Source organism: Marmota flaviventris, chromosome 10 (genome assembly GCF_047511675.1).
Source record: "Marmota flaviventris isolate mMarFla1 chromosome 10, mMarFla1.hap1, whole genome shotgun sequence".
Classification (NCBI taxonomy): domain Eukaryota; kingdom Metazoa; phylum Chordata; class Mammalia; order Rodentia; family Sciuridae; genus Marmota; species Marmota flaviventris.
The window spans coordinates 15,467,528-15,608,776 of NC_092507.1; the positions used below are offsets into that span (position 1 = coordinate 15,467,528).

General features: G+C 54.1%; 1 protein-coding gene and 1 long non-coding RNA gene across 3 annotated transcripts; one reads left to right on the top strand and one right to left on the bottom strand.

Annotated features, from left to right (window-relative positions):
- Nucleotides 1–12,058: 12,058 nt before the first annotated feature.
- On the bottom strand, nt 12,059–107,046 carry Ece1 (endothelin converting enzyme 1). Of its 2 annotated transcripts, none has more exons than XM_071617443.1 (19): nt 106,892–107,046; nt 63,560–63,646; nt 54,837–54,978; nt 49,544–49,756; nt 40,641–40,762; nt 39,482–39,628; nt 38,403–38,468; nt 37,284–37,475; nt 31,131–31,273; nt 29,571–29,685; nt 25,903–26,013; nt 23,897–23,995; nt 23,107–23,184; nt 21,452–21,555; nt 18,193–18,303; nt 17,543–17,610; nt 16,640–16,830; nt 15,170–15,265; nt 12,059–14,397 (listed from the first exon to the last, which is right to left on the bottom strand). In XM_071617443.1, exons 1-19 carry the CDS (start codon nt 106,892–106,894, stop codon nt 14,221–14,223), a joined length of 2,265 nt encoding a protein of 754 aa, XP_071473544.1. In that variant the 5' UTR covers nt 106,895–107,046; the 3' UTR covers nt 12,059–14,220. The 2 variants fall into 2 exon arrangements, with proteins under 2 accessions (XP_071473544.1, XP_027793079.1); XM_027937278.2 differs by lacking the exon at nt 106,892–107,046 and adding an exon at nt 63,777–63,880.
- On the top strand, nt 43,098–44,727 carry LOC117794775 (uncharacterized). The gene is made up of 2 exons (XR_004618641.2): nt 43,098–43,990; nt 44,355–44,727. It is a non-coding gene; the product is annotated as an uncharacterized lncRNA (long non-coding RNA).
- Nucleotides 107,047–141,249: the final 34,203 nt, after the last annotated feature.

Consider the following 141,249-nt stretch of genomic DNA (forward strand, 5'->3'; position numbering starts at 1 on the left):
AACCATGGCCAACTCAAACAAAATCAAAAACAAATTTTTGTTTGTTTGTTTGTTTGTTTTTGGTTCTGGGAATACAGCCGAGGAAGAGACCCGGAGGCTGAGTGTTGAATGGTGGCTTGATCATGGAAGACGGACTCCCCGACCAGGCCAGGTTGGAGGACCCACCTTCCAGCCCTGGGATGAAAACATTTGTGAAAGGAGTCCCGGCAGCTTCCCGGAGCCCTGGCTCTTCTCTGTAGTTCAGAATTTACGGGGGGAATTCCTGGATTCCCGTGGAGCTGTGATCCCTAAATCCAATAAGACTGTGGAATCATGGGCTGGCAGGGGTCAAGCAGTAGCCCTTGACTTGCCAAAGATGAGGGACACACAGAGACTGTAAAGGACAGCAGAGGTGGGGCCGAGGTCAGAATGGTTGGCCTTCAGAGCCCCAGCACTGGCCGGCTGGCTGCAGCATCCCCAGAGAAGACAGCCGTCAGCAGCCGGCCAACTTCTTACTTGACCTGTATGGGCAGGAAGAGTTCTAGGCCGAGCGAACCCAGGTCTAACTTGACTCCCCAGAACGGGGAGCCACGGCCTCTGAGTCATTCCCAGGCTGGGGCCAATTACAGACTCAGAGACCCAGCAGCCCCCGAAAGGCAGGAGAGGGTAGGTCCCCCAGGAAGGACTCTGCTACGTTGCCCGACACTTACACCCTTCCTCTTTCTCTTGGTTTCTCCCCGGGGACCTAGGACTGTGTATTGGGGAAAAGGAAACCATCAGACTCTCCAGGGGCTCCTGGAAACCAGCTCTGAACTGACCCTCAAAGCCACTGTGCTCCACCACCCGTGCCAGGGCCGTGGAGGTCAGGTGACAATGACTGCGCTCCTCTGCTGGCCAGCCCAGCGGGTGCTCAGATCCACCTGGGTGATTTCCCCAGTTCCGGAATGCACGTGGAAGGGATGCACGCAGCCACTGGCAGAACCCCGGCCCATGGTTTTCTGACCCGAGACATAGAACAGTCATTTCCTTCCAGGTGGTACGAAAGGCCAAGTGGAAGCCACTAGAACACCTCTATCTTAAAAATTCACAAACCAAAAGCACTGTGCATTTCCAGAGGGATTTCAGAGGTCACTGTCACCGTCAGGACTTGAAAGACGCAGGAGTGGTGATTCCCACCACATCCCAGCCCGTCTGTTGGGTCTGTGCAGAAGGCTCAGGGGGGATGAGTGTGGGTTATTATAAGGTCAGTGACTCTATTGCAGCCACCATCTAGATACGGTGTCATGACCTGGTCCCACAGTCCCAAACCATCATGTGACACACTCACACCCATCGTAAGCCACCATGTGACATGCTCACCTCCATCCCACACCATCAAATGACACACCACAATCCCTAATTCTGGCACGCAGCTACTGATCTGCAACTTGCCTTCCTTCCCCTTCCCTGTCCATCATGGCCATCACAAGGGACTTTCTTAGATCTGGAAAGGACAGCAAGACACCTTCATTGTCCTGCCTCAGGAGTGTATCAACTCTCTAGGCCAACGTCCCAACTTAGTTCACAGAGATCTCGATGACCTTCCTCTTCCACGAGATACCACACTGGCCCATTACATGGACGTCGTCACGCTGAAGTGGTGACTGTGATCCATGTGCATGTGAGGGGTGGGGGGAGTAAATCCAGCTGGAATTCAGAGCCTTCTACCTCAGCAAAATATCTAGGGGTCCAGCAGTGTGGGTATGCTGAGATATCCTTCTACAGTTGCTCCATCTGGTACCCCTACGTCCAAGAAAGCAGCATGGCACCTAGTGGGCACCTCTGCACTTGAAAGATATCATATTCTTCATTTGGATGTGTTGCTCTGACCCATTTACTGGGTGATAAAAAAAAAACTGCTATTTAAAAAAAAATTTTGGTACCAGGGATTGAACCTAGGGGTGCTCTACCACTGAGCCACATCTCCAGCCCTTTTAATTTATTTTGAGACAGGGTCTTGCTAAATTACTAAGGCCGGCCATGAACTTGTGATGCTTCTGCCTCAGCCTCTTGAGTAACTGGAATTATATGTGTGTGCCACCAGGCCTTGTTGAAAAACTGCTAGCTTTTTTTTTTTGTACCGGGGATTAAACTCAGGGGCATTCAACCACTGGGCCCCATCCCCAGCCCTATTTTGTATTTTATTTAGAGACAGGGTCTCACTGAGTGGCTTAGTGTCTTGCTTTTGCTGAGGCTGGCTTTGAACTCACGATCCTCCTGCCTCAGCCTCCCATGATACTGGGATTACTGGCGTGCACCCCTGTGCCTGGCCAAACTTATATGTCACTTTTTCTATATAGCAGGAAGATAATGTAGAATATTGGCAATTTTGAGGGCATATAAATGATTATTTGGGTAATGAATAGTTCCAGAATTGTGTGTGTGTGTGTGTGTGTGTGTGTGTGTGTGTATATACACACGCTGGGGATGGAACCCAGTAGGTCTGACCACTGGGCTACATCCTCTTTAGAATCTGAATGAGCCCCAGGGACAGACACTATCTTGTAAGGGACATCTGTCTAGAGGCAGCGACCTCCAGCCTTCTTTCCTGAGTTAGATAAGGGGATTTCAAGGTGGGGGTGGAGGAGGCCCCAATCCCTTTTGCAGCCTCCTCTTCGCATAGATCAGGGAACTCCGGGGGTTCCCTGTGCTTGGGTGGGCAGAAGCCACCAGCTTTCTTCTAGGTCATGAGCCTGACACGCCAAAAACCCCACCGTGTTTTGGAGGCACCTTCTCTGAGCCCAGCAAGCCCCAGAGGTAAGCCCTCCTGCAGGACTGCTTCTGTGACTCTTGCAGAAAGCCACGCCTCATCCTGGGGGCGGACGTCACATCTGGGACGTGATCATGCCTGAGCCACCCTGGCCATCAGCTGCCCTGGGTGACAGGTGTGTGCTGTTGGTGGCTTCTTTTCCTTCTGTTCAGAGGCTGGACCACAGCTGATATGACATCTGACACTAGAGCCCTGCGTCTTGCTGAGGTGGACATTAGGGTCTTGATGTTGCCTAATGCAGACTGGAGAGCGGCCAGGGGGCTCTGCACTCTCCAGGTGCTTTGAGCAGAGGAGCACCCCGCAGAGGAAACCCATGACCTCCACAAGAGGCTTTGCAGAGATCCAGGACAGCCCTGAAACCCAAGGGTCTTCCTCTTCGCTCAACCCTTTGCAATCTCCCTCTGCAAGCTTTGGTTTGTCCGACCTCTAGACTCCTGCATCCAGCCACCACTCATCGATCCACTCTCAACCATGCAGACTGCCTCAAATAGTCATTTGCCTACACTCATAAAAATCAGTTTGTCTCCTTGTGTTTTAGAATTAAAATGTGGCCACTCCCTGGATCCTGAATTTGACCTTAATATAAACTACAATTTGGGACCACATGTTCCTAGCAGGACACTCAAGAGAACATGGCATTCTGATTTTGAGGATGCCGATCACTTGGTTCACAATTTACGTTTGTTGAAATAAAATCTGCAAGTTTGTGCATTCCCATTACCACTTAATATTAGTGTTAAATTCAGGTTTACTCCATTCTGTGTACCCTATTCACCTATACACTCGAAATGGCGACAATTTATTTTGATGGTTACAGGGACTGGGATTTACCACCTCAACTGCGTTTTCTCCGAAGCTTCTCTCTCCAACAAATCCATTCCAGTCAAAACAACCACCAGCAGTTATGCAGTAAATGAGGGCAGAGGCAAGACCTGAACCCAGGACTTCCGACTCCAGAGCCCATGTGCTGATTCCCTAGAACATTTCATTTCTTTTTTCCTTTTGGAGACGTACTAAGGACTAAATCCTGGGGTGCTACATTAAGCCACATCCCCAATCCTTTTTATTTTTATATTTTTGAGACAGGGGCTCACCAAGTTGCTGAGGCTAGCCTCGAACTTGCGATCCTCCTGCCTTAGCCTCCTGAGTGGCTGGGATTACGGGCGTGTGCCACATCAGACTAGAGCACTTCTAATAGTGAGAAGATGTGCTTCCTGCCGTGGAGAGGCCCATCTGTGTCCCATCTCACTCCTGATTAGTCAATGACATAACCTTCTGCTGGACAGCTATGTGTAACCAAGGAAGGATTGGCGCTGCCGTCCCGGCTCCGGCTACCTCACGCCAGCCCTGCGATCCTTCATTTTTCACAGAACCAGCAGCCACGCCCAGGCCAGGCCCGGCCCCAGGCACTGCCCAGTGTGTCCATTCCCAAGCAGGTCCCAACAGAACGAACGGGCAGATGTTCACTACTGGAAAACACGAAAACAGCAGACAGATGTAGCTCCACTCCCAAGACCCTGGGGTCATTCCAGCCCCCTCCCCCCAGTTTAAAAATAAATAAAAGCAGAAGAGAGCAAGTGCCAAGGAGCTTGCATTGTTCAGCCTGGAAATGGAAACAAGGACCAGGGGTGTGGCCTAGAGGCAGAGCTCCCGCCCAGCAGGCGTGAGGCCTTGGATCTGAGCCCCAGCCCTTCAAAAGGAAAGAAAAGGCAACATTGACACAAGACGAATTAGAATAGAACCAGCAAATAGCAGAGGAGAGCTCTGGGCTGCAGGTGTATTCAGGTCCAGACCTGCCTAGCATGCAGGAGGCCGGGATCCATCTCCAGCACCTCCCCCTGCTGGCCCACAAGGTGGTGCAGGTTGAGTCTGAGTATTTCTAACCATTGGAAGTGAGTGGCTGAATTTCCTGGGGGAGGGAGGGACTGGCCACCAATGATCAGTAATGAGCTCCCGGTCTGTAAGAGCACCCTTAGCCTTGGGTGGCAAGGCAGCAGGGTCCCTGGGCCCAGTGTTAAAGTCCATCTGGAGTGGGGGCAGGGTCCTGGACTCTGCACTTGGGTACCCTGGGCTTCTTCAAGGAAATTGACTACAGATGTGTCCTGGGGTGTTCCCAGCCTTGGAGAGGATGGAGAATCAGGCTCCTGATGACCCGGTGAGCTCTTAGCACGTGTGCCAAGTACTTTCCATACAGTTTTCAAATCTCCATGCCAGACTGGACCAACTGGTCATTCTTTGCTCAGAGACACTGGTGCTCACAAGAGAAGCCATGTGCACAGTGAGACCCAGACTAAGAGCTCTGGGTTGGACGGGCAGGAAGATTTTCAGCGGTCCCCTGGTATCCACAGGATATTGACTTTTTTTTTTTTTTGGTACTGGGTATTGAACCCAGGGAGTCTCTACCACTGAGCCCCATCCCCAGCCCTTTTGCTTTTATTGGGAGACTGGGTCTGACTAAATTGCTGAGGCTGTCCTTGAACTTGAGATACTCCTGTGTCGGTCTCCTGGGTCACTGGGATCACAGGCGTGTGCCACCACACTCAGCCCTCCTTTTATCTTTTAATTTTGAGCCTGGTATAAGGGATTGAGCCTGGTATAAGGGATTGAGCCGGGCACTTTACCACTGAGCTACAGCCCTGCTCCGAGGAATAGAATACGCAGGAGGATGTCAACCTGGGCCCTGGGGAGGAGCCTAACACACCTGGCAGGCTGTGCTTCCTGCCCCTTGGGAGCCACTGTCATGTAGGAAGCTCAGCCCTCCCGAGACCACCAGGTTGAGAAGGAGGCCCTGGTGGGCAACAGGCCATATACAGAAGAGGACCGGAGGGTGCTGAGGTACATACCAGCAACTCAGGAGGCTGAGGCAGGAGGAACACAGGTTGGAGGTCAGCCTTAGCAACTTAGCAAAACCCTGTCTCAATAAATAAATAAATAAACAAGGACTGGGGGGTGCAGCTCAGTCGTAAAGCACCCCTGGGTTCACCTCAGTACCAAAAAGAGACCTCCTGAGGGGAGGTCCTACACGTGGGAGCAGAGACATTGTTCCTGATGTGCCTCTCAAATTCTTGAGCCAGGAACACGGAGCAACGGTTCCAGATCTACACGGCCCAGCTCAGGTGTGTCGTACCGCCCTGGACAGCTGGAACGTCCCAAGTCCTAATCCAAGCCAAAGTCTCATCTTGGCTTCAAAGAACTGGTGGGGCTGGGGCCGAGTTTAGGAGGAACAGGTGCATAGTGCTCACCCAGCCCTGCAAGGCCCTGGGCTTTGGTCCCAGTTCTACAAAAAACAATAAAACAAAACCAGGCGCCAGGTGGACCTCAACAGCTGGATCCGACGCTTCCTGCTGAGAAGCCTCCAATCCCTCTAGGTGTTTCCGTTACTCTTGGAACAAATCCAAGCCCTTTCCCATGGCCTCTGAGACCTTGCAGAGGCCTGTCACCTCTCAATGCACCGCCCAGGGACAAAAGTAGCTCCAGAATATGCCAGGCCTTTCTTGCCCCAGGGCTCCCCCGCCCCCCACCTTGCTTGATCTTGCCCAGCCCTGGAGAGGGCGGGTCACTTACCAGGTTGAGATGACTTCCTAGATCCACTAGGGCCTCCTGCCTGACCCTGGGCTTTTCTTTTTTCTGTCCTAGTTCCTGAGCCGGTTTTGACCACCTCTGGCCCCAGCTCTGGGAACACGGCAGGTGCCGAAATCCAGGTGCCTGGGCCTCAGCAGATGCTCGCTGAGCTGTGCTGATAGGGACTCTCAGTGTGCTCCTGACGGGGAGGGGCTGGTGTGGGTGGAGGGGGAGAAGGTAAAGGGTATTTCCAGGGGATCCGCTCAGCAAACTGGCTTAAGAAGATTGTTAACAAATATGAGCTGGGGCCTGAAGCCAGAGAGCAGCTTTGACCACCAGCCCTCGGAAGGCCGATTTTCCATGTCTGAAGCCGCAGAGGGTGGAAGGAGGTTTGGGAGCAAGAAATGCGGGTCAAAGCATGGATCCCTATCATCATGGCTGCCACCACTTAGAGTCTTTTCAGTGTCAGGGGCATTTCCCAGGCAACGCTGAGCCCCAGACAGCACGAGGGCCTTTTATCCTATAAAAGCATCGTCTAAGGAACAATGACATTTTAAAGAATGTTAGATAACAGTCAGGCATGGTGGTACACGCCTGTAATCCTAGAAACTGGGGAGGCTGAAGCAGGAGGATTGCAAGTTGGAGGCCGGCCTCAACACTTGAATTTAGCAAGACCATAGCAACATGTTAAGACCTTGTTTAAAAATAAAAAATAAAAAGGACTGGGGATAAAGCTCAGTGGTAAAGGGCCTCTGGGTTAAATCCTCCATACAAATAAAAATGGGTCGGATAACAGTTTTAAGTGGTGGCTCTTTTGGCTAATTTATGCTCTAGGCCCTAACACACTAGACTGAAAATCAAAATGGAGTAACCCATACTAACACTCAAACAAAAATTAAGCTGATATAGGATCTTTGTAGGAATCAGGAGAGAAAGAAGACAAAACTTGAATTCCCAAACGGCCCGTTTCAATGGCATGGCAAGTTTTTTTTTTTTTTTTTTTTTTAAGATGGACACAACACAATGCCTTTATTTATTTATTTATTTATTTATTTATTTATTGTTGTGCTGAGAATCGAACCCGGGTCCTGCCCGTGCTAAGCGAGCGCTCTACCATTGAGCCACAATCCCATGACAAGTTTTAATCCTTATCTTTTTTGTGCAATCAAAAATTTAATAAGAGGGATGTGGATGTTGCTTTGTGGAACAGTGATTGCCTGGCATATGTGAAACCGTGGGTTCAATCCCTGCTTAAAAAAGAAGCAGGGATTGAATGCTGAATATAGCAAAAATATTTGAATATAGCAAAAATATTATTATTATTTTTTTAATGTATACTGCAGATGGATCCCAGCGGTGCTTTACCACTGAGCCACATTCCCAGCTCTTTTTATTTTTTTTATTTTGAGACAAGGTCTCACTAACTTGCCCAGGCTGGCCTTGAACCTGCTATCCTCCTGCCTCAGCCTCCCAAGTTGCTGGGATTATAGGCTTGTGCCACTGTGCCAGACCAGCAAACTACTCTTTTTACTATTTACTTATTTTAACTAGATTAACTTCTTGCTTCATGAAGCCCCATAGGATGGAAGAAAACTAAGTCCAGTATTTAAAATATGTTTCACTTGATTCTAGATGTAAAGATAATTTAAAATTAAAAAGAATTTCTGAAAAATCAGTCTGTTTAGAATCATAAAAAAATTGAACACATGTATATGGAACACACTTAAATGAGCATTTAAATAATTAAATTATTATTAAGTTTAATTTTTCTTTTCTTTTGGGTACTGGGGATTGAACTCAGGGGCACTCGACCACTGAGCCACATCCCCAGTCCTGTTTTGTATTTTATTAGAGACAGGGTCTCACTGAGTTGCTTAGTGCTAAATTGCTGAGGCTGGCTTTGAACTTGCGTTCTTCCTGCCTCAGCCTCCCGAGCTGCTGGGATCACAGGCATGTGCCACTGCACCCAGCCCCAGCCCTTTATATATTTTTTATTTTGAGACAGGGTCTTGCTACATTGCTGAGACTGGCCTTGACCTTGTGATCCTCCTGCCTCAGCCTCCCGAGCTGCTGGGATCACAGGTGTGTGCCACTGCACCCATCCAGAGCTTCTCTTAGGCCCACGTCCTGTGATTAAGTCAAAGGAAAACCACCACAGCCGAATGCATCCAGCCCTGTGATGGCCCAGACCTTCCAGGAATGAAGGGCTGGGTCACCCCACGTGGCCGAGAGCTACAGCAGATAAGGCATTTGCTGACAGAAAAGGAAATCTGAACTGGAGAGTGAAGGAAGGGAGTGATGAAAAGCAGCTCTTGGTGGCGGGGTCCTGTCTATGATCCTAGACTCAGAGAATCTCAGGTTCGAGGTCAGCCTCGGCAACTTGCCAAGATCCTGTCTCAAAATACGTAATAACAAAGGGCAAAGGGCCTGGGGTTGTACCTTAGTGGAAGAGCATCCCTAGGTTCCATCCCAGCTCTGTCACAGGACCAGCTGCAGAAACGAGCATTTCTCCCTTATTCTGTTAGGAACATGTTTGTGGGTGTCTAAACACCTCCTTTTGGGGGGAAATGGGGATTGAACCCAGGGCCTCCAGAATGCTAGGCAAGCGTTCTAGGACTGAGCCACACCCCGGGTCCACCTCCCTGTCTGTACCGGTGTTTTGGGGACTGTGATTGGCCCTCTCCCAGCCCATTTCTTGAGGAGAATTCCCGTTTTAAGCCACCCTCCTTTGTGAATGGTGGTCAGAGGAGGGGGGAATTTTTCCTTATTTTCATTTATTTCTGAATTTCTCTTTTCCTTTCTTTTTTTGGTGATTCTGGGGGTTGAGTCCAGCACCTTCAGCGTGCCAGGCAGGCGCTCTACCGCTGAGCTCCTCCTTGGTTTATAAAAGAACGAAATTTCGGTATTGCCAAATGTGTTTATCTTCTTTATGTTTTTCTTTTTGTGGTTTTTAAAAGGTGGCTTTGCTGGTATGAGGTTGTGGCTCAGTGGTACAGCGCTTGCCTAGCTCATGGGAGGCCCTGGGTTCCATCCTCAGCACCACATGAAAGAAATAAAGGGGGACTGGGGTGTGGCTCAGGGGTGGAGCGCTCACCCAGCACGTGCCAGGCCCTGGGTTCGATCCTCAGCACCATATAAAAATAAAAAAATTAAAAATAAAGGTATTTTAAATTTTTTAAAAAAGAAATACAGGTATTGTGTGTCCAATTACAACAAAAATAAATGCTAAAAAAAGGTGGCTTTTCTAATCTAAAGTTATAAACAGATTGTTATATTTTATCTAATGCATAGAGAACTTACTGATGTACACAGTAGGAGGGAATTCCATCTAAATTCAGTTTTTCTCAAATGGGTCTCCCAGCACCATTTATTAAATGGTTCATTTCTCCACTCACGAAGTGCTTCCTCTATCTTACACTAATTCCTATATATGCGCAGGGTTGTCTCTGGCTTCTAGTCTATTCCAATTTGATACCTGTTCCTAACCTACAGCAGCTCTCATTTACCATTGCTTTATAAATATTTACATATGGAATATAGCTCCTTCGTTGTTTCAATTTTTTTCAGAATTGTCCTGATTGTGCTTTTTCCCTTTCATGTGAATCAGCTCATCAAATTCTATGCAAAATTATCTTGGGATTTTGGCTGAGAGTACGCTGAAATCATACATTAATTTGGGGAGAGCTGGCATTGAATATTGCATCGGACTTTTCCACCCACTGCCAGGGTGCTCAAGGGGATTCTCTGACGGTCTTTGGTAAAGTTTCTCAGTTTTCTCTTCTGAGGTTTTCCAAGTTCTGGTTGGGCTCTTCAGTGGACCAAATTCTTTACAAGTTTAAAGTCTGTCCTAACCCTTTCAGAGGCCTCTGCAGGCCCTTCTGCTTACACGATTGTTACAGATTGCTTACTTTTTCCAGCTGTTCCCAAGTTACATCCTGTGTGTTTCCACATGTGTTGGGTGAAGTCTGAAGGGCCAGGCTGGGGTTTCAAGTCCTGCTTGGGAGGGGAACAAGGTTGGGCGAGGATCTAGGAGGATGGGGGTGGGCAAGGGGCACTGGGACCCCAGCCCAGGGAGGAAGGAGCCTGTTCTTAGTCCCTGGGAGGTGGCCTGTCTGGAGGGAGGGCATCTGCAGGCCCAGGGCTGGGGGAAGGGTGGCTAAAAGCTAGGTCTCTCTTCTTGGGAAAAGGGTGGGCAGCAGCCAGCTCCTCCATCCTGTGCCTTCATGCGTGTGTGTGTGTGTGTGTGTGTGTGTGTACGCGCGTGTGTGTTCTGCACACATGGCATCCCTGGGGCTTTCTGTTTCTAGAGGCTTCTCACGTTTTCCAAAGCGGCTCATTGCGAGTGGCCTGTGTTCAGAACCCAGCTCAGCCACTTCCTGCCCTGCAACCCAGTGTCCCCGAATGACACCTCCTCTGAGCATCAGGGCTGAGAAATTCTCTGTCCCACAAACTGTGAGCTCCAGGGGAGGCGGGGTGAGAACTCTTCTTGCACATGGCTGCACTCCAATAGGCACGTGACTCCTGGCGGGTCTAAACAGAATTCACCCATCCATCCTGCTGGGGAGGGGTGTGCCCTCTGTGCAGAGAACATTCCAGCCTGAAGGACAAAAGGGACCCAGAGCCTCAGCGGGAAAGGGCTTGGCCTGTTTGGGCTCCAGAAAGAAGCTGGAGGCCTGGGGTGTGGCTCAGTGGTGGCTTACAGCCTGAGGCCTGGTTAATCCCTGGCACTGCCCCAGACAAAACAAACAGGACAAAACAGGGTCAAACACAAGAGGTGGGAGCCAGTGACAGGGAGGGACCTTCTCTTTAAACAAGCTGCTCTCCTGAGGACAAGAGGTGGAGGGGTGGGGGCTCTCCCAGCTGCCCCCGGGGAGAGACGCTGGTGCCTATGGGCCTTACAGGCCCCTTCGCACCTCGTGGGGACAATCTGAGCTCAAAGCATATCACCCTCTCTGGCATCCTCACTGTCGCCCATATCTGATGGTTACCAAGACAGAAGAAGAGAGTACATTGTAGGTCTTATAGCCAGAGAAGCAGAGTCCAAGAGAAATGACCTACTCCTTTTAAAGACAGGTAGAGTCAGGCTGGGCTTGGTGACCCACACCCGTAACCCAGAGACTTGGGAGGCCAACACCTCAATCAGTCGTGTAGGCCACCATGTTTGTGGTACTTAGTTACAACAGCCCTAGTAAACTAATACCCTCTGGAAGGAGAGGAAAGTCTGTGTGAGCCCCCCCCCCCATGCAGACCTGAAGCTTCCTAGAGGAGGTGATGGTGAGTGGGGCACTGAAGGATGGTAGGAGTTCACCAGGTGGGGAAGTCAGAACATTCCAGGCAGCAGGAAGAACATATGTAAAAGCCAGGGGAGGCTGTTTTTTGGTCCTCTTTGAACTTCCTGCCTGCCCTGCCCAAGTATCTGAGATCCAGAAACTCTTTTGCTCTGAGATAACGGAAACATGACGTTGACCAGGGAGCCCCTTGGGCCCAGGCCATGAGATGCATCATTCTCACGGGTAGGGGGCACACACAAGTCTGCCCATGAAGCCCGGCTGGCTAGGTGGGGGCTGGCAGGAGGAAGCCCCAGCCGTTCCTCAGGGTCCAAAGCCTCTTCCTAGTGAGGCTAGGGTGGGCCGCTCTGGGCTGGCTGGGGCTTTCTTGTGGTTCCAAAGGATGCACAGCACCCTGGAAGGACACTCGGACACAAGTGGCTCTCGATACAAGTACTTTATTTTAATTACAATAGTGCCACACAAAACTACAGTAGCACGAAACATGATACAAAAAACAGATTCCCACCTCCAAACCCCACACCCATGTGCCCACAGAGAAGCAAGCCCTGTGGCTCCCCTGGTCTTGGGAGTGCAGCTGCCCATCTCCCCTTGGCCTTGACACTGTGGAGGGGCAATGGGAGTGGGGACGCTGCCTCTGCCTGGGCTTCTCCCCCTGCCCCCGCACATCCTGACAGGGAGTGCCATCTCCGTTCCCTCTGGCTAGACACCAGCCCCAGACAATTGCTTCTGGCTGGTGGTGCTGACAGTTTCCTGGACCACCCTTCCCTGGGGAAGGCAGGAGGGTGGGGCAGCGAGGCACCAGGAGGCGCATATGGAAAAGGCCCACCTCCCAGGTGGCTGGCTCTAGCTCCTTCCCTGGTTCCTTCTTATCTTTCTCCCAAAGAGCTCCCAGGCCTTGAACTTGTTTGTGAGGAACAGGGGCCTCACCTGGAGCCCACTCGCAAGCCTCCTGCTGACCCGAGCTCACAGGGCAAGGCTGAGCTGTCTGCGCCTCTTGGACAAGGCTTCCTCGGTAAGGGGCGTGCCATGGGGCAGGGCCTGGTCTCTCACGGGGGCTGCTGTGCGGCTGCAGTCGGGTCCACCTACCTGGTGGAGCCTGAGCATCCGCTGTTGGGAGGAGCTGTGGCCTCTAGGAAGGGGTGACCTTCTTGGTCTCTTGACTCCACGGGCCAGACTGGGCTGAGGAACCCTTCCCTTAGCCTCCTGTCTAAGGAGGGGAGCCTGTCCACCTGCAGGGGCCGTCCTGATCTAAACCAGGGGGCCTTGATGGCTGGAGCCCAGGGCAAGGGCAGCGGCATCTAACTTCTACTACCCAGAGCCACAGACCTGCAGGCCAGAGCTCCTGGGGGCTGAGGGGTGGCCCTGTGAGCATCAGGAGTGGGAGTATGGCCTTGGGTTCCAATCAGGACACTTGGGGGCTCCACTGAGGAGGCCAGGGGCTGCTGGGGCAGGGGTCATCTCCTCAGCACGGCCCAGGCCGCAGCCTCAGATAAGGCACTAGAGAACTGGTCTGGAAGCTGACCAGGCTGGGGGCTGAGGACGGAGCTCAGGGGAGGATCTGGACCCTTCTGCAGACAAGAACGGCATTCTCTTTCCTCCTTCCCTTGGGGGAGAGGGATCCTGCAAGGCAGAGCCCAGAATGGCTGGGGTCGGGGGTTGCTACAGAGAAGCAACAGGTCCCAGGGGTGACCCGAAGAGGAAGGACCAAAAGAGAGGGTCTATGGGCAGCTGCGTGCATCTGGTGCTGGAGGGCTCCTGTGCTCCAGATCCAGGGTGCTTGGGTGCCCTCAGACCTGGCTTCATCTGCCATAGCCATCAGTCCCCTGCTGTGACTGTGGGGATGAGATCTTCCTTGCTGGGGTTTCCATGGTTGAACTCTGGGGGCAGGGGCAGCAAGCTGAGAGCAGCTGGCCATGAACTGGGCCTCTGCCTGGCTCCCACATTTCCTGTCTGTGGGTGACCATGCAGTAGTAACCACAGTCAGAGGATTTGCTTAGTGGCCTGGGACAGGTGTGTGAGTGTCCCTGACTCAGCCCAGCCTTGCAGTGAGGGGGTAAATCAGTGGGGCTTCCTTTGTCCACAGGTTATTTAGGAAAAAAAAAAAGAAAACATAATAAATATAACAATCCTTCCCTCAAAAAAAAAAAAAGTGTTTTAAATGCATTTTTCCCTGAAGATTTCCAGTGTATTCCACAATGTTTAAAAAATAGTTTCCCCAAAAAATATATCTTAAAGCATTTGACACAGTGGTAATTGTGGTCTATGTGGTGCTGGATGTGGGCAAGGGGGCTGTGTCCCCCGGCCCTTGTTGCTGTGGGGCCCAGGCCTGGTGAGCCACCAGCCCGATACCCGAATGCCCACTGGAGCTGGTGCACGCTGGGACGCCGGTCTGCACAGGGGAGCAACTCGGGTATGCAGAGGACCCCCACCCGGCCCAGTGCCGGCTGCAAACCCTCCAGTTCGGGGAAGGGGCCCTGGGCGGCCAAGGGGCTGGAAGGAGGGGCGGACTCGGCAGCCTCCCCTGGGGGCTCGTCCTCAGCCCCTTCCTCTCTTCCGTCTTGGCTCTCTGTGCTCTGCCCTTTACCAGACTTCACATTTGTGATGAGGGTTCATGGGGGACCCAAGGGGGCAGTGGAAGTGTTCTGAGAACTCTTTGGAATTGGAGAGGGAGCCGATGACCCTGAAGCGAGAGGGGCTGTGGGGGTCGGTGATGAGGCCTTCGTGGGAGCTCTCGGGCGTACGGACAGAGCACCAGACCTTTGAGGGAACAAGGGGGAGAAGCTGGGGTCACTGTGGGGCCCTGAGGCCGCCAGACTGGCCCCACCACTGCAGGGGTGGAATGAGCCCTCACCTCCTCACACCCCAAGGAGTCAGGAAGGCCCGTGGGTGGGTCGGAGGGGAGGCTGGTGTGCGCCCGTGCCCCTCTCTGACACAGGTGTCACCAAGCTGTGTCTCTTCAGCCAGAGCCGGGCCTCTGTCTGATGCCGATGTACTAGGCTGGGATTCTGCCTAAACTCCACTTTACAAATCTTAGATTTAGTCTAGATCTCATATTTCCTGGGCAGGACACTCTCGAGAGGCAGCTCTGGGAAACAACTAAAGGCCAACTCAAGTGCCAACCTGGTGGGTCTTGATGTTTTTCTCCCCCGGTTCTGGGGACTGAACCCAGGGCTGCTCTCTCACTGAGCTACATCCCCAACCCTTTTCATTTTCTATTTTGAGGCAAGGTCTTGCTAAGTTGCTGAGGCTGACCTCGAACTTGTGACCCTCCTGCCTTAGCTTCCCAAGGAGCTGGGATTATAGGCATGCATGACCGTGTCTGGCTATGTTAAGAAGTTTCTAGAACCCCAGAAGCAGGAGGGGCCTACTCCACCACATACAGGATACTAGTATTCTTTCTTGGCCCTTCCTTGAATCTCTCTAATGACAGGAAGCTCACCTCCTCACAGGCTAATGACCTGAAGATGGTCTGATGAGTTAGGGAGCTGGTGATTGGAGGGGACCTTACCTATTCCCCTAATGAACTCACCTGTGCAAACCCCAGGAAGAAGAGCTGGTCATTGGTGAGACCCAGCGTGGGCAAGGTCTGCTCCTCCCCATTCTTCTTTACCCAGTTCTGGTAAGCCTGGGAGGAGAGAAGGCCAGAGGTTGAGGGCAGCCAAGACATAGGGGCGAGGGGCTAGTGTGCAGGCCGGGGCTGGTTTCTGGGGTCTGGGCCTTGGCTCAGCCTGGAGGATCCCTCCTCTTTCTCTGCTCCCACCCTGAAGGGGAGTGCAATCAACCCCAAGGCCTAAAACACCACACAATGCTGATGGCTCTCCAATGTGCACTTTGGCGCCAGCCTCTTCCCTGATCTGGATATTCAACTGCCTTAGCTGGACACCCAAGGTCACATCCAACTCAGCATGGCACAGAAGGAATAAGTCACACACACGTACCCTCACCAAACCTGCCACCATAGGATGGCACCACCACCCTCCTAGTTACGCAGGCTCAGAGTTCCCCCCAACTCTTCCAGCCAAGCCAAACACCCCAAATCTGACCCTCCTCACCCTTCCCCCTGTTACACATGGCCTCTTGCCTGGGTAACCTCACAACAGCTTCCAACGGGTCTCCCTGACTCAGAGGTACTGAGGACACAAGCCTGGTCCCCTCCTCACGTGGCAACTCGAGCGAGCCGTCTAGGGCAGGTGTTGGCAGACCTCCTCTGTGAGGGCTGGAGTAGACGTTCCAGCTTTGGGGCTACCTGTTGAACTATCCTCCTCTGCGCTCAGAGTGCAAAAGTAGCCACAGGCAACCTGTGGACACAGTGTGGCCAGGTCCCCCAAACCTACGGGGACAGGCTGGGGCTGGATTTGCCCACGGGCTGCGGGCTTGCAGACCTGCCTTAAAGAAGGATTTAGATCATGTCTCCTGTTTGACCCTGCAGTGGCTCCCACTGTCACCAGAACAGAATCAAGCTCCTTTCTCAGCGACAGAGGCCCTTGCTCCCCACTCCTTCCACTACCCTCTGGCCCTGGCCCTTTTTCCTTGGTGAGTCGCCAGGCTGCCTCTCGGGCGGGGACCTGTGTCTGAGTCCCTTGCTTTCACCTCCGGCCACCTGAGGGTGCAGATCAGGGGCTCAGATGGTAGCGACTTACTCCAGACTAGGATAGGAACCCAGAACTGGCTCTGTGCTCAGTGTCCTCCTGGGCCCTGCTGCCCTACCTGGCAGTGGGTTCCCCCACAAAGGTAAGAAGGGGCCGGCTCTGCAGGTGGACCCCACCCTAGCTCTCTCCCGGGTCTTTCAGGCAGGTGGTCTCCGAGCAGAAGGCCTTGGGCACCCGGCTCAGGCTCTGCGTCCACAGTCAGTGCTCACGTCCTCCCCACCCCCACCCGACAGATGAGGAAACCGAGGCACAGCACTCTTGCAGCTTGCCAGGCGTCTCTATGCTGACCTACTGATGAGGCATCTGGACAGACGTGGACCTGGACAGGTGCACAGGGGGAGCAGACCCACCCGATAGGCCGCTTTGAGGCCCCCGTTGTCCGCAATGTTCTCCCCGAGGGTGTGGCGGCCGTTCACCGGCTCCCCGTTCACGCTGTAGCTGCTGTACTGCTCCACCATGCACTCCGTCTGCTGCTTGAAGGCCTCCACCGAGGAGTTCTTCCACCAGGGCCGGAGGTTCCCGTCCTTGTCATACTCCCGCCCTGTGGTCGGAGCGCAGGAGTGGCACCTTGGGACCTGTCCCTGCTATGGCTCTTCTTCCCTCCCAGTGAGAAGTGGATTCCTCTGTCTGACCTCAGCCCTCCAGCCTGCACAGGGACAGGATACCCATCGGAGGGCCAGAGGACGGCCCAGACCAAGTGGGAGAGGGTGGGGGAAAGTGGCCAGGCAGGCGGCTGAGTGGCTGTGCAAAGGCTCGAGGCGCGGGGTGGATCTCCACTGGCCAAGGGCCTCGGATCCCAAGGAATGGAGGCTAGCAAGGGGCCAGCGGAGTTGGAAGAATCAGGAGCACATGACAGGCCTGGTCTCCAGGGTCTCTGCCACTTCCTTCTTGTCCCCGAGCAGGGGGCAGTTGAGGAAGACCCTGGACACTAGCTGCTGAGGAGGGTGTGACTTCCACGTCTCTGACTCCTGACTCCCACTGAGCACCGAGCACCCAGCATCCTGCAGAAGGTGCTCACTATACCCTTCACACGATCCTCCCCACCCCCACCTGGACCTGTTGCACCCATTTTGCAGATAAGGAGACGGAGGCTTGGAGAATGACGTGACTTGCCGAGTTGACAGCATTTGGCAAGCGGCCGAGCCAGGGTTCAGACTCTGGTCCTTCTCTCCAAAGCTAAGTCCCAGGGAGCAGAGGCAGAGGGGCTAAGAAGCTGATGGGCTCTGTCTGGAGGGACCCCAAGGAACCTGTACCTTGATCATCAAAAGCGTGAGTCAGCTCATGGCCCACGACGACACCAATGCCACCAAAGTTTAAGGCCCTGGAGGGAGATGCAAAGTGAGAGCAAGGCCTCTGGCTCCTGCCCTGCCATGTGGCCCTCACTTGTTGGGCCTGAGATGTAGCAGAGTCCCTTGGGGACTCTGTGGGACACAGCCCTGGAGACAGTGGGAGGCTGGGCAGTCTAAGGGAGCCAGCTGTGCCCTGTGGGTGACATGCACCGTGCTGGACACTCTAGAGGATCACTGTCCCCTCCCACAGACTAGCAGTTAAACTTTCAAGCAAACGAAGCCTGGGAATGGGCCAGCACCTCTTCCCGGGAGTCTAGCTTCTAGGACAGCGCCCTCACCCCGCCACCTCCCTGGCTGCAACTGCTCTAAGCCACCTTGACTGCACGACTGTGCCACGTTCCCCGGTTGCAGGAGCTTTCGGCCCCAGAGACCCCTGGAGGGAAGGCAGGGGATGGGGGCTGCTGCGCTCTGCACCCACGACGCTGCAATCCTAGGCCACCTGGGCCACCGGGGCACAGATGGCTCAGTGAGATGGCTGTCAGGGTCAGCTGCAGACACAGGGCTGGCTGAGGGGCGGGGGAACCGTCGGGGCACCAGCACCAGAGATGGCCTACTTGGGCGAGGAGCGGGTGTAGAAGGGCGCCTGCAGGATCCCAGCTGGAAACACGATCTCGTTCTTGGTGGGCGAGTAGTAAGCGTTCACCATGGGCGGGGTCATGCTCCACCTGCAAGCAACAGGTGCCTGAGAGCCCAGGTGGTGGGCAGAGCGGAGGGCTTGACCCCAGGCCCAAGTCAGCACAAGGACATCAGGCAGCACTGTTTCTGAGGGGGAAACTAGAAAACACCTGAATGTCTATAAATCAGTGATGTCACCTCAGAGGGTGCCACGCCGAGGCGCTCACAGACAGCAAGGGGGACCATCAGATATTGAACTGAGGTTATTTTTGAGGCTTGAAATGTGTCTAGCAGCCGTTCTAAGGTGTGGTCTGTGGACAGTCCCCAAGATCCTCTGGTTTATGATGTCAAAACTATTTTCATTATAACATTAAGACACTTTGCCTCTGCCACGTGTTGAGATCTGCATCATGGTACAAAAGCAACCGTGGATGACACTGCTGCCGCTTGGGCAGGGAGCCAGGCAAGTCCTAGTGGCCACCTCTCCTTCCCCAGCAGGTGCTCCAACCAAAACAAGCCAGGGGGTCATTTTTGTTGTCAACACCCAGGAAAAAGTAGCCTAATCATTAATTCCATTAAATCTCGACTCCCAAGTACCAGTCTTTAATATCCCGTGTGACCAGTGGTCTCTCTCATCCTCTTCGGATGACCGACCAGCCATGGAATTTTGGACTTGGGCAACTAGGCAGACATGTTCTTGGAAATGAGAAAGGAAGCTTAGCACCTCAGGGGAAATAATTCACATTTTGTCATTTATTACCAATGATAAAAATCTGAGGTTTCAAAAAAAATGAAGTTTCAAAGAAAAATTAAAATTTTGGAAAACTTGTATTGACCATCATGAATTTGATAGCTTCCCAGTACGTTAAGACTTTTCTCAGGAGGTCAACTATGATGTTAACTAATGTGATTTTTTTTTTTTTTTTTGGCTGCAGTATATGAGAGTGGAAAATCTATAAATCTTAGTGGAACCACGATTTTTTTTTCTTTTCTGTTTTTTTTTTTTTTTGTACTGGGGACTGAACCCAGGGGTGTGTAACCACTGAGTCACATCCCCAGCCCTTTTTTATATAGTATTTAGAGACAGGGTCTTGCTGAGTTGCTTAGAGCCTTGCTAAGTTGCTGAGGCTGGCTTTGAACTCATGATCCTCCTGCCTCAGCCTCCTCAGCTGTTGCGATTGCAGGCGTGTGCTACCATGCCTGGCAAAACGCTATTTTCCAAAGGACTAATGCATGAGGCCATGATTATGTAAAAAATCCATTCAAAGTGCAAGACAGATCAATGATTTTAGTGTACAGCGTATGAAAAGTTCATGAATAAGTTTTCAGATTTTTCATATTGTATTTTTTGGGGGCGGGGCAAGGAGGTTAATGGGGATTGAACTCAGGAGCACATGACCACTGAGCCCCAGCCCCAGCTCTATATTGTATTGTATTTAGAGACAGGGTCTCACTGAGTTGCTTAGTACCTCACTTTTGCTGAGGCTGGCTTTGAACTTCTGCCCATGCCTCCTGAGCCACTGGGATTATAGGTGTGCACCACCACGTCTGGCTCAGATTTTCCACACTGCATTAATCTTTCCTTCCTTGGGGACTGAACCCAGGGGTGCTCTATCACTGGGCTTCATCCCTTGCCCTTATTTTTTACTTTGCTATATTGCCTAGGCTGGCCTTGAACTTTGGCTCCTTCTGCCTCAGCCACCTGGGTAGCTTGGGTTGCAGATGAATACTGCTGTGTCTGGAAGACAAGTTTAAGTGAAAACTTTTAATCTAAAATTTAAAAAGCCAGGTAAGTTGGCAGTAGTGTCTGTGCCATATTCTGAAGGTGAAGGCCCACCTACCTTCTTGTTTGTTAGGGGGACTCTGGTTGACAATGGAAAACTTGGAGAAAAAGATGTTTGAACCTCCATTGCCCACAAGAGGGCGCCAGAGGCAAAGAGGACTCGTTCTGATTTGGTAAGATTTATCCTGTTTCAGGAGTGGAGGGACTAGTACTGGGCTGACTACATCCAACTTTCCTGGGGAGACCATTTTAAAAAGAAGGGTCTTTCTCCAGATTATTCAGACTTAAGATGTGGGGTAGAAGTTAGGCTATGGCCAGGTGCAGTGGTGCCCAACTGTAATCCCAGCAATTTGGGAGGTAGAGGCAGGAGGATCACATGTTCAAGGCCAGCTTCAGCAACCTAGTGAGGCTCTCAGCAACTTAGTCAAACCCTGTCTCAAGATAAAAAATTAAAAAGGGCTGGGAATTTAGCCCAGTGATAAAGCACTCCTGGGTTCAATCCCCAGGAACTTCCTACCCCCCGCTGCAAAAGCCCCCACAACCAAACACCACCACAACAAAAAACGTCAGGAGGCAACCCCCACACCCCCACACACATTTTTGGCAGTGCTGGGGAGGGAACCCAGGGTCTCCAGTACTAGGCATGTACTCTACCGCGAGCTACACCCTCATCCTAGGAGACTATTTTTGAAACTGCTCTCCAGGGGACACTGATGCACAGTGGGATTTGCAGTGTGTTAATGTGCTTGCTTATCAGCGCCCATCTAGAACCTTCCCCAGCCCTCAGTGGGACAGTGGGAGAAACCACCGCTCCTGTTTGTGAGGAGTTATGGGACACTCACCCATGCGGAGGGCCTCCTCTCAGGGCCTGGCTCTCCCCAGTTCCCACACTGGATTGCTTCAATGACCCAAGAACCAGTTCCCTTCCCTTCTACTTCGAAGATAATGAAATGAAGACTCTGAATGCTGAGGCCATGAAGCTGGGATGTGGTGCCAGGTTCACTCTGCCAACAGGCTGGGCACTGCGGCACACAGACTGGGGCCAGGATGGGCTCTACTTTGGCTTTTTTTGCAGAGGATTCTGGGGACTGAACTCGGGAGCACTCGACCACTGGGCCACATCCCCAGTCCTCTTTTGTATTTTATTTAGAAACAGGGTCTCACTGAGTTGCTTAGCGCCTCACCGTTGCTGAGGCTGGCTTTGAACTTGCAATCCCCTTGCCTCAGCCTCTTGAGCTGCTGTGATCACAGGCATGTGCCACCGTACCCAGCGGCTTTTGGTTTCTTAATTTGAAAAGAGGGCCTCTGTGACAGTCACACCTGGCACCAGACAGTGGGTGAGGAAGGCAAGCTCAGTGGGGTGCATCCCTATGGTGGGGAACCCAGGCCTTCCTGGCTGGGCCTGGGGGACTCACTGGTCTCTGTTGGGGGCTTTCCTGAGCTGGTCAGCGGTGACCCTCCATGAGAAGTTGAAAAATCGCATGGCGTTCTCGAAGTAGAGGTCTGGAACTGCCGTGTACTAAAGAAAGAAGCAGAGACACAGGATGGGAGCACGCCCAGAGGAAACTCAGAAACTCAGACCCCACGAGGTGAAGGGATGGGTCGGCAGGCCCAGGGCCAGAGTGTGGGCTGGGAGCTGCAGGCTCCGCCCCTCCGGAGGCCTCTAACCTGCTGGGCCCAGCAACAACTGTCTCCTTCAGGCGCCTGACAGTGTCACAGTGCTGCAGGATGCCCCAGCAGTGGTTCCCTTGGGCAAGAAGTATCTCCATCACTGTCCTGCAGGACTGTGATGATGGGTGTGTTCTATACCCACACTGGCCAATATGGTAGACTCTGGTGACAGGTGGCTACTGAGGATCTCAAATGTGCTAGTGTAATTAAATTTTAATTAACTTAAGTTTTGATTAATTAAATAGCCCCCCATGGCTGGTAGCTAACAAATTGGGCAGCACAGATTTAATGAACCACGCTGGAATCTAGCTCTGAAATGTCAGGGGACAGGCGTTATCACACCTTCACCCCTGGGCCCGGCCTCTCAGCTCCTGACAGGTGCAAAGCCCTCCCTCAGGTCCACTCCAGATCTTCACGGCTGTACCCAAGGGCTGTGGTAAAACACTGGGCCCTCAGGGGCAGGCCCCTGTCCTGGTGGCCCTGCCTGAGCCATCTCCAGGAGACTCTGGGTCTCGCATCATGATGACCCTGGGGTGTCTGAAATTATTCTCAAGAAACATGGCTGCGGAATGAGTCTCCTATTCTCAGAAGTAATTTTAATAGTCTTAGGTTTTAAATAGAACCATGATGAGAGGTTATTATAATTTCAAAAATGCCTGAATTTCACAAATTTCACTCATGAGAAGATAGGAAGCTATCATTTGGGGCAAAATCACAACCCACTTAAAGGAGTGATGTGCCGAAGGTTCTGGCAGCAGGGAGGCAGCAATCCCCCTCCACCTCAGTGGAGCTTCACCGTGCATTTGGGATGGCTGCCTCCTCATTTCCCGTCCCCATCTCAAGGTCAAAATTTCAGTTCCAAGTTTTCTCTGAGGAGGTTGGGGTACGACCCTGAAGACAGGTGGCAGTTCTGGTGGCAGGAGCGGGGGTGTGAGGGGCTTCACTTTCTAGCCCCCCCCCACCCCCCTGCTGTGGTGTTTTAGGGCCGCGATGCTGGCCAGCTGACCCCAGCCCTGTGGGCTCTGGGCTCAGGGTCAGGTGGTGCTGCACCTTTTAGGATCTGCTTCCCCAAGTCTTTTTTTTTTTAATTTTTTAGTTGTAGATGGACACGATATCTTTATTTTTTTATTTATTTAATGTGGTTCTGAGGATCGAACCCAGGGCCTCATGTGTGTGAGGCAAGCGCTGTGACACTTAGCCAACCCAGCCCCCCCCCCCTTTTTTTGTAGTGCTTGGGTTGGAGTCATGATGCGAGGCCAGCGCTCTCCCGCTGAGCTAATCCCCTGATGGCTGTCATGATGCCAGGACCGTCTCCCTGCCTCCAGAAGCCCTGGGTGCCCCGCCCACCTTGGCCCCTCCCCAAGTGGGCACTTGGGATGGCAGGGCATAAGCCACTCACGTCGTTGAACACTTTGTCCAGTTCCTTGGGGTCCATAATGAAGTTGGGGTAGCCTATCATGTTGTAGATGGCGTCCGCCTGGATGGGAGGGACACAGAGGACTGAGCACCCGCGATGCTGACCAGCTGGCCCCAGCTTTGTGGGCTCTGGGCTCAGGGTCAGGTCAAGGGGCGGGGGATCAGGCTCCTCCCCACTTAGGGCTTTCACATCTCTTTTTGGAAACATTCCCCCCTTGCCTAACTTATCTTTTTTTTTTAAATATTTATTTTTTAGTTATAGGTGGACACACTATCTTTTTTTTTTTTACTTGTATGTGGTGCTGAGGATCGAACCCAGTGCCTCACACAGGCTAGGCGAGCACTCTACCACTGAGCTACAGCCCCAGCCCCTAGTTTATCTTTTGGGTTTCTGTTAAATGTTGCTTCCCCAAGGGAAGCTGCTATGGTCCAAATGTGTCCCCAAAGTTCAAGTGTTGGAACCTTTGGGAAGTGATGAGGTTCTGAGGCTCTGTCCCCTACTGCTGGGGGACTGGGAGCTGTGGAGGGAGCGAGCACCACAGTGGCTTGGTCCACCTCTCTTGCACATGCTCTCCTGCCTGTCCACCTTCAGCCAAGAGATGTGTGACACTGGGCTTCAGGCTGTCCCCCCAGCCTGCTAGACTGGTCACAAGGCAGGACAGCATCCATGCGTGCCCAAGGGACAGGCTGGCCTCTCCTAGCCCTGCTCTCTCTCTCTGCTGCTCTCGCCCGGTGCAGGAAGCCTGGGTGGCCCGAGCTCCAGGCGGCCTCACCTTCTCCTTGGCTGATTTCCGGGTGTCCTCGTCCATCCACTTCAGCGTGCTCAGGCTCTCCTCAAACGCCTTCTTGATCTCCAGGATTATCTCACTGGCCTGAGGAGACAGGTGTTGCACCCTCAGCTCTGGCCACTGGCCCCCTGGATGCAACCAGTGCCCCAGGCAGGATGACACTGGACCCGAGGTCAAACTGAGGTTGGCTCAAGGCCTCGGGTTCTGCAGAGCGGGCTAAGAGGGTGGCCATGGCTGTGCTTTCAGACCATGTTCCTAAGTGGACATCCCGCGAGACGAGACGGGCCTTCCGTGCACTGGCCTCTGTGGTCGAATGAGCTGGGACGTGCCTTGGGGAAGTGGAAAGGTCCGCAGCAGGACTTTTCGGAGTCTTTAGCGTGGTGGGGTGCTCTTTTGGAGCCGTCCAGAAGACATGGCCTCTCCCAGGCTGATGGGATCCTTTTTGATGGAATAGAGCTTTAACACCCAGAGAACTTGATCTGAGGAGCACTCAGAAAGGCCACACTCAGGGCACAAATGGCAGCTGTTGAGGGTGACGATGCACGGGCAGACCCGGGGGCCAAAGATAGAAGATGGAAGATTCTGGGGAAGGGGAAGGCAAGAGCCGTGGGGCTGGGGCCAGACAGGACTCAGATTCTGCCTCAGCAGATTAAAAAAAAAAAAAAAAATATATATATATATATATATATGTTGTAGTTGGACACAATACTTTTATTTTACTTATTTTTATGTGGTGCTGAGGATCGAACCCAGGGTCCCGCACGTGCTAGGCAAGGGCTCTACTGAGCCACCACCCCAGCCCCTGCCTCAGCAGATTAGAGGTGCAGCGCTGCCCCTTGACTACAGATACCAATTACGCAAACGATACCATCAGTGATAAACAATCACTGCCACTGACTGTAGCTTATTTTGGGCCAGGTGTTCTTTACGTGTAGCATCTCATTTTGTTATGGCCAGGCTGTGTGGGCAATGACCACACATTCTCCATTTTGCCCTGAGACTCCACATCATGTAAGAAACGTTTCTCCCGTGGGAAAGCCCCGCCTCTGCACCCATCAGCGAGCGGTTGGCTAACACAGCATGTTAGGTGACACAGATGGCAATTCTTACACAATGTAAAAGTGTCCCCTCTTCGGTTCCCATTTTTCTTGGACAATCTACCCTGTCAGAGGTGGACTGTCTAGATGTTAGTAGCCATTCTTTAGCTTGTCCTTGACTAGGGACGTTTTGGCCCACCCTCTTTACTGCTTATGATTTTAGATCTTACGATGTTTGCTTATGGATTTGAATCATAGCAACAGCCACTTATGCGTTAATATGGTTTTGGACTATAAAAGGTGTGCTGGAACCCTGGGAGGGGTCGAAGGGTGTGGACTAGCAGCCTGGCCCTTGGCCCGCCAGATGGTGGATCCAGACATCAACTGGTGAATAAAGGTTCCGTCTCTTGCTTTAAGATCGACTTGGTGATTTATTGCTATCTCGCCTTAACAATTTAACACCCCTCTGCAGAAGGGACAGCCCCACTTTCATGTCCCAGGTGAGGGGAGAACACTGCTCAAGTCACCCAGCCAAGTGACAGAGCCAGAATCTGAGCTGGGGGCTGGCTGTCTCCCCAGCACTTAGCCATGATGATCCTCTACCTGCCCGAATAATTCTGTCACCCTCAGAGTAAGAAAAATGTCACTTCCAGGTCAACATTACCTGGTGGGGTCCTTCACAGCCCCAGGAGGTGGAGATGGCTGTGGTAGCCTCGTGGGGTCTCTGGGAAGATCAAATTAAATAACACAAACTGGCCTGGCCCTCAACAACGGAAGTCATTTAGGATTTAGTAACTCACACCCTGCAGCCTGAGAAGACGGCCTCTGAGTTAGGACCCAGGATCCTGTGGCCTGGAGCAGGAAAGGCCCAGGGCAGAGCAGAGTGTGGGCTGTCAGGCTGGGGGCAGGGGCAGCAGATGCGATGCCCACTCTGTCCACAGGGGAGGTACTTACTATGTTCTTGCTATCCTCGGCGAAGGTCGCTTTGACAAACATGGGGCCCAGGGCAAAGCCCAGGTTGTTTTCCGTGTCACTCACGCAAAATTTCCAGCGAGGAAGGCAAGTCTGGAAAACACGAGTGCAGAGGGTCACTGGGCCCAGTCCTCCTTCTCCCAAGGCCTGCCTGGGGGGTGGCGCCATCGGGGGCCTGTGCTTCCCCCCAGAACTCCAGGGAGACAGACCTCTTCTGACCACAGAAGTTACTTTGGGCCACAGACACCCCTCTTGGCCACCACCTACTGTCTCCTGAGTGCCAGTCTCTGTGCTTGGCACTTCACAAAGGTCTGCCACTGAGCACCCCCAGCGGGCAGGGATGGGCCACTGCACAGACAGGAAGCAGAAATTCAGTAAGGGCAGTCACTGGTCCAGCAGGTGACAGTGGGTAGGGGTGCCACAGGGCTGGGAACTCTGACATGCCTGGCCCTCCATCCGGGGCTCCCGCCAACTCCACCTGGTCCTGCCTCCTGGAGGACACAAGGAATCTTGGAGGCGCAGAACCTGGGGAAGCTGCCCGTCCACCCGAGCAACGGGAACCTGCCCAGAAGGCCAGGGGCCCAGCCCCATTTACAGCCTCCTAGAGAGAGAAGGCCACAGTGACATCACAAAACTTCAATGTCGGCTTTTTTTTAATGTGCTAAGGATGCCAGGCAGTGCCTCACCACTGAGCCGCACGCCCACCCCAACCCCAGCTCTTTCCTTATATTTTATTTTGAGACAGGGTCTCACAACGCTCATTGCCCAGACTGGCCTTGAATTTGCAATCCTCCTGCCTCAGCCTCCCGAGCAGCTTGGATCACAGGTGTGTCACAGCGCAGGGCTTAAGTTGGTTCTTCCTCAGTCTCACCCACAAGCAGTGCAAGCCCACAGGACGCCTCAGTATGAACCAGAAATGGTCCTTGGGCTGCAGCTCCCCAGAGCATGGGCTGATAAAGAGCACCGGGAAGGTTTCAGCCCACTGGCCCCCTGCCCGGCCATCCCTCCATGGACAGTGTGAATGACCAGGTGTGATGACCCTGCTTATGGAAACCGGTCCGGCTGCAGGGTCCTCTTAACCCTGAGGAACAGGCGTGACAACCAGCTCGGGGCAGCCTGCTTCACACCAGCCCTACTGCGAACAACCCAAGTGCCCATCGGCAGACAGATGGATAAACAAAATGTGGTGTTTTTCTACAGCGACATACCACTTGGCAGCACGGAGGAACCAGCTACTCAGAGATGCCACAACATGACGAATTCCACAGACTCACTGAGCCAGGCGGCCAGGCAGGCAGCGTAGGACTCGGCTGCCCATCTGCAGCACCTCGGGGAGACGCAGGAAGGGGCCCGAGGGCATGCCGGGTAACTGGGTCATGGAAACCTTCTCTGTCCTGACCGGGCTGGTGGTCACACGCACGACTTCATTGTCAGAAATCAACCAACTGTATCCTTCACCCACACTCTATGCATATGTGCGTGCATGTTGTTTTTTTAAGTGCTGGGGGTTGAACCCAGGGCTTCACACATGCTAGGAGGGCTTTCTTTTTTTCTTAATGGGGTGCTACGGATGGAACCCAGGGCCACCCTAGCACCACACTAAACTGGTCTATGTTTCAAATTTTTATTTTGAGACAGGGTCTCACTGGAATTACCGCAGTGTGCCACCATGGCCAGGTATATTGAATACTCTACTGTATGTAAATTATGACTTATTAAAAATTTTTTCTTCTAGTCAAGAAGGAAGGGAAGGCCGTTCTAGTCTAAGTGTAGCCCCCGGATTCTGCTCAGCTGTCCCAACCTGTGTCTGTTTCAATGGCTGCTTTCTGCTCCCCTCTCCCTCCTGCCCGCCGCCCTGCCAGCCACTGGGCAGCCCAGAGCTGGACACAGACTTGGCCTGGATATGCTGAGGCCGAGCACACGGTGGACACAGCTAGGGAGCCTCCAACTTTGAGGCTGGGCAGAGGCTCTGACGGCTGGATCACGGGCAGATTCTTACTCATCTTCTGCCCGGCGTCTCTGGAGAAGCCCATTCACTTTACAAACACCCATTTGTCCCCTGAGTGTGACTCCCCTGCTCGGGGACTGTGCCAGGTCTCAGGAATTTGGAGCTGAATCAACCGCGGGCCTGCCCTTGAGGACTCTGTGGAAATGCCCAGAACATCCAGCAGGAGACAGAGGCGCAGTAATGGTCAACAGCCGTGACAGCACCGAGCGCCTGAGTGCCCAGGGGGTGCAGGCCCCACGCCTAGAATGCTCCCAGGGAGACTAAGGGAGAGGAACGAGGCACAGAGAGGTGAAGTCACTAGCCCAAAGGGAGCACTCAGGGAGTGAGTGGCTGCGGTGGGCTTGAGCCCAGAAAGTCTGGCTCCAGTGACTTCCCGCAAAAAAGGCCACTCTGACTGCCTACGACAAAGGTTTTGGAATGAGGAGAAAACTCTTTGAAAGAAGAAAGGGTCAGGCAGCATTCATGTGACGTGGGGGCCACCTCCGGGCAGAAAACGAGGGGCCAATAGGTCCCTGAGGAGGCTGTGCGACTTGTAGCCTCTTCACTGTAACCCGAGGAGCACCAGCAGGGAGCGGAGAGGGGTCCCTCCTCCCCACCAAGAACTGCGGATTGTAGGCAGGTAGCACGAGGACAGGCGGCCAGCAGAAGCTTCCGCCTTTGGAACCGGCTTTACAGCCCGAGGAAAAGGAGCCCAGGGGTCAGTCACCCTTTTCACAGACGGGAAGACCGAGTCCCTGCCCCATTTAAGAGACCCGCCCAAGGCTGTGTGGTAAGAAGCAGAACCTCCCATTCAAATCTCTGCCCAGCTTCCCCTGCTCTGCAGCCGGGGCACTCCCAGCCATTCTCTGGGCCTCTGGTACATGAGGGCAGGTCAGCCCTGGCACCTCCCAGGCAGGCAGGGCTCCTGGGCACAGAGCCACCCCACCCATCTTGGTATTCCCACACTGGGCTCGGGGCCTGGCCCACGGTGACAAGTTCACAAGTAACCGTTTGTTGGATGCATAAATGAGAGGTGACTGCCTCATTCTTGGGATCAGAATTCCTACGGGAGGCAAGCTTCCCCGGCGGGAGGGAGGGAGGCCTGGGGCCTCCTACAGAAGGACCCGCAGAGGTTTGGGGGCGCTTAAGATGGGTGGAGCCTACTAGTCTGGTGCCTGGGACTCCTGTTCCCTGAGAGAACCCGAGGCCTGGATCTGGACTGGGGTTCCCCTGACCACAAACAGGGAGGATAAGAATCAGGGAACCCTCGTGAGCAGGTGCTGTTCTAAGTGTTTGATGCTTCTGGGGAAGAAGTCCCCACCTATAGAGTCACAGTTACATAGGAGAGCGCTGACATCTCCACGGGGAAGCAGCTAGAGGGACAGAACAGAAACTACCTTCTCTGCAAACTAGCTGAGTTGCTAAGACTCCTCTTTGTGCTTGGCATAACCACCTCCTTCCAGAAGCCTCTGCCCACCTAAGTCCCCATCAGAGTTCCCATGACCCCAGATGGACCCTTCAGTGGCCTCTTCATTCTCCTCCTAGACTCAACCCTCCTAAGTGCCACAGCCCTGAGGGTACAGTGGTCTTTCCAGCCCCTAGCCCAGGGCAGAGCACACAGTAGGTGCTCAGCATGAACCCGGGAATCACTGTCACAGCTCACCTTCTTGGTCCCGTACATGACTTCCATGAACTTCTCGTCGGCGTCCTGAAAGCGCTGGTCGAGGAAGGAGCTCGTTTTCCGCACCAGGTTCCAGATCATGTAGTTGTTCAGCAGGCTGGGGCGAGAGGACCGCTGGCTCAGAAATGCCCGGGGCTCCCGAACAGCCTCACCCCGGGCTCCTTCCTAGCCTACCTGGGGCTCGGCTGGCGGCTGCCTTCCAAGCACATGGAATGTAACTCTCCGAGGAACGCCTGGCGCTCCGCCTAGAACCCCGCAGTGTCCAGTGCAATCACTTGCATACCAGCAGTGCTCAATACATGCTGCTGCTTAGCTGCTTTGTGTCTGAAGCTGTGAAGCCGCTGCCTAGAGACTCGCCTTGGTGGTGTATGCTACAGTGGGGAGGAGGCTGCCATTCCCTGCTGAAGGCCAGACAGGAAGTAGAGGCCTTAGAGCAGCAGGGGCAGGAAAGGAAGCTCTGGCCAGCCAGGTTTCATGAATGACAGTTCCCATGTCCCACCCACAGGGCACAGGGAACCTATCTATGGCTGAGTCATGTTTGCAAAGATGTTACCTTAGTACAAAGATGTTCACTATATTGAACATCTAGCCTCAACCGGAATCACCCTAAAAGTCTGACTCTGGGGGAGGGTGTGGGAAATATTGCATGTACAGTTGATGGAATACTATGCAACTATAAAAATGATCCTCACAGAGGGTTTGGGATGGCATGGGAAAAATACTCATAATGAAAGTCAAGGCAAGGCTTGGTGCGGTGGCGCATGCCTGTAATCCCAGTGGCTCAGGAGGCTAAGGCAGGAGGACAGTGAGTTCAAAGCCAGCCTCAGCAACAGCAAGGCCCTAAGCAACTCAGTGAGACCCTGTCTCTAAATAAAATACAAAAAGTTTGGGGATATGGCTTGGTGGTTAAGTGTCCCTGGGTTCAATCCTCAGTACTACTACTACTAAAATAAAAATGAAAAGTCAAGGGAAAAGTAGATTATCCATCTAGTCACATTAAAGAGAAAGAAGAGCTATGGTTTGTAAACCTCCCTTCCCTCACACCTTCTCTCCCTGATATGCACACACACAAATACCCCCCAAAATGACCAAGAGTAGTATTTTGAATAATTTTACATTTTTCCTATTTTTCTGTATTTTTCAACATTTCTATAAGCCTTTGAAATAAAAAAATAAAATAAAATATAAAAAACCCGTAAGTATTAACCAAAAATTATGGGTGGTATTGGCAGAGTCCCGTTCCATGCCAGGCATGGTGTTAAAACATGAATCATTTCGTGTGACTCTCACGAATCCCCTGCTTGGTAGGTGCTATCTGCATTCCCATCTTATGGGTGACATAGTATGACCCCAACAAAGGACAAGGGACATGCCCACAGCTACACAGCTGGCTGAGGGCAGCAGGATTTGAAGCTGCCCAGGGGACCAGCACCCTCTGCTGCCTCTTGGGGAAGCCCACCAGGGTGCAGCGCCCTGCGTCCAGCCGCCCTGCCGCCTCCTGCCCGTCCTGCCCCTCCTGCCCAGCAGGGCTGCCGGCCTCACCATCTGTCCGTGGTGTTGATGAGGGCGGAGACCTGCTCCAGGTAGTCCTTGTCATAGACCACGATGGGCTCAGACGCGTTGATCTCCACGGGGTGGAAGATGGCGTTGAGGAAGGGCAGCCAGTTGATGGCCGGTGCCAAGGTCTGCAAGGGAAGGGGACAGCGTGAGGCTGGAGGGTGGCTTCTCCTCAGCTCCGTCTTCGGGTGTCCCTCGGAAGGCGTCATTGTGCCTCTGCCCTGTGACCACGGTGCTGATGGAGCTCCAGGCAGAGGCTGGCTGGCTGGTGAGCGCTGCTGTGGACAGCGTCCGCAGGAGCCAGAGGCAAACCTCATCTGAAGCGGAACCAGGGTGGGATGAGAGGCTGCAGCAGCAGCAGGCACAGCAGCCACCACCGTCACCACGCCCTTCCCATGCGGCATGTGCCACTGCCCAACTGACCAAGCAGTGGCAACAATTATCCCCGTTTACAGAGGAAGACATGGAGCCTCAGACCCCTAACAGGTAAGAATCAGGAGTCTGGACTGGGCTCCGGGTCTAGCTCCCTTGCTTATAAGCTGTGCAACCTTTAATAAGTTAATGTGCCCATCTGTGCCTCAGCACCTCATATGAAAAACAGGGATCATCATGACAATGAGTCCCGTGTATCTGGTAACTGAGAGGATCACGCACAGAAGCCAGTGCTATCCCACTCAACAAGGGTGTCGGCAGCAGCAGTCTGCTGCAGAGGATCCAACATTCAGGAAGGCCAGCGTTGCGGGGTAAACTGTGGTCCACAGGTGAGGCTGCCGAGGGGGGAGCTGGGACAGCAAAGTCGGTGACGACTGCAGCAAGAAGGGAGGAGCCCGCAGCTCAGCCCTGCACCCACCAGGCCCGCGGCTCTTTGTGCTTGTTTGTTTTGGGGAGTTATTGGGGTCTGAACTCAGGGCCACTTTACCCCTGAGCCACACCCCCAGCCCTTTTTATTTTGAGGCAGCTAAGTTGCTTGGGGCCTCACTAAGTTGCTGAGGCTGGCCTTGAACTCTTAATCCTCCTGCCTCAGCTTCCTAAGCCTCTGGGATTATAGGCATGCACCATCATGCTCAGCGGCGGCTCTGGTTTTTTTTTTAAGTATTTTTTTAGGTGGACACGATGCCTTTGTTTTTATTTATTTATCTTTATGTGGTGCTGAGGATTGAACCCAGTGCCTCACCAGCGTTAGGAGAGCGCTCCACCACTGAACCACAACCTCAGCCCCAGCAGCTCTGTTTTAAGGACCTAAAATGAGAACCTGTACCCAGGGCTTTCCAAAGAGAGACACGTGGCTTTTCATAACTGTCAGCTCCCAACAGATCTCACTTTCCCTTTGGCACCCCAAGGTGCCCTGCTCAGAGGTGTCTCCCCCAACACCTCCACATCACGGCCAGCATCTCCTGCAGCAGCAGCGTCCAGCCATGCGAGCTATCCCTCTTGAGGTTGCAGATTTTTGTTATAAAGTCCTACAACATTTTAAAAATAAATTGTGGTAAAATATGCTGCACATTTGTAATCCCAGGAACCCAGGAGGCTGAGGCAGGAGGATCTCAAATTCAAGGCCAGCCTCCACTTACCCCCACCTGTCTCTGTGAGTCTGACACGGCCCAAGCGGCCCAGTTTAAGTGCGAACACATAGGATTCGGGCTTCAATGCTGGCGTGTGTCCCTTGGTGTCACCTCCTCAAGCAGAGCTGCACAATGTGTCTGCTCTGGCCCTGTATTCCCCACACGCTCAGTTATTTTTAGTGTGCAGTTTTACAGAACACGAGGCTTTGGGCTGCCTATCTCGTCTTTTAGCAAAGACGCCTCTACATGTCAGTCACTTGGATGGGCACCTGACTTAGCTAGCAATCCCAGAAATTACGATCATCGCTTAAGACCTTCCAAAAGTGGCCCTGGGCCTGGCAGATTTCAAACCCCATTCTCTATTCTCTTGAAAGGGTGAAATGTAAGACAAATACGGGAAGTGAGAAATGCGTTCCCTTCATACAGGAAAACCGTACCCATAAAGCCACCTAAGACCCACCCCGCCTGCTGCGACAGGCAATCACAAGACCCCTACTTCACAGAGGCTGAGTTTGCTGATCAGGGAAGGTGACTTTCCTGAGGTTATATGGTTTACTGTGGGGGTTAAATGAAACTCAGGGCACTCGTCTCTGGGTGTATTTGACGGGGTGCTGGGGATTGAACTCAGGGCCTTGAGCAGGTAAGCACAGGCATTACCACTGGGCTCCACCCCAAGGCCATTGTTCCTGGGTTTATTTATTTATTTATTTATTATTTTTATTTTTTATTATTTCTTATACACATGACAAGATTTATTTATTTTTATTTTTATTTTTTTTTTTGGTTGTAGATGGACATAATACCTTCATCTATTTATATTTGGTGCTGAGACTTGAACCCAGTGCCTCACACGTGCAAGGCAAGTGCTCTACCACTGAGCCATAACCCCAGCCCCTGCTCCTGGGTTTAAGTGGACATCTTATCTATTGGGGAACAAAGATCTCAAAGGACAAATGAGGCTGGGGATGGGGAGGGGGCAGCTCCCAAAGGAGTACAAGTCATCGACCAGTTCTCAGTAGGGGGCTGATTGGCGTCATCCCTGGGTGAATGTTCCCACCAACATGGATGGCAAACCCCCACAGGGCTGGGAAGAGAAGCACACAGTGGGCCCAGAGCCAGCAAGCACCAGCACAGCCCTGTCGCCCAGCTGCGACATGAGCTGGGTGACATGAGTTGGGCGTGAGGAGGCCTAGATCAGAGTCCCCAGCAGGAACCAGCTCAGAGCTGACTGCCGTAGGCCTCTCAGCCTGGCCTCCCCTGTGGCCTGGACTCCCTTCTCTCCCTGGCAGGAGACCCTCAGGCCAATCTCTACAATTCTGTGGCCACAGAATTCAGAGGTGTGTGATGAGACCTTCAAACTGGGTCCCACAATCAGGGTCACCTGACTGCATGGCCTGGCGGCAAAGACCCTGGGAAAGTGGGTTAGTTTACTGAATGTCACCAGTTACAGGGCTCACGAGAGCTTCATGAACTGAGGTGGCGGATCCCTGGTGCAGGGTGAGGCATCAGGTGGGGAAAACCCTACTACTCGTCACAAACCTGCTCGTTCTGGGAGAGCAGAGTCCTGACACGGCAATTCTCACAACTCGGAGATAAAGAGGCTTGTGCTGACAACAGGACGTCCACATTTCAGTGTCTTGCTTTAGTGAACTCCTAACTGAGACGCAGGTGCCGAGATCCATCTCTATGGATGTGGCAGTTTTGTTTGTTTGGTTGGTTGGTGCTGGGGAATTAAACTCAGGGTGCTCGACCACTGAGCCACATTTTTATTTAGAGACAGGGTCTCACTGAGTAGCTTAGCACCTTGCTTTTTGCTGAGGCTGGCTTTGAACTCACTATCCTCCTGCCTCAGCCTCCTGAGCCACTGGGATTATAGGTGCGCCTGGCTAATGCAGCAGTTTTAATGGACTAGGACACTCTGCCCTGACTCAAATCCCTCTGAGGCAGGCCTGAGAGCTGTTTCCCACACCCACAGCCCAGGAGGACCTCTGGGCACCAATCAACTCCCTGAGGAGTGGGAAAGATGAGGGTGCTTTCGGGCTTCATTTTTACAGGAGAAATGGCAGAGGATGGGGCTGAGGCCCAAACAGCCTGCGGAATGGGAGGTCCTAGAAAGGAACGAGAAGGCCCCCCTTCCACCCCCAGAGCAGCAGAAAGTGGTCTGACTCAGGCTCTGAATCCACACTCCACTTGGGGCTAGCCTGGAACACCATTCTGTTCCAGCAGGTCTAGCCTTGAACCACACATAAGCCTGGAGTCTCTCTCCTCGATTCATTCTGAGTAGGAGAAGAAACCAAATCTCCAGCTACCAGAGAAGAACACACTCTCTGTCCCAGGGTGGAATGATTCAAGTTAATTTAGTGATGGGGACCTGAGAAATATCACCGATCACAAAAGCACAGCTCTACTGATAATGACTTCTGGGATGTTACTTTTCCACTGCACATGCCAGTTTACAAAACAAAATCTCATCTTTTGCGTCATGTTATGTCCTCATAACCCGCGGGCAGGCCAGGCAGGTTTCGGGGGCGTCCAGGACTTCTCTAAATGTTAGCCTGTGTGTTTTTTTCATGCACAGATGCCCATTTCTCCTGGGTGACAGTCCGTAGTTTTTGAGCTATTCTCAAAAGACTCCATGACTTAAGAGTTAAGAGCCACTGTCCCTGGCGAAGGCAGGGGCCGTGTCTCATTTGTCTCTGTTCCCGCACAGAACAGGTGTGAGCAGATGAGCAAAGGCCTTTTTACCTGGAAGGAAACCAAGGCTCAGGGTGGGCTCCTCACCTGCCAAGGCCACACAGCTCAAGGTGTGACCCTCTGACTCCAGGACCCCGGCAGGCACTGTGTGGTCTTCAGCCCCTGCTGAAGTTATGACCTTTCCTTTCTTCCATGAAACAAGAGAGCGGAAGCAATGGGGAGAGGCTGCCCGGGGCAGAACCCGCTGGCCACGCCAGATTGATGTCCATTCTCTGAGCACCACGTCAGAGCCGTGAGGCGAGCGCTCAGGCCGGGCCCCCTGCAGCTGGGGGGTGAACTGCATCTCCCTCCACCTCCCGGCCTCAGAGCGGAAAAACAGTGCCAGATGGTGCCCGACACAGGCTGCCGATCTCCATAACAACCCGCTCGAACCACTCACCCTGCCACCAACCTCCCCGGGGACCCGAGGGGCAGCTGTGGCACCAGGAGGCTGGGCTCTCTTGCCTCAGCCCAGGTCTTTGCATGGGCTGCACCTGTGCCTGGGAGACCCCACCCCCCGCAGCCCTCAGGATAAAGTGTGTCTCAAAGTCCAGGATCTGCTGCATCGGGGGCCAGGTGGCGCCCTCACCCCCGGGGCCCAGCAGCCTCCCAGCTGGACCATGTAGTGCAGGTATCCGGTCAGCCCTGCGACTCAACACTCCCAAACTGCTGCCCACTAGGCCAGGGTGGAGCAGGGCTGGCTGTAGTCCTGTGCCTGGGGCCAGAGGGCCACACACTTCACCCAGGAAACCCAATGGAAACACGACTTCCGGAATGAAGCCCACGAGGCCCTGCACAGGCCAAGGTCCCCGCGGGGCAGGTGTACCCTCAGCTTCCCCAGCCCCTCCCCACCGGGCCTCAGCGCCCTGCTTCTCTCGCCCACAGCACTAGGCAGGGAGACTGGGATTGTTTCTCAGTGTCCCCACTAGACCAGAAGCACAGGAAAGCAGGGCCCAAGGTGGCTCCTGATACATCTGTCAGATTGAGAAGGAAAAAAGGGCAGAAACTTCCTCCTCGAAGGAAGAAGGAAAGGATGGGAGAGAGGCAGGGAGAAGACCGGCAGTGGAACCCACCGCAGGCGCAGGGTCCGCCCCAGCAGAGCAGCAAGGGCCACCAGGCGCTCCTGCCTGAGGGCAAGGAACAGGGAGATCCGTGGGACCACTCTGCTCATTCCTCGGAGACCACCAGGGCCCAGGACAAGCGGGTCAACAACTGCACACGGGCCAGAAAGAAGGGAGCAGTAGGAAGTCCACCCCAGGCCCTGGAGGCCTGAGCAGCCACCAGGGGGCAGCCTCGGCAAGGCTGACCTACGGAGGGGACAGCAGGTCTCCGGTGAGTCACACCCGTTTCACAGAAAGGGCAGGTCTGACTCCCAGTTACGCCTCTGGATATTGCCTAGGGACATGGTCAAGAGCTGAGCCAAGCCTGAGTCCCAGGGCCAGCACCCCTGCCCTCAGGAGCCTCGGGGCCCTGACCATGTCTCTTCATCTCCTGTTCAGCAAAGGGAGAAGCAGCGTCGGAATCCACACCCCACCTTTACTCGGTGCTCGGTGCTGGATGACTGGGAATGCCCCTGTCCGCGTGAGCCTTACTGTCACGACCATGGAGCTGCTAGGGAAACGCTGTCACACGAAGCAGCCCGGCGAGGGCAGGAGCCTAGCTCTGGAGTCACTATGCACTCTGTGGCCACCAGCAGGTAATCTTACTTGTCTGAGCCCCAGTTTATCTGTAACCTGGGCATAAACACCTCCTTCCAAGGGTGGCTTTAAGGTCATGATGAAGTGGGTATGACCCCTCCCCCCAAGAACCCTGTCCGACTCCAGTGGCCCTGCGCACAGGGTACCTGCAGCTCGGCGGCCGTCACTTTGTGGTAAATGAGCTCCTCGTCCCGACGCTTCTCCTGGGGGATGGTGATATTGGCCAGCGCCGTCTCAAAGTCCAGGATCTGCTGCATCTGGGGCCGGATGGCGTCCTCATCCCCCCCGCCCAGCAGCTTCCCCAGCTGGACCATGTAGTTCAGGTATCCGGTCAGCACCTGTGGGACCCAGCACCCCCAAACTGTCTGTCAGTGGCTGCCACCTGCCACTCAGTGGGCCAGGTGAGGCCGGCCCTGTGCACGGGGCCCGGGAAACATGCTGGAAAACAGCTCTGGGGAGGATTCTGGCGCTGTGTGTATTCACTGGTGTCCGTGGCGCTCCTGGTAAAGCCCACCGCCTCTGCACACACACAGGTTCCCCGAGGCTGGCCCCTCTGCTCTGGCCCTGCCTTCAGGGCTCATCCTCCGCCATCTTCCTGTTCTGGAAATGCACCTTTTCTGAACCACCCTCTGCCACCACGTCCCTAGAGCTGAATCAAGTCCTTTCTCGGCTCCTTCTGCCCTGATCACAATATATACAGTTGGCATCGAGTTGGGTGGTCAGTTAAGTAATGTCTCCCTCTCCTACTCGACCTCGAGCCCCACGGACAGGTGAGTGAGCCTCAGGTGGGCCGGGCAGGGGAAGGGAGAGCTGTGAGCAGTTGGAGGTGATCTGGTTGTGGCTCTGGATCTCCCCACTTACTGGCTGTGTGACCTTGAACAGGTCACTTCTGTCTCTGAGACTTATTTCTCAGAGACAAAACGAATACCCATTTGACAGATAAAACAAATGATGTTCAGAGAAGCTGAGTGACTTTGGGGTGACTGGGAGGGTTAGAGGTGAGGTATATAAAAGGTCTGAGATCCTCAAATGGTGGGGGATGCTACTGCCGCCTCTCTACAATGGGGACAAATGACACCTAACCCCTGCCCTTTGTGCCCACAGTGCCTGCATATGAACTAGCGAGCCTGGGGGCATCCCTCCCCCGACTGGGCTGCCTGCTGCCCATCAGGAAAGTGATACCCCTGTGTTCCCCCAGCTTCTAAGACCTGCCCAGGTATGCTGTGAGGGACACGGTGGGAGAACCACCGCAAAGGCCCACTCACCTTCTCGTTTTCAGTCTTGTTCAGGTAGTAATCTCTGGAGGGCAGGCCCAGGCCAGACTGGTCCACCTAAAGAGGGAGGCAGAGTGAGAGGAAGGCCCTGCTGCAGGCTTGTGTGTCTCCTGCGGCCTCTGCCTGCCCCAGGACTTCTCACACCAGGCACTGAGGACCAGCTCAGGTCCCAGCAGGAGCACAAGCTGGTAGCCGAAGTCACAGATGGGATCACTCGGTGATAAGACAGACACGTTCCTGCCCACCTGTGGGGTCAGCTGCAGGGACCTGGGCCCTTCTGAGGGCTGGACAGAGCCTCCTTCCTCTTCAAACACCCCTTGGCCTCAGCAATGCTCTCTACTTCTCTAAACCCTTCCCAAGTGGCGAGGAGCCAACACAGGTGACTTAACCCAAGTTACTTAACCTTTCTGATCCCCAGGTTCCTTGCCCAGAAAGTTAGGGAGATAACACCTAACCTTCGGAGCCGGAATGAGGATTCAAGAGGACAGTGTCAGTACAGGGTTTCCTGAGAGTGGGGCAGGCAGAGGAGGGTCAATTCCTGATGGCTACCATTGGAACCTTCTGGCCACACCTTGATGCACCTTGGGTAGCTGCTATTATAGTTCATTAGGGTGAAAAGGAAAGTGCAGCTCAGTGAGGTTGAGCCGCTTGCTAAGGTCACACAGTGAGTGAGTGGCACAGCTGGGCTGAGAACTAAGCCTTTATGACCCCTAATCTGGGGGCTCTCCTGGGTGTGCTGATCCTCAGCCTTGGGCAGGCTCTGGTGGGAGAGATGGACCAAAAGCATTCCAAGCAGCACCACAGAGCCAGAGGCTAAGGGAGGGGACAAAGAGGTGGCTACAGCTGTGCGCAGGAGTTGATATCACTCGTCACTTCTGTGGCCCACGATGGGCTGCCCACCAAGATGGCTAGTCTGCCCTTTCATAGTCTCTTGCCTGTAAAAATCTCACTGCTTGGGGCTGCCAGAAATAACCCTGGCTTAGAAACCAGAAGCCTGCCGCGGCCCAGGGCAGGTCTCCCTCCATCCCAGAAGGCCACACCCTTTCCTTCCCCGGCCCAGGCCTGCTCACCTGGATCACATTACTGTTGGAGTTCTTAGAGTCTGCACTGACGTAGACGGAGAAGAAGGGTGAGGTTCGGTAGTGGGCAGTGACCACCTGCAGGGTGTCCTGGAAGTTGTCCTTGGCCCAGGGACTTGTGATATTCCAGCCTCCAAGCTGGGAGAAGGCAGAGCAGATAGGAGGGGAAGGTGGTAAGGACCCTGTATGCAAATTTCACCCTGGAGCAGTCATCTGACCTCTGGGAGCGTCCAGGACAAATGAAAGGGATGGTCGTCCTTGGGGGAGTCTGACCTGTGACCTGGAGACCCACGGAGGGAGCAAAGACTCATCCTTGACAACTGAGCTGTGAATCCCAGAGACTTTGCCCCCTGTGCTGTTCATTTGTTGGACAATCAATCACACGAACGTGATTACTATTAAGACATAAATCCAATTGTGACTATGGGAAATAAGGCTCCGTATTTTGAAAAAGGCTGATAAGCTATGGTCTACCTTGGTCTCTCTCCAAGCTGGGACTTAAAAAAAAATCTCTTTGGTCCTCCAGGATTGGCACACGCTGACACATGGGGCCTGTGCCAGAGAGGAGGGACTGGGAGAGTCCCCATGCCTGCAGCAATACCTTCCCCGAATTGAGATAGGATGGCAAGCCCCTGAGCAAGCAAGGGGTGGCCAGAAAAGCCGCAGCCATCTCCATCTGTGCCAGGCAGCCTAGCCCGGAGGGAAGATTCCTCCTGGGCTCAGGAGCAAGGCGAGGCCTCCAGCCAGCAGGTCTGGCTCTGTTGCTGGCCTCAGACTCCCTGTTGGTTTCTCTGGAACAACACACACCTCTCCGCACACTCACACCCACCTCCTGAGGAAAAGGAAGTGGCAATCCAGAGGAAGAGATTCCCAGTGAATATCGTCCCCAAGGCCCACGCAGATGCACTGAGACACTTAGATGTCCTCAACAGATGCTGACACACAACCCCACACATTACAACAGACAGTCCCCCCACGCACAGACGTGCATGCACACGCAGTGTCAGACAGACAGGCTGCGTGTTCCAGCTGGGTGCGGAGGCTGGAGGTGTGGGGTGGCTGAGCACCAGTGGGCCTGAGAGCTGCAGCCAGAGGGGCTGGCAGGAGGCGCGGCAGGAGGAGGAGGCGAGAGTGTGTCCCAGGGACTCACCTTCTCAATCAGCTCCATCAGGGGCTTAGCCCTGAGCTCCTCGATCCTGGTTTCATTCATACATGCGCGGTAGTATACTTGGGCCTTCCTCTCTGCCTCACTGGAGCTGGCTGTGGAATTTTCTAGAAGGATAAGAGATAGCATGAATAAGCCCCCATTTACCTGCTGGGGATCCCCAGGCAAGTTTCTTTTGGAGCCTTGGTGCTCCCCACTGTGAAGCCGTCAGGGAGCAGCCAGCCCCAGCGGGTATGAGTGCCCCCATCCTAGCTGGGTGCAGATCAGGAGGGCATGCCCTGTCTCTGCCCATCTGCTGATCAGGCCTGAAGACCTGTCCCTGGCATGGCAGCCCAGGCCCACCCAGCAGGACAGTCGGCATCCCTGCCAGCCAACACGTGGCAGGAACTCCCCTGCCTGGTGCTGGGACAGAGCCATGTCTCGGCTTTCAGATCCCAGCTGACCCTTCCTTGTGAGAAACACTGGGGTTGAGTGAAGCCTGAAAGGCCACATTCACTGTGAATTGACTTTCCGCTTCCTCCTCGGGGGGCCAGGCGCAGTCAACAGACCTGCAGACCACTCCAAGGGCTGTTTTCCTGGTCCCTCCCCAGCCCAGGCCAGCAGCATCTCATCCTCTTTGGTTCTCAGACGCCCACTTACCCACCCACCCAGAGACTCCCTTCCCATCCTCCCTCTTCTTAGCCCCTGGTCCAGAGCCGCCTGCTGAAGGCCACCCTCCTGTATGAGCAGAGCACAGAAGGTCCCCATCTGTACCTGGTGAGTTTGACTACTCAGGTCCCCAGGACCTACTATGTGCTGGGGCTTCTGGGCCTGCGTGTCTGTCTCAGAGCTCCACTCCAGTCCACGCCAGATTCCTGGCCCCTGCGTCCGTCTGTCCAGCTTGCTCCCACCCTGGGCTGGCCACTTGTCCTTGTCTCAGATTAGTTGCCCTCTGACCTTAAACCTCTTCCTTTGCTTTCTCCCAAGATCTCTCCAAACCCACCTCTTCCACAGGTACCTTTCTCGTGGGCCTCTATCGACCCACCCCTCTATCGTCCCATCCATCCATGGGACGCAGAGCAAAGGGTTGCTCTGTGCCAGGTACTGCGGGTACTCTGGGACCAGACAACAATGTCCTCAACCCCAGGAGGCTTCGGCATGGGACCCTGCTAAAACCCCACTTGCTTCCATCCTTTCTCAGTCTATTTTTTTTTTTTTACCCAGAGCCTCTCCTATGATGCTCCTTCCAGAACATTCTCAGCACTCTGGGCACAAAATTAAGACCTGCTCTCTATCCCCAAAGAGCTTACGGTCTAGCGGGGACATAGATGTGCCAAGGAAGGAACACAGCACACAAAAGTGCTTTAACACTGCAGAGACTCTGGAACACAGAGAAGCACCCGCCTCTGCCTGGGGGTGGGGGGCCTCCAGAGGAGGTTCTATTGGAGCTGGGTCTCAAAGAGAAACAAAGGCGGTCTCCAGGTAGAAACAGGGCAAAGGACACTGGGTGGAGGGAGTGGACAGCGTGGGGCCAAGGAAGGAAGCAGGAAGGGCCTGCTGCTGGAAGAAAAGGAAAGTGTGTGGCATTCGCCGGGTGCCAAGGGCACGAGTCACTTCCTGGCCAGTCTTTAATCAGCTTCTCCAGTCCTCACCCCAGAAGGCTCCCCGTCCCTCCATTCTGGCATAAATAGCACCTTGGTTATCACTGGTCAGAGGGCATCAAGCCCAGTCTAGCTGAGGTCTGGGAGGTAGCCCCGGATAGGGGATGGGCACGCGGGGGGCTGGATTGAAGGCAGGTCAGAGCCAGGAGAAGGCCCTGAGCGAGAGACAGAGGTTGGGGGCTTGAACAGGGAGGGGCAAACCCTGCCCTGGAGACCAAGGGCTGCTGCTGGGCTCTGGAGACACCTGTGTGAGGCTTCCTGGGGACAAGGGAGGGAAAGGGGGCTGAGCTAGGGTTGCTGCCATACCTCCGACTCAGGAAGCAGAGCATGGGGCGGCAGACGGGAGTCCCTCACCCCAGGGGCCTCAGCTCTGTGGCAATGCTTTTCCCTTTCCAGCAGCTAGGCTCTTGGAAGGACAAGCAGGAGAACTGTCATCATTTGCCAGGCCCAGAAGCTGCACCTCACCATCCACATCTGGCTCCAGTCATGACCCTGAATGCCAGGGCCACTGTTAGGGGAGGTGCTCTGAGCACAGCTAGAGGGCCTGGCGTCTCCCTCCTCCAGAGCCCAAGGCCACCCAGATAAGAGGCCCAGGAAGGCTCACCAGGAACAGCCTGGCTGTGCTAATCACAGCACATTCTGAGTTCCAGCTTGAGGCTGCCTGGCCCTTCCTTCCCTAGCACCTGGAGGTCAAGGACACCACCTTCAAGCATGGCCTCCCTCTCTCCTTTGTTGAGAGGCTCCCCAACCAAGCTCAGAGTTCCTCCAGCAACCTGGGGTCCTGCTCACTGGCTTTCCCACAGCTGTGTGTTTCTGGCGTTTGGTGGCTGCCGGGCTGGGTGTGGAGATGCACGGACCCGTCCGCGGAAGCTGGCAGCCCAGTGGTGAACAGATGGCAACTAAAGTCACGAGAGTGTTTGATTCCACACAGGGGAGTATGAGGAGAAGGTGCCGGAAGCCACGAGAGGATGGTGGGAGAGGCCTGGGAAGGCGGCCAGAGGAAGCCCTGCTTGGGCAGGAGGAGGCTGACGTGGAGCGGGAGTGGGGCTGCGTGGGCCGCCTCGCCCCACATTGTGTCTTAGTCATCCCTGTGTCCCCAGAACCTGAACAGGCACAAAGTAGGCCTTCAGCAACATGTGCTCAAAGAAGGGAGTCAGTGTCCGTGTTTAACAAGGCAGGATGTCACATCAGGGGAGGAGGGTGATGGGGCTGGTGCCACGCAGGATTTGCATGGAGAGGAAATGCAGGTGTGTGCTGCGCTACGCCCCCTCCAGGGGTACCGCACCTGGACCCCGCTTCCAGCTCTGGCTGGGGCAGAAGCCCTGGTGGAAGTTCAAGTTCCTCTTCCCACTCTGCTTCCTGGAGCCCCGGGATTCTCCCACCTCCTCTCCTTCCTCACTCAAGGGCTCCAGGGACAAGTGCTGAAGCAAGATGGCCAGGTGGAGGCCACTGCAGTAGAGCAGGTGGGCCAAGATGGGGGCCTGGGCCAGCAGAGGAGGGTGAGAGTGTCAGGAACCGTGCCAGGCTTCCTCAGCCTGGGCAAGAAGCTGCCTTTACCAGGATGTGGAGCCCGGGGAACCAGTGGCAAGTGAAGAGCGTCGATCTGAAGTTCAGGTTCAGACACTTGGGCATCTCTACCAGACCCCCGAGTGGACCTCTGCCCTGGGCCTCAGCCACTGACTCGTGCGACCTCCAGTAAGTTACCCAACCTCTCACCTATAAATTGGGTGTGGTACTAGTAAGAGCCGCTGTGGGAACTGTTAGGATGAGATGTACACACACGGCCACACCCACACAGGGGCGGGGGGGGGGGGTCCCCAGAGAGGCTTAAGCGGCCTGAGTTCAAATTCCAGCAAGCCCAAGCCGCTGTGGGCTCTGCCCTCCCAGGCAGGCGCCTCCCCTCCCCTCCCTGGGCCTAACCTTCTCCCTGTCTCTGAAATGCGAGGATGATGCTGAATCCCCGTGGGGTGTCCATGAGATCTCGGTGCAGGGCCTGGCCTGTAGTAGGCACCAGGAATGGCAATGACACATGGTATCCTTATTTTTTTTTCTCCTGCAGAACAAGGCGCCTTCTTTATCAGCTCCCCCTTTCCCCAGCAGGATGGGGCTCTGGAGGCCTGTGACTGTTGGAACTGAGTCTGTGGTTTTTATCTAAAACAAACACAGGTCCTGCCCTGATGGCGAAGTGGGGGCCCCACACGTCCCTGGCCAGGCAGTCCTGCTGCAGCCAGGGAGACCATGGAATTCCCAGCCCCCCCCCCGCAGCCCGCCTGGGTCACCGCTCTGCCCCCCTGGGTCACCGCTCTGCCTGCCTGGGCTCGTGCAGGCTCCTGAGGAGTGATGTGGGAAAGGGCGTTCCAATAAAAACTCCCAGAGGAAGAAGTGGCCCGATTAAATGGGATGCTGTCTTTCCTCTCCGGGACTTTGGGGAAGTGACTGGGGAAGTTTCTGGAACTCAGGGCCCCAAGAAGGAAGTATCCAGGCAGTTGGAAACTCTGTGGTCTGGTCTCAGGTTGCCAAACAATTTCTATGCCCTTGGGACCCCAGAGTGGCCCCGTCCCCAGAATGTGCCCCACACAGAGCTAGCATTTCAGAGGCACAGCCTGTCCACAGAGGGCAGGAAGATGAAACAGCAAATGTGGGAAACATAAAAACAAAACCATGAGCGATGACACAGGGTGACCTGATTCATTGCCAGATCAGTGACGTGGACACATCTCATGCCGCTGGAATAGCGTGCATGTGTAGATTGGTGTTTGGGATAGAAGGAAGGAGGCTGCGAACTTTCCCTTATGATCCCGGTATTGCTTGAATTGTTACAAGCTTGCATTACGTTTTTTTTTTTGTTATGCAAAAAAAAATATCTATCTATCTATCTATATATACATATATATGATATTGTAGGTATTGTAGAGTAAACCTGACAGTACCACGATGCACGTGTAGCTCAAGCCCTAAGAAGCCCTTGGAAGACACAATAGAGGCAGTGGGTCGCAGGGGTCTTGAAGGGCCGGGTGGGGGCACTCTAGAGGCTGGAATATCTGATCCAAGCACAGTGGGAAAGCCTCAGGCAAGGGCCAGGCTAAGGAGTGAGGGGCCTGTCTGTTGGCTTCCCAGATGATGTGAGGCCACACTTTTTTTTTTTTTTACCTGGGACTGAACCCAGGGTCGCTTAACCACTGAGCCTCATCCCCAGCCCTTTTATTTTTCATTTTGAGACAGGGTCTCACTAAGTCGCTTAGGGCCTCGCTAAGGTGCTGAGGCTGGCCTCGAACTTGTGATCCTCCTGCTTTGGCTTCCCAAGTGGCTGGCATTACAGGCCTGCGCCCCTGTACCTGGTGAGGCCACACTCTTGTCTCCCCTAAGTCCACAAGGTAGTGCTTGTATGTCCCTTGGGGGAGTGGCAGAGTGCAGTGAGGCGCCTGTGTTCTGAACAGCTGAGGTCGCACCCTCCAGCCAGCAGGCTGCAAGGAGGGCACACCACAGTGGCACTGGGCCTAGTTCAGCCCACCTGCTCCAGGTCTCTGGATTTCCTGAGGGGCCTGGGGTGAATTCACCCATGAGAGAAACGCACGGCTTGCCCAAGCTCACTGGCACATGGATGATAATTTCTGTTCTCTGGACCAGTGGACGCCGTCCTTGCCGGCACTGCAAATATCCTTTTCCTCTGTCCATCTAGAAAGAAGTCTGCTCCGGGTGACCTCAGAGGAGCCTGAGCACTCTCTCGTTCCAGTGTCCACCCAGGTATTGAGGCCCCAGGTATCGAGGCCCACAGGTGAGGGGCTGTTCTAGACTAATCCCCAGGAGTAACCCTGATGGGGACGGGACCCCAGGATGTGCCTTCCAAGCCTCTGGTCAGTGTGACGCGAAGGTAACCCCAGTACTGAGTCAGGCCTGGGCCAGGGCTCGGCTGGCCTGCAAAGCTCGACCAAGCAGCCACTGCAGATGGGAGCCGGGAGGCCGGAGGCGCTGCTCAGCCAATCTCTTGAGCAGCGTCACTCGGGGCCTGTCTGTGGGAATCTGACTTCAGGAGAGCCAGGAGACAAAGGACAGAAGTTTTGAGACCCCATAGCTGATCCCAGCTCCACCTTTTCCTGAGAAATACATTTCTTTTGTCTTTGTGAGTCTCATCTGTAAAATGGGAATATACTGGTGCCTACTTGAATGTACCACAGGAATAAAATGAAGTAACCCAAGAGCCTCGGTGGCGCGGACGTGCCTGTACTGCCTGCTCTGGAACCAGGTCCGCGTCAGTGCTTCCCTGAGAAACAAAATAAGCAGTGATTCTTTCCCTTAGAGCATCCTTATTAACCATGTGAGCTGCAGCCACTTCACAGGTGGACAGCTGAGGCCTGAGAGGCTGGTGGCTCTCTGCAGTCACACAGCTTGTCAGGATGAAGTCCGGTTGGAACCCACTCCACCAAGAAGGGCGCCTATGCCCTGCTGAGCCCTCGGTGGGTGCCAGGCCCTGTGCATGGCCCTCTGAACCACCACATGCCAGTCAGTGTCACAGCAGACTCACTCCCGGTGGCACTGGCTCCATTTCACAGAGACTGGAGCTACGGTGGAGAGAAGCAGGTCACTTGGCAGCGGCCAAGCTCACACGCCAAGGCCACCAGACTTCGCAGCTCTCTGGTCTGCCTCCTGATACTATCAGCCCCTGGCCCTGGGTGGGGTCAAGGGTTTGATCGCCTGGTGCTGGCTGTTCTGTGCCCGGCTCAGAGCAGTTTTCCATGTACAACGGGGACTCTCAGGGACACGGTGATGTAAGGCTACGGCCCAGGCCTGGAGGCCACTCCTCATGAGCCCTGCCAACGTACAGGGAACAGGACAGGATGGATCCAATCTTGGCACAGGTCTAAGGTCCTCCCAGTAAGAATCAGCTCCAGGCTAGTGGGAGGCCAGCGCCCCTGACCACAAAGCAAAAGGACTGGTTCTGGGCCTAACTGCCCTTCTTTTTCCCTCCCCCCCTCGATGCTCTCTGCCCCCCAGAGCACGAGCCCCCCTCCATTCTGGAATGAAGGTCTGTTCTTGGCAAAATTATCTCACATTTCTGAGCCTCCGTTTCCTTATCTATAAAATGGGAACGATAATCCCTAAGTCCCAGGATGCTAATGAGAATTAAAGAGGCAGTAGATATAAACAGCCTAAAATAACAGACACTCAAAAACTGCCAGTGTCCTTCCCACTCTCCTTCAGCCCTCAGTGTTCTGTGCTCCCTTCAACACAGTGACAAGGGAGCTATGTCTGTCCCTCATACCTGAGGAGAGGGCATGGGACAGGGGAAAGGGCACATGACCAGGAATCAGGCCAACTATGAGCCTATCTTGAGGACCTCTCTGAACCTCAGTTTTTTCATCTATCAAATGAGGTGAACGATACCTCCCCAGCTCCCACCCTACAGGATAAAATGGGATGACAGTTCAAAAGCATTCTGTGAACCGTACAGTCCTGTGCGGGGATTAACGTGAGGAATGAGAGTACTACCACCGCAAACAGCAACCACCACATGCAGACTGAGGAGAGCTCTTTACACATATTTTCCCATTAAATTTTACAACTCAGAGGAGCATGGTTGCCAGTGTGTCAATGAAAAACCAGGCTCCGGGACTGGCCCAGACCCCTCAGTGAGAGTCGGCACTGAACCCAGCTCCTGCAGCTGCAGCAGGGGGCCAGCCCACCTCGCTACATGTCTGGACCACCCGCTGCTTCATTATGGTCCTGCCAAGGCCCGGGCTGTGTCACTGGGCACTGGGGAAGGGACTGTCCTGAGTTGTAGCCTTGAAACCAGAGACATATTTGCCACTTGAGCTTCCAGATCTGAAACAAAAGGCGGCACCCCCTTTGGAAGACACCTTTGGTGGCCTCAGATGGCTGGGGGCCATCTCAGTCTGAGGCTTGGCCATTTTGGCTTGCAGATTCCTTCACTCTCCGTTCGCATACCACCCTGCTCCATCCCTGGGGGGCCAGCAGGAGGCTGTCGCTGCACTGGGTGCTGAGGGGCATCCCATCCAGGAACTGCCCGGGTCAAGGAGAAAGGACAAGCAGGTTTTACCTGGTGGCAGCTGTGCCCCAGCACGAGGCACGAGCGAGTCAAGGACTCCTTTACCTGTGTACATGTTCCCACCTTCACCAAGAGCCCCAGCTGCCTTGATTTCATAACTGTCAAATTAGAATCATTTCCTGTCTCGTAAGGAGATGACTGTCCTTTTGAGAAGATTTGTCCCCTCTCAGGTAGCTTCTTCCATTTTATCTATTCGGGTGTCTTGAGTGGTTTTCAAAAAGTTAATGAGTATTTGTCAAAACCAAGGTCTGTCCAGCATGGCTGCATGGATTGTTTTTTTCGTAATCTGGCCCTTCCCAGCATTTAGGGTCCCAGGACAGGGGACAGCAGGGGGCAGCAGGAAAAGGTCCCTACTGCCAAGGGGTTTGAGTCAGGACTGGGGTGTAGCCCGGCGCTGGAACTCCCTTTGGGTTCCATGGGGCTGATGGGAATTCAACAACATGAACCAGAAATACAGCTGCAAACAAGGGAGACAGGGATTGGAATCTGAGGATGAAACCATCAACCCCAAAGTCAAAAGTACTTTGGAGAGTCTGTGAGGCCATGGAAGACCCCTGCCTACGTGGAGAACTTAACTCTCTGATAAGCTGTTAGAACTTTCATTGGGCCGTAGCGTTAAAGTCTGATGTGGTATGTCCAGCCTTGACTCCATTTGCTCACAGCTTTCAAAACTCAGTCAATGCTAGTCAAGGACGATGCTGCATCCTAAAGCCAGAAAATAAAATGACCACAGCTACCAGCTCCTGTGTGCCTGGTATATGTCACAGACGGGCTGACGCAACACAGTGTGTTCTGTAGTGCTCAAAGCCCTGCAGTTTGGGCTGAGCGCAATGGTGCATGATTGTAATCTCAGCTACTTTGGAGGCTGAGGCAGGAGGATTGCAAATTTGAAGCCACCCTGGCCAATTTAGCAAGTACCCTGTTTCAAAACTTTGACAAAACACCTGCCTAACATATGCAAGGCCCTGAGTTTGATTCCCAGCACCTCAAACAAAACAACTCTACAGTTTGGATGTTATTAATGCTGTTACACAAAGAAATTGAGACTAGAGATGAATAACTCACACAGCAGGGCCCCACAGCGAGTGACAGGGCAATGCCCCTCCTCTGACCAGGCCTGGCTGGCAGGTGCAGTAGGTGGCGCCCCCTGCAGCCCATTCCTTAGTGTCCCCATTGGTGCTTACCCAGCAGGTACTTGATGATGGCTTGATTGTGTTCCCAGAGGTTGCTGAAGGTCCCCCAGCGTGAGTGGCCATCAGGCACGGGGTTGGCCTTGATCCAGCCCCCACAGGCATAGCTGAAGAAGTCCTGGCAGGGGTCCACCGTGGGGTCCATGGAGTTCAAGATGGAGCTGGTCACCGAGACGCAGGCCTCGCTCAGGCACACTGGGGGTGTTCCTGGAGGGGTAAGGGAAAAAAGTCAGTGATGGGCAGGGAGGAGGGTTGCGGAGGGCAGCGCAGGTGGCCTAGGGACCCCAGCACACGAGCTCCACCCTTGCCCTGACCGAACAGACTTGGAACTGGATGGTCACTAGACCCCGAACAAGAAAGGGTTCCGGCAGCTTCACGATCTTCTGGTTTGTGAAACAAGACTTCTGCCCGTTGCCTAAAATCCCTTCTGTGGCTTAAAAGTACCTAGAGCCCAGGTGCTTTTTTTCTAGGGATTGAATCCAAGGGCTCATCACCCCAGGGCTACATCCCCAGCCTTTTTTACTTTGAGACAGTTTTGCTAAACTGAGGGTGACTTCAAATGTCCTATCCTTTTACCTGGGCCTCCGACGTAATCTGGGATTACAGGTGGGCACCAGCACACCCAGGGGTGCTTTTCCCTTAATCAACCCTTCCCTCCACAGAGATTCTCTGACTTCTTATTATTCCCCGATGCTCAACACACTTATCCACTCATTCACGCACTCATCTACTCCACAAAATCAATACTGAGGCCCTTTGCCGAGTACAGAGTGTGTGTGAGGCGGGGAGACAGGAGGCAGTCCTTCCCTTCAGGAGCCGACCCTTCTGTTGGGGACACACATGTTACATAAGCAAAGTCAAAACACACCAGGAGAAACTGCCACTTATTTACAAAACTAAACTGAACATTGACTAGGAGCCAACTGGGTGATGCGGACATATGGTACCAGGACTCAGGGCAGGGAAAGGACTGAGAGAAGCCATTCCCTCACCAGGCAGGAGAGCTGCTTGTCCCAATTGAGGGGGGGCGGTGGCGAACAACCCTAAACCAAAAAAATAAATAAATAAATAAACAGAAACAACCTGAGAGGCTGGTTTGCCAAAGGCATGAGCAAGGGCCGGACCCTGCCTCAAGGCTGTCTGATGAGCTCTCGCAAGGGACCAACCTGGCAGGTCCCCAGAGGCTCCCTGAGGCCGCAGGACGAATGAACCTGCCCGCCTCATGGCCTGCCCCCAGGAGCCACCCAGGCCACAGGGGGGACTGCTTCCTGAACAGGCTGGGCACCAGGACCACCACACACATTCACGGTCTTTCAACCCTCGCTCCAGCATCAGATGCGGGTGGAATATCCCTGAGGAAACTGAGGCTCTGCGAGAGCGACCAGACCAAGGTCATCCAGCCGCACGGGAGAGCTGAGAGCCGAACGCTGGCCTGTCCTGGCCCAGCAGCCCCAAGGCCGGGTTTTCTTGCTGTCCGTCTCCTCTTTGGTGGCCACAGCAGGGGCTGGAGTGGCCTGACTGGCAGGATTGGTTCCTTCACCACACAGGGAGGCAGTGAGGCTGGGTAGCTTTGGAGACTGGTAGATCTGGGTTCAAATCTCAACTTTCCGCTTCTGCCTCTGCAGTCTGGCGCAGAGACCTCCTGCCGAGCCTGGGTTGGGGGCACAGCTCGGCAGTGTGCACTCTGTCACCGAAGGCCCTGGGTCAACCCCCAGCACTTCCAACGAAAACCAAAAACAAAACCTCTGAGCCTCTGTTTTTCCAGGGTCCATTTCACAGTGACGACAGGAAGACCTCACATGATCCCATCACACAGGGTACACCAGACAGGTCTGGGGTGCCGGCTAATCTTTAGAGAGGACGAAAGACTGCAGCCTTCAGCTCACTCAGAAACAATACCAGCAGGGCTGAGGGTCTTGAGCAGGTCCCCCGGGGGCTTATCCCCCTCAGCTGACAAACACCAAGTCCTTCAGGTGGATGAAGGGCTCAGAGGAGTCACACAGCAGCAAGAAAATCAGGGTGACTTAATTTTGAGATTAGGCAGTAATTAAAAATTACTGAGCTACTGTGCGTGAACCCAGAGCATCTCTTCTATGGCAGGACTGAAGCTGCCATTTTCAATATTTCCAGATGAGCTTGTCATGAGTTTCAGAGTTGCATGTCCCCGTCCCCAGCCACAGCGACGACAGGACTCTTTATGGGGGAGGGCGGAAGAGAACTTGTGTGTGGCTTGACAAGGCCTATTCACTATTATGATAAAACTTCATATTTGGGAAAGAAAAAGAATACCTATTGTTGTTACACCCAAACCACAGGAAGTAAAGCTTGGCACGATCCTGGCTGGTGGAAAGACCCAGAAGGCAGAGTGCTGAGGGGCTCAGGGTTGAAGACAAAAGCAGAAACCAGCACCTAGAGTCGGTCCTGCAGGTGGCATCTTCAGCGGGCGCCTCCTCTGCAGACACTGCCCTGGGTTCCTGGCTGGGCCCGGGCAGTGACTGTTGGGTTATCTAACTATTCTAGGGTTTGACGATCTTTAAACAAATAGTCTTGGCCAAGCAGGTCTTAATGTATATTTGGTTAGTTAATTAATGGTTTCCCGCCCTGCTCATCCAAGGCTTCCGTTCCTTAGGGAAACCTTTCCAGACCCTCTTCCCCTCTGGGTCCCTCGCTGACTGGGTGTTTGCACTGGGTCACGACTGTATCTCCCTATCCACCTCCTGCACTAGAATATGAGCTTCAGGGTGGGTCAGATATCTCCCTTGCTCCTCTATGTCCTCTTCTTGTCACTGTGCTTGGCATCAGGCAGCTCTTCAATACACGTCTGTGGAATGAACAAGTGATTGAATGAAAGTGCCTTGCCCAGCGCCTGTCACCACCTGCAGCAGGGCTCATATTTCTTCCCTTTAGGGTGTGTGGTCAGCTGAGAAGCAGGAACCAGACCCACGTCAAAAGCATTCATCTGGATAGTGCCATCAAAGATGCTTTGAAATATTTCCTGGGAGAACATAATTGTTTGTTTGGCGGCTGCTGTCTGCAAAGCACCTGAGAGTTTCCGGGAGGGAGGGCCTAGTAGGAGGGTGGACGGGAATGCACTTCACTGGCCAGATATACTCACTGGCGGGTCTTGTAGAATCACCAGAGGATCTGCCTTGACTGGCCTGATGTTTGCGCATCTGTGGCCAATGTCAGCACCTACTGCTGGGTAACGAGGTTACTGTCAACATCCGAGGTGGCCACTGCTTTCTCAGGTGGCCCAGGGTCACTGATCCTCTGCCCGGCTCATTCCTCTCCCGGGTCCAGGCCAGGGAAAATCTGCCTGAGGCCCCGAGAGCCAGGAACACGAGGCAGAAGCAGGATTCTTCCGTGTGGGCCCCACTTGGCAGAAGTGTTTTGGGTTTGATTGCTAGGAGCTGACCCTGGGGGTTCCCTTTTGGTTCCCGGTGAAGAAACTTCCTGGCAGGAACTCCTAGGGATGGTCGCAGGCAACACTGGCTGCTGAATCTGCCCCACTCCCCGGGTCCTGGGCCATGAGCTGAGCAACGGGGCTGGCCAGGCTCCACACTGACTGGCCAGCTGTTCTGGACTGACTTCGATGAGGACAAGGTAAGGTGGCAGCTTCAGGGTGAGGAAGATCTGCTTGTGCCCTGTTGACAGAGAGGTGCATGCACACACTCGCAACTCACACCTGCACAGTCAGGTATACACACTCGGCAGAGAAAGGCTTAATCCTCCTACTCTGTGGTTCACTCCAACTTCCAGTTCCTAGGCCAACATGATGAAGATCTGGGCCTACTTTTTCTTCTAGTAGGTGCAGGATCTCTAAGAAAATTTCGTCTATTCGATTTACTGTTTGCACAGTTAAGATATGCAGGCACAATGCCAGGCACATATGGTTAAAAGTCTGGAGATTAGTAATTAATGAATCAAATAGGCATTAAGCACCTGCTGGGCCAGGCACATTTGGTAAAAAGCCCATAAACCATTAAATAGTTAAATAATCAAGTGATTATTTCTTAAGTATTACACAGGTCCTTAGCTCAGTGCCTGTACACAGAGTAAGCACCCGTCACGTTTGTGGAATGAATGAATGATATGGGTCCCATACAAGAGGGATGCAGGGGTGACTCAGATGAAGTCTCTGCCCTCTCCTCAGGCCCCCAAGGGCCCTCCCCACCCCAGCCCAACATGGCTACCCTCACAGGTCAGCAACTTCACAGTGGCAAAGGCTCAATACAGCCATGAACTCTCTGATGGGGTGAGTGACCAAGTTGGTGGATGGAACCCCTGGGGCTGCTCACCAGGTGGACCAGCAGAAAGCAGGATGTGGGGGTACAGGAGAGTGGGCCCCTGGCCTTGGTTGTAACCTGAATCTACCCTGTTGGGTTGTGTAAGGGCTGAGCAATGAGGCACTGACTGGATCTACGCAGCTGGACATGAGATCCAGCCTCAGACCCCTGACCGCAGGACCTGAGAGGCCCCATGGCATCACCATGTGGGATGGAACAGACACACCACTTACAGAGAGGTGCGAAGGCCTTGGGTCACAGAGCTGAGCTCCTTTGGGGGTCCTGGTATGCTCCGGAGTGCCTCCTGATTACAAAGCGGGTGGGCAGGGCCTGGGCCCCAGAGCCCTCAGGAGCCGGCAGCCTGTGCAAACTTCTCCACTCAACCTGCCACTCGACCCCCACTGGCTGCGTAAGCTTGGACAAGTTACTTGGTCTATGCCCATTTCCTCATATGGAAAAGGACCCAAAGCAACCACGCCTTGCAGGGGTGCTCTGAGGAGGACAGGAGGCGACAGCCTTAAATGACAGGCGTTTGGCCCGTGGGAGGTGTACAGTAAACAGAAGCCTTTGTTGCTAGTCTGTTGGGGCTGAGGACAGCAGGCAGTGGCAGCCTGTCTAACCGTCCCACGTCCTAACAACAGCAGTGCCCAGAACCGAGCTGAGGAAGTCCTCTCAGGCGCCAGGTACATCCTCAGAGCCATCTCCAAATTGGGCACTGCTTACCCATTTAAAGTAGAGAAGACGAAGGCTCTGGGAAGTGACGTGGCTTTTCCAGGTCACAGTTGAGAACTTGCTGGTCCTTCTGGTTCCAAGACTTTCATACCATCCAGCCGCCCACCTCCCTGGGCTCGGTCTATCCTCAGCTCCCTGAGCCCAGCAGGCCCAGCCCCCTGCTCGGCCTTGGAAGCCAGTCCAGCTTGAGCAGGAAGCTGCCCTCGCACAGCTGGACAGGGCGGGGGCAGGAGGGCGTCGAGCCCACCACGAGACACAGAGGCACCTACTTGTCTGGATCTGGATGCCCAGAGCTGCCAGGCAGGCCACCAGTCCTGCCACCAGAAGTACCACCAGCACCACCAGCCGCTTCTCCACCTGGGTCCGTGCTGCCCAGCACCTCTGGCCGCTCCGGGGGCTGCGGAAGTTCACCTGCAGGGGAGGAGGCAGGAGGGGTGGGGAGGACAGGTGCCCGGGGTGCCCCCTGCCCAGGAGGAAGGGGCTCCACGGCAGGCCCGGGCCCTGGGGAGGCATCAGGGCTGCCCTCCTAACTCAGGGGTGGTCCAGTTCCCACAGAGTCAGCCCTAATCCAGGAAAGGAGCCGCCACCCTGCTCAGTAGCTTGGACCTGCTTCCACCCGTCAGAGAGCCGGCAGCTCAAGCCAGCCAGGCTTGTGTGTTCCGTGTCACCCGATAGGAGTAGATGAAAAAAACCTACAGCGTTTCCCTGTGGCTCCAGGAGGGAGTTCAAGAAAGAACAGGATGTTTGGACTTGCGGGCGTCCAGCTGGGCTCTCCTCAGAGCCCCCACGTCCACAGAGCTGGGGACAAGGCTGACCACGGCTCAGGCTTCCCAGAGCAGGGACGCCCTTAGCTCAGAGAGCCCTCCCAGCCCCACTAGAGCAACCTGATGAGTCCTCTTTTTACATTTGAGGGAGCGGAGGGGGAGCGGGTGCGACCCCACCTCCCAGCACACAGCTCAAGGGGCGGAGTCTGCAGACCCCAGAGCCCACGAGAGGGAGGGCCAGAGAGGGGGGGTCTCGGGAGATGCTGCGGAAAACACAAGGAGAAACAGCTCCGGGCAGGCAGGTCCTCAAAGGGAGGGAAAATGTCCCCCACCTCCCGGCTCAACAGGAAAGGAGGCACAATGGGGGGAAGCAAGAGGGTGTGGCGGGCCCTCCAGCTCCAGGGACAGAGCAGACAACAGCTCTCAGCCCAGGCCACGCACACCCAAAGCCTGCCCTGGGTTCCCCACTGTTCTTAGAGGTACTTCCTGCAAAAGCCAGGGCCACAGGACAGGAAGGGTCTCCTGAGGGTGGGGGTTGGCGCAGTGTCATGACCTCCCGGTACAAACAGCTGGGCACCAACTCAGGCCACACTGGAAACGCTGACGGGAAGGTGGACTGTTTTGCTTTCCACTGCTCTTGCGCAGCAGGCAGGCAGACCAAGAAAAGTTTGGGGTGGGCAGGGTTTCAGTCTGGGGAGGCTTCCTGGAGGAGGTGATGTCTGGGCTGGGTCTTGAAGAGTAAGTAGGAGTTGGTGAGGGGTGCGAGGCCTGGATCCCACAGGGCGCTATAAGCTAAAGAAGGCGGACTGCCTCCTGGGGCCTGGAGAGACAGCATTAGATTTGCCCTTTGGGAAGGGCTGGGAGAAAGGAGTGAGGCCTGCCAAGGAGGGGAAGGGAGATAGGGAGACATTAAGGAGGCCAAGGCAGCCTGCCGGGGGGTTTAAGGAGACCCAGACTCCAAGCAGCACAAGGAGGGGCTCTCTAGAGCCAGGAGAGGGCCCTGTGGCCATCCTCAGGGACTCTCCTGGCAGGAGAGGACTGGGAACTGCTGCACCAGAGAAAGGGGAACACGAGAACTTTCTGTGGAAGAAAAATTGTGTCCTAAAACTGAGAAAGGAACTTGAGAATCGGTGACACTTTCACGGACATCCGGGAGGCTCCGACACCGGTGGTGGGTCAGCAGAGGGAGGGGGCCGCTGCCTGCTGGGACCCCGTAAAATGCTTTTTTAAAACGGGGAGACCCAGGCTGGGTGCGGTGGCGCAGCCTTTAATCCCAGCTATGGGGGAGGCTGAGGCAGGAGGATCGCAAGTTCAAGGCCAGTCTCAGCAATTTAGTGAGATCCTGTCTCACAATAAAAACAAAAAGGGCCGGGGATGTGGCTCGGTGGTGGAGCACTTGCCCAGCGTGTGTAAGGCCCTCGGTTCTATCCCCAGCACTGCAGAAAAAAAAATGGGGTGGGGCGCGCAAAGATTTCTGACCATGTTACTTCGATTAGTTAAACTTTATATTAAGCTGGGCATGGTGGCAACACCTTTAATCCCAGCAAGTGGGAGGTTGAGGCAGGAGGACAGCAAGTTCAAGGCCAGCCTGGGCAACTTAGCAAGACCCTGTTTCAAAATAAAATAAAAAAAGACTGGAAGGTAGCTCAGTGGTAATGCAAGCCTGGTTTTGATACCCAGTACCCCCCCCCCCAAAAAAAAAGCCTTGTATTAAGGTGAAAGCCATCGGTGCTCAGACACACACACACACACACACACACACACACACACACGGCACTCAAAAGTTCATAAGGTGCTTTTTTAGGCATCGGTGACCTCATCCCATTTACCTGGGCACTGATAATCAGAGGGGCCCATGGGTTTGAGGCAGGCACTGCCTCCCCTGGAGACACGGTCACTGTGCCCTCTGCCTGGCCATGGTTTTGCCCCTGGACTTGTCGCGGCCTTCCTCCTCCTCCTCCTCGTGGCCTCTCCTGCCCCAGCCGTTGTGGCTCAGCTCACAGGGTGCAGAGGCTCCCCTCTGCTGCAGCCAGCGTTAGGAGGCTGGAGGGCACACCACGAGGCTTGGGGAGACACAGGACACCCTCGCCATGTTGGGAGACTCAAAAATGCTGAGGTGAGGGGACACGGAGGCCAGCCAGAGCAGAGGTACTGAGGAGGGGGAAGAGGGGGGGACAAACCAGAAGGCAGAAGAGGGAGGAGCGGGGAGCACGGGGAGGAAGAGGCACTGATGGCAGCTGGGAAATGCTTGCGTGCCTGGCGTCCTGAGCCTTCTGATTTGTCACAGACGGTATGATTCTGGTTTTGTCCCTAAGAGTAGGTACTAGCGTTAGCTCCAGAAGAAGCACAGAAGGGGGGCGGAGGAGAAGAATAAGGAGAGAGGACAATGAGGCGCCCCATCTCTCCAGGACTGGCGCCCCGTCCCAAGGCGACCGTGCCACGTGCCAGAGGAGCCGAGTCAAGCTGGGAGTCCTTGTTCGATGTCAAGCAAAGTGTTGAATCTAAACAGATGGTGTCTGCTGGAAATTAAATTAGAATTAGGCCAGAATTGAATTAAAAACTCATAGTTCCAGGCAAGAACCACAAACAGAATCTGAAAAGAGATTCTTAACCCGTGGCATGTTTTTGGCTCGACTTGTGCTGCCGGGCCAAGGCCTCCTGGTTTCTGCTCAGGCCTCACCTCGAAGGGCAGAGCGGATCCAGAGGCAGCTCCCCGGGGCAGGGAAAGTCACCTGGCAGCACTGGCCAATTCTGGGTGCAACGGACAGGGCAGAGGCTGGGCCAGGTACCACTCTGCTCCCTCCGGCCACCTGCTCAGCCAAGTCCCTTTTCTCTGAGCCCCCACTGCACCTGCCTTGCCCCCTGCATAGGACCCTGGGGACCATCCCAGGAGATGATGTCACAGCAAGGGGAGAGGTGAGCGATTTCTCGCTTTCCTTTTAGTAACAAGGGCCTGTCAATCATGGGAGACTGGGCTGTGGCCAGTTAGAGGGCAGAGGATTAGTGGCAAGCAGCCCAATCCATCTTGGGGAACATCACTGGGAAGTGGCCCTTGGCCAAAGTCCAGAGCCAAAGGCTGGAAGATGGAGCTGCGAGCCGGGTGGGCGCTCCCCGCTGGCTGGCCTTATTTCCTAGCATCATCCTGTGAGGCACAGAGAGAACGAAAGCAGTAGGGAAAGGAGAGTCTCCCCGCAGAGAGCAGCGGAGGAGACCAAGGAGGAAGCACTGGATCCAGAAAAGCCTGGGGGTGGGGGGGTGGGGAGAACTGAGCTGCCGGGCCCAGGAGTTCCCAGGGTTTCCACAGCCAAAAAAACAAAGCCCTAATCGGGGATAAAGATTCGGTTACAGAACCAAGTGTGCGGCTCACCTAGCCTTTCAGCAAGAACGAGTTCTGCAGGTGAGGACGGGGACCGCCTGGGGCCCAGGAGCCTCGCCAGTAGCAGCAGGGGCGGGGAGCCTGGCTCTCAGAGTCGGGGAGCCAGGTCCCCCAGTGACCAGGCCGCATGGAGCGGCAGACAGGAAGCCATTTTCAAAGGTCTGGTGGGGAGCCCACCCCCTGCCTCCAGAAGCCCAGCTGCTCTGAGGGCTGGCAGGGGACCAGGCTGCCCTGGAGTCAGCCTTTCAGAACAGACAGACCGTGACCTAGCGGGGGGCCCCTGCCTCCACAAGGGTGTCAGTTTGGGGAAGTTTCTTTCATTACAGTTTCCATGAGGTGGACTTCCTGCTGAGGCCACTGGGGTCAGCCCAGAGCAAACCTATGGTGCCTTGTCCCCCGCCATCTGCCTGAGCCCTCCCTACCATCCGGTCCCCAAGCCTGATCTTTGAGTAATAGCTTAAAATTTTCCCATCATAGGGGAGGGGACACCTTGCAGGTCCGATATTTAGAGAAGCACTTCCCAGCTGTCTTTGATTTCCAGAATGAATACCCAGATCTCTGTGGCACAGGGAAGAAAGAAGTCAGAGGCCGGCCGAGCCTCCATCACATGCGCCTGGGCAGCCTCTGGGCCTCATCAGTGTCCCCTCTCTTAAGTGAGGAAGCTGGGATGAAGCCCCACATGGGACTGTCTCAGATTCTAGAACCTTCAGGCCAAGAGTCTAATCTTGTAACTGGTAGAGAGTTGAAAGGCCCCCTGCTAAGCAGAGAAGGCTTTTTTAAGTCCTGAATGGGTCTGCCTCCAGAATCACCCTCCAAATCACTGCCCTATGAACTTAAATATCTCAGTATTCCTAAAAAATAAAACTAAAAGATTTTGAGAAATCACTGGATGAGTGTCACAGGTTGTGGCTGGAGGCTTCCCAGGTTGGCTGCAGGGGCAACCAAGGCTACTTCCCTTCAAGCCCCTGAAGTGTACAAGTGTGGGGCGACCAGGCTCCGACTTTAGCAGGCCGAGGCCCAGGCAGGGAAAGCTGGTACATAAGGCCTGAGACGGTGACTTTCTCGGAGAATTCTGCTAGCAGCCAGGTCTGTGCTCTGAGCACTGAGACCACTTTCACCTCTGTGGCCTCATTTGAATACTTGCAGCAGCTCCCAGAGGTGAGTTGCAACATTATTAACCCATTTTATAAAGCTGTGTGAGTGAGCTGCTTTCAGGTCTAAGGCCACGAGGGACAGAGCGAGGGCTCCAGGTTAGGACGAGGTGCCTTAGAGGCTGAGATGTAGCTCAGCGGGAAAGCGCTTGCCTCGTGTGCACAAATCCCTGGCTTTGATCCCTAGCACCAAGAAAGAAAAGACAAAAAAAAAAAAAAAATTAAATAAATAAATAAAAATAGGCTTAGCCCTCAAACAACTCATTTGAGTGGATTGTAAGTAATTCGCCTAAAATAAGATAATAAGATAAAGGAAAACTGCTTTCAAATAAGGCATAGGTAGAACTTTCCTCCAGCTAAATTCAGCACTTTGTTAACACATCCAGTAATAAAAGTGGCAAGTGTAGCTGAGAGATGAAAATTTATATTTTCATTTATTAGCTATTGGTGTTGATCACTTTGGAATTAGAGCTAATTGCTTCTTCTTCTTCTTTTTTTTTTGGTACTGAGGATTTAACTCAGGAGCTACACCCGCAGCCCTTTTTATTTTTTATTTTGAGACAGGGTCTCGTTAAGTTGCTAAGGCTGGCCTTGATCTTGCCATCCTCCTGCCTCAGCTTCCTAAGCAGCTAGGATGATAGATGTACACCACCATGGCTGTCAAATAGCTTATTTTTATAGTTGCCAATTAAAAGAGGAAGATTTGGGGGTTCACAGTCCATCTTTAAAAGGCTAACATGGAGGGAGCAGTTATGTTTCAAGCATCCAGACCATGGAATAACCTGAAAGGCTATAGATGGTCACCTGTAGTGTGATGATAATTTCCCTAATTGTTCATCTATACTAGATTGAATAAATAATATGCACAAAAGCTACAGATTTTTTAAAAAAATATTTTCGTTGTAGATGGACACAATATCTTTATTTTACTTATTTATTTTTATGTGGTGCTGGGGATCAAACCCAGGGCCTCACATGTGCTAGGCAATCGCTCCACCACTGAGCCACAAACCTCAGCCCTCTATAGATTTTTAGTGGTGGCATGTTTTGGAAGATTTTAACATGGAAAATGATTATGAAATGGCACTGAATGCAAAATTCAGGACACATAAAGAGTGAGCTCAATTATCTTTAAACACACACACACACACACATACATACAAAAGGGACCAAGGAAGTAGCTAATGGAAGAGCACATATCCAGCATCATGCACAAAGTCCTAGGTTCAATCTCTAGCACCAAACACACACATGTATGCATAGAAAAAACTAGAACCCATTATCTCTGAGCAGTGGGATCTCTGTTTCTTTTTAAATCCTTTTTTATATTTCTCTCTCTCTCTCTTTTAACCACAAATGAGCATGTAAAGATTTTATAGGAAAAAGACCTTCAAAGGATTAAAAGCATTGAATTGAATTAATAATAATAAAAAAGTGTGCCTTGAGCTGTGCATTTGGTGCACAATGACTTGGGAGGCTGAGGCAGAAGGATAGAAAATTCAAGGCTAGCCTCAGCAAATTAACAAGACCCTGTCTTAAAAAAATAAAGGGGGAGGCAGGGGTGTTGCTCAGTGGTCGAGTGCCCCTGAGTTCAATCCCTAATACTGCAAAAAAAAAAAAAAAAAAAAAAAAAAGAACAGCAGAAACCCAACTCTGCCTTGTAAGTTGAGGTAGACAGGTCTTAACTCAGAAACGCAGGCACTGGAGAATTCACAAAATTTTGCCCTGGGCACCAAGCAAGCCAAGTGAGGTACCCACAGAAATGTCCCAGCCTGGGCTAACCCTTTTGCCTTTCCTTGCATGGCAAGTGGAAAATATACCCAGCTGGGCAGTGTGACATGGGGATACCAACTGACCTCCAATTCACATGACAGCGATATGGCCACAGGATGTCCCCAACTTGTCCCTAGGGCTCAGTTTTGACATCTATCTGTACCATGGCCATGCTGGCCCTTACTTCATAGGTCATAAAAACAACAGTGCTCCTAGCAGACGCTGGAGTGTGCATTCCAAGCACTTTCTCTGATCCCATCTCACAGATGAGGGAATGAGGACTGATGGAGACGCGGCACCTCACCCACACCCACCAGTGGGTCCCTGGCTTCAGAGTGGGCTCCCTGCACTCTGCCAGGGGGTGCACCTGGATGAATGTACTGCTGATCTGAAAAAGGCTGTAAACCCAAGTGGGCTGCTGTCAGAATAACGGCACAGCATGTGATTTTGTTGTGAATTCTGATACTTTTGTGCTGATATATTTAGAACCTTCTGGGGAAGATGAGATGGAAAAAAGATTGCTGATTAGATTCTGTTTTGATTTGTGAAGGGAAAAATGCCTGCTACAGAAAAATAACTTCCGGCTGGATTTAGCCTCTGAAGGGTTCACAGGGAAGCAGATTTAGGCAGATTGGGTTGTCTCTCCCAGACTTCTAGGTCTGTGACCAAGCTAAGTTGGGTTATTCTCCTCTCAGGGCCTCAGTTTCCCTATCTGTGAGTTGGGAGAAGTCACTCTGCAGCTCCTAGTGGTGGTCCTGAAGGTTAAGTGGGACCACATAGGTAGGAGTACTGAATCTTAGTGTGTATAGCACTTGGAATATGAGTTTGGATATCCCTGGGCCTACCTAACTAGTCCGGAGGACTTGGGGTATCGCTCAGGGGTACGGCACTTGGCTAGCATGCACCCAGGACCCTGGTTCAATCCCCAGCACTAAAAAATCAAAACAGAATTGACTGGAGAAGGAACTCAATCAATGCTACTCCCCTTTACTGCTGTCTGAATTCCAGCTTCTCAGGGGTGTGTCTGTCCAGAGCTGCGCTGTCCCCACTCTTCCTAAGTTCACCCTTGGGAGGAGTTCTGACTGGATTTCAGTTCCCCAAGCAGCCCCAAGACTCTCCTAGACACCTCTCTTGGTCTAACTGCCAGAAGTCCTCCTGGGCTGAGGGGGTCACACTCCTCCTCTCTCAGATCACAGGGCCACCCTGGGTGTTCTCTTCATTTCCAATTCATTCCCACCCCTACCTGCCCAGGTGCAAACCCCACCAGGGCTGACCCCCTGGCAAGAACTGTCCCCGGGGCAGGTGTGCAGGGCAAGGACAGCAAAAGGTGGCCTGGCTCACGGCTCTGCTGCCAGGCAGGAGCTGGCCAGTCCGGGTGTCAGATTCCCACAGGGCAGACCCTGGAGGGAGGAATCCAGCTGCCCCAGTAGGTTGAAAAGGGGCAGGGAGAGGGGGACAGAAGACCATATCCTCCCCCTCCCTTCCCCAGGAAATTCAGGTACTGGGGCAGGGAGGGGCAGGAAGGGGCAGGAAGAAAGGGTAATGTCCCCAGATAGGGTGGGTTGCCCAGGGCCATGCGTGGAATGTAGGGACTTTCATGTTAAAGCTGGAGCAGTTTTAGATCCCGCCAGCAGTGGGTTGTGGGACCCGGGACAAGTCCCACCAAACACGGGGACTGCCTCTTCTGTGACATGGTAACTGGGCCGACTCGACTCGAGGGGGTGCTCGACTCTGCCACCTGGGCGTGACCGGGAGCAGGTGTCTGGGGGATCGGGGGCAGGCCGGCCAGGCGCGGGGAGCGGCCGGCCTCAGCGGCCCTGCGGCCAGCAGGGGACCCTCCGCGCGGGGAGCGGCCGGGGTCCTGCGGGACGGGACGGGGCGGGGCGGCGCCACGCCAGCGCGCATGCCCGGGCCTGGCCGGCTCCTACCTGCAGGCCGTTGGGGTACGCGTCGCCCTCGGAGAGCGAGTCCACCAGGTCCTCCTCGTCCAGCGTGGCCCGCTTGTAGGTCGACATCTGCAAGGCCAAATGCAGCACGGACTCCCTCAGCGCCTCCATGGCTCGCGCCCGAGTGGGGAAGCGCCCGCGCCCCGCCCCGGCCGGGACACCCGAGCCGCCGGCCGCCCGCCCGCCCGCCCGCGCTCACCCCCAGCGCCGACAGCACGGCGGCCACCGGGCGCGGCGGCCACACGCTCCGCATGCTGCGCCCCGAGGTGCCCGTCCCCGCCGCCTCCGCCGCGGGATGGGGGGAGGGCCCGCCGGCGACGCGCCACCTTCGCGGGCGGGGCCTGAGCGGCGCGGCTCGGGTTCCCTCGCTGGTCTCCGAGCGGAACCCCGCAGGCCCGGAGCCCCGGAGGAGATGGGGACCCCGGCCTCCCCCGCGGGGAGGACCCCGACTCAAGACCCTAGCAGGCAGGAAGGGCCTCTCAAGAGTTCCCTCCTCAGTAATGAGGTCCCCAGTGCCAGTCGGTATCAGGCCTGGCAGTAAAGAAAGAGGTCCCCCCACTCTCAGCCCTTAGGTGGGTCCAGGGGGTGTCCCCATCAAGCTAGAAAGGCTATGCAGGGGGCTGGGCGAGGAGGGGAGGGGAGGGGAGATAAAAATGGCAGGTGTCTCCCGTCTGAGCTCTGATTGCCTCTTTCCTCTATCTCAAAAGGGTTGTTCCCCACCCCTCTTCTTTTTCTGTTTCTGGTACCCAGGGGCACTTTACCTTTGAGTCACATCCGCAGCCCTTTTTATTTCATTTTGAGACGGAGTCTCACTAAGTTGCTTAGGCCCTGCTAAATTGCTGAGGTTGGCTCTAACTTGAGATCCTCCTGCCTCAGCCTCCCCAGTGGCTGAGATTACAGGCTTGCGCCGTCACACCTGGCTAGCTCAGGGATTTTAAAGCTGGATGAATGAATTTCAGAGAATTCCAGGGAAATTTCTTGACATAGAATGAAAAAAGCCATATGCATTTGATTGGCTAAAGGTAATCCGGTGCCTGCCACACTCTTCCTCAAAGGTTGTGTCCCTTCCTGGGTACATGAAGAATTGTAGCTTTGAGAGTGCTGGAGATGTAGCTCAGGAATGGACCATTCTCCTAAGCGTGCAGAGGCCCGAGTTCCCTCCCCAGCACACAAAAACAGAACAAAGACATCATGGATTTGGACCAGGTCAAAACTCATAAGCTGTTAAACAAACCAACCACGAAAGTGACCCTTGGGTCCCCCCTCCCACAGGAGTAGAGAGCTCCACACAGGTATCCCCTCCAAGCACCCTTCCCTCGCCTTCCTCAGCCCATTGGAAGAGTGGGCTCTCTTAGGTGTCCGGTGTTTAGGTGGGGACTCTGGGGCCCAGCACTGTCCCTGCCACACTGAATCCCAAAAAGGCCTAATCCAGCAGAATCCCAGAGGACACACCACTTTAAACCATATTTTTCAGTTTCGGAAAATGCATTTTTGTTCATTCCCAGTGGATTCTCACAATCACACAGGTTCGAATGCACGGGATCAGAGCAGGGAGATGACCGACCAAGTTCTCAGGATCAGCAAGATGGTGGCTCCTCAGAGTGTCCTGGCTGCCACACCTGCTGTCTGGTGGTCTCCCCAGCAGCCAGAGCTGTCTTCAGAACCAAAGTTCTCATCTTGCCACCCCTTGCTTAAAAGCCCTCGGCCAGCCCTGGAATGACATTTACCAGGGCCCCAGAGCCCTGGCCACTCCTGTCCCTTATCTCAGGCTGCTCCTCGCCCACTCAGGCCCATCTTCTCTGGCATTCACTCTGTTCTTCAGATTCCCCAAGTTGCCCCTTCCCCCAAGATCTTTGTAGCTGCTGCTGTCTCCTCTGGAACTTTCTTCTTTCATCTTTCTCCTCTCAGCCAGCGCCTGCTTCAGGGCTCAGCTGAAATGCCACCTCCTGCAATATCCCAGCCACCCGCAGGAGCTCTGCACCTTCTCATTACAGAAGCCTGTTTGCTTTCCTTTAGAGAATTTACTGTAGTCTGTTAATACTTTGTTGTTTTTATGTTTTCATTGTCTAGCTCTTTGCCTCTTCCTAGAATCACAAGCTCTATCAGGGCTGGGACCTTGTCTGGCCTGTCAGCAGAGAATCTCCAGCCCCTGGCATATAGTAGGTACTCAACAAACAGCACCCTACTTAAAATGAATGGTAGAACAAATGGGGGGGGGCAAGTGTTAAAATGAATGGTGGAGCGAGTTGGGGAAGGTGCCTTTATATCCTCAAGATTTCTGTCTTTGTAATGTCTAAGTCCAAAGAAAACAGGGGCACAGGTCCTGGGTGAGCGGGGAGAATCTTAAAATTCTTGAAACTTCTGCCTCACTCCCCCTTGGTAGAAAAAATCCCATTGTCCCCCTCAAAGAGAGAAGGGACTTCAGAGGTGCTTCATTTGGGTTATAGCCGGGATTCTTCTACACCAGAACACTGGGTTACACCAAGAGACAGGAGTTGAAACAGCTCCTAAACTTCCTCATGCCAAAAATAAAAACTATCCCCCTTCCCATCAGCACCACTGACATGTGCTCTTGCTAAATCTACATACATTTATCGCCTGGCTTTTGTTTCTGTAAACTGTCACCACTTCCTTGGGACCCGTAGAGGAGCAATCTAGTTCTTCCTCCCCAGTTTGATCAAACTACCTAAGATTCCTTTTTCCATCCTTGGCCTATTTCTTAGGTGGGCAGGTGGACGGCCGAGTCAGGCCAGCCCCGCCCAGGCAGCCTCCCTAACTTGGCTGCCAGTAAAGTGTCAAGTGCCCGAGGGAGAGGCCCTTGAAAACGAAGCTAAATCCCGGACATCTCCCCAGGAGCCCCTGGGTGTGAGGGATTGTCACCCCCTCTCACCTACCTGTTCTCAGAAGCAGATCCGCTTGGCCCTTTTGGTGGAAAATGAAACTGAGGCTGGGCGTAACTTGCCAGTGTCCTTTAGCAAGGGCTTCCTCTCTCTCCTCTGTCTCATTTCAGAGACTTCCCTTTCTGGGAAGATCTCCTGACTACCCCCCCACCTGCTTGCCTGCTGTGTCCCAGGACAGCTTGCAGGACAGTGGTGTCTTCCACTCTGGACAGGAGGTCCAGAAGCTGGGTCTGTTGCCTCTAGGCCTCGCCTGAGGCTGCAGCCTCCAGATGTGTGAGCAAAGGTGGGAGGCAAGACAGGGAGGCTGGCCGCTGGCTCCAGGGACCAAGACCAGGCACCCTGAAGTCTACCCCGACACGGCCATACAGGAAGCTTATGTGCACCCCAAAACACTGAGATGGAGGCCTGTTTATCTTTCAGCACACAAAAGTTGAGGGCCCCCTTCCTGAAATACTGCTGCAGGCCCCCCCCCTCGAGGTGGGGAAGGCTTAGCGGGGCTCCGCTGGGTGGGGAGCACCATGGGGCCTCATTGGTGAGTGACAGTTCAACAATGGCAGCCCCACCCCCGGATGTGCTAGTCAGCCACTGTGTGGAATCCCTACACCCCCTTAGGCTTGGCCTCAGCGGGATTTAGGAAGGGCAGGGGAGAGGGGCTGCACAGACCTGACCTCCACCGTGTGCCACGAATACCTACTATGTGCCATGAACACCTACTGTGTGCCATAAAACAAAAAAAGTATCCCTCCTCTGCTTCACTTAAAGACTGAGGATCAGGGAGGAGGCAGCACTTGTCCCCTCTTGTCACCAGGCTGGAGAGCAAGGACCAGGATCTTCTGCGCTTATCTCCCAATCCTGTTGCTACTGACTTCACTAAGCAGCCTCCAAAGCCCAAGGCACACAGCTAGAAGGTGGCCAGGCCGGCCTGGGGCCCGGACTCTGGTCCATGCATTTTGCGGAGGGCGGGCTGCTTCTCCAGGTGGGGACCTCAGGGAGTCAGTGCCCCAGGAAGACCGGGGTGCTGGGCTGGCGGATGGCCAGCGCTGTGCTCCCTAATTGCCTCATTTGCGGTTGCAGATGCCACACCCGGCCCCAGGAGCGCAGGGAAAGGAGAACAACCTTGGCTTTGTGGGGAGTTTCCGCCTTGGTGTGCCTGCAGCTGCGGAGGAGGAATCTGGGCTGACTCCGGGCCTGGTGCTCAACAGAAGGGTTTGGCTGAGACCGAGAATGAGCAGTGGAACCATAGCTCCCTGCAGAATGCCCTGGTCCCCCATGTCCCCACTAGATGGGGGGAAAGTGCCAGAAACCAGTGAGGGCTGGAAGCCCTGCCCTGTGGAGATGGAAGGCCCAGGGTGGATGAGAACGAGACGTATAAATGCTCACGTTTCTGACAACAAAGGCCTCATGGCCTGGTGCCACCCGGGCACGGCCCATTTGTCTGGACAGCGTTAGTCACTCCCATGGCTCTTGCGGTTGGTTTGCCAAAGGCAGGGGATCTTCAAGGAATCCTGGAACATGTCGGAGGCAACAAACAGCAGCCCCATGAGAGGAACTCTGAGGCCAAGGGCTGATGGCCACACCCTCAACTGTCTGCACACTGTACTCCGAAGCTCAGCTCTGTAGAGATGCCGTCCTGTGGCCAAGTGCCCATCAGTTCCTGCTCCTGGTGCCCGTCACTGGCTGGCCTGTTAAACTGTCACATGGCACCCAGGGCACATGCATGTTGCCTATGAGCTAAATGCTTACATTCAGCAGGCACAGTGAGTAAAAGGTCTTTCCAAACCTCAGTTTAGAGCCTTAATCTACAGTTCCAAGCTGTGTGACCTTGGGCAAGTGACTCAGTGGTCTCTCTGAGCTCAGTGGTCCCATCTGTAAAATGAGGGAAGATTAAGATAGTTCCTCCCTCTAGGATAGCAAGACCCTGTTAAAAATAAATAAAAGGGGCTGGGAATATAGCTCAGTGGTAAGTGTCCCTAGTACTGCCAAATAAATAAATAAATAAACGGGCACGGGGTACGCGCCTATAATCTCAGGGACTCAGAAGGCAGAGGCAGGAAGATTGCAAATTCAAGGCCAATCTGAGCAACTTAACGAAGCCCCAAGCCACTTAGCGAGATTATCTCAAAATGAAAAATAGAAAGGACTGGGGATGTAGCTCAGGGGTAAAGCACCCCATCGGTTAAATTCCCAGAACTTAAATAAATATATAAAAAAGACAAACGGTCCCTCCCCGTCAGGACTGCTCTGATAACTAATATAGACAAAGTACCCGAACAGTGAGGGGCCCTCAGCAGGTGCCCACCAGGTGTTAGCTGTTATTACTGTGCCATGGTCACTTTATAAAATATCAGGTTTGAGGGGCTTCAGTTGATCTGCAATGTGTAAAGAACAAACACCCCCTCCTTGGACCGGCACTCAGGGGTTCCCCAAATGGCCCAGCCTCCCCCACCCCTCCCCTGCCCCATCTTGTCTCCTTCGACACAAGCTTGCTAGTCCCTGATACTTGCCAGGCCCTGGCTGCGAGCTGACGGGGCAGCTCTGAGTAGGACCTGGTCCCCACCTGCAAGGGGCCTGGAGCTGTTTTCTCCACAACCAGGACTCTGCCTGCTCTACTCTAACTACCCCTCTCCATCTTGATCCCCGCCTCCTCCTCCAAGAAGCCCTCCTTTCCTCCCCAGTCAGAAGGAATTGTGCCCTTCCCTCCAGTGTGCCCCAGCACAGCACCCGCAGGATATTTAGGCCTCTGGGTGTCTACCTGCGATGGCGAGAACCCGAGGGGGCAGGCAGCCATGGCTTCACCTTCGCACCTGCATCCCCGGCACCCAGCAGAGAGCCTGCTACACAGGCAGCTGGTTGGTTTATATCCCAGATTTTCACTAGGGCACAGGCATCTGTGATTTCAACCATGAAAAAAACAGAATTTACTGCTTGAATGAACTCGAGGAAGAGTCAAATAGGAGGACCGTGGGTAAAAGGCAAGACAGTAACAAAATGGCCGCCACTCTGAAGGATGACACCCTTGGACATCACTATTACTTTTTGGGGCGGGGGTACCGGAGACTGATTCAGGGGCACTTGGCCACTGCGCCACATCCCCAGCCCTATTTTGTATTTTATTTAGAGACAGGGTCTTACTGGGTTGCTTAGCACCTCAGTTTTTGCTGAGGCTGGCTTTGAACTCGAGATCGTTCTGCCTCAGCCTCCCAAGCCACTGGGATTACAGATGGGCACCACCACACCCAGGTTTTACTTTTTGTCATAGGAGTCAGCCTCTATCCCTTTTTCCTTGGCTGCCAGGATCCTCACAGCCAAATCTGAAACTCACTTACTGGTACTTTCCTGGCCTTTATGTTTGGCTTTTCTTTGTTTACGTTTTCCACGATCCTGATTGTCTATTTCTAGAGCATATCGTTTTACTGAATGTAGTTTAGTTGTAGCCAACCATGAATCCTGTGGAATAAAGTGAGTTAAGAATAACCTTATCAGGAACGTGCTTCCCCTAACACCCTGTCCTGGAAAGGCAGCTTCGAGACATTTACTTGGCAGAGGGAAGGCCTGGCCCAGAGGCAGTAAAGACAGACCCGGGCCCAGCCCCAGGTTCCCTGGCTCACATGACCTTAGCCATGTTGCTTTCCCTCTGGGGGCTCCGTGACCCCACCTCAGGCCTGCTTCCCGCCATGTCCCCCACCCTGCCCTGGCCACTGGCTCCTGCTCTCAGGTACACTTTCTAGTCTTGGCCTTGGTTCCGTCAACATCTGACTCTATCCCAACCCTGTTGCTGTCCTCAGGGCAAAAATAACTGACTGCCCAGGTGACCGAGACTGCTGCCCACAGCCAGGGCCGGAACACAGCCGTCAGCAGGTTCGCTGAGCCCTTGATGTGATGACCAGGTGCTTTACCTCTGTGGTCCCCCTCCCCAAACCACGTCACCCACGTCTGATTGTGAGCCACAAGAGGAGACCCACTTGAGGAACATCCTACAGAGCACCTGGCTGGGACCCTCAAAACTGCAAGGGCATCAGAGGCCAGGAGAGTCTGAGAAACTGTCACGGTCACGAGGAGCCGAAAGACACACAGAGTAACGTAATGTGGCCTGCAGAGGGCACAGAAGGGGACAATGGGCACCCCTAAGGAACGTGAGTGGGGTGTGGACGTCGGTGAGTCATAAGGCCCCAGTACTGGAAGCGCTTCACACAAGACGCTAACAATACGGGGAATTGAGAGTGGGGTGCCAGGGCCCTCTCCACACTATCGTCACCATAATTCTATCTAAAATTGCTCTAAAGTTAAAAGGTTTATTTAACAAAATAACTGGCCATTCCCTGGAAGAGAAAGCAGTCCTTGACCGACACAGCTCTTCTACGCTCTCCTCTTACTTATGGCTTGGGGTCACCTTGTGGAGTCAGTCCCGGGAGCCCCATTTCACAGACGCAGAGACCGAGGCTCCAGCCAGGGTAGCGCTGGCTAGTGAGCAGCGCTGACATGCAGACGGGGCCTTCCTGGCTTCTCGAGGTCTCCCCATCTCCTGTGCCTCCTTCCTGGAGCCAGCTCTCCAGAGCTGTGGAGCCTACGGGTTGCCCCAGTTGGGCTGTGGGACAAAGGAAGGGATGTGGCCGCTGGGCGTGGGGGAGGGAGACTGCTTTGTGCCACCAAGGGGTCGGAGGAGCTGGAGGCCTAGCAGGGAACGGTGGCAGGGGTGGCACAGGTGCCCCAGTGAGACACGGGAAGGCCAAGGGTAGAGGGGCATTGGGAGGTCAGCCTGCTCCCCCTTCCTTTGAGCAGCAGCAGCCCCCCCAGCCCCCAGCCCATGAGTCAGTCGCCCTGGTCTGGACCGCAGTCCCCGGGCTGGCGCTGGCTCTGGAGCGGGTGGGAGAGACGTGCCCGCACACGCAGGGGCCAGGGAGCACTCGCCACCGGCCCAGGGCTGACTCACGTGCAGGGTCCCCGGGGGCATGGAGAACCCTGCCCAGCGCTGTCTCGGTGCCCAGGGAGGAGGCCATTCGTGCCAAGCCCCCCGCCTCGCGGCACCACCTGTTCCTCCCCATGGGCCACCCCGCACCCACCTAAGGGCCTCTACCTGCCCGCTGAGCCTCTGTCCAGGCCTCCTGGCTCTGCCCTCCTCGGAGGTCCTTCCTGGTCAGCACCCAGGCCCTGGACCTCCAACTCCACTCACCCTGGCCCCTCATCGGCCGGTGGGCTCGGCGGAACTTTCTAAATGGATTGGTGCGACTCAGGTCTCTCTCCGCCTCATTCGGAGCTGGCTGAATAAAGGCTCTCGGCCCCACCTCCCCCACCAGGGACCTGCTCCTGGCCCCTCACCTCTCACTGCTCCCCCGCACTGTGACTGGCTGCACCCCAACTGCCCAGCTTCCTGCTCGCAGGCCCTAACCCTCTCCGCCTTCCGTCCTGCTTGACTCCTACGTGCACCTTCCTCCAGGTGGTGGGACCCTTCCCCAAGGCCCCCAGAAGCTTGCTTCTAGCATCTCATCCCAAGGGAGTGGCTGGCCTCCAATGGGGGCTGTGTGACCTTGACAAAGGCATTTCCCTGCTTGTCTGGGCTTTGGTTTTCTCCTCTCCTAACAGGAGGCTCAGGGTGCCTTGTCTGTGGGGTCACTTATCCAAATAAGCTAAATGAGACTCAAGGTCCTCAGTCTGTCCCCAGGAAACCTCAGCGCCTGTGGCAGTGGGCTCTTCAGGAGGGGGGGACCCCTGGGGAAGCGCGCACACGCCAGGCACAGGTGAGTTCTTGACTCTTTTCCAACTCGGTGTAAACCACCTGGGCTGCGGGGGCTGAGCTACCTGTCCAGTAACCCACCTGGTAAATAACAAAGCTGGATGTGAACCAGGTGTTTCTGTCCCCAGAGCTGGCTGTATTGCCATGATAATAAATAAGGTGGTGGCCGCCACCTCCCTCCACCCTGCCCTGCCCACCAGCTTCATCCTCACCATTTTGGACATGGCCTCCCAGCTGGGTTCAAGGGGCTTAGATGTCTTCTCTGAGCTTCCCCGAGCACCAAGTTCAAGGCAGACCAGGGAGGCACAGCTGGCCCTGACCCTGGGGCCACTGCAGATGCCAGGGCACCTTCTCAAGCTCCGGCACCCTTGGGTGCAGCACAAGTGAGCTGGGTGAGTCTCCAGCTGGGGAGGCCAAGTGTGCCCGGACAATTTGCCGATCTAATCACATAAAACTCAGGACAAAGTCAATCTGTCTCATTTAATGATATTTATAATGGTGACGATGACTGTCCTGCCCAGTAATTAGGCTCAACCAGGAAACAGCTCATGGAAACGGTTATAATTAGTATTTGTGCTACCCAAGTGGGAGGGTGGTGGCTGAGAAGAGGGAAGAAGAAGTGGACGGAACAGGAAGCTTTGGGGACTCCCCAGATGGATGAACCCCAAGCTGACCAATGCAGGAGAAGGATCCCGTCCGACTCTCACGATGACTTCCTGATGTGGGCACTGTTACCCCTTTTCTAGGGTGAGCAAACATGCTCAGAGAGGCCACTTATCCAGAGTCACAGGGTCAGTGGGTGGCAGCCAGGGTTCACCCAGGCTTGTCTCCCCCTCCAGCCCAGGTGATGTCTTGGGCAGCAGAAGCGACTGGGAGCCCCACACTCTGGTGGCAATTCTGGTGCCACCTTTCCCTGGGTGTCAGCGAGTGACTCCCCCCTTTGGATTATAAGAAGGAGTGTGTCAACCTGGGGGCTGGGTGAGAGTGCAGCTTTGGAGCCAGGCTCCCTGGAGTCTAATCCTTGGGCACCTGAGCCTCAGAGTGCTCGGGCCAGGGTCTCCTCACAGGGCTGTGAAGTCAAAGAGCAAGAAAGACTTGGAACCAGGCGTGAATCGAATCACCATTTGTGGGGAAAGAACAGGCTTTGCCGTCAGTTTTTTTGTCTATGAAATGGGGAGGTGGAGGCTGGATCAGAGCAGTGGTTTACAAATACACAGATTTTTAATCCCATGGAGCCATTTATTTTTTAAAAAGGAAACTCAACATGGGTGGAACACTGTGGCACACACCTGTATCCCAGGGGTTTGGGAGGCTGAGGCAGGAGGATTGCAAGTTCAAAGTTCAGCCTCGGCAACTTAGCAAGATGCCGTCTCAAAATAAAAAATAAAAAGGGCTGGGGATGAGGCTCAGCAGTTAAGTGCCCCTGAGTGTGATCCCTGGGACCAAACAACCACCACAAGAACCTTGATCTAAGCCGAGCTGCTGCTTCTGCCCTCAATGGCCTCGTGTCCTGACCCTGAACCTGGTCCTCTCAAAGGATCCAAGAAACAGAGTTTGAAAATCTCTCTGAGAACTAATGGCTCTAAAGCTCCAAGACTGCATGCAGGGTGGGCACAGAAAGTCTCAGCCTCCATGGGGACGGTGCTCAGCATCACGGGGTGGACACACGGGCCGTGGCACAGGCAGGCCACCCTCATGGTGGATTCCCTGAGGCCTGCTGGCTGCTGCGTTCAGGCTGCACAGCTGTCCTCCACGGAGGTGGCTGAGCAGCAGGGTGAGAGCGCTGGACCTGGTGTGGCCGGGGCCCCACATCCTGGCCCAGCCACGTGGCCTAGAGCAGTTGGTGTCAGGGTCTCACTTTCCTCAACTGTGAGATGGGGTAACAGCACCATCCTCATTGGGTGTCATCAGGACAGAGGGACTCAGGTGTGGGAAAAGGCTCTGACAGTGGACGGCCACCCCAGATGGGCACTTCCTGTTCCGGAAGGCTGCTGTCCCTCCTCGAGGACTGACTCTGGAGCCACACTCCACAGGGCAGAGCTCCAACCCCAGTGCTCTGCATGGTGCCTGGTATGCAGTAAGTGCTCAGCAAGTGATTGCTGGGCTCAGGTCTGGGGGACAACAACTATTGGCCAGGTGGCTCCCTGATGCCCTTGTGCGGCGACAGAGCTGCTGAAAAGGCTCAGTGCCTCCTCCCGGCCTCGAGAAGTGGGGTTCCGAGCTAATGTGTGGACCAGCTCCCCGGGGCTCTGCTGGGGACCCGTCTTCTGTCCTCAAAGGCCAGTCATTTCAGCAGCCACTTCACAGAGGTTCTGACCCCTGCTTCCTGAGCACCTACCGCACGCCGGGCCTTCGCCACCACCCTGCAGGGTAGATAGCGCTGCCCCCACTGGACCAAGGAGGGAAGCGAGGATTGGAGAGGTGATGTGATCAGATCAGGGCCAGGCTGCCCCTCCACAGTGCCCGGGACCAGCAGCTGGCCTGGGGGGCTCCCCTGGGGTGGAAGCTGCTGGAAGGTCTGGAAAGGCTCCAGGGCCCCGCCCAAGCTGCTGGGTGCTCTCACCCAGGTCACAGAGCTGGCTCCAGGGGAAATGGCAGCCTAGTCCAGTCACCTCCTCTGTGAAGCCGTCTTTGACCAGTCCTGCCTCCCCGCGCCTCCTCTGCTGCCACCGTGGGTCCTGCGCCATGCACCAGGCTGGCACTAAGTGCACCACACATCAGTTTACTAGTCCTGCCAATGCCTCTCTGGCTGTGTGTCCTGGGCAACCTCTCTGATCCTCAGCTCTCTCAAATAGCGGGTGATAACAGCACAGATCTGGAAAGTGGTGGTGAACAGCAAACTGGGAAAACCCAGTAATAATGGCAAAAACTCATTTAGCACTTACTGCATACCAACACAGGGACTTGCCTGTAGGATAAGGGCCAGAGGGGAAGGTCTATTGGTCCCACCCTGCCATCCCCTTCAAGTTCCAGAGAGACCACAGACCCTCTTCCCTGCAATTCCGGGCTTTGGGGATATGGCCAGATGGCACAGGAAGGGAATTCAGGCCTGGGGTGCAGGCCCCGCCCCTTTGGGTGGGAGGTGAGGATAGAGAGGGGCCGTTCTGCCAGGTGATCCTTATCTTTCCTCCTGCTTCTCCAGGCAGCAGGCCTGTCTGCACGAGTCCCCAGGGAGTAGGCATGCCCAGCCACTAGCACCCTGGGGCAGCAGCCCGTCCTGACCTGGACGCTGTCACCCAGGACACATTCTTCCCCGTCCCTCCTGGGCTGGGCTCCCCCCTGCAGGGTCCTGCTGCTTCTGCCCTTTCCACACCTCTGGTGGCTCCTCGTGGAGCACTGGCAGGGCCTGTGCTCCTGACTCCACCACCGGCTTCTCTCCAGGCACTGCTTACTCAGGGTTCCTCCAACCGCCTGCCAAGGTGCCCGGACCCCAAAACTGCCGGTGCCAGGGCAGACCTGGGGGCAGCACCCCTGGTGACTGGCAAGGCCGCAGCCCCAGCAGCCTCGGCCACCACCCTGCTCCCTGGGGAGGCCATGCAGCGTGTGGGAACCCAGACACTCACAGTCCAGATCCCAACCCTGCCAAGGCCTCGGTCTGTAACCTTGAGCTGCCCCTAGTCCCTCCCCAGGGCTCAGTTTACCGTCAACTGTGAAACGGGTTTATGAGCACATTGTTCTGAGGACTTCAGTGACTTCATAGGCAGCCCTTGGAACAGGACAGAAAACAAAGGAAGCCCTGGACAAGTCCCAGCTATGACTGCCACCGACACTGCCCCAAGACCAAGCTCACGGAGCGGCTGACCCTGGATCTGGCCCACCGCTGTGTAAAAGTTTTTGAAATGCCAACTTTCTGGAGATTTTGGCGATGACATGAAAATCAGTATTTCCAACTTTCCTTTAAAAAAGAAAAAAAAAAGATAGTAACAAATAAAAAAAGACTGGGTGATGCTGGACCCACATTCTCTCGGGGTAACTGCCCACTGCAGCTGGGGGGGGGGCTGTCCCGAGGACAGGCCAAGTCCCCAGCCTCCACAGCCCACCCTTTCCTCCTCCGCATGGCCCAGGGCTGCCCCACTATTTACCGCGCAGTGTCACTTGCAGCAAAGAGAAAAGACACATATTTCTTGGAGCTTTGTTTGAGTCAAAAGTGGGAAAATGATTTATGTGACACTTCAAAATGGGTCAGACTAATCCATGGTGACAGACGTCAGAACAGTGGTGCCTCTGAGGCTGGAAAAGAGGGAACTTTCCGGGGGATGGAAATGTCGTCTACAGGGATCCCAGCGTGCTCATGAGACAGCAGGGGACCACCGAGGTGGACAAAGGCTGAGAACATTCAACAGACCCCTGGGCACGGTAAATAGACTCTGGGCTTTGAGGAGGGTGCTTCACTCTTGGCAGTGGACCTGTCAGGAGATCCTGATGAAACCTCAGAAGCAGATGTCTGCAGAGATGGAACTGTCGTGGGGCGGCCTAAATAACGCCCAGCTTCACTTAGTCAACTTCAAAATCACTGAGTTTGGAGGTCACACAGCTGGGCAATATGTTATTAGTTTCCCCAAAACTGGCTTGGCTGTAGATGACACTTCTGACACACAGGGTACGATGCTAAGGGTCGCCAAGGTTACATTCCAGGGACCCAAAGGCTGTTTTTGCTGAAAATCCTGAGTCTTCCCTTGGGCCAGTGGCTGTCTGATGGCAACAGGGACAGGGCCCTGTCCCCTTTGCTGCCTTCACTTTTGGGTCAGATTCCAGTGGGCTCCGCATACGTGTGTCGGCCGCCCTCTGGGGCTGGTGTCTGTCCCACCCGCCTGTGTGCTTTTCCAGCAGCCACAGCAGCCTGAGCACCGGGAGCCCTCAGCCCTGTCCTGGGGCCCGGATGGAGCCAGAGGCCAGGGTATTGGCCCAGGAGGGTGGCACCGGCCACAGGGCAACTCAGCAATTCCTCAGACAAGTTGAAGATAACCTCAGGGCCATCGGAGCCTTATGCCAGATGGTCTCTTGGAACCCTGCCCGACCAATGCAAAGTCACCAGGCTTGTGCCCAGCTCACCTCCCCCTGTGTCCAGGGACCAGCCTGGCCTCTGGGTTGGGCTGCTGCCTTGGGCTAAAGCCCCCGTTAACGCCGCCGTCCCTGTATATCTGTGTTCACTTGACTCAATTCCGTTTCCACTGTCACTGAGCCAACCGGTCCCCTCTCTGGTGTCAGTTACATGGCTGTCTGCATTTGTCAAAGCTCCTGGCCCGCGTGCTTTGCCTTGTGTAAGTCACTGGAGCAGAAAGATGGGTCAGGACGGTCTCACATTTCAAGGAAAATAGGGACTGATTCCTCTGGGCGTGAAGAAAACGCCACCCGGGTTTAACATGCTGACAGCTGTGATGGACACAGAACTCAGGATGCCTCTGGGAAGCCAGTCTGGCTCCCCGCGCGGTCCCTGCTCACTGGGAGCCTGAGACGTGCGGTTCAAGGCCAGGGATGGTTCATCCTCAAAGAATGGTCCAGACCCGAGGGCCCTGCCACAGAGCCGTTAACTGCGTGGGGCTATTCAACTTAATTAAAATGGAATAAAGCGAAAAGTTCAATTCCTCATTTGGACAAGTCACACATGGCTCCCAGACAGCACAGACACAGAACCCACAGATCCTTGCGGAAAGTCCTCCTGGACGACACTGGTGTACAGTCGCCAAAGCTGGGCTCCCTCCTGGTCTGGTGCCAGCCTGGGCCTCGGCAGGGCAGCCCGACCAGGCGCGCAGAGCGGCTCATGAACGTGCGCTGAGCTGAACGAGGAGGAAGCCCACAGCAAGGCCTGGGTTGCAATCCCAGCTCTGGCCCTGGACTGCGGGCCTCCAGCAGACCTGTCCTCTACAGGGGACAGTCCCATGAGGACTGGGCCCATCCACAATGTTCTCAGGGGCACTCAGAGCACCAGGGACTAAGAAAAAGCCCGAAGGGGGACTGATGCGTCAGGAGCGGTACCTGCCCTGCCAGACAGCAGGGGCACGGGCGGTGTGAGGGGCAGGGCACCTCTGCTTGTGAGGGTGGCCTTTGAAAATGGGGGCAGGAGGGTGAAGGTTAGAGAGGCTGGGCTCACCGCGAGCTTGTGGGGCGGGCTCCTGAGCCCAGGGGGAAAACTGTCCCCTTCCTGGCAGCTGGATCCTGAGCTGGAAAACAGCATCAGGCACCCAGACACCTGCTGTGGCCAAGGTGACAGGACAGGGGCTACCTTGATCCCTGGGGGGCATGGACCCCCTACCTGGGAAGGCTGAAGTGGGGACTCACCATGGGGGCCGCTGGGAACAGAGAGGGCTGGCCAGCCCTGAGCCAGAGCTGGCTTTGTCTTCCCAGCACCCACCCTCCCTACCTAGGCATGGCGGGGCGGGGTGTCCACACTGGTCTGTTCATTGGTTCATGCCATGAATACTCACCATGTCCCCACAACGAGCTGCCTGCCATGAAGGCATCACTGAAGCCGAGTCCTGGCCCTCAGGAGCACGAACTGCCCAATAACACGGACAATAAACAATGGTGCTAAGAGCAAAAATAATTGCCTCTAACATTTACTGAGTGCTTACTGTATGCCAAATACTAAGTGCTTTTTCATGCATTCTATTTAATCCTTACAAAATAATCATATGTATTTACTGATCTGATCTGAAGAAACTGAGGCACAGTAAGGTCACATATGTCATCCAGTAAAGATGACCCAGCTCTCAGTGGTGGAATACTGTGCCATGAATACTCACCATGTCCCCACAACGAGCTGCCTGCCAAGAAGGCATCACTGAAGCCGAGTCCTAGCTCTGGATAGGAAATGGGAAGGGATGGGTAAACCTTTGTGGCAGGCAGCCAGGCACAGGAAAGTCCCCGCCCACCAGGAAGTCTGGCCCCGCCCACCAGGGAGTCTGGCCCCGCCCACCAGGGAGTCTGGCCTTCCCCTGCCAGGCAACCTGGCCCGTCCACTGGGAGACTGGGCTGCACCCTGAGCACCCTTGCTGGGTAGAGATCTGGGGCAGGACAGAAGAGCCTGGCTCACTGTTTCCCTAATTAGGCAGCAGGTCACATACCTCTGGAGCCCCACAGAGGGTCTAGAACAGGGTCTCTTCCATGCTGTTGGCATGGAAGCATGATGGGGCTCCTCCCCCCCACCCCGGGACTGGTGGCCTTAGAGATCTCTGCTATTCCACCTGCAGGCTTCCCTGATGCTGTTTCCTTTTTCTCTTCTCTTTCTTTTTTTAGTGTAAAAGAGCAGGGTTTATTTATTTATTTTTGGTACCAGGGATTGAACTCAGGGGCACTTGACCTCTGAGCCACACCCCAGCCCTATTTTGTACTTTATTTAGAGACAGAGTCTCACCGAGTTGCTTAGTGCCTTGCCATTACTGAGGCTGGCTTTGAACTCACGATCCTCCTGCCTCAGCCTCCTGAGAGGCTGGGATTACAGGTGGGCGCCACCACACTGGGCTTATAGGATTTATTTAAGTGAAAAGAAAAGAGACCGCTCCCTCAGGTCAAGAGGGAGCCCAGTGGGGGCGTCCTCCCTTATACTCTTCTGTCAGCTAGAAAACCTCACTTTCAGCTCTTTACTCAGAAAAGGGCCAACTCTGGGGGCTCAGCCTAAAATTTCCTTTATCTGCAGCAGGAGCATCTCCCTCCTCCCAGCTGGAGTTTAACGAAGGCTGTCAAGACTCGCTGGGCTCGTCTCTCAAATATCCTGCCAGGGCTGGCCACCAGGGGGACATTAGAGTCCACCAACGCAAGGCCATCTGTGTAGGACTCCCGGGGGCCACCAGGCAGAGCACTCCTTACTGGGGGAAAGCCCTCTGTGGAATTGGGGTTAAGAAGGAAAGGGGTGTTTGGTGGGAAGGAGGGGTGAGGCCCGAGGGAGCTCAGGCGTCTGTGCCTGAAACCGTCCCATCAGACAAGGAAAACGCAGCGGGGCCCTCAGCCTGAGCCCTGCCCAGCGCCCTGACATGGAGCTCGGCAAACTGGCTGTGTGACCTCAGGAAAGTCCTAGCCCCGGCTGAGCCTCAGCCCCCTCCCTTGTAAGCAGGGCTCATACCCCCAACCCCTGTGAATGAGGAGGTGAAAGTCCTGAGCACCCCGAGGACCGGGGCCTGGGCGTCACGGCAGGCTGGCACCTGGGCTGATGCCGGAGGTCCTCAGGCTCCACTGCCAACGCCACCGTCCAGAGCACTGTCCCCTCTGGCCTGCCCAGGGCTTCCCTGGCAAAGTGCCAGAGCTTCCCGAAGCCACCAGCTTCCCACTGAGGGCTCAGTGGCCCAGCCAGAGCCCGTCACTTAGAGCTTATCGCAGCGGGCGCTGGCAGGAGCCTGGTGTGGTCCTCACTGGCTGGGGCTGGAGCTGGACCAGGGCAGCACCCCACAGCCTCTGAGGGAAGCCCAGGGCTCTGTCCCTCCCTTCCCCGCCACTCAGGCCACACGGGGCGCCTCCCAGGCACGGTCCCGCAGGCTCACCCCCGGGGCCAGGAGACCGGAAGAGAACCTCGAGCTGGAGTGGCGGGCGCTGTGGGCAGGCCGAACTCTGTCACTCCCGCGGTGTGACCAGGAGCCAGCTGCTCGGCTCTCTGTGCCTGTGCCCTCCCCTGTGGGGTGGTGAATGGGTGTTCCCCCTGCTGGGTTGCTGAGGGGACAGAACTGGATCTTCACTAGGCGTCTGGAGTAGCCCAGCACCTGGCAGTGACCCCCTCGGGGGCTGAAGGGAGAGTGAGTGGCTGAGTCGTAGGTCTGCGCTCCACTCTGTGACACAGGGCCCTTCAGGATCCGCCCAGACGTCCCCTCCTGTGGGTCAGGGTCACGTGCTTTGCCCCAGCTCCCTTACAGATGGACATTTGTCCCAATAACTCCCCCAGTGCATGGTTCAAGTGCCACTCCCTCCGTGAAGCTTCCTCGATGACCCTCAGGGCTGTAAGTGACAGAAAATCAACTCCTGCCTGGTTTGATAACAAACATCTTGGTTTGCATCCTCTGAACGGAGGGAGGGTCAGATGTCAGGTGGGAGGTGACACAGGAGTTCAGGTGATGACGTCTCCCCGTCCTGATCCAATGGCCTGCCCTCCCCTCACTGTCGTCCCTGAGCTTAGCCATCTTCGCGGGCAGAGGGCGGGTCGGGCTCCTCTTGCAGCGGCCTGGAGGACAGAAACCTCTCCGGGAAGAACTGACTGGCCGGCCCTCATTCTTGTGCCAGTTCTTGTGACAAAGTGGGGTGGGGCCGGATACTGTGACTGGCAGGGGGGACAGTCCCCTAAGGAAGGCAGCTGCTCTTAGCCAAACCAGGAAGAGCAGCCCAGCAGGACCAGCCCGTCCCCACGGCCACACGACACCAGCCCGCACACAGTCCTCCCTGTGTTCCCACGCGCTCTGCAGCCCTCCGCGGGCCCACGGGGCTCAGGGACAGCTCAGGGACTTGGGTCTGGGTGGCTCTCTTTGTGTGGACCATGAAGTTCTGCAGGAGCAGGCTCAGGGCGGGTTGTCCCTCAGCCCCGCCCCTCTACCTGATGTCATCAAACCGTCCTGGAAACCAGGTTGACAAGGACACTGCCACCCACCTCCTGGGAAGCAGGACGCGCGGGTCCCTGACACCGCCCCTGGAGAAGCCGGACACACACTCAAAACTCACTTCCCCAAAGACGAGCTGTCGCCTGGGGCTGGGGAGGGAGGAGCACAGGGGGGATGGTGACGGCTGACTGACTGGGAGGTGGGCTCCTCTGGGGACAATGGCTGGGTCACAACCCTAGCGCCTCCCCTGGGCCCAAGGTCCAGCCCCTCCTCTGTGTGTTCTATGCTCCAGCCACAGGGCGCGAGGAGAGCACCCGGCTGGCACAGCGCTCTCCTGCCCCTCGTCACCATGTCATCAGAGGCAGGACACAGGGCAGGCAGGCGTGTGGCAGTCCCGACACGCAGACGGCCTGCATGCTTGGCCTGGCCCCCCGCCTCGGCTTCCTCATCAGTAACGGCATGAGCACCCCACTTCCAGGAGCACTGGTGAGAATAAGAATGGTTCAAAGGTCACGCAGGGGGACGCGGGCGGCTGCCCACTCGATTCTCCCACCACCTGCAGGCTCGGTACTGGCCCCAGCCCCCATTTTGCAGAGATAAACCTACAACTCAGAGATAGGAACTTGTGACAGAGCCAGGCCTGTTTGTCATTGCACTCTGCCCCTCTGCCCCCCAATGCTCCCTCCCGCCTCAGTAAGAAGTGCTTGTCCCCACCTGCACAGTACCCAGGCCTCATGGGGAACGCTCCCCACATCCAGCCCGGCAGAGGGGACCCACGGCCAAACCAGATGCTGCTGAGCTGCCTCTGCCCAAGGAAGCCCCCTGGCTCGGCTTCCCATGGGGTCCCCCCTGCCCCCACACATCCATGTGTTGTGCTTGCCTGGGGCTGTGCAGGGGACCCAGGAGGATCCCCTAGTGGGGAGCGGAGGACTGATGGTTGCTGACCGTGGGGGAGCAATGGTCGTACTAGCTCCAGAGGACACGAGTGGCCCATGTGTGGTCTTAGCTCAAAGCAGTCTCCAGGCCCTGAGGGGTTGGGGGAGAACCAGGGACAGGAGGATGTGACAGTGGGAGTGGGAGGATGGATACTAGGCTCAGAGTCCACTGGAATAAGCTGCTGTCCCAATCTTAAAGTAGGAAGAGTAAAGGTTTTGGAACAGTAGATCTTGGGGTGAATCTCTGTAATTTATTGCTGTGTGTCCCTGGGCAAGTTGCCTCACCTCTCTGAGCGCGTATCCTCATCTATAAAATGGGAACACATATACCTACCTCATTAGGCCTGGAAGGAATTACAGAGGAAATCCAGGAAAAGGCACTCAGGAGTTCAAGTCCTGCCTGCTGAGGGACACTGCCTAGGTATCACTGCCTAGGTACAAGCTGTGACACTGGATGCAAATGTCCTGGCTCATGGGCAGCTGGAATGACCCTGGGGGTTCCCCCTGAGCAATGGAGTGGCCTGGGTTATGGACGCAGTGGCAATGATGACAATGTTGCTGCTGTAATGACAACAGCAGTAGCAGACGGGGCGAAACTGCTTCTTGAGCCGTGACTTCTTTCTGGGCCTTTGCTTGCGGTCTCCGTGTGTTTTCTAGTTTACTCATCCTGTGACTCCATGTAAGAGATGTGCAAGTAGAGGCACAGAGATGTTAAGTAACCAGCCCAAGGCCACCCAGCTGGTGGATGAGATAAAATTTGAATCCAGGTCTACCTCACTCTTAGCACTCTGGAGTGGAGTGGAAATCCTGGTCAGGGAAGCGTGGCTAGGTCAGGCAGGTGTCCCTGCTTGGGACATTCACATGGTGACATTCCCAAACCCCCTCTTGGGCCCCTGAAATCACGGCTCTGTAGCCATCCAGCCGGGCCCCTCCTTCCCCTCTGGGGCTTGGCTCTGCTCTGCTCGGCACAGCTCAGGAGCCAGTTTGCAATTTCACAATTAATAATTAGGAACAAGTTTTCTTCGCTTTCAAGAGGGATTGGCCAGAGCCGAGGTGACAAGAACACAGCAGGGCTCCTGACAGCACCCAGGGTGTCTGTCCCCAGGCCCCTACAGAGATAGGCAGCCCCTCTCCTGAGCAGGGCCAGCCAGGAAACGAAGGGTCAGGTAGCCTCTCTCCTCCTTGCCCACCGCGCCTCCCCTCCAGGAAGCTTGCTGACCACCCGGCCCATGGCTCTCACAGGGTCCTCTGACCCAATGCCACTGACTGTCTCATCAGCGGCCCATGGCCTCCCCCCTCCCAGGACTGTGTACCTCCACTGTACACAGCTTACATTTGCTTATGTGTGTAAGCAACGTCGCGGGCCCCTCAGCTCCAAGTCTACAGAACGCGTAAGAGTTGTTGGACTCACAGTCACTCCCTGGCTTGGAGAACTCCTGTTCACCCTTCAGAGCCCAGAACCAATGTCCTCCCCATGAAGTCCTCCTCTGTGTCCCAGACTGACCCCCTGTGTGCACCTAGTGATTAGTGGACATTTCCACGGATCATTATTCCTCTATACCCCATCCTACCAGCCAGGCACTGGGCTCCGATGGTCACACTCATTACTTCTCAATCTACCAATAGCTCTGAAAGAGTCAATTTCAAGTCACACAGCTAGTAAACAGCAGGCTGGAGATTTGAATGCAGAGCTGTTCACACTCCAAGTCACATCAGGTCGCCTCCCTCCTCTGATGGCATCCCCAGTCCGTGATTAGCTGGCCAGGTGAGATGCCACACCCCCAGCCCCGAGCACACCTGGTCAAAAGGTGACCAGCCAGCTGGCCCCACCTCACTGTAACAGCCCCAGGAGACACAGAGAGCCCTAAGGGCGTCTATGCAGGTGCTGGTCCTTGTATCTAGAAGCTTTCCCTGAGCACCGAGCTCTGCAAATCTACCCTGCTCACACGGCAACCTCAGGAAAGAGCTGGCTGATTTGGGGGTTGGCTTTAGGACCTTGGGACAAGATGTAACCTTTCTCTGAAATGGGAAGGACTCCTCCCTACAAACGACTGAGTAAGACTATGAAAATTTCACCTAGAACCTGGCAAACATCCACTCGTCCGGTGAACAGATGCTCACTGTGCACCTACTACATGCCACCCACTCGACGCTGCTCACAACGGTGAACAAAAGAGAGCAACATTCCTGTCCTGGGGGCTTCTCACTTGCAGAACAGGAACCCTGATATCTTTGGCCAATTATCTCAGTCCTAAAATGTGGGGCCTTACCCGATCCCACTCCTTAATGAATACCAAATAACATCTCCTTGGAACCTTCAGGTCACCAGGAGCCAGGGCTCCGGGTGACAGCAGTGAATATCGTAATTGCCCATCTCCAGTGGCCTGGATAAACCACAGGATACAGCCCCGCGGTGACATTCACACTCAGGCCCACAGGAGGAGGGATCAGAAATGACAGCCTCCTGCAGGTTGTTATCATCTCCAAACAGTGGGCGGTGCCAGGTGTCATTTAGGGAGGTGGCAACATCTAGTTAGTACCAGCATCGAGGTTGTCATTCACAAAGTAGTTTCCCCACGAGATGCACTGGCCGGGGCTGGCCCTGGGAGGGCCCCGCAGGGAGGTGATGGCTGCGTCTGGAAGGTTTTCTTTTGCATTCACTGTGCTCTGCGCTTTGTAGACCCCAAAGTCTCGGGCTTTGGCGTCAGACAGGTGTGAAGAAAAGCCCGCTGTGCTTTGCCTCTGTGAATGGGGACCCGGTGCGCATGGCTGGCCTCCAGCCTCTTGGAGAGTGGAACGAGGCCTGTGTGTACAGGGGCTGGCACCAGCCGTGTCCCTGCTGCTGTGGGGGGGTCTCCACGAGTGAATAGCTGGAGGGAGGGGCCGGGCCCAGGCCTCGGATGAAGGGGAAAGAGTTCGCTGGTAGTCACAGGCCAGGCCACACTGCGGCAATTCTTAGCCGGTGACACATCAGGGGCCTGGCAGTTGTGCAACCTCGGTCCCTTCATCAGCACTCAGAAAGTCACAGCCAGGCCTGGTGGGACTCCCTCTGCCAGCCCCCAGCTGCCTCTCAGACCTTCTGCGCAGTGTCCTCTGGGGGTCCCTCTAAGCCAGCCACCCCACCCCCCGCCCAGAGCTGGCGGGAAGCCAAGCTCCTCCCCTGCCCAATTCTCCTGGGCCTCCTGAGACCTGCTCTTGCTCCTGGTGGAATCTCAACCACCCTGGACCCAAGAAACCCTCTGGGTGACCTTTGCTGGTCCCTGGCCCTAGCAGGTGTGGCTGAGCTTATGGGATCTGGGTGTCTGATTTCTGTCTCAGATCCAAACTCAGAGTGGAATGCCAACCTCCCCAGACTCACACAGAGACGACACCACCTCTCTCACAGAGTAGGGCAGCACCTGTATCTCCAGGTGCCCACCCCTCCAGCTGTTATGTGTAAATAGTCCCTTCCCCCTCCCCCAAACCCAGGTCAAATCTGGGTTTGATCCCCACTACTGGGGAGGATGGGCAGGGGGAGAAACCCGGCCAGCGCTCCCTTGCTCTCTCAAGTGCGAGGCCCTCTGCCATGTTCTCCTGCAGCAGGAGGCCCTCACCAGATGGCAGTGCCAGGCTCTTGGACTTTCCAGTTTTCGGAACCATGAGCCAAATCATTTCCATTTTTATAAGTGACCTGATCTCAAGTAGTTTGTTATAGCAACAGAAAACAGCTGGAGATGCTCTCCTAGGTACCCACATTTTGTGGGCTTTGAATGGAGTTGGGTTTGTACGACTCCTAGGGCTCATTTCCTCATCAGCTGGGTAAAAATAATCATCCAGGCTGCGTAGGGCCGTGTGGAGGGGTGAGAAGACACGGCCTGCAAATGGCCTGGCGCATACAAGATGCTCAATAAAGTCTGACTCTGGGCCGCCCCCACCTACAGGGGCAGTATGCCAGGCTCAGGGAGGCACTGGCCGCGGCTTCCCTGGCCTGTCTCAGGCCCCCACTGGGCTGACAAGCAGTCCGGATGTTTACACTGGCTGGTCAGGGCCCTCTGCTGCCTGGGACAGGCTGAATAAACACACCCGGTCCCACGGCTCCCACCACCAGCTTCCCACGCAGGCAGGCGGCTCCCCTCGGCTGCCTCCTCCCGTTTACAGCTCACACCTGAGAACCCTAACTCCGGAGGAGGGGCGCCGGGAGAGGAGGGGGCTCTGCGGTCCGTAGCTCTGGGCTGGGACAGGTCTCCTACTGCTGGTAGGAGGGGTCAAGGCCAGGGCTCAGCCCACAGAGGACTACAAACATGAAACAACGGGGTGATTTGGCAAAGGCACTGAGAATGCCCTGGCTCACAGAAGGTGCAGGAGAGATGGCTTCGAAACTGTCATCGCTGTTTTAGGAGTAATTAAAGAGTCTGGCCAGGAAGTCAGCAGAAGCTCAGTGCACATCCCAAAATAAATAGAAAATTCTTGGCCAGACCTTGCCCAAAACTCTCCATACACAACTCACACCAGGGCTCTCCTCCCGCAGGCCATGGGCCCTGGAGCTGCCCGTGCCGCTGCTGCAGCTGGGCCTCCTGGTCTGGAAGAAGGGGAAGGGGCCGTTCTGACTGTCCACCCACCGCGTGCCAGGCGGTGCCCAGACACCGCCCACATCATCTTCAAGATCGCCCGAGGAAGTGTCATGGTCCCTAATTCACAGAGGAGGAAATTGAAGTTCAAAGAGGCAAAGTCACTCTCCCAGGGTCCCATGTCCCAGAGCTGGGGCCTGAAACCCAGGTTAGCCTGACTGATTCCACAGTCTTGGCGCTCACCAGTCTGCCCCGGGGTCTCTCCTGGGAGAGAGGAGACAGGGACATAAACAAGCCTAACACAGACCAGAAAGGCCTTGGGGGAGGGCCAGATAAGGGGCTGGGGACAAACACAAAGAAGGTCTGGCCAACCTCCCTGGGGAGCCTGTGTGAATGGCACAGGGGACTCCCCTCAGGGAGGAGGGATTGGCAGCTCAGGAAGCTTCCAGAGAGGGGCAGGGGCGGGGGGGGGGGGGGGGGGGGCAGGGCAGGGCAGGACCCTCCAGAGCTGGGGCTGGGGATCAGGCTTCCTCCACCCAGGACCCCACCTAGGTGACCCAAGCTCTCTGAGCCTCGGTTCCCTCCTATAAAAAGGAGGGACAGTGATGTGCCCCTCTCTTGAGGTGGCGACAAGGGGTAGATGAGCTCAAGCATGAAAGTGCTTGGCACAGCCTGGCGGGAGCAGGGGCTTTGCCGGTGACTCTAATGACTCTTGGCGGCTGGGGCTGGGGCGTGGTCACAGGGGGACAGAGGCAGGCATCTGCCCGGCACCAGCGAGGGCCAAGCATCCTCACCTCTCACCTCACTCTGCTCACCAGGCAGCCCAGCACAGTGGCTGTTTCTGTCCCCATTTTACACACAGGAGACTGAAGCTCAGGGAGGCCCAGTGACAGTCCAAGGTCACTCGCCTGAGAAAGGACCCGGTTATGTCTCTCCCCCAGCCCTCCCTTCACTCTTAACCCAACACCTGCTCTCGCTCTGAGGATAGAGAAAACTCACAGGGATCTCGGAGTCTGGCTCTGCCACCCTGTTCAGCCTCATTCCACAGCCTGTCCCCACCCTCCTGACCCTGGGTCCTCTAGTGACTCTTTTAAGTCCTCCTTCATATTCCCTAAATCACAGGGCCTTTGCACACACTGCTCCTCGCACCCAGAATGCTCTTCCCTTCGTGCGCAGTTAACATGGCCTCTCTTTCACATCATGTACGGAAGGCCACACAGGAAGGGACGTTCTGTAAGCTGACCTCCCAGAGCTTCTGACGGGGACCCCCCTGCACGCACTCGTTACTGCTGCAACTCCCGCGTCCTGTCTCCACTCCTTCACACCATCACCAGGTATTCATCAAGCACTTAGTGCACCAGTCACTGTCCAAGGTACTGCGGGGACAGGGGAGAGCCAGAGGAGGTCTCCATGCTCAGGGAGTCACCTCCCAAGGGCAGGAAAGGAAGAGGGCAGCTGGGAGCTGGGAGGGAGGAGGCAGCAGAGGCTGCGGGAGGGCGGGGGGAGGCCTAGGAGAGGCTGGAGAAGAGGTGGGGTCAGCAGGGTCAGCAGGGTCAGCGAGGGCCCCTAGGAAGCCTGACCGGCTCCCAGGGTGACGGGGAGCCGCAGAGGGGTCTGAAGTGGGCCGTGCCCAGACCTGAGCTTCTGAGGTGCGGCTGAGCAGGAGGAAGGCGGCGGGCAGGGAGCTTTGCCCTCCACCAGGAGAGCAGGTGCCCGGCCAAGGCTGGCCAGGGCCAGAGGAACAAGAGCAAGGCCGAATCCAAAGGATCTGGTCAAGAAAGGGGGTGGGGGACAGGGGGACACCCTGAATTCCACCCAGGAATGGATGCCCTGGACTGAGGTGGAGGGGCAGGCCACGAGAAGGTCTGGACAGGAGGAGAGGTGGGGACAGAGGTGGCCTTCATCAGTGAAGAGAGGAGCAGCAGAGCGGAGGGCAGAGGAAGAGGGGTGACCTCGAGGACCACGCCACCACGGGTCTCAAGAAAGATAGGAAGAAACCCAGACAGGACGCAGGACCCACCCACACTGAAGGGCACCACCGTCCACATCACCTGGCCAGCGCCCTCCACACTGCCAAGGTCCTGAGAAACAAACTGCCCCGGACAGGCGAGGCTAGAACGACGGGACAAGCAAATGTCATGCGGTATCCTGGATAGGACTCCGGCACAGAAGGACGTCAGCATCAAAGCCGGTGACATTGAACACGTGTGCACTTTGACAGGAAGGCAGCAGTGTCTCTTAGGGTCGACCACGGCAGAGGAAATGGTCAGCGTCACAGGGCTACACCGGGGAAGCCGTGGGGCGAGGTGGGGGACCTGAGCCAGGCTGGGCAGGTTTAAGGACACAGTTCAAGTCTGCTGCAGTCTCATCTTTGTTTATCTTAAAAATTTGTGCCAATTCTGCATTCGACTCCAAAATAGCACGTTTGGACTTAATGTGCTTCGCTCTATTCCCCAGGGCAGTCTGGACCCTGCCAGGAAAAGCCAAATGTAAAAATCAAGCATGAAACCTCAAGAGCTGGGTAAGCAGCCCCAGAGGGAGGCTGGCGGGGGGGCCCCCCCGAGCCCGGAGCCGCAGCTGGAGAGGAGCCAGGCGCGAGGCTGATGGGGACCAGCCGCGGCCGCTGCTCACACTCCCTCATCCGTTCATTTTCTCCATTTATTCTTTTTACATAATGTGTGACACTATGTGCCAGCACTGCTCTGGGTGGGTACGACAGGGGACAAAACAGACCCAGTCCTTGCCTCCGGGGACCTGATATGCTAGTAGGAGACAGTAAGAACGTCCAATATGGAGCAGGTTCGGTTGTGGCAAGTGCCAAGGAAAACAGTAAAAGAGGGAAGAGAGACAGAAATGGGAGGTGGGGGCGATTGTCACTAGGCTGTCAGGAAGAGGAGACGTTTAAGGAGACACTCACGGAAAGTGAGACAGTGATTTTTTCTCTTCTCGTTTGTTTTTCGCAGCTGTGGGTGGTGACCAGCTCTCCAGACCAGGAGGCCCAGGGAGGTGGGAGGAGTTCCTCCAAGCCACCCTGGAGATGACCCGGGAATCCAGGGAGGGCTCGAGGCTGAATCCAGGTGGCTTCTCCCCAGGGAGGGCAGTGAGGTGCACCCCTGCCCACCTGCCCCTGGCTTGGCACATGACACTAACTGAGGGAATCCATCACACCTTCTCCCTCCCTTGCTAAAGCTAGATCTCCAAATCCTTAAAATAACGACAACTGCAACAGGGCTGGCCCAGGCTCCGGGGGGTGGCTGCAAACACCACAGGACTGAGGAGAAGAGACGGGACAAGGGATGGAGAGGACCCTGCTACCTCCCCTCATGCACCTTCTTAACCTGACCTAGCCTCAGGGGGGGGAGAGGTGCATGGGTCAGCCCACCCTGCCGAGGGCTTAGGGCAGCAGAGGACGGGGGAGGCAGAGGCCATCAGTGGGGGACCGAGAGGGACGCCCCGCCTTCTGGGTCCAGCACGATTCTGCCCAGGGCGAGCTGGATGCCCACCAGAGCTGGGGATTCTGGCCTGCCCAGGTCTGGCTGCCCCGCCCCTCCAGACAAGGTGCTCCCCTGAGCTGAGGACTATTGGGGGGCCAAGATGCTGCTTCTGCCCCACCCTCTCGCTCTCTCTCCCACTTGGAGACAAACATCTCAGGGCTGGAGAAGTGACTCATTTTCCCCAGAGGACCCGGGTGGGGCTGAGCCAGGCCGGAGAAACCTCTGGTCACTAAATCTGCCTCCCTGCTTTGGCTGATGGCCCCAGGCCCCAGGAGGACAGGGAACAAAGGGAGGCAGAGGTGCAGAGACAGAGCAGCAGGGGCGGGTGCCCCCTCCCTACCCAACCCGAGGAGTGTGTCACCGGGTGTCACCCAGCCTAAATAAAACCTGATGGAGAAGAAAAATTCCTCACGACTTTCCTGAATGAGCTTTAAGGGTTGACTCATGGCCACCTGGGGACATCGCAAAAACTCACAACTCACCAAAGAAGGAAGAAACGGTTCTCCTTCGGAAGCTCTTCAGTGGCGGGTCAGAGACGGGGAGAAAGGCTCACGCCTTGTTCTGGTTTTTGCTCTTTTGTTTTTTTTGTAGTTACAGATGGACTGGATGCCTTTATTTGTGTATGTTTATGTGGTGCTGAGGATGGAACCGCATGCTAGGCAAGTGCTCTGCCCCCGAGCTACAGCCCGGCCCTGGTTTTGTACTTCAAAGGAACACATTACACCATGGGGGGGGGGGGACCTGACTGCAAAGTGCAATTGTGAGTATTGAATTCTGTTTCTTTGTTGGCTGACACTAAACGCAGCTCCCTAAAGGCCCAAGGGACACACACTGCTCCAGGACCTGCACCTGCGCCCCAGCAGACCCTGCCTGAACATCTGCCCCAAGTGGGAGACAAGCCAGGGTCTCTGTTCTCAGGGATGGCCCCCCTTCCTGCCCCAGGGAAAAGAAGTAACAGTGGCAATTAAAGGACATGAGTGCCCCAGGGCAGGACGGCACCACCTTATTCAGCTGGGAACCTGCTCCCAATGTGGCCTGCCCCCACCTCCCAAGGTCACACCTGTTCCCCTCCAGAGCATCCCCTGCTGGGGTCCAGTAGGACCTTCTCATCCTCTTCTGTTCACTTCCTTCCTCTTTGTTGCACGAGGCCTTTCTGAGCTGTAAGCAAAGCACCCTGAGTCTTGAAGACTGATGCTCCCAGGATCTACAAAGAACAGACTCTGGAATCAGCAAGGATTCTGGCTCTATCACCTCTCACCCATGGGGCTTTGGCCTCATTCTCATTGCCTCCCCAAGCCTCAGCCTCCTCATCTGTTAAATGGGGGCATAGGCAGGATGTGATGGTACACACCTGTAGCCCAGCTACTGGGGAGGATGGGGCAGGAGGATCGCTTGAGTCCACGTGTTCAAGACCAGCCTGGGCAATTCAGCAAGACCCCCGATCTAAGAAACACTGGGGACACATAAAACCCATCTCTTTAGAGTGAACCCGGATAGGAAACGATTCTGTCTGTTGCCCAGCTCAGTTAAGGTCCCGCAGTGGGTCCTACCGCGAGCTCCAGGGAGCAGATCGGGAAAAGATAAGGGAGGCAGTGAAGGGTGTGGCACAGAGTGCTAAGGAGGTGCTGGTTCCATCCTCTGACTTCAGCTGAGGCTGGGGCATCCAGCTTCTGCACGAAGCCGCCAGGGGCTTTCTCCACCGACTCATTCCCAAACTTAGTGTGCGGCCCCCAGTGCAGCTGAGGCCACGTCCTCAGCCAAACATAGATGCTTCCCCTGCACGGCTGCCGCGTGCGTGCCCCTCCTGAGCGAGGACCAAAAATACCCGTGTGCGGGGAGGCGGGAGGCTCAGAGGAGCCACAGAAATAGGGCAGAGGGAGGGGGTGGCAGGAGCGAGCACAGCTCTTGAATGCCTACTGTGTGTCAGGCTGGTGGGACACAGGACCCTGGGAGACTGGCGGGGGGGGGGTGTCCTAGACTCCTGGCCAGCTGGGGACCAGTCCCCAGAGAGGGGTGAGGCCCAGATCAAGGGTCCAGGAGGCTGAGGGGAGAGGAGGCTCCTGACACAGTGAGAAAAGGGAGCCCAGCCTCACGGGGTCCGAGTCCTAAAAAAAGGGGGCTCAGATGCGGGTGGCCAGGTTGCTCCTGGGGAGCCGTGGCTGTCCTGGGGGCCAGGAAGGATGACTTTGCCCAGGGAGAGGAGGTTCAGGAGGCCCCCCGGCCCCTAGTCACTTAACAGAGCCTCTCAGAGTCCTGCGGTCTGGGGAGGAAGCCTCCCTAACTCTCCCCCATTAGGCGGGAGCCCAGCCCGCGCCAGGCCCAGGCTTTGGCCCTCTCCTCTCGGGGGCAGGGGCATCTCCGCACAGCTCTGCAGGCCTGTTCTGCTCCAGGAGGGGCTGTCTGTGCACAGGAGGTCCAGCCCCGACCCCCACTTCTGTGGAACTCTGTGGAAGCCCGGGGAGGGCGGGGTCCCCAGGGCCCCAGTCTCTCCAGGGTCACAGAGGTCATGAGGAAAGAATTTGGAGGTCAGCGCACTGCCCCTCCCCCATCCGTGGCTTCAAAGCCAGAGCGGCTGTCCTCCCAGCACCCCGCCCCCCTGAAGCTGCAGGGAAGCAGGGGCGGGAGGGGGGCAGCCACCAGAGGCCCGGGAGAGGCCTGCGAAAGCAGCTGCCAGGGACCTGGCTCCAGGCAGGAGGCTCCAGCTCAGCATCTGGGCTCTGCCGCTCATGCTGTGTGACACCAGCAGCTCACAACGACCCTTCTGGGCTCTGCGCTCTCACTTGTCAAAGGCACGGGTGGGCGCCCGGCCCCACCTCCATCAGTTACCAAGCCAATTGCCAGGCGCTATCAGCTGAGCCCGCTCCTCCATCTGGGTCCCCTCTCCCAGGCCAGCACCATCCTGAGCCCACTCCTGCCCCTCCCCCCAGCCTATCTTGCTGGCACCTGGGACCAGGCACGAGGTTAATAAGCGGCACAGGGGACCCTGCTAACCCTGCTCCCAGCCCTGCCAGATCCAGGCAAAACCCCCACCCCATCAGCCATACGTTTTGGCTTTTTCTTCCTTTGAGGACTTAAAGGGGTTTTTTAGTGTAGAAAAAAAACAAGAAAATGAAGCCTTTGCTATAAAGAAATAAAGAAAATAAAGTTTAAGTTTGAACACACACACACACACACAGCCCAGGGACAAAGTCCAAATCTCTCCCCTGGTCTCTCTGCCCCTGCAGGGCCCAACCCTGGCCACCCCTCGGCTCAGCCTCACCTGGGTCACCGTTCCCTTGCTCTGCTCCAGCTCCATGGAACACACATGTAGGTCGCCCACCTCGGGCCTCTGCAGATGTTCCTGTTCCCTTAGCATCCTTCGCTCTCCATCTCACCTGGTTAACACACCAGCTCTCTCCTTCAGTGTTTCTATCTCAGGGATCTCGCCCCTGCCCCTGCTCTCCGCCTGGGACGGCTCCTCTGACATCAGTTTACATAGCACCCTGGTCATAAAGAGGGACCTGCGCAACTATCGAAGACCATGTCTCTTTGCTTACACCCAGTGTGCCCGACACCCAGGGTGTCACAATAGATGGTAGTTATCACCATTAGTTGTCCTCTGTTTACCTGCAGCAGTGGCTGGCACAGCTGGAGTCTGTCCTCCGGGTGACAGTATGCAAAGGTGGCCTCCGGAGCTGAGGCCCAGGTTCCAATCCCAGCTCTGCCACTACAGCTGTGTGGCTTTGGCAAGTTGCCTAACCTCTCTGAGCCTGTTTCCTCAGGCAATTGGTTTGTGGATGAAATGAATACCTTAGACACACAGGAGGCTGAGGCAGGAGGATCGAGTTCAAAGTCACCCTCAGCAACTCAGTGAGATCCTCTCTCTAAATAAAATACAAAAAAGGGCTGGGGATGTTGCCTGGTGGCTAAGCACCCCTGGGTTCAATCCCCAGTGCCCCCCCCCCAAAAAAAAAAGTCTCCATGTGACTGGTGGAAGTCACTCTCAGGACTTCTTGCCTCCCTTTGTACCAATTTCCCCTACCAGGAGGTGATCTGATGACCAAAATGACAAAACAAAACACCCAGGACAGTGCTGAGCCCAGAACAGGCCTATGATATATTAGGATTTCAAGTGTGTTCTGAGGCCACCAGCGTTGGAACCAGATGCCAGACCCCACTGCAAAGGTGCTGACTCAGAATCTCGGGAAGGATGGCGAAGACACCTGTCAGTACCTGCGGTCCTCGGCGCCCTCCAGTGAGAACAGCTGCAGGGGACACAGTGTGCCCAGGCACTGCCCTGCAGGTCCTGGGTCCTGACGCCATACCACAGGGTTTCCAGGGGGACCGAGCATCTGTCCACACAGTGCATGGCCTGTGGTGACCAGGGTTCTCTCTAATAGCTTGGAGCTCCAGTCCCTCCACTTGCTCAGCTGTGTGAAGCAGGACAGGTGGCTCCCCTGAGTCACCTTCAGAATGACAACGAACAACCCCTATCTGCCAGGTTGTGGGGTGGCCTGAGCAGGTGCTTTATGCAAAGTCTACTCCAGGCACAGGGCGGGGGGGGGGGCGGGCAGGGAACAGTTGCAAACAAACCAGGAAATGTTCCGGGGTCTCCCTGCCATAGGCACACCAGGGGTGAGGGCCCTGTGTGCTCGCGACACCGCAGTCCTGGGTATTTTTTTTTTAAACTTTTAAAAAATGTTTTTTATGTTTATTTATTTATTTTCCCGTGGTGCTGAGGATCGAACCTAGTGCCTCACACCTGTGAGCCAAGCGCTCCACCACTGAGCCCCGGCCCCGGCCCCAGTCCTGGATATTTAGAGTGGAGACCCTCTTGCAAGTCCGGCCAGCCACCCGCAGAAGGCGCTGGGAGTGGAATTCATGAGGCACGGAAGCCGGGACTGCGTGAAAAACAGCTCTTCGTTTTGGCCCCCACTGAATGACACAGAAGTCACATTTCCCAAGACCAGACTTTGCAGGGCAGCAGAGCGGAGCACCCGCTGTGGGTGAGAACACAGACCAGAGTCCCCTGGGTTAAACTGCCCTGAATGGTAAACTCCTACTCATCCTTCAAGACCCAACTCGTGGACTCCCTGCGCCTCGTTGGCTGTCCATCCCACCGGGCCTCACAGGGCTCCTGCCCACCGCTTACCAAATACCATTTGGCAACTCCCCCCCTGGCTTGTTCACCTCTCCCACAGGCTGGGACTTCCTGGGGGACCCAGGCACCCCGCGCCTGGTACTGGTTCAGCTGGAATCCCAGCCGTTCCCCTTCTGAGCTCCCCTTCCCCCAGCTAGGCGCTTCGCACCCTCTCCCTGTCTTCCAGGGTTCGAATGTCGGACTCCCTTTCCTGAGGCCTGCGTCAGCTCACCACAGAGCTGAGGACGGGAGGCCTCAGAAAGACCCTGTGTGAATGCCTCCCAGGGAAGGTGAAGTGCTCTCTAGAGTCCCTGCGTGGCCGTCATCGGGGACGACGGAAAGCTCAGTCGCAGAGAAGGCGTGGGAGCATGGGGTTGAGGACCTGGGTCTGCTGCTCACAGACAGAAGGTTCTACCAATTGCTCTGTGCCTCAGTTTCCCACCCAGAAAGGAAGGATGACAATAAACACCTTACAGGACTGATGGGATGATCAAGTGACTTGATAACAGAATATTCAGCTCTGTACTTGGCAAACACTGAACAGACACCATCCTACTGCTGCCAAGACCAAGGAACACTGGAGGCAGGAAGACCCAGTGTAGCCAGAGTTGGTGTCACCTAGGAGTCCAGTGTCACTGGTCCTAGGAAGACCAATCTGAAGCAACCTGACCCGCTCTGGGCTGGTCATTTCTAACGGTGTCAGGGCCATTCTGCCCTACGTCCCTCCACAGAATATGAGCTCGGTAAGGGCAGCACCCTCCCCTGCCTGTCCCCAGCACACAGTGGTGCAGGGTTGTGGGAAAAGCCTGCCAATCCACCCAGTAGACAAGTTCACAGTGTGACCTGGACCAAAGCCTCAAACACAGTCTCATTGGAATGGCTTCTTCTCCACTGCCCACAGCGCAGATCCCTAGAGAGCCGACCCCACTCTTCCCAGGTGCTGGGGATCAGTCGTGAAAAGGCATGGGCTCTGTCCAGCAGAGAACTGCCTAGTGGCAAATCACTTAACATTTATTAGGCACTTGCTGTAGGGCAGGCACCCATCCTGGCACCTTACAAGATTTCGATCACTTATGTAAACAACTCTGAGTTTGACCCTATTTTGTTCATGCAGCAACAGAGGCCAAGGCTTAAGCAATCTGCCGACCGCTGCTCCAGTACCAGGGATCTGGGAGCTCAGACAGGGGCGCGGCTGGGCCAGAGCTCCAGCTCCTCATCTGTCAGAGCGCAGAGAACGCGAAAGAGCCAGCGAGTGCCTGAGAGGAGACAGGCCGGGGCGGTGCAGAAACGCACGGGGGTCCAGGAGGAGACCCAGAAAGCTTGGGGGAGCAGCTATGGAAGGAGAATGCGCCAAGGGAGTTTGGGATCCAATCTGTCATTAGGGCCGCCCACTTTTTTGAGTGCACGCGCACCAGGCCTGTCTGGGCGTATTTTCTCACTTAACGTTGGCAATCACCAAGGGAAGCCATCATCCCCACTTCACGGATGGGAAACCGCAGGCTCAGAGGGCGACTCACCTGCCTGCTGATAAGCGGGGATCTGGGGCTGAGGTTCAAGTTGGGCCCCATGGTCCCTGATCTTAACCACTTGATCACAAACGGGCACTGGGGGCAAGAGGGAGGGACCAATGCAGGAAGAGAAGAGTGGTGACAGTTTTGCCTGTCTGCCCCAGCTCACATGAGCCTGTGTGCGTGTTCTGGGTGGCGGAGGCAGTCAAGGGCTGGGCAAAGGGCCTGCCCCCTATAACGAGGAAGCAAACAGAACAAACTGCTGCGGATGGGCCAGGGACGGGGATCTCGCCTCCCTCCCGCCCTCCCTGCGCTCCTCGGGACTGGAGACCGAGCAGGCAGCCACCCTCCCAGCTCTTCCCAGGCTTCGGGTGACAGAGCCTCCCTGGTATTCTCAGCTTCCACTCACTGAGCACCTGCTGCACACACCAGCCCACGAGCTTCTCAACTCCACACAAACCACCCGCCACTCCTCACAGTGCCACCACGAGGAGGGCTTTAGCTTCATCTCGGCCCACAGAGGAGGAAACTGAGGGTCAGACATGGTCACCTGCTTCAGCCAGCTGGGACTAAGTGGCACTGTCTGGCTGCATCAACCTGCCGTGTGGCCTCAGACAGAGTCCCTTTCCCCTTTTGAGTCTCAGCCTCTCCAGGAGGAAGTTGGTGTGGGCAATGCCAAAGCTCATTTCCACCCAGACCTGTGAGCCCTTGTGGCCCCTGCCACCCTCCCCTGCCCACTGCTCTCCAAAGCCCAACAGGACACCAAGTCACCACCCCGGACACTCAGGGGCAAGGAAAGACGAAGTACTGGTTTTTTTGCCCAAACCAGCCCAGGACACCAGGAACCACAAAACCACAGGATTGCCTTGCCCCTGGCCATGGGAGCAGCAGCCCAGAGGGCAGAGGGGACAGGCACCCCATGCAGCCGGGACTTCCTCTCCCTCACTTCCCAGCAGGCAGGGTGCGCAGGAGCAGGGGAGGCAGGATCAGGCTCTGTGCCCTCCGGGTCTCTGGGGGCTGGGGGTGTGGGATGGAGGTCACTCTGAGAGAGTCCTGAGGCTGAGTTCAAGGGGAGGTCTTGGGACAGGTCTGGGGCTCTGGAGGCAACTTCTGCCCACTCTGCCCTGTTGCTGGGAATGTCTGGAAGCATCTGGGAGGGAGGCCCTGTCCCCTCACTCCTGTCCCTGAAGTAGCTAAAATCCCAGATGCTGGAGCCTCCTGGCCCTGGGGACAGGTGCACAGCGGAGGTCAGGCTCACCCCTCACTCCACCAGCCTCCCCGCCTCACTGCTGCCCCCTGCAGTCCACACTCCACACAGCAGCCAGGGCCTCTGAACAGTCCACACTGAGTCATCTCCCTGGTGCCCTCCAGTGACTTCCCATCACTCAGAACAAAATGCCACCACCCCCAATTCCAGGCAAGGCCCTCCCAGATGGCCCCCGCCATGCCCACCTCTTCCCACTCCCTGCCCCTCACCGCTTCTGCCCGGTCGCATGGGCCTTCCCGCCGCCCATAACACCCCGGTCCGTCCTTCTGCACTTGCTGTTTTTCCTGCCGGGAAGCCCCACGACCTTGGCTCTCAGCTTAGGCGCTGGCTCCTGCCCTGGCACCATCTGGAGCAGCCCCGTCCCTCACTGCCACTTGCTAGTCACCATCCTGTCCTCCCCGACGTGCTCTTTCTGGCTGGCCGATGTTCCCGTTTGGCCTCAGCTTCCACCCCTGGAACGGAGCTCCCCGGGGGCAGGGACCTGGCTGCCCACTCACTCGTCTCAGCCCGGCAGATGGGGTGATGGGGATGCTGTTGCTCAGGGAAGTGGAGGGGACTGCTCAGGCCCCGGCCAAGAGGGTGGCAGGATTTGGACCCAAGGTGGCCTGGTGCCCAGGCGGTCTCTGGAGAGCCTCGCGGGGGAGTGTCCACATCCAGGGGCTCTTGCCCACAGGACACTCGCCCACAAAGACACTCTCAAGGAGGGTACCAGGACGCGAGCACCGCCCCACTGTCCCAGCGGTCCTCCTGAAGAGACTGGCAGGCTCCACCCTCACCTCCCCGGCTCCGAAGGCCTGGACAGCAGCAGAGTGAGGAGGCAGCCATTCACCAGGCTGAGTCCCGGGAGGCCGCAGGTCCACCGCTCACCCTTCCTAAGGACCTGCCACCTGCACCAGCCTGCAGCGGAGGAACGCAGTCAGCAGGAGCCATCGGCACCGAGGGAGGGAGGCCACCAGACACCAGCGAGCGCAGGGACCCCTCAGCCTCCCGGTGGGAGGACACTGAGGATGCGGAGGGGGAAGGTCAGCCCAAGGCCACAGAGCCTAACAGTGGTAGACCCCATGGCTGGGGACTCCAGCGCCAGGACCCCTGAGAGCACCAGGTGAAGCAGAGGCTCAGCGTGGGACAGAATGCAGCCGGGAGCTGCCAGGCGCTGGGGACAGGAAGGCCGGAGTGGGGCTGAGGCCCTGGGGCGGGGAAGGCCCTCAGAGTCCCTCCTGCCTCCAAGCACCCACTGAGCTGGAGGAGAGAGGAGACCCATCTGCTCTGGGAATGGATGGCCCCTCGGGATCCTGGGCAGCTCCCGGGAGGGTCAGACTCAGGCCACCCGCACAACGGCCAGTTCCCGCTCCTGGCTATGCGTCAGGAGACCCCCAAGAAGGCCACAGCAGCCCCAGACTGGGCCACCCAATGTCATCCACAGACACTGACAAGTCCATCCCCCAACACACTCAGCCTAAAGAGACCAGAGGCCGGAGCCCACGCCCCTGGGATGGGCCTCAGAAATGGTGCCACCTGCCGCCGAAGGAAACCAGGCACGAAGAACGGTGCGCTGCATGGACCAGGCAGACGACGCTCAAACCAGGCCAGCCAAGGGGACAGCAAGGGCAGGGGACTGGCGAAGGGCCACGTGGGGACTGGGGAAACGTTCTGCGCTTTGGTCCAGTGGTGTGCAGGTGTGCCCTTGGGACAGTCGAGCTGCCTGCGACGTCCCCTCTCTCCGGCAGAACCCACCACTCTGCCCTGGGGAAGGCGTGGGCCGCCAGCCACAGCAGCAGACTGCCATGGAGCCCCCGTGTGGCAGCCAGCGCCCGGCTTTTCCGAAACACTTCAGATGAAACCCTCCCAAAACAGGCAGCAACCACTCCCAGAGGGGACAAGTTGTCCCAAGTGACACAGCAAAAAGTGACGCAGCCAGGTTTGAATCTGGGCCCACTGCAAAAGACCTCCAAGGCCCACTCCTACTACCCCAGCAGCCCCCTGTCCCTGTCCTGCCCTGTCCACACTCTGGGCTGCCAGTCCCTCCCCACAGCTGCCCTCCTCTCCAGGGCTGGGAACAGGAGCTTGTGCGAAAGAGCAGCTTAGGAAATGCGTCCTTCCTCCCCTTCCCGCTCCCTCCGCCCTCCCTCGCTCCTCTCAGGGCACATCTCTGAGGTCATTTCAGCCCTGGACCTCAGCCCGATAAGAAGGAACTCCAAAGACTGGGCAGCTGGGGGCAGAGGCGGTGCTGACTAGGGGTCTTTCTCCACCCCTGGGATCCCCCAGCCCAGCCTGTGGCCCCAGAGTAGCAGGAGGGCTTGAGGTTAGAGTCCCCACCCTTGGCTCTGATTCCCGAGTGACGCAACCCAGCGTCTGGATTCAGAGAGTCATAAAATGTTTATTCGGAATAACAACTACCACCACTACCATTTGTCCCTCTCCTCTCCTGTGCCAAGAGCTCTGCTGGGTACGGCAAGTAGCCGACAGCCTCCAAAGCAGATGCCGTTGGGATCCCACTTACAGATGAGGAAACCGAGGCTCCGGGGGTTAAGCGTGTGCGCGCAGCCTCAGCGCGAGGAAGCAGCAGGGTCCGAGGCCAACTCCAGTCTGCGTAGCTTCGAGGCTGTGCCACAGCACTGGGCTCGTCACCCTACATGTCACTGCTGAAAACAGCCCTTGCGTTGGTCCATCCCAGCCGTGTCATTTTACAGATGGGAAGACTGAGGCCCGGCAAGGGAGAGTGCTTGGTTCAGAGTCACATCAAATGTCAGTGGCCCAGCTTGGGCTGGATGGCAGGTCCCCACCCTTAGCCTTGTTCTCAGTGGCCAGACCTGAGCCAGGAGCAGGCCACGTGCACCTGGCTGGGCGTTGGAGGCAGCAGGGAGGTGGGAGGCGCGGGTTCCAGCCAGAGGTAAATATTGACATGACTGTGTTTACGCGGTAACTGGACTCCTCCTGGCTGCCGCTTCCTTTCTCCCAGCCAAGGAGGGAAGGAGTCTGTGGGGAGAGGAGGCTTGTGGGCCAGGGGCATGTGGTCAGAAAGCCCGGGACATCCACAGCTGGGGGGCCTGGAGTCCGGGAGATGGGGGTCACAGGCCTGGGTTTGAGCCCTGGCCCTGCCAGTGGGTTCCAAGACACTTAGTGATTGGGGACGAAAGGGCTTTCTAACTGTCACAAGCACAAAGGTCAAAGATAAATAATCAGCAGCTCAGCCTGGCCAGCGTTCACCCTGTCCACCCCGTTAGCTCCTGAGAGCTGCACCCCTGGCGGGGGTGGGGGGCTTTCCCAGGAAAGTGGAGTTTCACTAAATCTAGTGGCACCCTGGGGTGAGGCCACAGCTCTGAAGAATGGGGCGGCAGGCGCTGCCTCAAGCCAGCCCCTGGCTCCTGAGAGGCTCCTGAGCCTCGGCTTTGGCTTCCACAACTCAAAAAGTGGCTGCTGCCTGGGGTTGGTGCAAAGATCAGGGAAATGACGTTTGTTTGTTTGTTTTGAGGGATTGAGAATCAAACCCAAGGCCCCTCTACTGCTGCTCTTTTTATTTTGAGACAGTTCCTTGCTTAGTTGCAGAAGCTGGCCTCAAACTTGTGATCCTCCTACTTCAGCCTCCCAAGTCACTGGGATGATAGAGTGCATCACCACGCCCGCCCGGCAAAGGGCACATTCAGGTGCCAGGCAGGCGTGTAGCAGGTGCTCATTTCACGCCTCAGTCTTCCCCCCTGTACACATTCCATGGCTCCCAATCCCCCTTTAGCAGAAGCATTCTGTGCTTAGCTCCCTCTTGGGCCCTGATGTCAGCCCCTCCCTCAGCTGATTCCCTGAATGTTCTCCAGAAATTTGCCTCTCTGTGTATTACCCCCCCAAGCCCTGTGGGGAGAGGGGAGCCATTCCTAGGCTGGTCAGGGGCCAGGACAGGCCTGCAGACACCCCAGCCAACCTGACCTGCAGGGCCCTGAGACAGGGTGGAAGCCCAGGTGGAGACTCCCAGCGCCATCGTGACGCTGGGGCTGTCAGGGTGCCGCTCCTCACTGCCTGCTGACATGGCTCTGGAAGGACAGACAGCCCCCCATTCTTATCTGTGGATGAGTGAAACACCTAGGGGCACTGCCGCGAGCCGGGGTGGCTTCCCTGACGCGCCCTGGCGGGAGGCCTGCACCTACACCCTGGTTGGCGCTTGGTGTTGTCCGGGTGGGAACCTGTCTCCCCCACTAAGCTGCGGTCCCCTGAGGCCCGAGTCTGCTCCAGGCCCAGGGGAGGAAGGTGTGTGGGGGGGAAGGCCGGGGCCCACAGGGGAAGGGGCTGCAGGGACCCTGGGCTCCTCGTCTTCACGGCCCTCCAGGCAGCGTGATAGAGTGGCCTGGGGGCGCAGGGGCAGTGCCCGGCGACCGACCACCGGTGTCCCCCCGGGCCCCTCTGGTGGCCTCCTAACTGCCCCCTACCATTCCTGCCCTCAGGTACCCTCTCTGCTCCCCTGGCTCCGCATGTCTCCTTGGCAACAGTAACTACACTGGTATTTCCTGCCCACATCGGCCTGTCCCCAGCTGTGGCAGAGAGACCACGCGGCCCTCCATGCTGACCCCGGCCCCAGCGCCGTGTTGGGCCCGGCACTTGTTGGGTGAATACAGGAACAAAGCACCTTGGCCGTGGCCCGGGCACTGGCCTCGCCAGCTGAAAAGACACTGAGCAGAGGCACAAAAGGTCGTCACCATTTGCTGAAGGTCCCCCTCTCTGTAACCCCCAGAGCGTGGACTTCAGCTAAGCCACGACCTCGGCTCAGGCCGGGGCTTCGCACCCGAGCCCTGCTCCTCGCCTGCCAGGGGCGAGCCCCTCGGCTGCTGCCGGGAAACAAGGGCTCACCCCTCAACACAAAGCGACAACATCCTTACTTACCCAAACCTAGCAATGCAAGGAAACATGAGTAACCCGGTTACCAGGCAGGCGCTGGCCGCCCAAGTGGCTGAGGCTCGACTGTGGCCGGGCGTGCGGCCGTCCTCCTACCTTCAAACAATGACCTTGCCCCTCGTGTTTTTAATAGGGTCCGCACCCATTGTGTCTTCACAATGGTACCCCAAGAAGTGGAGCAATCTGCCCCCCTTGGTAGGCAAGGTGCACAGACAGGGAGGGTGGCTGACCCAAGGTCACACAGCAAGTTGGTAGTTCAACAGGATTCAAACTTGGGCCCCGGACCTGTCCTCAATTCCACCACTGGGAGTAAAGATGATCCGTAGCTCTGAGGCACCGGCTTGGAAGGGGAAGGCACCGTGCGGGCAGAGGGGAAGCTGGGCTGGTCTCCTTCCCCGGAGCCTGCCTGTCTGGCTCACCTGGCTCACGTTTCAAACATCCAGGCGATGGGTGCCTGTCCTGGCACTGTGCCCCGGCAGCCTCCTACACCTCTCTGTGCCTGATGTTGGGTGGTCTGAGGACAGCCAGAGGCAGGGGGTACAAAAAGCCACCTCATCCCCCAGCCTGCACGGAGGTGGGGTGGGTCCATTGAGGGTTTTTTTTTCTTTTTAATAATGTTATTATATTTTTTATGCCTTTATTTTATTTATTTTTAGGTGGTACTGAGGCTGGAACCCGGGGAGCGCTCCCCCAGGGAGCCCCAGCCCAGCCCCTCCACTGAGTTTTAAGATCAGTGCTGACTCCCTGCCACGGGGGAGAGACCTGGTGGGGAGCAGAGCTTGGGGAGTCGGGCAGCACAGCAGGAAGCAGCCCACCCATCTGCCAAGGAGCCCCATCAGGACCCAGGGGTCAGGGGAACCTTGGTCACACTGGAGGGGAAGGACACTAGACTTGGTGGAAACCCACAGAGCAGGAGATCCAGGGGCAAACGCTGTGGCAGTCCTGAATCGCCCCCACCTCAGGAATGACGGCCCAGGGACCCCTGTTTGGGGGAAAGCTAAATGACAGGGGCCAAGGAAGCCTGTCACAGGTGGTGAGTCAAGGGTCCACCCTGGGGCCTCCACTCAGCCTGCTGCACCCTGTTCTCTGCCCCTGCGCCCCTCTACCTGCTCCCCCCACTCCTCCCGGCTCCCTCACACACTTGCCAGGCCAGCTCCATCCTGGGCTTTCAGAGTTCCATGTCACTCAGCTCCTATGTCACCCAGGTCCCCGAACTGGGATGAATTTTCCAATTCACATGCCACCTGCTCAGTGATGCCTTCTCTCATCTCTCCAGCCAGAAGTCAGCCCTCTCTCCTGGGGTGATATTGCCACCTTTCCTAAGGACATGCCACATAGCCTGAGGACCAGGTAGACATTGAAGGACTGGTGGTCGCTCTCTTAACAGGGTATTTCAGTTTTTTCTTCCCCTGCACAAGAGTTTGGTACATAATAAGTGTTCAATAAATCTCTGTTTGAACGACACACAAAACATTATCTACATATCACTGTCCTCTTCTCCTCACATCATGATAAACATTGATCCTTCTTCCAGACTATCAAACAGGTCAGACATTAGGTAGAACTTCCCAACCTGAGCTCAAGGTTGTAAAAGTAAGGAAACTAAGCTATATCCAAGCAAAACATTCTCACTTGGGTTATCTCAACCAATCTTCAAGTCATCCCTAGAAGATAAGACTTATCATCTCCTGTCATTGATGAGCCAAGTTGTAACCCGGGAAAAATGGTGCAACTTGACCAAAGTCCCTGTGGGGAAGTGGAGGAGCTGGAACTCGAACCTAGACCTGTTTGATGCCAGAATCTGGAATCTTCCTGATGGGCTGGGAGGCTTCTCAGATGTGAGGTTCTGGAAAGTGTCACCAAGGCAAGGTGGGGACCTCTCCCTCTTCCTCTTTATGATGGTTTTCAAGGAGGAAAAAAGACTTCCTTCCATGTAATTTAGGTCAGAGTGGGCTTGAAGGCACAATGGGTGACATGATCTCACAGACTTACCCTCTTTTATGACTCATATTTTAAGACTTTGAATCAAGTGCTGGTCCACAGGTAACGCACCCTAACAGTGAAAATGACCAAGCAGAGCATTCCTGTGGGATTCTTAAATCAGAGGTAGGTGGAGTCCAAGACCGTGTCTGGGTGCTTTGGCAGGTAGAATAAAGCCACAGTTCTCTAAAGAGGTAGGTGATGGTACACAGGAGGAAGATTCTAGTTGGTGCATAAGGAAGAAAATTCTAGAAGTGACTGACAGAGAAAGGGAGTTTGTAAGGAGTCTCTTGGAGCTGAGCAGAGCAGGGAGTGGTCCTGGGTAGTCACTGGGGGCTCTTCAGCTGTTCCCAGTGTGCCCCTCAGTCTTGGCAGCAGCATCACAAGAGAAATAGACGAGCTGCATCCCTGGGACTGTCATCCACCATCACTGGCACGTGCTCTCCTGGGGCCTGACCTGATGCCTTGTGCCTACTGCAGAGGGCACAGAACCTGACTGGTAGGCGACAGAATCAGAGGGACTTGTCCATTGGAAAAGGGCCAAAGAGAAGCAGGTGGCCTCTTCGTGGTGATGGAGAGGAAATCTCCAGGCCCTGGAGAGGTGACCAGAGGCCTTGGCTCTGGGCGGGAGCCAACTCCCTCCCGACAAGGACCATGTTGGATCAGCCTGGACCAAAAGGATTTCCCTGAGGGCTTCAGAGACCCCCATGAAACTTCCTCCCCTTGGTCCCCCTTTTCTCTGGTGCCTCTGCCCATCCCTGCCAGCACCTGGCCCCTCCTCTGAAGACTCTTGCTGGGAAACGCTGGGGAGACCAGACCTCTGGACATAGAGCCTCCAAGTGCCCCTGGTCTCTGACAGCCTCCAACCTGGCCTGGCCACAATCACCAACCCTTATGCCACAGCGGGATCAGCAGTCCCGGAGTGTCCCAGTCTAGCCCTGAGAATGCTCTCGGTGCCGCCACACACCACTTCCCAATGGAGCCCCAGAACGCCCCCAGCTTTCCGGACACTCAGGTCCAGTTGGATTCGGACGCCTCGGAATCACCACCACCCTCAAACCCGACCCAGCCCGCTTCCAAGGGTCTGCACGCCAAGCAGGGTGAAAGGACTTCCGGATGCCCCAAATCAGACCGCACCAACGGTCCCCAAGCCGAACCGGCCACCGCGAGTCCTCCCCACCCAGCCCGGGCCAGCTGCCCAGAACCAAGCTCCGCGCGACCGGCCTCAGGCCATGAAGCCAGCGCGGGGCGTGGGGCGCGGGGCGAGCCGAGCCCTGCCCGGGCGCCCCTCGGCTCCACGCTCCCGAGGGCCGAGCGGGAGCTGCACTGCAGCGGGCGCCCAGCCCCCGCGAGTCGGGCGGGCCCGGGTGCCATCCGCGGCGGTCAGCGGAGACCGTCGAGGCTGGACCGGAACAGTGCGCAGGCTGGAACCGCACTCACCATAGCGCGCGTGCTCGGCTCCGGCCCGGCTCGGGCTCCCGGCTCGCGGCTCCCGGCTGGCGGCTCCGGCTCCGGCTCCGGCTCCGGCTCCGGCTCTGGCTCCCGGCGCGCTGCGCAGCTCGGACGGCGCGGCTGGCTGGCCCCGGCGGCGCGCCTGGCTCCCCGCGGGCGAGCGCGCGGCTCCGGCGCCCACTCCCGGGAAGGCGGGGCCCGCCGCGGGCCAATGGCCGGGCGCGGGAGCCCGGACCCGGGCGGCGCAGCCAATCACACTCGGAGGCCGGACTCCCCCTCCCGCCCCCCGCGAGCCCCTTAACCCTTGGCGCGCCGGGAGCTCGAGGCCCAGGCTGCCTGGGGACCTCGGAGGGCCGGCGCGGGCTCCAGCCTCGGGCTTCGGGGTGCGGAGTCCAGACCCGCCGAGACTGGCTTTGAGGGCAGGAGGAGTCGGGGAGAGGCTGTGTGGTGTCCGGTGCAGGGCGCGGAGTCTTGGCGACCTTTGTCTCCTGCCTGGCGCCTGCTCTGGAGTATGACCCGGGGCTCTGCAGCTGTGTATGTGTGTGTGTGTGTGTGTGTGTGTGTGTGTGTGTGTGAGAGAGAGAGAGAGAGAGAGAGAAGGAGAAGAGACAGAAAAGGGGGAAGGGATGGATTCCGCATGCCAGTGTGTTTATGTGTGAAGGAAGGACAGACGGCTATATTTGGGGATTGTTACTGCACGAGTGTGTGTGTGTGTGTGTGTGTGTGTGAGTGAGCTTGAGAGAGGGACGAGTGGGTGTGGGAGGGAAGCAGAGAGGAGCGCTGGCTCTCCAGGCGTGTGCATTGGTGGATTCAGCAGAGAAACTATCTCTACATGTATATTGTGGAGGTGCGGGTGAAGCAGGAAAAATAAAACAGAAAACAAGCGTCTCTGTATATTTTTATGATGTGTAATTTGTACATTTGCATTATGTTGTGTATGCACGTGGGTGTGGTGGAAAGAGACTTTGTGTCTCTTTTATAATCAAGAAGAGAGCAAATCCCTGTGGGTTTTTTGGTGTCTCTTGTGCATGTGTGTATGTGCACACAGGAGAGGGGCGTGGTTAGGATTTGCTACAACTTTGTGTGTGGCCCAATTTTTGAGACAGGGGGAGAAAAACACTGTGTGTGCCGTGAAAGCGTTGAGCATTTATTGTATCTGTTTCACCATCCTCTATATTTGTGTTAAGAAACTAATGTGGAGCTGGCATGATGAGTACCTGTTAAGGAAAGCAAAGGCAGCCTGGAGGAATTGGGACTTGGGTTTTGAAGCATGACTAAGAGTTTGTGAGCTCCGAAGGAAAGACCTGGGAAGTCTTGCCTACTCCCCACGGGGGACGAAGGGTTGAACTGGCTGGGGATGACAGTGGACTGAGGAGAAAAGAGAACCTACCACTGGGAGGGAATAGTAGAAGCAGTTGGCTGGACCCTTGTCCAGGAACTAGCCCAGAGTGACCCTGGGAATATCAGGGAGAGAAGAGCTAGGCGCAGAGTCCTGGGCAGCTGGTACGAGGACCCGGAGGCGGGGAGGGGCTCTGAGCAAATAACTCTCTGCAGCACTGCCCCCTCTGTTTGGCAGCACTAGAATTCTTCACTGTAGAGGGAAGGACACAGGGAGGACGGTCAGGAGGTGTGTGGAGTGCCACAGGTAGGGAGCAAGGTGAAGAGCAGAGGGCCACCCAAGCCACTCACTGGGCTGGCAGCAGAACCAAGGCCTCCCAACACCATGCCAAGTCTCTTCCATCCCCCAGGCTGCCCTGGGAGTCGCAGCCCCTGGTCTTACGCGGCTCAAGGGGAAGCACTTGAAGTTTGCTGCCAACTCTGACGCTTACCTCTGTCTCCTTGGGGTCCTCAGAAGTCATCTCCCCCAAAGCTCTCCAGGAACACCAGCTGTAGTAAGCGTTGAGCATTTATTGTGTGCCAGACATTTTTCATTTGGTAGGTGCTTTGCGGCATTTTCTTAGTGATTCCGACAATTCTATATTACAGATGTTATGATTCGCATAATATCCCAGGGCCACCCACATCCACACTGCGGGTGGGAAAATCAGTATTCAGAGAGGGAAAGTGATTTGCTCCAGGAGGCACAGCTATTCTGAAGGGATTCTCATCTGCTGGCCTCCTGCTTCTGCTCAACATTCATGCCCTCTCTGACCGACACATGGTGATTGTGGTTGGGAGAACATGTTTCCCTGGTTAGACTCCTAGAGATGGAGCGCTACTCAAGCCTCTGGTCACAGCGATTGCTCAGTCAGAGAGCATCAGGGCTCAAATTGGCAGAGAAGCCAATTTAATCTGGCCAACCAAAAACAAAGAACTCTTTTGCCTATATAACTACAAAGTACAGGGGAAAGCTAGCTTTAGGCATGGCTCCTTGAGGAGCTCAGACGACGCCATTAGGATTCAATGCCCTTCGCTCCATCTCTCAGAACAGCTTCCTTTTCTCCTGGCCTGTTTTTGGCAGTTCTCGCCTCACGATGACAAGGTGGCTGCCAGCAGTACCAGGCTCACATCCTACTGTCTCAGCACTTCCAACAGAAACAGGGATTCATTTTTCCCAATAGTTCCAACAACATTCCCCAAACCAAGACTCGTTGGCTCTCATTGAGACATGTGTCAATTCTTTGGCCAATCACCAGGACCAAGGGTTCTGATTGGTCAGACCACTCAGAGTGGGACCCTCTGAGGTGACCTAGCCCGTGGTCTGGTTGGGGTCCAGTTTCTAGCTTTCCCAGCCTTAAGACTCACCAGGATCCAAAACGAATAGCCCAGAATTTGCAAAGAGGCTTACTGGTCAGTACGTGGTGACAGCTGATATTGTGTTATTCTAACTCTGCTCGGCCTGTTACCCTGTACGGAATAGGTGCTTGGCACTGTCTAGCGCACAGTGGGTCCTCAAGGCCTCCCTTTTGGTTGGCTGATTTTTTTTTTAACTGATGCCACATGTGTGCCAAGTCAGTCAGCTCCCGGCCAACCTGGGCAGCCCAAGGCGTGCAGACAGAGTGAGACGCAGAAGAGATTTTAATTTTGTTTTGTTTTCATAACTTAAATGAAACTACAGTCAAGGGCTCCTGGCGAAATCACTGGACTGTCCAGGGACTGACACTAGCCTGGCTGAGAGGACATAGTCAGGGAGACATGAGGAGGAGCCCTCGAAGAGGCTGGCAGGGGAGGGCACCGGCTTCAGACCGACTGGCCCCTGCTCAGGGCAGTCAGGAGGGGCCTCCCAGACCTGATGGGGCCATTTCCTCAACTCACCCAACCCCGCCCAGAGGTAGCCACGCTCTCCCCTTCCCTCACCCCGGGACCTGGTGTGAGCCTGGGGGCCTGGATGTCCCGACTGGGTCACCCCTCTAGCTTCTTGGGTCACCAACTTCTCTGATTCCACAGCCAGTTGAGATTCAGGGAGGAATGAGATTCCTGAAGCCCAAGGACAGCTGTTATTCATCAAGTCTACCCTGAGCCCATCCTGGGGGCTTCTCAAGACTTAATACACACACAACGGGCTAGGTTCAGGGTATCCACTGCACCCTGCACTTGGCTTACTGTTTATGCCGTTCCTCCCTCTGCCCTGGTTTCTTTACTTTTGAAAAAAAATGAGGGGTTGGGGGTGCAGCTGGGGCTGGAGCCCTTGCCCTGCTGTGAGAGGGGTGGAGAGGCCCTGGTTCCATCCCCTGCACCGAAAAGGGAGAGAGAGCTCCGTTTTTTCCTGGTTTCAAATATAACACCTACTGTGTCAAGAAGGCGGAAATGAACAGGGGAGGAGAGGAGCCCCCGCCGCCCCGCTCCTCGGCATCAACCTCCACCACCTCTCCCTGCCACTGTGCACTTGGCTGCGCTGACAGACGTCTGTCCGTTTGGAGAGGAAAACCATCAATAACCCGAGGCCAGCTTCCCTCCCTCCCTGCCTCCCCCCAGGAAGGAAACCCAGGGGTCCAGCAGCCCCAGCCCAGCCCCATCCTGTGGGTCTGCTGGGGGGGAGGGCGAGGGGGGGGGCTGCAGGAGAGGGGGTGGGGCAGAGTGGGGGGCTCAGAGGGAATCGGGACACGGCCTTGGGGGCTGCTCAGCTGCCGGCCAGGGGGACAAAAGGGTGAAGAAGGGAAAGAGGGAGAAGCCAGCAGGAAGGGAATTGGGGAAACTTTTATTGAGATTCTGGATGAAATCCGCTTTAACATTCTCAAAAGAATTGGGCAAATATTTAAATTATTTTTCAATGACGCGCCCCCCCCCCCCCAGGAGCTAGTGTTTAGGGCAGGGGCTGGGACTGGGCTCACCGCGTCTCTGCCTTATCCAGATTACTTTTTTTTAATAAACAAAACTGAGATTACATCATAAAAATAAGTGCTAAAATACATTGCCTTCACACTATATGCCAGACGCTGTGCTAAGAGCTCTTGTGAACTAATTTATTGACTTCTTCAATAGCCCAAAGGTGGGGGTATCACTATTATCCCATTTCATGGAGGAGGAAACTGAGGTTCAGAGATGTAAAGCAATTTGTTCAAAGTCACACAGCTGGCCAGTGGGGAACTGGGACGAACCAACCTGTCTATGATTTTATCTTTCCGGGAAATGTCTGTTTTAAAATGCTGTTTTTTTGTAAGGTGATTCAAATCCATTCTGTGGTTGGGTGGGGATGTATATAAAAGAAAGCGAGGCGGCACTGCCTGGAACCCACCGCTGAGTCCTCCAGGCGGGCATTTCCACCACTGTCTACGGTGAGAAGTTGAAGCAAAGTCTCGGGGCCGAGGTCAGCAGTGCACAAGGGCAGCTTATAGGTTGTGGGATTCGAACTCAGGGTGGTTTTTCTGAAGAACCGAGTGGGAGCTGAGTCTCCGTGGTCGCCGTGGTGGGGAGCAGGTTCAGTTACCGAGGCAACAGGCCAGAGAGGCTGGACCGGGACCTGTGGACATTTTTCTGTTCTAGTTCCTCTTTTGATTTATGAATCTCCTCTGCAGCTTCCCCAGAGGAAACTCCTCTGACTGCACACTTTCAGGCAGACCAGAGCCTGGGAGACAGAGGAGGAAGTAGGCCAGGCGGAGCAGCTAAGCAGAAGAAATGTCCAAGCCTTAGCTGGCAGGGGCACAGGGAGACTGCCAGGTGCCGGGGGAGTGGAAAGCCATTTCCTCGTGTCTTAGCTGCAGGAGCGGTTCTATGGCATCCAGCCCCTCCCAGCTGAGGGAGGAACCAACTCATCCCAGGACCAGGCTACTATAAACCCCTATATTTCCCTCTTTGCCTTGGCTGCTAGGAAGCTCTTAAGAGAAATATTCCCTTTAGTCTCAGCAACCAATTCAGTCCAGGTGCTAGAGAGATTTCTTTCAATCTTTCCTTTTAGATTAAACGTTTTGAAATGTTTGCTTTAACACTGAGTAGACACCCATTGCGTTTTTGTAAGTGGAAGAGATGTTATAACAAACAAACATTTCATAGTGTGAATCTGACAGTGAGGAGGAGCAGATGGTGAAGGAATGGGAGCAGCACAGGACTGGGCGAGGCGGGGCGGCCCGAGGAAGAGGAGGGTAAGAGCCACTTAGCAGAGGTGACCCATGGCAGGGGGAGGAGGTGCTTGGTGCTGGGGATAACTGTGGGGGCGGTGCGAGGAGCTGAGGAGGAAAAGGTTGAGTGTAACCTGGGGGTTGCCCAGGTCCGGAGGGAGGGGAGGAGTGCCCCAGGCAGTGAAGCTTCCCGGGGCTGCGGTCCCCCAGGCAGTGAGGCAGCAGGTGAGCTGGGTGGTGTGCAGCAGAGGCCAGGCCTTGCCTTCAGGGAAAATCCTGGGGTCTATCCTGGGGTCTGAATCCTCCAGCTCTTGGGAGGGTTCCTGGGGAGCTGGCCTTAGCGCAAGGCTGGGCGTGGCTGTCCCAGGCCAGGTTCTGTTGCTGCTCCTGGGGATCTCCAGCTGATGCAGCCACGGCCTTCCAGCCGGGGTGCAGGAGAGGCAGAGGGAAAGGCCTTGAGGTGCCCGGATGCAAATGCAGCTAACTCGGGCTATGGGAACTCCCCAGGGCAGCCCAGGCAGCCAGAGCCTACGATGAAAATCCAGCGCTTTGACCAGGACCAGGGACAGGTCAGACCCACAAAATGACCCATCCGACCAGGACTGGGGGCCAGCCTGGATGAGGGTCTGCTTTTCCGAGCTTCATCTCTAAGCTGGAAAAGATATCACCTACGTGAAGAGTTGTTTTGAAGAGGTGGGTTTACAGATGCACAAGACTTAGCAAAAAACAGTTACTTGATATACGTCGACTCCAAATCGGAAGTGCTAGGAAAGAAGCCCTTGATCCAGCCACTCCTGTTCTCCATACCCCTGCCACATCTCAAGTCTGCTGCTCAAGTTTCAGAAGGGAGATTAGTCAGATGTTCCTCAAGCTTCTCTCTCTCTCACCTCAGAGTTTTTGCTCAAATTGTTCCCTCCCCTTCCCTCTGCTTGTCACCTACCTCTACTCTCTTGGTCTCACTACCTGACCCCAATTCTGCAGCCCCAGAAACAGAGACTAGCACAGGTTCGATGCTCTGTATATGTCCGTCCGACTCCTCTTTGCAAGTACTATCTCATTTAGCCCTCGCATGACCACTAGTTTACCAGATGAAGATAATGAGGGTCAGAGCAGTGAAGAGACTTGCCCAGGTCACCCAATCCATAAGTAGCAATGCAGATTTTTTTTTTTTTTTTTTTTTTTTTTTTTGTACCAGGGATTGAACTCAGGGGCACTTGACCACTCAGCCGCATCCCCAGCCCTATTTTGGATTTTATTTGGAGACAGGGTCTCACTGAGTAGCTTAGCGCCTCATTTTTGCTGAGGCTGGCTTTGACCTCATGATCCTCCTGCCTCAGCCTCCCGAGGCTCTGGGATTACGGGCGTGCTCCACTGCAGCTGGCAAAATGCAGAATTTGAACTCACCTCTGCCTTTAAGGCTCCTGCCCCTTACTGCGGCTTCCTCTGTCATCCCTACAGCTCTTTGATGTGGAGGGGAGGGTTTAAAGACTCCAACTGCAGCTCCATATAAGTGGGTGGCCTTGGGCAGAGAGAAAGTCACACAGAGTCTCTGGGTCTCAGTCTCCTCTTTATTCAGTGAGTGGCTGGACTAGCAGCGTGTGCCTCATCTGGCTAGCCCACATCCGACCCCAGCTCGGGTCACTGGAAGCCAAGTCTAGGAAGGTGGGTCCTAGTGTTCGCCTCCTCAGAACACTGAGCCTGGGGGTGTGTGTGCAAGAAGCCCCCTTGGCCTGGCAGGTGGGAAAGAGCAGGGATGAGAGGCCAAGGGATGTGGATCCCAACCCCGGATCTGCTCCCTGCAGTCATCGATGCCCTGGTTCAGCAGACAGGAGAGCCAGGCTGGGTGCAGGGGAGGTCCTGCTGTCAGGAAGCGCAGGGGAGGCTCCAGGTCTCACCCTGGAGCTGGAGGCCCACCGAGGAGGCTCGGGCGTGAAGGGGCAGGCCCGCTGTAGCCAGGGTGGGGCCGCCGGGGATCTCACAGCCTCCAGGCCTGTGACTCACACTGTTTGGGTCACAGCCTTCCTGGTGGCATGAAGTCACATCACACATGCCTCGGCTACTCCTCACCCACCACGTGCCCAGGCACCTCTCATACCCACCGTGGCCCAAGCCCTGGCTGTGGCAGGCCCGTGCGGACATGCCACCCAGCATGTGTGGTGTTGGCACTGGCTGCAAGAACACTCTGGCAGGGAGGCCGGTGCCACCCAAGGCACCCGCAGACCTTGCGTCAAACGCTCGCCGTGGAGTATGTGCTGGCAGGTTCAGGCACCTCTTTATTTTTAATTTTTTGGCACCGAGAATGGAACCCGGGGGTGCTTTTCCACTGGTGTGCATCTCCAGGCCTTTTGATTTCTTATTTTGAGACAGGATATTGCTAAACTGCTGAGGGTCTTGCTAAGTTACCCACATTGGCCTTCAACATGCGATCTTCCTGCCTCAGCCTCCCAAGTGGTTGGGATGACAGGTGTACTGCCTCACCCAATTCAAAACCTCTGTGAGAATTTATAAAATGTGTGTAAATGTTGGCTCAGAAGCTTCTAGAACACTGGCCTTTCTCCTCCTGCCAGGTCTTGACCCCTCACCCGAACTCCCTCCCTTGTCTCCCTCCTTTGAAGTCTCAGTTCAATGTCACAGCTCCTGAGAGTCCTTCCTTGGCTCTCTGCAAAGGTCCCCCTTTCTTCTCTGTCACTGCATCAACCCCACGTCCTTTGTCGTATTTAGCGGATTTCATTATTCTACCCTGACTTGCTGACAATGACCCTTATTTAATTATTTATTTATTTTGCAGTGCTTGGGATTGCACCCAGGGCCTTGGGCATGGCAAGCACAAGTGTCTCTCTACTGAGGTGTGACAGACATGCCGCAACATTCACCTTAGAGTCTAATTCACTCATTTTTAGTAAATACACAAAGTTCTCAACCATCCCTCCAATCTGGCTTTAGAATAGTTGCAGCCCTCAAAAATCCCCTCGTGCTGGGGATGGTGGCGCTCGCCTGGAATCCCAGCAACTCGGGAGGCTGAGGCAGGAGCATCACAAGTTCAAGGTCAGCCTCTGCAACTTATGGAGGCCCTAAGCAACTTAGCAAGACCCTGTCTCAAAATTTAAAAAACAAAAAGGGCTGGGGATGTAGCTCAGAGGTTGAGCGCCCCTGATTCAGTCCCCAGTACACCCCCCCAAATGTTTTTTCAGTGCCCCATATATTCTGAAAAATCTGTATGTGTAGTTTGCTGTACACGCTGTAACTGCTGGTTGGGGGTGTGTGAATTATGAAATGATGCTCATGAAGAAAAGAGTCCCTGAAAAGAAAACATTCACTTCTGGAGGGAGAGAGAAATCAAAGAATGACTGGGAAGGAAACAAGAAAGTGACCAACATCATAAAGGAGTTGGCAAGGGCTGGCGGAGTCTGTGAGCCAGAGAGGGCAGGAGAGGCCAGTGTGTAAGCACAGGTCAGAGTCCAGGGGCAGGTGCTCATGAAGAGGTAAATGGGCCAGCTCTAGGGACACCAGGCCCTCCTGTCCTGCAGGTAGAAGCAGCAGCTGGCTCAAGAGTTCTCAGGGCAGTTGGTCTTGAAAACACAGATCCCCTCAGACCCAGTGGCACAGGCGTGGCATCCCAGAGACTTGGGAGGCTGAGGCAGGAGGATTGCTTTCATTAAAAAACAAAACAAAACAAAACAAAAAACAGTAAAATTGTGGGGACTTCTCATGACTCGATTTTGAATTAAACTAGTCTCTACATTTTTTTTTTGTTTTGCTTATAATACTTCACTTGAAAACCAGCATTCATTATATTTTGTTAATATAAATGTATGCATGGGGGGGGAAGTATTAAAAAGTATCCAGAAAATAATCATTCATCTTGGTTATTCCTGAATGATGACATTACTGATTATTTTAATTTTCCTTTTTTGGGTACTGGGATTGAATCCAGGGGTGCTTTACCACGGAGCCACATCCCCAGCTCTTTTTTTTTATTTTTTATTTTGAGACAGGGTTGCTATGTTGCTGAGGCTAACCTCAAACTTGTGATCCTCCTGCCTCAGCCTCCTGAACTACTGGGATTACAGGCATGCGCTACCCGCCTGGCTTAATTTTCCTATTTTTACATGTTGATATTTTCTGGTTTTCCGGTAGTGAACATGTGTAACCTGTGCAATGTCTTAACACCTAAAAACATCCAACAAACATTAGGGAGGGCATTCCGGGCACAGCCCACAGCAGGGGCAGAGGCCTGGCAGTGGGAAGCTGCCAGGATATTGGGTTGCAGAGAGGGGCGTGGTGGGAAGAACAGCCACAGGAAAGGGGGCCAGTGGAGTAAGGCGTGGACCTGAGAGCTGGGCGAGGGGCTGTGACTTGACCTTGGAGCCCACGAGGCCTCAACCTGGGGGGAGGGCGGGGGGCCTCGGGGGAGCCTCGGGCATGTTCCCAGGAATCTGGCTCCACAGGATCTTCATAATCTAGCGTTTTCACCTGAGCGATATCTGAAAACAAGGAGTAAGACCATGCCCTGACTCCTGAGCGCCCCCGCAGCCTTGGGACTCGGACATGCCCACCCTCAGCGCTTGTGGGTCTGCACCCGAGGTCAGCTCAGTGCCGGCTGCCCGACCTGAACTGCCTAGGACCCATGAGGAGGTGGAAAGGGGCCCCAGCCCAGCCGGGTTATTCTCCAGTACCAGGAGCTCAGCCCCGGCCTGGGAGGAGTCCAAGGCCTGGGAGATGTTTTAGACCTGAACAAAGAATTTTAATGACTTCAAAGTAACAACCACCACCAGAGTGATGCACAGCACCCTGTTAACTGAAATAGTTACAATTGCAAAATTATAAATTCCTTTTTTTTGCATGTACTATGGATTGAACCCAGGGGCACTTTACCACTGTGCCACCTCCCCAGCCCTTTTTATTTGTTTATTTAAAATATTTTTTTTAGTTGTAGATGGACACAATACCTTCATTTTATTTTTTTAATGGGGTGCAGAGGATCAAACCCAGTACCTCACATGTGCTAGGCGAGTGCTCTGCCACTAAGCCACAACCCCAGCCCCGTCTTTTTCTTTTTTACTTCGAGAGAGGGTCTTGCTAAGTTGCTTAGAGCCTCACCAAGTTGCAGAGGCTGGCCTCAAACTTGTGATCCTCCTGCCTCAGCCTCAGGAGCTGCTGGGATTCCAGGCTTGGACCACCACACCTGGTTTGATTACTTTTGTAGCAAAAAGAAAAATTTATGTTTGGTGTGGGGTGTGACTGTGTTTTAATATGACGGATAAGAGGAGAAACAAAGTATCCAAAGGTATAAAGGTCCTTGAAGGTCCTTAAAACTGTCCTGGACTTGAAACAGGGAGAGGGCTGGGGTGTCGCTCAGGGGTGGAGCCCTCGCCCTGTCTGGGTCTCCAGGCTGAAGGTAGAAATGCATCTTTCTTGGTCCCCGTGGATGCATTGAGTGGACTCATCACATGGAGGTCTCAATGCATATTTTCAAATTCTAGGACTTGAAGGAGGAAGACGGCTCCTTCCCTCATCCCTCACACCCACACAGGCTTCCTGTCCTACCTCTCAAGTCCACCTGGCCAGGCTCCTCCCTGGACCAGGTCAGTGGCCTCCTCACCAGCCTCCTACCCTTGTAGCAGTGGGGGGGGGGTGTTAAAGGAACACTTGATATTTTTAGGGTAGTTTTAAGCTCACAGCAAAACTGAGGCAAGAAAGCAGAGGCTTCCCATATCCCTGCTGCCCTGCCGCCGCACAAACTCCCCACCATTGACATCCCCCTGCAGAGTGGCCCATTCGCTGCCATTGATGACTCTAGTCCGATACATGAGCACCAGCCAGAGTCCACAGTTTACCCGGGATCTGTGCTTGGTGCTGGGCATAGGAGAGGCTGTGAGCTGTGCACCTTTAAAGGGTCCTACAGGGTAGGCTCAGGCCCTGGACACACCCTGTACTCCACCACCCCTCCCTTCCTCTCCCAAAGCCGGGCAACTTTGATCAGTAAAAAGATCAAAGTCCCCGTAGCTTGTCCTTCTCCAGAGTGACATGCCGTTAGGATCCTACAGAGTGAAGCCTCTGGGATTCCTCTGTTCACTTAGGTTGCTAAGAGAACTAGGTGTGTTGGACATTTCCCCAAGCTTCTTATGGTTTGTTTTTTCTTTTTCACACTGAAAAAGATTCTGTTGTCTGGATGACCCACAGTTTGTTCACTCGTCCCTCCTGCTGAAGGGCGTCTTGGTGGCTTCCTGCTTTTTATAATCATAGACAAAGCTGCTATCACATATGTGTGCAGGTCTTGTATCCCCGTGAGCTTTCAACTCCTTGGATAAATACCAACAAGCATGATTGTTGGGTTATATAGTAAGAGACGTTCAGTATTGTGAAAGGCAGCCCAACTGATTTCCAAAGTGGCTGTACCAGGAGTGCATGGTGGTATGTGCCTGTCATCCCTGTAACCTGGGAGGTTGAGGCAGGAGGATGGCAAGTTGGAGGCCAGCCTCAACAACTTATAGAGATCTCATCTCAAAATAAAAAATAAAAAGGGCTGGTGGTGTAGGTCAGTGTAGAGGGCCCCTGGGTTCAGTCCCCCCAGGAAAACAAAAGCCAAAACGAGGCAGCTGTAGGACTTGGCATCCTGCTGCCCCAAATCCTCATCAGCATTTGATGTTGTTCTGAAGTTTGGCCATTCCAACAGGTGTGTAAGGAGGGCTTTTGTTTGTTGGTTGGTTGGTTGGTTTTTTTTTTTTTTTTTCCTTCTTAGGTAGAGTCTTGCTATGTGGCCCAGGCTGACTGAAACTCCTGGTCTCCACCAAACTTTCTGCCTCCCAAATAACTAAATTGCCTCACTTGCTCTAGGAAGATTTTTTTTTTTTTTTTTTTTTTTGTCCACGCTGTCTCTTCCAGGGACATTTTTCTTTTTAAAATTTTTTTTTAGTTGTCAATGGACTTTTCTTTTATTTATTTATATGTGGTGCTGAGGATCGAACCCAGGGTCTCATACATGCTAGGCAAGTGCTCTACCGCTGAGCCACAACCCCCGCCTTTTTTATGTTTTATTTTGAGACAGGGTCTCATTAAATTGCCAGGCTGGCCTCCGACTTGCAATCCTCCTGCCTCAGCCTCCCACGTGGTTGGGATTACAGGTGTGTGCCGCCACGCCTGGCTCTAGGGAGATTTTAAAAGTGGCAAATACCCTGCTTTCAGAATTTTAGTGGCTTCATGCCCAGTTTAGAATTAAATATGAATTCTCCCTCCACCCAGCTCTGCCCCCACCTCTCCTCCCGCTCCTCCTCCCTAAGTTCCAGTTCTCTTTGGTGTTCCTAGGAAACCCCAAACCCCTCGGGTCTCAGGGCCTCTGCTCCCCTGCTCTTGTGCCTGGATTCTTCCTCCAGGGCTGAGCAAGGTGGCTTCTCCTTACCCAAGACTCATCACGAATGCTGCTTCCCCAGGGGGCCTTCGCCCCTGACCCCGGGATGATGCAGCCCACCCTCCGTGAGAACAGTGTTCAGGCCTTCACAGCATTGGCTGCTTCCTGGAGTTACCTTGTGACAAGTTCATTGCTCCTCTAATGTCTAAATCTACATCATCTTGGGTCTCCACCAAGGCAGGGGCCACCGTTGTCCTGTTTACTGCTAAATCTCCATCACCTAGAATAGAACCTGGCACATAGCAGTTGCTCAGTAAATGTTGACTGAGTGAACAGTGAAAGGCCACGTCCCACCTCCTAGCATGGCTGCGATCCAAAAGGTAAGGATGCAGTGACATCAGAGCTTTGATACTTTGCTGGTCAGACGGCACGAACCCTGGGAGTGTGACTGTTCCTCACGAAACAAACAAAGAGCTGCCACGTGACCCAGCAGTTGCACTCCTAGGTATACACCCAAGAGCAACGAAAACATCCCTCCGCACAAAGACTTGTTTTCGAGAACGTTCACAGCAGCACTCTTTATACAGCAAAGAGTAGAAACCACTCAAATGCCTGTCAGCTGACAAATACATAAACACGATGTGGCTTGTCATTGTCCTGCAGCAGTACCCAGCAACAGAAAGGAATGACGTGCGGGTACGTGCTGTGGCGTGGGCAGCCTCAGAAACATTACACCGAGCAAAGAGGCCAGACCTGAAAGGCCACAGTGTACGATTTCACTGATGGGAAATGTCCAGAATAGGCGCAGGAGAGGAGGGGGGGTAGCTGCCGGGTACCAGGGGAGGGGAGGCAGAGGGCAAGGCCATCGAGGGCTGTCCGGGTGTCCCGGGATGGTGACGTGTTCTGGGGTGGTGGCGCAGGTTGCCCGATTTTGTGAGCGTACCAAGAACCAACTGGTTCACCGAGAGGGTGAAAGTATACCCAGTCTTCATTTTACTTATTTTTGTGGGTGCGGTATGGGGGGGTTGAATCCAGGGACGCTCTACTGCTGAACTACATTCCCAAACTTTTTTATTTTTTGAGACTGGGTCTCGCTAAGTTGTTGAGGCTGGCCTGGAACTTGTGATCTCCTGCCTCAGCCTCCAGAGTAGCTGGGATTACAGGTGTGCATCACCTGGTCCGGCTATTCATTCATTCATTCTTTCTTTCTTTTTTTTTTGAGTGAGTGAGAGAGAGAGAGAGAGAGAGAGAATATGAATCTTTTTTGTAGATGGACACAACACAATGCCTTTATTTTTATGTGGTGCTGAGAATTGAACTTAGGTTCCACCTGTGCTAGGCAAGCCGCTGAGCCACAATTCCAGCCCCTCATTCTTTCTTTAAGATTGAATTTTGTGCTGAGTGTGGTGGCGCCCGCCTATAATCCCGCAGCTCTGGAGCCTGTGGCAGGAGGACTGCAAGTTCAAAGGCAGCCTCAGCAATTTAGGGAAGCTCTAAGCAAGTCAGTGAGACCCTGTTTCTAGATAAAATATTTTTTAAAAAAAGGGCTGGGGATGTGGCGCAGTGGTTAAGTGCCCCTGAGTTCAATCCCTGGTACCAAAATAAATGAATAATATCTGTATTAAGTAAAAAAGAGTATACAAATGTTCATAACAGCATAGTCATAAGGGCCCCCCCAAAGAAAACAAGCCATCAGTTGATTAATAGATGGACAAATACAGCAATACAAAGTAACGAAGTCCTGATCCAAGCTACACACACCATGGGTGAATCTTGAAAACACACTAAATGAAAGAAACCAGACACAGAAGACGGCACGTTCTTTGATTTCATTCCTAGGGAACGTCCACAACAGCAAATCCACAGGGACAGAAAGTGGGCGAGGGCTGCAGGGGCCTGGAAGGAGGGGAAGGGGTGTGTGCGCGCAGGCGTGGGCCAGGCTCCTGGGCTTGCGGTTTCTTTGGGGATAGAGGCTGTTCCGACGTTGGCCTGCACTAATGCTTTCACGACTCTAAATATACTAGCTGTCGCTGCCTTGTGCACTTTAAGTGGGAAACTTTTGTGGTGCATAAGTTACAGATCAATAAGGCTGTTTTTCAAGTTTGTTGAATGAGCAAATGATAAGGAGACAAGCCTGTCCCTGGTCTGTCACCTGACTTCCTGAAACACCCCAACCGAGGAGCGCGGGTCCCTTCTTGGTTCCCTTCCTTGCGCTCCTTTCTTCCTCGCTGCCCCCAGGTCAGGTTCTGGCAGGACCGCCGCCCTGGCGGGGGAGCCGGGGGTGGCCGCCCGAGGCGGAGCACGGCTGCCCCCTGGTGGCGACCTGAAGGGAGCGCTTGGGAATGTGCTGACCCTGGGCGCGGGCTGGCATCAGACACCAGGGAGGCCCCTGGTGACCAGCTGGGGCGGCAGAAACTTCCAGATGCCTGGAGATGGGAGTGCCAGGGAAGAACCCTGCAAAAACAAACAAACCAAAAAAACGTGGAAGAGCGTCCGAGGCTCACGACTGGATTGTGATGGTCCCTGTGCTTGTTCCCCTGCAGTGATGTGGCGCAAGAGGGCGGATGTGTCTGCGGTGCGCTCTGCCTCTCTGGGCCCCCCGCACTTAGCAGGTGCCCACTGAGAGCGGGGCCAGAGCTGGCTATGGCGTAAATAACACAGAGAGAAGCCTCGGCTTGAATCCAGTAGCTACGCTAGCTTGGTGACTTGGGCCAGTCCTGGGACCCCCCGTGGGCCTGAATTGCAACACTTATCTGTGACATGAAGAAAACATCCCTTCACTCAGAGCTCTGTGGGCGTCAACAGCCACCTACAGGTAAGAGCAGCACCCCTCAGGGCCTCCCGGCCTGGCGGAGGAGCCTGGTCTGCAGGCCTGGGTAGGGCCCCGCAGTGCCATGGTGTCAGACAAGTCCCTTTACATTCTCTGCAGTGTTGAGGATGGAACCGGGGGCTTCACATGTGCCAGGCATGTGAACCACTGAGCTACATTTCACATTTTTTTTTTTTAACAGAGGGAAAACACAGAAGTTATTATGTGGCTAAGGCACGGGAGTATTAGACTCCCTCCCTCCCCTTATATTTGGGCCTCTGTTTTCTCCCCTTTAAAATGAGAGACTGACACCTCTGAGAGCCCGCCATAGGCCAGCACGGTGCTAGCCCCAAGTCCACAGTAGACACACTGCCATGTCCCCACTCCCAGGCGGCCAGTGCTCCAGAGAGTGAGACTGGCGGTGGCACTGTGTCACATACAGAAGCCTGTAAATGCAAAGGCAAGTCGGAGTTATGGGGACCCAGAGCAGCTGGGGACAAAGACCCCCTAGGTTAGGTCACAGAAACCCCCTCTGGATTAAGACATTCAGTTTGAGAACTGGGGGACGGTGAGGCACGGTGACACGAATTTTCAGACACGTGAAAGGAAGGAGCTCAGTTCATGGGGAGTCCCTTGGAGGCCAGGGCTGCCAGAGCCCAGAGAGGTCACTTGGGAGAAGTGGACAGACCAGATCACATGGAGCTTTGTGGGCCACTTGAAGATTTGGATTTAAAATTTTTTTTTTAGTTGTAAATGGACACAATACCTTTGTTTTGTTTATTTATTATGGTGCTGAGGATCAAATTCAGTGCCTCACGTGTGCAATGCAAGCACTCTACCACTGAGCCACAACCCCAGCCCTAAGATTTGGATTTTAATCCTAAGTACAACAGGAAGTTATCAGAGTGTGCTGAATTGGGTTGAGACTTGATATAACTTTGGTTTTAAAAAGTGGTTCACACCTGTAATCCAGTCTACTGAGGAGGCTGAGGCAAGAGGATCACAAATTGGAGACCAGCCTCAACAATTTAGTGAGACTCTGTCAAACAAATAAACAAACAAAAACTTCCCAGTATTTGAATGCAGGAAGCCCACGGAGAACCTGTTGGTTAAGGAAAAAGCTTTTTCTCCTTACATATATAACAGAATATCATGCACTCAGCACAATGTTGAACAACAGGGTTACAGAAATGTAGCTACTGACATGCATCTATTCTGTGTCTATTGTTCTTATCATTCAGGATAATAAGCAGTTTGCAAAATAGTTTGTGCAACACAACCACACATTCCTCTTCTTGCTGTGTTTTCTGATTTTTTTACAGCAAGCATTGGTTTCTTTTTCAAATAGGGAAGGAGTGGAAGGAATGTTCTTCAGGACAGAGGAAACAGAGGCTGAGTTAGATGCTGTTTCGTGGTGTGATCCCTGTGTGGTCGATGGAAAGGCCAGATTTCATTCACTCCGTCCTTCCTCGATGGCGGTGAGCCCCCTCGATGTCCCTGGCCCCCCAGGGCTTCTGATCAAGCACAGATGTGGTCCTGCCCTGGTGGACACAGAACCAAGGCGAGGAGACACGTTGATCATCAGGAGGAGGAGTGGGGGTGACGAGGTGTGCTAAGTGTGTCAGAGGAGGAAACACCACATCACTTGACCTGGACTCTGGGGTCTTGGATAGCCTCCCCAAGAGGTGGTCTTGGTGGTGACCCTACAACTGGCGCTAACTGGGGAGGAGGCGGGGAGCGGTCCAGCACGAGGGCTGTCTGCTCAAAGGCCCTGCGCTGGAGGGTGGACAGGGGACAGGACCTGTGGGCCTTGCAGGCTGCAGTAAGGATTTGGGGGAGAAGCAGTGGGGAGCCGGCCGTGTTTCCAACGAGGTGACGTCATGATCCACTGGACCAATCCGCTGCTGTGTGGTGAACGTGTGGGGCGGGGCCTGGAGACAGGGAGTGGGGACCAGACTTTGCCAAAAGCTTAGGGCAGGCAGGACGGCGCCCTGGACTGGGTGTAGGGAGGTGGGCTGGGCAGGTCCTGCGGTTGGACCACGGGGTGGGGGAGAAGGCGGTTTCCCAGATGAGTCCTGGGTTTACGGCTTGTGCAACAGGTCGAAGGGTCAGGAGAGCCACAAGTTGACAAGCTGAGTGTGAGGTGCCCTTAAGGTGTCTGCGTGGAGAGGGGCCCGGGCAGCCTGATGGGCCCCCTGGTCAGAGCAGAGGTTGGGGGGCTCCCAGCCTCGGCACTGTTGACTCGGAGTTCTTTGTCGTGGGGGTCATCCTGGGCGCTGGAGGATGTTTGGCATCTTTCCTGTCCCCTATCCACTGGATGGTGGCAGTGACAACTGGAAATGCCTCCAGACATTGCTGAATGTCCCCTGGGGGCAAAGCTGCTTGCAGTTGAGACACCCCCGCCCCCCCCCCCCCCATGCAGGACTACATGTGGGAGTCTGCCTCTGCCCGGTGTGGACGGGATGATCCAGGGGGTGTGCAGGACAGGAGGGTCCCAGAGTCAGCATTTAATGGGCAGGAAATGACGCCCCACAGAAGGAGCGATTCAGGAGAGGGAGGAGAACAGAAGCCAGGGGAGGCATTTCCAGAGGAGGATGTGGCCAGGGCCTCGGGTGCTGCTGAGAAAGAGGTCAAGTGCCTTGAGATTGAACAAGGTCTGCTGGGTTTGGGAACATGCAGGGTGTGACTTTAGGACGCTTTGGTGACGCTGTGGGCCAGACCCCAGAACAGCCTGGGCTGAAGACGAGGAGGAGGTGGAGGGCGGATGGACTCTCCCTGGAGGACCGGTGTGGAGACATCCAGGGGTTGGGGCAGGATTTTTAGCTTGTGGGTGGACCCGTTGGGGAGAGAGGGAAAACTCACTGAAAACAGGAAGGAAAAGGCCCCAAGGACAGGGGCGCAGCCTGGCCTGTTGCAGGAGGGGAAGGTGAGGCAGGACACAGGTGCGGGAAGCTCTGCACACCTTGCAGGTGGTTGAGGACCCCCACGGAGAGTAGAGCAGCCAGGCGTCTGCATTGCGGGGAGGACGTTGGAAGTGTGGGATGATGGAGAGCTGACACCAGGTTGCAGAAAGTGAGAGGAAGGTCAAGGACATGACATATTTAAAGAGCCCAGTGCAGATCTGGGTCCTGGGAAAGCTGGATTTGTGCCAGGGGCTCTCTTTCTTGAGCTGGGAGCTCTCTATGAAGCCCAGGACGGCGTCCGACTTCTGGCTCAAGTGATCCACCTGCTTCAGGCCTCCTGAGTGACAGGTGGGCCCTGGTGTGCTCCTCTCTCTCTCTCTCTCTCTCTCTCTCTCTCTCTCTCTCTCTCTCTCTCTCTGTCTCTCGGTACCAGGGATTGAACTCAGGAGTACTCCACCACTGAGCCACATCCCCAGCCCTCTTTTGTATTTTATTTAGATACAGGGTCTCACTGAGTTGCTTAGCACCTCACTTTTGCTGAGGCTGGCTTTGAACTCTCAATCCTCCTGCCTCAGCCTCTTGAGATGCTGGGATTTCAGGCCTGCACCACCACACCTGGTGATCTCATTCTTATTACTAATTTGCATTGGGTTGGGAACTGACTCTATCCCTTAGTTAAGGGACTTGCCATCTTGGTATCTTGGTTTCTGATCTGTAAAATGGGTCAATAGAAGAGCCTACCTCATGCAGTGGCTGTGTAAATTTAGTTTAGTGAAGTGTGTTGAGTGCTCACTGTGGCTTGTGATCCTGCAGGGAAGGGTGGGTGGCCAGTCTGCACCGTGGGCCTTGAAGTGGTTGAGGTTTATAGCGGACTGACCAGCAGGGGACAGCAGACATCCACTCAGAGAAGGGCATGTGCCAGCCTCCTGGGAGGTAGCCATGATCCCGCTGAGGGGAGCCCCAGCCAGTATGGAATCCCAGGCTCAGGAGGCATGGGGAGCCACCAGGTCAAGCTCATGGACAGTGTGGGCAGGGACAAGGACAGCTCTGATGACAGAGAAGAGCAGCCTCTTAGAAAGGCCAGGAGGGAGACAAACGAGAAGACTGGTCATTCCTCCAGAGCAGGGCCCCTTGGGTGACCTGGGAATTCTGGGCAGGGGGATGAAGAACCGGGGCCAGTCTAGCCAGAGCCCTGCGTGGGCGGGGGCTGGGCTCGGGGTGGAGTGCTCGCCTAGCACGTGTGAGGCCCAGGCTCGGATCCTCAGCACCACACCAAAATAAAGAAAATAAAGGTACTGAGTCCATCTACAACTAAAAAAGTGTGTGTGGGATCCTTTCCTGGGAGAGGGGGCCTCCGTGGAGGGGACGGGGTCTTGTCATGGGACTGAAAGGACAGAGCCCAGGCTGGGTGTGGGATGGAGCCGGCTGGTTTTGCCGACTAGGACTCAGGGCTGGGGCTGGGGCTGGGAGAGGAGCCCACTGGCGGACACCCAAAGCCAGGCTCAGCTGGCCTCTGAAGGATCAGGGAGGCCCCGAGGTGGGGACTGTGACCCGCTCGGCATGACAGCCTTGCTGGAGGGTAGTAAGGTGGCCTCTTCCTCCCCTTCCTCCCGCTCCCAGGCCCCTTCTGGAACCTGCCCGCTGTCTCAGAGGACGCACAACCCAGAGCCTGCTCTCTCCACGTGCAGACCACAGGCCCGCCCCGTCCAGGACTGAGAACTCAGGGCCGGCCAGGCTTCCATGCGGACGGCGTGCCCCGAGCGTCCTTCCCTGCTCCTCCAGGTTCTGGGTGCTCCTCTGAAGCTGGGCCTCAACTCTCGGGACTGTCTCAGCCCCCAGCGTGGCCTGGTCTGCACTCCGTGTTGTGGAGGGGAAGCCCATGTGTGAGGTCAGTCTGCGACAGAGAGGACTCAAGCCCAAGGCCTGCTTGGCAGCCACACTGTGTCCAGAATTCCTGCGTCTAACGCAGGAGCCCACGAGAGGGACATCTCCAAGATGAGTCTTTTTTTTCAGGGCAGAAAATGTCACTAACTCTCCTTGTGATCCTAGCCAAATCCAGTGTCTCAACTCTAAAGCAGGGAATCAGGGGGAAAAAGGCGGGGGGCATAGTTAAACTCATTTAATGAGGCCACGTAATCCTACTTTCAAAACTGGAAAACACAACGAGAAGAAAATTATAGGTTCATTTCACCTATGAACACAAAGATAAAAATCTTAAAATATTGGTTAAGGGAATCCTCTGTTTGTTTGTTTTTTTAAGCATGACCAAATTAGATTTATCTCAGATAAGAAAGGAGAATTAACCATCAGAAAATACATGCATTAAAATTTCCCCATTAATCAATAGACTGAAGGAGAAAAATCACACGATTATTTATTTCATCGTAGGCACATAGACACAAAGGGGTTTTTGTTTGTTGTTGATTTGGTACCGGGGAATGAACTCAGGGGGCACATAACCACTGGGCCACGTCCCCAGCCCTATTTGTATTTTATTTAGAGACAGGGTCTCACTGAAAGGCTTAGTGCCTCTCTGTCGCTGAGGCTGGCTTTGAACTCGAGATCCTCCTGTCTCAGCCTCCTGAGCTGCTGGGATTTCAGGCATGCACCACCGCGCCCTGCAACACAAATGTTTTTGATATCTTCAGCAACAACTTTGGCTTGAAAAAATTCTTAGCAAAAGAACATAAATCTGATGAAAATTATAAACTATAGTTTAGGGTGAATATATTCTTAAGGAATGAACTTCTGGAAAGAATTCAAGGATGCCTGAAATTATAGCCACTAGTTAACTTAGGCCTGAGGTTCTTGCTGACATGACAAAGAAAAAGAAAAGAACTCTAAGGATTGGAAGATAAAAGGTAAAACTGTCATTACTCGCAGATTATGTAGCCACCTACCTCGAAAAACCAACACAGTAATTACCAGATGAATGATGTACCTACAAAAATTAGTAGCATTTTTCCAGATCAGCAATAACGCATTGGAAAGTGTGAAGGACAATAAAATACTAAAGTTCGTAGGCACTAGTCTCCCCTTCCTTCTCCCTTATACCTTCCCTTCTTGAAAAATCCAGTCCTAAAGGCATTAGGTGGGGCCCACGGGGGGGCGTCTATGAAGAGACCAAGTGGGGTGAGGAGGGCATGTAGCTTGGGGGACACTGGCATGGGAGCTGCTTCCCAGGAGCCGTGGGGACAGTGCTGTATGTGTCCCAGGTCCATCCACCCAGAAGGCTAGCCTCGGCGAGGCTCTGACAGCCACGAGCACGCCTTGTACTCGGAGTTTGGCTTTGAAACACCATTCTCCATTAAAGGCTTCTGGTCTCCTGGGACAAATGGAGGATTCCAGGATCCAGGAAGAGGAAGGAGAAGATGATCGTAAGTCATCTCAGATGAGAAAGCAAGGAAGCACCCAGAGAATAATAGGGACAGGTCAAAGGGACATGTGCACCCCGAAAAGGCTCACTGTGAACAGAAAGGAAGAATTTGAGTGCCACATTAATAAGGATAGTAACAGAGCGAATAAAACAAAAAACCACGAGTCCTGCTGCGGTTGGCTGAGACTTGTTTACAGCATTGTACAGACAGAACCGCTCCCCAAACACTTTTCCTTACCAAGGGCAGAAGAGGGACATTACGGTGATGAGTCTTGCAGATATACCACTTTCATCAAGCTGTCCAAGGTGACGTCATCAGCCATAGACAAACTGAAATGATGTGTCATCTGATAGGACAGAATGAGAACATTGTAGCTCGCTCTGTGATGTCCCTGCCAAAGACGCACAACCTGAATCTAATCGGGAGCAAGTACCAGACGACGTTCTGTGAAACAGCTCCCTGGGATCCTCCTAAGGCCATATAAGTCAAAGTCAGGCCGAGGAACTCTTCCACGTGCAGAGACTGTCCTAGTTTGTAGGGAACATGAACTATGCTTAGGGGATGGGGTTGGCAACTAAACACAAGGGTTCTGGAAAAGATTAATTTTTTTGGATTGTTTTTGCTGCTCTTCTGTACATCTGAGATTGTTTCAAAAAAATTTTTTTTGGGGGGATGCTAAAATTTACATTAAAAGTTACCAATAGGGGCTGGGGTGTAGTTCAGGGGTCGAACACTTGTGTAGCATGCGTGAAGTTCTGGGTTCACCCCCAGCACCACACTCACACACACACACACACACACACATGTGCGCACATCTAGAAATCATCTAAAGGAAGACAAAAGATTTTCAAGATGAAATTTTAAAACTTTTATCAAAGGACATAAGAGAAGACAGAAGTAGATACCTATTCCATATTCACAGAGCAACTTAACATCATGAAGCTGCTATTTTTCCTCAAATTAATCTATACGTTAGAACAGACTCAAGAAAAATTTCAGCTGGATTTTGTTTTGGAGAAATTAAATGAGCTTGCTCTAAATTACAAATGAAAGAATAAAAATCCATAAAGAATGAGCCAGGTGTGGTGGCGTACACCTATAATCCCAGCAGCTCGGGAGGCTGAGGCAGGAGGATCGTGAGTTCAAAGCCAGCCTCAGCAATTTAGGGAGCCCCTAAGCAACTCAGGGAGACCCTGTCTCTAAATAAAATATAAAAAATGGCTGGGGTTGTGTCTCAGCGGTAAAGCACCTCTGGATCCAATCTCTGGTACCCGCCCCCCACCCAAAAAAAATCCACAAAAATGAAATCAAGTAGGTAGGTAGATTTGATGTATAACAAAAGAGGCACCATAAATCAGGGAAGGAGACAGCAGACTTCTGAGCAGATGATGCTTTGGGGAAAGCTGGCTCGATCTACAGAAACAAAGTCTCCCTGCCCAAGACAACCACAAAGCGGGGTGCCAGATCTATCAAGTGTATTTGTGCTATCTAGCAATGGGGAGATAGATTAGACCCACAAAGCAGAAATTGATAGGCAAAAATTGCTGGATTGGCTGAGGCAGACCAGGGAGACACTGGCCCGTGGCCAGTGGGAACGTGGACGAGGCAGCCATTCTGGAGAGCAACTGAGTCAATAGTTAAGCCAACTGGAGCATGCTCAATGGGTACCAAGGTGCAGTTAGGCAGGAGCAAGGAGGTTGGCGTGATTCTAGATAACGCTAACATGCTGTGCATTTCAAAGAGGTAGGAGAAAGGATTTTGAAGGTTTTTGCCATAAGGAAATGATAAATATTTGAGGAGAAAGACATGTTTAACCTGATTGAAACATTATGTGATGTATATGTGCTTTAAAACATCACATAGTCTTGTTAATATGTACAATTTTTAGGTTCCCTTCTATCAGTTAAAAATAAATTTAATCTTTTTTTTTTTTTTGAACCCAGGGGTGCTTTACCACTGAGTCACATCCCCAGCCCTTTTTGTTTTTTATTTTGAGACAGGGTCTCACTGAGTTGCTGAGGCTGGCCTCAAACTTGCTATCCTCTTGCCCCAGCCTCCCGAGTCACTGAGATTACAGGTGTGTGCCAACACACCTGGATGATAAATGTAATTTTAAAAAGAAATTAAGCTTCTATTGGCACTTTTCCTTAGCAAGCCCAATTCTGAGTCAAAATTGGTAGAGATTGGATAATGGTCCTAATTTTTCATTTCATATCTTTGTCATAGTCTCATGATGGGCAGAGATTTCTCCAAACTTAGACTCTGAGGTAGCTGTGACTTGTCTGACCCACCGTGTGTTAGCAAGTGACACATGCCACCTGGAAATGACTAATACGGTTGGGCTTCTGCCATCATCATGAGAACACACCTGGGCGACCCACTGCCCTGAAGTACAGAGAGAAAGAAGAGGAGAAACAAGAAGAGCCCTTCCTACACAGCCACTCAGACACCTAGAACCAACTACACCTGATACCGAAATCCCGCCTGGACTTCTCTGTTGTGTGAACCAATGAAGTTCCTCATAAGCCCAATTTGATTTAGGCTCCTGTCACTCACCAGAGTTCTACTGACTCATCTCCTGTACAGTAATTTTCAGCTCCAACTTAACAGAAGTACCCATGGTTCCTTAAACATTCATTGTTTCTCTGCCCTTGATGAAATTCAAGGTGACTTGATGGGCATCTCCCATGAAAAAGCTAGAACATTCCAAGACCTGGGATGAGCTGGCACATGTTCTGTCACCCTCCAAATGCAGACATGAATCATTCAATTTGGTCAATCTTTTCAAAGAACCAATGTTCAAAGGTGGTGTTGATTTTAATTTCTGCTCTTGGCTTAGCTAGTTTCTTCTTCTTCTTTTTTTTTTAACTTTCCCCCCCTTGGGTTAGATTTGCTCTTCTCTTTCAGTTTCTTGAGATGGAAGTTTTAATTAGTACTTTCAAACCTTTCCCCAAGGCCACACATTTCCCTCTAAACACTGCTTAAGCTGCATCCTGTAAGTTTGATATGTCCTGTTCTCATTACTACTCAATTCAGTGTCTTCTGATTTCCATTTTGATTTCTTCTTTGACTAGTGCAACATTTAATTCTCAGGCAGTTAAGAAGTTTCTGTGTATCTGTTTGCTCTTGATTTCTAGTTTAGTTCCCTTGTGGTCAGAGAACATAGTCTGAAGAATTTCCATTTTCTTTTTTTATAAGAGAATGAAATAATGAACCAGAGAAGGAATCTTATGTTACTTTTTTTTTTAAAGAGAGAGAGAAGAGAGAAAGAGAGAGAGAATTTTTTTTTAATATTTATTTTTTAGTTTTTGGCGGACACAACATCTTTGTTTGTATGTGGTGCTGAAGATCGAACCCGGGCCGCACGCACACCAGGCGAGCGCGCTACCACTTGAGCCACATCCCCAGCCCCAGAATTTCCATTTTCTAAAGTGTGTTGTTGTTATTTCTTTTTGGTACCGGGGATTAAGCCCAGGGGCACTTGACCGCTGAGCCCCACCCCCAGCCCTTTTTAATATTTTATTTAGAGACAGGGTCTCGCTGAGTTGCTGAGGGCCTTGGTGTTGTATCTTTATTTTGTGCCAGTACGTGATTGATTTTGATAAATGTTGTGTGCTCACGTGAAGAGATGTGAATTTTGTGTCCTCAGGTCAAATATTAAGACATCATTAATTGATCTCAGAAGCACCCCTGCCATTCTATCTCAGAATCGACCTCAGAATCCTTCTCAACACGGGTCCCCAGTGGCACTAGCGTGATCGGTGTGGAGCTCACATCTCATCTAGTGCAGGGGGCTCAGGCCAGGCGTCCCCCGGCCTGCATTCAGGTCCCAGCTCTGCCACCGTCTAGCTGTATCATCTCAGGCAAGTTCACCTAACCTCCTTCATCTTCAAGTTTCTTGCCTGAAAATTGCTGCTAATAACAGCTCCTGGGGCCTCCCGTTGAGGGGATTAAGTGAGAATGAGGTGCTTGGCTCCGCGTCCCACCCAGTCAGCAGGCTGAGCCAGACAGAGGCCCTTGCCCTCCCCACCCTCTGTCCCCTGTTCCAACTGGCTCTTGTCAGGCTCAGAGCCTGGTGGGACCCAGCCCTGGGACGCTGTTGCACCCAGCCTTCTCCTGTTCGCGTTCGCGGAGGCTGCTTGGTGTCTGCTGTCTCTTTCTTGTTCTGGAAACATCCTTTCTTCGGGAGTCCTGGAGCCCAGAAGCAGAACTGCCTCCCCATGTTTGCTGGGCTTGGTCCTGTGACCCTGGTTCTGCTAATCAGCTCTTCCCACTGCAGAGGTTGCATCTGGACACAGGGACAGAGAGAGACAGCGTCCTGGGCCAAGGGGTGGAGGTGGCAGCAGCTAGGATGGACGCGGCCTCCACGTCTGCCACCCGTGGCCCGTCGGGTTCCGCAGTGGAGGCAGGGCTTTAGGCTCGGCGTGCTTCATCTGACCAAAAGTTCTGTAGGTGACTTTGGGCCACTTCTTGGCCCTCAGGCCTCTGAGCTGGACTGTCCACTTATGGATGCCCTGGACCTGACCTGATGGCCTCCCAACAAGTTCCCTGGCTGCTGACATCAGCTGGAGCTGTTCTGTTGAAACCAAGACGCCCTCTGACAAGTCCTTTGTCCTCAGCCTTCTCTCAGGGCCTCCCACTCCCTGCGCCCAGTAGGTGTGGCTTTCACCAAGTCTCCCTTAGGCCCCTGTCCCCAACTCCAGGGCCAGAGGTGATTCAGAATGCAGCATAGTTCAGATTCTAAAAAGGTGATTTGGTGCGTATTTGGGGGGTCACACCCAGGAATCCTCTGCATTAATAGCTTCACAGATACCAGGTGAGCGTGATAGGAGCGTGCTGTGTTTGATCTGGAATGTCTCCCAAAGCCCCCGTGTTAAAGGTTTAGTCCTCAGTTTGGTGCTATCGGGAGGTGGTAGAAACCTCGAGAGATAGGCCTAGAAGGTCTTTAGGTCATTGGGGGTGTAGCCGCCCAAGGACTGTAGAACAGCAGTCCCTGTCTCCTCATTTATGTGTTTTTTGCAACACTAGGGGTGGAACTCAGTACATACTGGGCAAGAACTCTACCACTGAGCTACATCCCCTTTTTATATTTACTTTGAGCTAGGGTTTCACTCAGTTGTCCAGGCTGGTCTTGAACTTGTGATCCTCTTACCTCAGCCTCCCAGGCAGCTGGGACGACAGGTGTGCGCCATCATGCCCGGCTTCCTGATCTCTTCTCTCTCTTTCACTGCCTGGTCATGAGCGGAATGGTTTGCTTTGCAGTGCACTCTGGCCATGATGTGCTTGCTGTCTCACCCAAAGCAATGGGGCCAATGAAAGATGGACTGAATCTTCTGCAGCTGTGAGCTGAAGAAAACCTTGCCTCTTTATAAGCTGATTATCTTGGGTGTTTGTTATAGCAGCAGGGAGCTGACTGACACAGACTATATATAGCTTGGCATCCTTCTGGTCAGGTTTTGTTGTCCCATGAATTTTGGGGACAGTTTACAAAAATCACTTTCAGTTTTCAGAGTCTGAGGAATTTCAGATTGCAGATATGGGATTATGACCCTGTATTAAAAGTGAAAGGGCAATATTAGCTGGCATTTATTGAGCATTTACTTCAATGTTAATCTTTGCCTCCATTTGATAAGGTCAGATGTGATTTTTAGGCCCAATTTATGATTGAGGAAACTGAGCCTTAAACTTGATCAAGAGAGCAGAAACCATCCGACACTGGGAGGAGATTGTTATTTTAACAGAAAAAAAGAAGAGGTGAAGTGACTTGGCTTTGGTCACACAGCAAGAAAGGACTAGGGAAGGATTTCTGAGCCATCAAGCAGTCTGTCTTTGAAAGAAGGCAACCCAGCCCTCTTGGGGGTCTAGCCCAGCCCAGTCCTCCCTGACCCTGCCTCCCCTACAATCCAGAGCTTCCTCTACCCTTGTTTATCCCAAGTTTGGATTACAAGGCGGGGGTGGGGGTGGGGGGGGGGCAAAGGAGGAAAATCCCAGCCCTGGAGAAACAATTGCTCTGGCAAATGAGCAAAAGATGATGCAAATTCCTTTCCAGGGACTCGCCCCACCGTCCAGTGTCTTCATCTGCACCAACTGGCCGTGGCCTGCAGAGGCTGGGGGTTCCAGTAGAGAGCATCCTGGCCTGGCCACCTTCTCTGCGCTCTCTCCTGGGTCGGAGACCTACGGAGTTTCAAGAAGAGACAGCTGGACTGGGGCAGGATCTCCACGGAAGGGCGCTAAATAGCCCCAACTCCCGCGGCCCTCCCCCAGCTCTTCCCGAAATCAAGGGCATTTTAACGCCAGCACTGGGGACGTGCACTTCGTTTCATTAAATAGTCATGACAGTCTTGTTGCTATTGCAGAGAAAGTAAGCCCCTAATTAACAGCATGGCCACCCGGGTCCCTCAGCAGATGGCTGTTTTCCATTTTTAGACCGGAAACTCATCAAGCTAAGAAGCCAGACCAGGGTGACCTACAGTCCCAGCCCATCTATCCCTCCCCTCCCCTAGACCAATCCTTGCAGTCTGGTATAAACACTTGCTTTGTACTAGGATCAGAGCTGAGTGCCTTGTATAACCCAAGAGGTAATCATCTCTTCTCAGCCTCCTCTGATAGGTGGGTGGGTCAGAGAGGTTAATAATGTGACCCAAGTCACACAGCTAATTAAGTAATAGGGCAAGAATTTAAACTTGAATCTTTAGCTCCAAACTTACTGTCCTGTGATGTGGATGGAGAGGGGGTACCAAGAGCACCCCATAATTTGCACATACCCCCTGTTAGGGAGAGAACCCTAGGAAAGCGTAATGGACAGCAAAACAAACTGTTGGGACAAGAGTCTGGAAGCTTCCAAAGATCTTAGCCCCATATGGTTCTTGTTCCAATGAAATGGAATGTTTGGATTTTATTTTTTTTTTCCTTTGAGATGGAAGTCTTGCTGTATTGCCTAGTCTGGTCTCAAACCTCCTGGGCTCAAGTGAGCCTCCTGCCTCAGCCTCCTAAGTAGCTGGGACCACAGGCACATAGCACGGCGTCTGGGTCACATCAGGAATTTTTTTGCCCTATCTTTACCTCCTCTCCCTGGGAAGAGGAGCACCATCAGCACCTCCAGGGGCAGCACCAAGATTTACCACCTGCTTTCATTTTAACACATTTGCTTTTTCTCTGTGTCGGCAGCACAGGAAACTAGAAATTTCTGTGATGATGGAAAGAAAAATCTCTTCAGTGCTGCAGGCCTCACGCATTCGAGGCGAGCACTCGACCACTGAGCTGTACCCCATCCCCCCGCAGAAACGTCTTCCACCTGCACTGTCCATCGCCAGAGCCACTGACCACATGTGGCTACCTAGCACTTAAGATGTGGCCACTGTGCGGGAGGAACTGGGTTTTAGTTTGTATTTATTTTTAGTTAATTTAAATGTATGCATAAGGAACTACACACGGCCAGTGGCTGTGGTATGAGGCTCTATGTGATTCTTGGATTTTGCTGAACGACTTGAAAAGGAGTAGCAGGCGTCATGACACATGGGACCCTGGCTGTGAAGATAGACCCAGCTGTGCTCTGCCTCTAGGGATTCGTCTATTCAGGAATCACACTCCATGTGTCTGGCTTCTTTTCATTGCATATGTTTTTAAGGTCCATTCATTTTGTAGAGTGGATCCGTTTTTTTTGGGGGGGGGTGTATCAGGGATTGAACTCAGGGGTACTCGACCACTGAGCCACATCCTCAGCCCTATTTTGTATTTTACTTAGAGACAGGGTCTCCCTGAGTTGCTTAGTGCCTCGCTTTTGCTGAGGCTGGCTTTGAACCTTTTTTTTTTTTGTTTTTAAATTTGGAGACAGCCTTGTTAGGCTTCCCAGGCTGGCCTCACACTTACAGTCCTCCTGCCTCAGCCTCCTGAGTTGCTGTATCATTGCTCTTGGCCTCATTATGGTTTTGATCTGCTTTTCCATAACTGCTAACAATATTGACCATCATTCCACACGCTTGTTGGTCATTTGTATATCTTCGAAGAAATGTCCATTCAAGCGCTTCACCTAATTTTCAATTGGGTTGTCTTTTTGTTGTTACACTGTAAGAGCTTTTCTTTTTTGTTTTTAATTTTAACATTTATTTATTTTTTTTTAGTTTTCGGCGGACACAACATCTTTGTTCGTATGTGGTGCTGAGGATCGAACCCGGGCCACACGCATGCCAGGCGAGCGCGCTACCGCTTGAGCCACATCCCCAACCCTGTAAGAGCTTTTCTTTTCTTTTTTTTTTTTCTTTCGTTCCTTTCGTTCTTGGGATTGAACCCGGGGTGCTTGACCACTGAGCTACATTCCCAGCCCTTTTATGTTTCATGTTGAGACAGGTCCTCACTAAATTGCTGAGGCTGGCCTTGAACTTGCGATTCTTCTGTCTCAGTCTCTGTGATGATGGAAAGAAATCTCTTCAGTGTCACTGGGATTACAGGTGTTCACTCAGCTTCTGAGAGTTCTTTGTACTTTCTGGATACCAGACCCTTATCAGTTATATGGTTTACAAATATTTTCTCCTGTTCTGTGGGTGGTTTTTTGTTTTGTTTTTACTTTTTTGATTGTGTCCTTTGATACACAGAAGTTTGTAATGTTGACAAAGTTCAATTTATCTTTTTTTTCCCTTTGTGATTTGTGCTTTTGTGTCCTACTTAAGAATCTGTTGTCAAATCCGTGGTCATATAGATCTAGCCCTGCTTTCTTCTAGGAATTTTATTTTTCAACTTTTGCTTTAGGTCTTTGATCCATTTTCAGTTAACTTTTGTATATGGTGTGAGGTAGGGGTCTAGCTCATTCTTTTGTATGATGTGGCATCCTGCTGTCCCAGAACCGTTTATTGAAAAGACTATTCTTTCGACTTTGAATGGTCTTGGCACTCTTGTAGACAATCACTTTATCACAGCTTCGAGAGTGTGTTTCTGGGGTCTCAATTCTGTTCCACTGATCTCTACGTCTGTCTTTATGGTGCTCTCCCACTGTCCTAAATACTGTGGCTTTATAGTATGTCTTAAAGTAAGGAATTGTGAGTCTCCCAATTTTGTTTTCAATATTGTTTCAACTATTTGTCTTGAAGATTTGGGGGTGAGGACTGGGGACTGAACCTGGGGCTTCAAGCATGCTAGGCAAGCACTCTACCATTGAGCCACACCCCCAGCCCACTTTAACTATTCTGTTTCCACTGGGTTTCCATGCAGATTTCAAGATGATGCTTGTCTGTTTCTGAAAAAAAATGGTGGTTGAAATTTTGGTACAGAACACATTGAATCAGTACAGCAGTCTGTGGAGTATTTGCTGTCTTGTAAATATTATCTTCTAATCTGTGAACATGGACTATTTTTCTTTTATTAAGGATTTTTTTGACCTGGGGATTAAATTCAAGGGTGCTCTACCACTGACTTACATTCCCAGCCTTTTAGGGCATGGTGGCACACATCTGTAAACCCAGTGACTTGGCAGTCTGGGTCCAGAGGATTATAAATTTGAGGCCAGTCTCAGCAACTTAGTGAGACCCCATCTCAAAAAAAAAAAAAAAATGACTGGGGATGTGGCTCAGTGGTAGGGTGCTCCTGAACTCAACCCCTAGTACTACAAAAAAAAAAAAAAAAGGAAGAAGAAGGAGGAGGAGTTAGAGGAAGGAGGAGAGAAGAAGAAGAAAGGGGAGGAAAGGTATAATGATTTTATAGTCTTTCACATCCTTGGCTAAATTTATACTTCAGTAATTTATTCTTTTTGATGCTAATGTAATGGAATTTTTGTCAATTTCATCTTGCGATTGTTTATTGCTAGTGTATAAAAATGCAATTTACTTTTTTAGTTCAATTTTGTATTCTGCAACCTAGCTGAAATTGTTTATTGATTCTAATAGCTTTCTTTAACAGTAGAATAGCAGATTCTGTAGAATTTTCTATATGTAAGATCATGTCATCTGAGAATAGATGTAGTTTTACTTCTACCTTTCAAATTTGAAGATCTTTTATTTCTTTTTCTTGCCTGATTGCTTTGGCTAGAACCTCTAGTATAGTGTTTAATAAAAGTGGTGAGAATAAACATCCTTGTCTTGTTTCTGATCATAGGGAGAAAGAATTGCTAGTAAGTATTTATTGTTGTGGGTTTTTCATAGATGCCCTTTGTCAGGTTGAGTAGAATTCCTTCGATTTCTATTTTGGGTAGTGGTTTTGTTTTCTTAACAGTGCTGGGGCTGACCCCAGGACCTTGCACATGATAGGTAAGTACTGTACCAATGAGTTACCTCCCAGCTTTGTGTTGAGGATTTTTAATCATGACAGGATGTTGACTCTTTTTAGAAGTGTTTTTTTTTTTTTCTGCAGCAATTGAACTTATATTGTGGTTTTCTCTTTCATTGCACTAATTTGGTGTATTATATTCATTGATTTTTGTATGGTTAAATTAACCTCACATTCCTCAGATAAATCCCATTTGGTTGTGGTGTATAATCCTTTTAATACGTTGCTAGTTTCAGTGTGCTAGTACTTTGTGGAGGATTTTTGCATGTAAATTCATGAGGGACATTGGTCTATGGTTTTCTTTTCTTATGATGTCTTTTCTGACTTCACAATTAGGATAATACTGACCTCATGGAATGAGCTGGGAAGCCTCCTTGTCCTCTATTTTTTTTTTTTTTTTGCAAGAGTTTAAAAAGGATTGGTGTGAATTCTTCCATAAATGGTTGATGTAATTCTCCAGTAACATTGTATAGTCCTAGGTGCTTCTTTGTTGAAAGTTGAGGTTTTTTTTTTTTTTTTGGAGTGTTTTTTTTTTTTATACTTTTTTTTTTTTTAATATTTATTTTTTAGTTCTCGGCGGACACAACATCTTTGTTTGTATGTGGTGCTGAGGATCGAACCCGGGCCGCACGCATGCCAGGCGAGCGCGCTACCGCTTGAGCCACATCCCCAGCCCCTTGGAGTGTTTTTGTTGTTTCCTATGATTCAATCTCTTTACTTATTATAGGTCTATTCAGATTTTTCTTTTTGATTCATTTTTGGTGGTTTGTGTCTTCCTGGGAATTTGTTAATTTAATCTACACTAATTTGTTGGAATACAATTGTTCATAGTATTATCCCCCAATCCTTTTTATTCCTATAAAGTAGGTAGCAATGTTCCCATTTTCATTTCTGATTTTAGTCATTCAGATCTTCTCCCTTTCTTTCTTGGTCTGTCTAGACAAAGGTTCGTCCATTGTGTTGATTTTTACAAAGAAACAATTTTTAGTTTAATTGATTCTCTTTTGTTATTCTATTCTCTATCTCCACCCCAGTCTTCATCATTCCCTTCCTCATGCTGGTTGGAGGTAACTTAGTTCTTTTTCTGGTTAAGATGGAAGGTTAGGATATGGATTTTAGATTGTGGGACCCCCAAGAACTGGCATAAAGATTATTTTAAAGTGAAACCTTTGCCAGATGTGGTGGTTCATGCTTGAATCCCAGCTATTCGGGAGGCGGAGGCAGGAGGATTCAAAGTTCAAGGTTAGCCTCAGAAACTTAGATACTGTCTCAAAAAAAAAAAAAAAAAAAATATATATATATATATATATATATAGAGAGAGAGAGAGAGATGAAGATATAGTTCAGTAGTAATGTGGTCCTGGGTTTGATCCCCAATACCACCAAAACAAAAACAAAAACAAAAACCAAGCAGGATTATGTTCATAGCAAAAGAGAGCGGAAGGTAGGATTCCCCATGTGCCCCCAGGCCCATGGAGTCCCTGCACAGACCCCCAACAGGGTGGTGCATAGGTTGCAGCTGAAGAGCCCACGTCACACCTCATGACCACCCAAGGCCCGTGGTCCACGCAGGGCTCAGCCTCGGGACTGCACACCCGTGGGTTGGACAGGCTCGTGGTGCTGCGAATCCACCACTGCCCTGAGGATCCCCGGGCGCCTCCTCCTCCCTCCTCCCCTCACCCTGCCACCCACCACCTTGGTGCCACCTCCACAGTTCTGCCTTGCTCAGAATGTCACACAGTTGGCATCCAACAGTACAGAGACTCTCCAGCTTGGCTTCTTTCACTTAGCAACAGGCATTTAAGCTTCCTCCGGGGGTTTTCGTGGCTTGATGGCTGATTACTTTTTAGCCCTGAACGATATTCCATCGTCTGGGTGAACCACGGTTCATCTGTCCCCCTGCTGAAGGACGTCTCGGTGGCTTCCAAGTTTGGGTGGTTGTGACTAAAGCGTCCGGAGACCTCGGCGTGCAGGCTTTTGTTTTCAGCTCCTTTGGGTAAATATCAAGGAATAGATTGATGGACCCTGCGGTAAGACTCTGTTCAGTTTTAGGAACCTGCCAGATCTCCCAACTCCACATCCTTGCCAGCTTTTGGTGCTGACTGTGCTTTGGATTTTGGCTACTCTAATAGATACATAGTGGTATCTGATTTTATTAAA

Bases quoted from the DNA above. Each gene is read 5' to 3' on its own strand.
- Ece1 (XM_027937278.2), bottom strand. From the start codon at position 63,830: ATGCGGAGCGTGTGGCCGCCGCGCCCGGTGGCCGCCGTGCTGTCGGCG. The intron at 40,763-49,543 runs GTAAGCACCAAT...TTATCCTTCTAG, and splicing joins CATCATCAAGTACCTGCTGG to AAAATTCCACAGCCAGCTCC. The intron at 21,556-23,106 runs GTGAGTGGCTTA...TTCTTTCTTTAG, and splicing joins TGGACAAAGTGTTCAACGAC to TACACGGCAGTTCCAGACCT.